General features: G+C 42.9%; 1 long non-coding RNA gene across 6 annotated transcripts; it reads right to left on the bottom strand.

Annotated features, from left to right (window-relative positions):
• Positions 1-13599: 13599 nt before the first annotated feature.
• Positions 13600-73826, bottom strand: LOC136722670 (uncharacterized). 6 transcript variants are annotated; one of them, XR_010806364.1, is made up of 15 exons: positions 73718-73826; positions 73438-73548; positions 72783-72894; positions 72320-72419; positions 70635-70724; positions 29572-29711; positions 27742-27830; positions 27536-27649; positions 27092-27181; positions 26786-26925; positions 24955-25044; positions 24749-24862; positions 15415-15507; positions 14816-14968; positions 13600-14391 (listed from the first exon to the last, which is right to left on the bottom strand). It is a non-coding gene; the product is annotated as an uncharacterized LOC136722670 (long non-coding RNA). The 6 variants fall into 6 exon arrangements; XR_010806361.1 differs by having other exon boundaries at positions 13600-14968; XR_010806362.1 differs by lacking the exons at positions 70635-70724; positions 72320-72419; positions 72783-72894; positions 73438-73548; positions 73718-73826 and adding exons at positions 29878-29967; positions 30322-30435; positions 30528-30617; positions 32211-32304 and having other exon boundaries at positions 13601-14968.
• Positions 73827-118830: the final 45004 nt, after the last annotated feature.

The raw sequence follows: 118830 nt of genomic DNA, 5'->3' as shown, positions 1-118830 counted from the left end.
ACCATCTTAAGGCAGAGTGACGCAGGACAAGGAACACTGTAGCTGGACAATGTTTATGCCAAGTCCTCACAAAAGTGTCCCAATTGGATCAACAGGCCTTAAGAAAACACTATAGTGTTGGTTGAGCCCTCATCCCACAATGCGTAAAACCATGCTGATGTATTTTACTATTGCCATACTTGGACAGTATGTTTTTGATGGTATCATTTGTGTGGGACAATAACTTTACGTCTATGTACACATACACATGCCTAATGGAAAATCAGACTGGGAAAAATGACAATGAGGAGTGGTGACAAAGAGTCAATATGTCCAAGGAACATCTTGAATATCTCTTAGAATAGGACTTCACCATTCCTGAAATATCACATCTGTTGTCTGTAACTGTGAATCATCCGGAGGAGAATGACACACTATGGATGGCCTGTAAAGGAAAGACACAGTGACATATCTGATGAGTCTGGTCATGGACATCAGTCCAGAAAATTTGCCTCAATGAAAATCAGACTGGGAGGGGGGAAAATAGGTCATGAATCATTTGTGCTAATGGCTGTAAAAAGCAGAATAGAAAAATGATGTGCTATGCATACTGTACTCACAGTAGGTTCAATAATTTAAATACAAAAATAAATGACTCTAACTGATTTCAAACACAGTATCCATACTACTAAGGAGGCCAATGTCAAAACATCTCAAAATAACAGGTGTTCAGGTTCTGCAGTGAATAAAATCAATATCATTTTCCTCTGGGTTTCCCAGACTAAGTTGCTGGGCTAAACCATTTCATATATCTGCTATATGTCCAATACTTCTTGGGGGACACTAGCATTCACTGCAGACCTGTACAGTGTATAAAATGTACTAATTAGGAGAAGAACTGTGTCATCAAAATCAAGTCTTTCCGATGAAGTTTGAATAGATTAATACAATGGACTGGACCTGAAAGTCTGAAATGATTAAGTGAATCGGAAAACAAAACCTAAAATAACAATAATAATGTTTCAGAACTGCGTACCTATATATTCAGAAATTATTGCACATTATTATTCCTGACCATTGGCACACAACCTCCGAATAACAAAACAAAGCACAACTAATCATTTACATTATTACAGAAGGTATGCAGATTGACAGTTGACCAGATTGACAGTTTTTGTTCGTATTGTCTTTTAGATCCAATAACATAGGTTGCTGGAGTTCCTGCATTGACAGGAAATTGTCGGCTCATTCACACTCGAGTGCAGTCCGAGCTTAAAAACTGCTTTTTGTGTCGCTGGTGTCTTTTCTTGAACAGATTTTCTGCTGCCTGTGTGGTGCACGGCCTGCAGTTCCTGCACGAGCGGAAGATCGTATACAGGTAAGTTATCACACATCAGCCATTTGTACAATATACAAGCAAGAAAAAATCTAGTCTCACTGAGATCAAACCCAACCTAAACTATTCACCCACTGAATTTCTCTTAGATTTTGAAAATGATTTATTGTGACACTCACAAGTCCTCATAATAGAAGTCATGTCCTAAAATCAGTGCAGACATGTACCTGAATGCAACAAGTTTGAGAAATGTATGTTTCTGTTCATTGTTGACAGGGGAATAGTTCTTGTGTTCCTGGCAGGCTCTGTCTATATTCTGCAATCCAAGTGATTATACTGTATTTTTATTCCAGGGACTTAAAGCTGGACAACTTGGTGCTTGACGCAGCTGGCTATGTCAAAATTGCAGACTTCGGTCTGTGTAAGGAAGGTACATTAAAATTCTTGATTTCCTAGTATATGTATAATTTAATTTTTTTTATTTGTATATTTAATTTACAATGTGATATTTTTCCGGAATCCTCTTAATTTTCCTTCCTAGGCATGGGCTATAAAGACCGAACTAGGACAGTGTGCGGCACCCCAGACTATTACGCCCCAGAAGTCCTCACCAAATCATCGTACACCCGGGCAGTGGACTGGTGTGGGCTGGGTGTGGTCATCTTTCAGATGCTGGTTGGCGAGGTGGGTATTCTTAACAGAACTTCAAATTTAAGACTTCAGTTGGAAAAGTGTTAAACGTCTCCCGATAAGGCTGTAGTGTAGTCGGTCCACAAGCCAGTCACAGGGGTAACTGTTGCACTCTTTTAATCTGTCGAATCTCTGTGACTTTTGGCCAATTGTGTGCCACAGCTTGAGGCATTATCTGGATTTCAGGGAGAAAACTGCTCTAAGCGAAAGCTTTTAATGGTTCAGCCATTCAAGAGCCTCATATATAAGCTAATGCAGTATTAAAGTGAAAGCAGTAGGCCTCTGTTGAGGTAAGATCATGATCCTCTCGTGGTTTCATTATGATTAAAATGATTTCATTGAGTGCCATCAAGGCAAAGTTAAATCTATACCACCAAGGGCCAGGTAGGATTTCATTCAATCCTTGAGGACTTAATTAGACTTTTTGAAAACCTAACATTATAGTTGCAGAAGCTGAAACACATCAGTATTTTATTTCATACAGATCGCTCACGCACACACAACCGAAACACACCTTTATTGCCAGGTTACGATAGCAACTCCTTCAGGACGTTTTGTTAACCAGGTTTGGTTTTCAGTAGGATTCCATTATTGCAGACTTTGTGTCTATAATTGATCAGCTTTAATAAGTCATGTCTAAGTTGTGAATTGACTTTTTACAAGATCTGTGTGTGTGGCTTTTGCATTCCCGAGCTCAGAATGTGAATATTGAAAGTTTGGGTCTGGAGTAACCCTTTAATGTGCTCTCCTCTCTTTCTTCTTGTGCCCGTAGACTCCTTTCCCGGGTGAAAATAGAAACCAGGTGCTTCACAATATTGTGCACATGAAAGTGGACTATCCTGCGTTCCTCTCGTCAGAGTCCATCTTCATCATGAAAAAGGTCTGTATGCCAGGGTTATTTATTGTTGAGACACGTTTTTCCTCCAGTCTGTCCCTCGGTATCTTGCTACCAACCATAGTGAATGGATGTCACTGTTATTTAAATGTTACACAATTGGAGGAATACCCAGTGACTGTGCAGCAGTGGAGCGAGGCTCACAATAACAATGCACAAACGCTCATTTGCACTTCAAATTATGAGAACTTATCTTTAACATCATGTTTCAACTTTAAGTCCATTGATGGAGAATAACGTGCGTCTCCTTCTTGTTTTGAATCCTCTGCAGCTCATGAAGAAAAATCCCAGCAAGCGCCTTGGAGCCAGTAAACGCGGTGCAGAGGAAGTAAAGAAGCACCCCTTCTTCAGAGTACGTTGGCGGACATGTCCGTTTTATGGCCGCTCTTTTACATAAAGGTCGCGCCACTTTATCCTTTATCCATTTCTTTCTTCCTTCTCTTTTCAGAGTGTGGATTGGCAAGGGCTTCTGGAAAAGAAGGTGAAGCCTCCCTTCGTACCCACCCTTAAAGGCAGTGCGGACGTCAGTAATTTTGACATAGCTTTTACTGCAGAAGCCCCAGTCCTGACTCCGCCCATCTGAGGGGCTCCTCCTCCGGCTTGCGCTGCACTACAGCCCGCCGAAGCATCTCGGTGCTTGGAGTTCTGACCGCTGCCCACACCGGCCGGTGCTGACCGGCCTCACGCATGGACTCTCCTCTGGCGCTGCGCCTCACCCGTCTGCTCACGTGAAACCCCCGAAGCACAGCGATGCTCTACCAGCTGTCACTGAAAGTCGTTTTGAAGATGAAAAACTGAGCTCAAAATCTCCTTGAAAGCAGGCGGATTTGGACTAATCAGACATCTTTATTACCCAAACACACATCACTATGGAACACATCCGGAGAAAAATCACACATCAACCGACATTTAGATCACTGAACGGTCGCTGCTCCATTGCTATCATAACTGGCATAGTTGCACAAATACACAAAAGAGTTTCCAGAACTGGAGAGGTACTGAATTTCACTGCGACTGACAGAGCATCAAGGACCTGTTTTAGTGACATATCAACTAGCCGGTGCCCAATATGCCTTCCAGCGCATCATAAATGCAGGGACCATGATAGAAGACCTTTGAATCTAGTTGTTTAACTCAGAAAGAATTTAAAAAAATGTCATTAAATATAATTTACCTCACATACACACAGAGAAAATCACCACTTGAAGATGCACGGCTTCCCCTGTAATGTCACTAGTATTTACAGGCAGGCCTCATCATTAACCTTAATGTACACACTCTGTATGAGCATAGTTAACTTTTAAACTGTCTTACAACCTCTGTTTTATTATTTCAAAATGTCTTTATCAAATACTGTTCCTTAAATATAAACATGTGGTGTAATAACCTTAATGCAGTGGTTCCCAAACCGGTCCTGGGGGACCCCCTACCCTCCTGGTTTTTGTTCCAACCAAGCTCTCAATTACTTAATTGAACCTTAACTGAAGTAACAAACTGCTTAGATTTTACTTTTTAAATTGTGTAAGAAAATATTTGTTTCTTCAATATGATTTTTAATATAATTCTATACCTAACTTAAAACCCCTACTGTTTAAAATAATGAAAAGTCTCCAATTTAGGAAATGATTAGTTCAATTAAGGGTTCAATTAAGTAATTGAGAATTCGGTTGGAACAAGAACCAGCAGGGTAGGGGGTCCCCCAGGACCGGTTTGGGAACCACTGCCTTAATGTATTCAGTGAGGTAGTCAAAACCCCCAACAACAGTTAAACTCTGTAAAACATAAATAAACAAATGAAAACATACACCTCAAGGCAGTGGTTTCAGGCTTTCATTTGTCACCCGTCTGAATTTACTGCAGGTATATCTGTCTGTACAGGTCGCTGTTGTTTTTTTTTGTTTAGATTCATGAATGGTTTGATTCCTGGTTGTACAGATGTATTAAAGAAAAAATATATGTATTTTAAAAAAGTTGTTGATTTATTTTGTGAAAACATGGCTTATTAAAAGGGAGGGGGTTTGGAAAATTTGAAATGCATACAAGACAGCCGGCCACAGCCAATGAAAATTCCCCCAAAAATTCAGTAAGTCAGTATGAATGACCCGACGCAGCCCCGGGGCAGATCCAGACAGGCCAGCCTGTGCCAAAGCATCGAGGCAACCAGAGTGTTTATAACAAGAACCCTCCCCTATAGGACAACTGCAGCAAATGTCATCTCCAGCTCTGCTGCCTCTTTAACATCGTCCACCAACCCCTCCCAGTCCTTCTGTTCCCACTGCGGCCCCCCAGGAACACCCCCAGCACCCCCATGCCAGTTCTCTCAATGCAGCTGTTCTGGCCAAACAGGGGCACCTACTCCACTCCACCGACCCAGCAGGAAAGAGGTGCAATTCCCCCAGTTCTCCTTAGCAGAAGAAACCTGTCAAAATACAGTGAGGGAAAAAAGTATTTGATCCCCTGCTGATTTTGTATGTTTGCCCACTGACAAAGAAATGATCAGTCTATAATTTTAATGGTAGTTGTATTTTAACAGTGAGAGACAGAATAACAACTAAAAAATCCAGAAAAATGCATTTCAAAAAAGTTATACATTGATTTGCATGTTAATGAGGGAAATAAGTATTTGATCCCCTATCAATCAGCAACATTTCTGGCTCCCAGGTGTCTTTTATACAGGTAACGAGCTGAGATTAGGAGCACTCTCTTAAAGGAAATCCTGTCCAAGAATGTCAGGGACAAGATTGTAGACCTACACAAGGCTGGAATGGGCTACAAGACCATCGCCAAGCAGCTTGGTGAGAAGGTGACAACAGTTGGTGCGATTATTCGCAAATGGAAGAAACACAAAATAACTGTCAGTCTCCCTCGGTCTGGGGCTCCATGCAAGATCTCACCTCGTGGAGTTTCAATGATCATGAGAACAGTGAGGAATCAGCCCAGAACTACACGGGAGGATCTTGTTAATGATCTCAAGGCAGCTGGGACCATAGTCACCAAGAAAACAATTGGTAACACACTACGCCGTGAAGGACTGAAATCCTGCAGCGTCCGTAAGGTCCCCCTGCTCAAGAAAGCACATGTACAGGCCTGTCTGAAGTTTGCCAATGAACATCTGAATGATTCAGAGGAGAACTGGGTAAAAGTGTTGTGGTCAGATGAGACCAAAATCAAGCTCTTTGGCATCAACTCAACTCGCCGAGTTTGTAGGAGGAGGAATGACCCCAAGAACACCATCTCCACCGTCAAACATGGAGGTGGAAACATTATGCTTTGGGGGTGTTTTTCTGCTAAGGGGACAGGACAACTGCACCGCATCAAAGGGACGATGGATGGGGCATGTACCGTCAAATCTTGGACGAGAACCTCCTTCCCTCAGCCAGGGCATTGAAAATGGATCGTGGATGGTATTCCAGCATGACAATAACCCAAAACACACAGCCAAGGCAACAAAGGAGTGGCTCAAGAAGAAGCACATTAAGGTCCTGGAGTGGCCTAGCCTGTCTCCAGACCTTAATCCCATAGAAAATCTGTGGAGGGAGCTGAAGGTTTGAGTTGCCAAACGTCAGCCTTGAAACCTTAATGACTTGGAGAGGATCTGCAAAGAGGAGTGGGACAAAATCCCTCCTGAGATGTGTGCAAACCTGGGGGCCAACTACAAGAAACATCTGACCTCTGTGATTGCCAAAAAGGGTTTTGCCACAAGTACTAAGTCGAAGGGGTCAAATACTTATTCCCCTCATTAACATGCAAATCAATTGATTACTTTTTTTATATTCATTTTTCTGGATTTTTCTGTTGTTATTCTGTCTCTCACTGTTAAAATACACCTATCATTAAAATTATAGACTGATCATTTCTTTGTCAATGGGCAAACGTACAAAATCAGCAGGGGATCAAATACTCTTTTCCCCCCACTGTATATCTAAGCTGTCCTTCACCGCTTCAGGTTGACAAGTAATAAAAAGTCAGATCATTAGCATCAGCTGACACTTTGAGAGGAGAAGCAGTGGGCACAGAGGGCAGGGCCAGGCTGGTTAAATGGGTACACAACAGACAGAGCAGGGGTTCAATTGCTAGGGAATACAACATCCCAGAAAGAGGGCAACTCTGAAGAATCCCCGCTGTACTGGAAAAGGCCTGCTTACATTATTATTAATCAGCAGATACAATCTCGGCAGCTCAGGTTACTCAAAGGGACTTGGATAATATTCAGTTGTGGGCCGACACCTGGCAGATGAAATTCAATGTGGACAAGTGCAAGGTATTACATGCAGGTAACGAAAATGTCCACTATAATTACACTATGAGAGGAATAGAATTGGAAGAGTTTATGTGGACTCATAACTTTCTCCATCCAAACATGGCAAACACAGTGCTAGGGTACATAGTCAAAAAGTGCACAATTTAAAACAAGGGAAGTAATGTTCAGACTGTGCAATGCACTAAACTGAGTTCTTTATTCATCACCCACGCTTACACTCACCAGACCTGGTCAAATACCATTACATGTATGTATTGATGTATTTTAATTAGTTCATATTTTAATTCAATTATGTACAAATTGAATCTTGTTTGATAATTACTAAATGACTGTATTTGCAAAATAAAATGAGTTTGTGTTTTAAAAGTATTTCTATGTATTTGCAAATATTTCAATGATGTATTTTTACTAGTATTTTATATTCTCCATTTTCAGTCATTTGTATTTGAATCAATGTGTTGTATTTTAAGATATAATCTTTTATGTACATCACAACAATATGATTGTAGCACAACATTAACACACAAATTAAAGACTAAAGACACAATGTGAGATTCCTAACATAGTCCCACCAATTTCATCTGTCCCAACAGTCTAAATTGGTCGCTTTCATTGACTCCTGTCTCCTCCCTGCATCTCTCATCTAATAGCTAATGAGGCAGAAATTGTGAGATTAGGAACATAAAGAAAAATGGGTTTGTTATTCAAAGTTGAGCTAATGCGTGTACTGCTGGAAAAAGATCTACCTTAACACATAACACCTGTAGTCAGTGCTAATTATAAAACTATTCAAAGTTAAACTGCAACACCAATGTGGCCGAACATTTACTTTCAATGAGAGTTGTGATGTGATGGTAATGTTAGACCGTATTTGTTGCTGAGCTGAGTTTGTTGTGATGTACAAATGAGATTGTATTTTCAAATACAACCCATACATTGAAATACACATTTAAAACACAGAATATCAAATTCCTTTGGAAACACATTCAACTAGTAATTGTGAAACAGGATACAATATAAATCATGATAAATGAGATTAATTGGAAATACAGAAAACATAGTTGACCCATGTCTGACACGCACACACACAAGCAGACACACACACACACACGTACACACACAAGTAGACACACAAGCAGACACACACACACGCACACACACACACACACACACAAGCAGACACACACACAAGCAGACACACACACGCACACAAGTAGACACACACACACGCACACACACAAGCAGACACACACACACGCACACACACACAAGCAGACACACACACACACGCACACACACATACACACACACAAGCAGACACACACGCACACATGCACACACACAAACACACACACACGCACACACGCACGCACACACACCCACACAAGCAGACACACACACACACACACACACACACACGTGCACACACACAAGCACACACACACACACACACACGCACAAACACACACACACGCACAAACACACACACACACAAGCAGACACACGCACACACACACACATGCACACACACACACACACACACACACACACAATAATTGCAGAATGTAAGACAGAGGATCCTGAAGCCGTTGTGATGGACCTGGCCGTGGGACATGAACACTTGAAAACCCGCCTTCACCGCCAGACGGATCTGCTCAAGTCACGTGTTCCTCCTCACACTGCAGACTCAATAAAAACAACAACAATCCCTCTCAAAGACGCCTCCTTGTGTTTGGATTGCACTGATTCATTCTTCCTCACTGTAAAACAAGGAACTGATCTCCTGTGCCACTGTGGGTCTTCAAAGATCACGTCATTTTCGCGTTTGTTGAAGGCAAATGAGCAATAATATGTACTATGACCAGGGCCGGCCCTGACCAATTTGGTGCTCTAGGCAAGATTTTAGCTGGTGCCCCTATTGCGCATCACAGCCAATTCCACCATCGATCATTGTGTGCATACACTCACACAGAAACTGCATAGCTTTATGTCTTTGAGATTTTCTTTATTTTAGAAACATAAAAAAATAAAAACTGTATTAAAGAAACAAGTGACATAAAACTAATGATAAATAAAATATAAAAAGGAGTATTCCACGAAAAATCGATATTACAGAAACCTTAGTGCAATATGCATAATGTAGCATTGTTCTACAGCCTTACTCACCTTGCCTTTCTTGCAGCAAACAAGTGACATAAAACGAATTATAAATAAGTGGATGATTCGTGCAGCACACTAGCATTTCTCAAAATTATGTCACAGGTTAGGTTATTCCCCAGACAGCTGAATAGTCTTTCCAACATTCCCTAATGAATTTAAGGTAAAAGTAACTGACACTGACTCTAGCTAGCCAGCTCTTTATATTAGTGAACATTACTAGTATTGTCCAAAGTAAGCTGGCTAGTAGTAACACTGCTCCAACGGTAACTATGCAATTAGATAAACTATTCATTCATCACATCACATTACCTCTGTCCTTATCCCGTTTTTCCTCCTCTTCTCTACTTCTTTTTCTTCCCTGGGCACCAGAGGGCTTTGGTCTTTTTGACATCGTTTGAAGTAGGCTGATGCTAATTTATCATTTTTCACCTTCAGTGTCACTCACTGCTTCAGATAACTGAAGTAGCCCACCACCCCACAATCAGGTAAATCTAAGTATGAGAGCGAGGGGGCGCGATTGATGCGCCGGGCCGGGGTGACCCTGCGGGCAACACGGAAAATATGATATATAATATAATATTTCAAATTAATAATATTAAAATACTATTAGTAAAAAATTATAAAAGTTAAAAAAAAATAAAAAAAATCTTCACTCATTTGGATGGACGGCGCCCCTAGCATTTGCCTATTCCGCCTATGCCACGGGCCGGCCCTGACTATGACTCACACAGTTAATGGCAGATGAGGGTATTTTCATAGACTTGTTCCAGCATGGTCCTGGAGAACTTGTGAACAGCAGCATTCATGTACAGGACAGAGTGTTTCCACAGCCTATGTTTTGGTCTCAGTCTTGTGCGGAGGGGAGCTGCTCATGGCGAAGCTGTCACAGTCGCTTGTTTGAACTCTTCTCTTTGCTGTCGTGTGGCTCTCAGTCCCAATTTCAGCACTGTACCAATCTTCAGACACTTCCTTTTGCAAAAATGCACACAGTGGCTTTGCAAAACTAGGAAAACTGGGCAATCTTTCAGTATCATAACATATGAAACATGAAAAGAATTGCAAAAAGGTGATATGATGACCGCCTGTGACACAAACACTGTGCCGAAAGCCATTTCTTGTCCACCTTCACTTTGAGGAGGAATAAAGTTTCTTACTTTTGTGAAGGAGAAACAGGTTCACCCCCAGAAATCAATTTCCTTTCTGACACGTTTGTCTAAAATAAAGCATTATTCCAAGTTTTGAACTTATGTGTGAATGAGTTTCTTCAATGCCTCGCCTCTAACTCGTCAGATGCATCCAAGGCCACAATCTGTTTGCAGAAAACAGGGCTATAAAGTGTAATCAATTTTGTCAAAAATAAAGTACTCTTGTGTATTAAATCCATTACAATCTGTCACAGATTTTCTTTAATTTAAATGTGTTTATTAGCAACTAGGTGAAGGTTTGCTTTAATGCCAATTTATATGCTTTTATTCCAAATCAATCTTGAAATTGCAGTGTCCCATTCATGGCCTTTCCCCAACCTCATCACTCTCTAGTTACTGTAGTAGGAGAGAGGGCCTCCTGAATACCTCTTGAATGTAAGCCCTTTCAAGTCAATGAAACTATCAAAAACACTCACTCAGCCAAATGTATTATTACACGGGGCTCATGAACAGAGGTCATGACTAGATTACAAATATAAAAGAATTACAACCAAATATCCTAATAAGCACCAGAGGCCAATAGCCCAATTAGCGGCTAATGACCCAAATAGAGGCAGATGAAGCCGAGCTCGACTCGGGGAAAGCAGAGCAGCGCGGCTCAGCGGGCTCAGCTCAGCTTCCAACCTCACGGACTTGCAGGCAGAGCCCCTAGTCACTGTGGCCCCTGGCCACGAGGCCCAGGTCTCTTAGCGAGGCTTAAGATCGCCAAGGGTCTACAACTACAAAGAACTTGCTTACTAGCAAGAATGGCACTATCTCACGATCATCCCATTGCAAAGGAAAAAGAGGCGGGACAAATTTGGAGACTTCGCTGATCCCCAGCTTTAGAACTACGTTTGTTGTTACTGCCAACTAAGATGTGAAGTTCGTGAAGAGGGCAGGCCCCATATCTAGAATGACATATCTCTATGGGTTATGTATTTAAGGCTAAATTGCATTTCCCATTGCATTTCCCATTGTCTTTTCCAAACGAAACCCAAACCTGTTATATACACTCAAAATGCAATACAACGTTGATCTGAACGACAGAACGAATGTGATGCACAGGCGGAGGAATGGACCCGGCGCTTCTCAGTTATTTCATAGTATTTAATAAAACCTTTCAATGGACAATTTGTACACTGGTTATTTATAATTTTTTTAGGAAAATCTTCTTAGCTGTGGTGTCAAACATATCCATGCAATTGCTGCTATTCATTAAATATTGTCAATGTCAAAATGTGTTATATCAAAAAAAAGATTTGTGCAGTTCACTGGCGTAGCTACACACATTTAGCCACGGAGGGGAGGATGTGCTGACGAAGTGAAGGGACTACAACGCAGAGGTGACAGTGGCACGACGTAGTGACAAGACGGTCTGAGGAGGGGCGACTGACTCCGGGGGCATGAGGCAACCGTGATTGGGTGACTGGCACATTCAGACACACCTAGAGGGAGCACATTGTAAATCATATGACCTTATTTTGGCAAATATATACTGAAATGCATATACCTTCCTAACTGAGAAATGTAGGCTTGTGCTAAAGGACATAAGGAGACGGCTTTGAAGCTCTGTGTTTTACGACATGCCTGTGCTCACCAAAGTATGACAGATAACACGTCCATGCTGGAGACCCCCCCCCAACTGACAAATGGGCTGCCATGCCCCGTCTCCAGAGACACTAGCATCATTTTCCAATTGAATTGATTTATTTCTTTTGTGAAACACAGACATTCAAGGTACTTTATATACTCCATAGACCAGGGCAACAAACACAAATACAAACTACATGCTGCTAACAGAAGTGTTACCCGGCTTCTTCCTCAGTTTGATAACAAACAATAAAAGGTAACTTAAAACTAAGTTAATGACACTGCAGTAATTCTACCTCAGAACCAAAACATGCTCATGCCAGGATTGGTCTTAAAAGGAAGACCATTAGCTAAAACAACCATTGGACCATTTATATTTCACATACAATGCAACATTAACATTTGGTAAGAGAATTATTCATACATCCTAATTGATCCTCCACTGACATGGGCATCAGACCAGCCCCCCTGGGATTCCAAAAAGACTCAAATTTAACATTAGCGAAAAATAACACCTGGCTTGTTTGGTATCAACTGTAAGGTCATGCTTTGAGGGACTTGAACATCTAATTGATAGAACTAAAACTTGACAATATAGAGAATTAGAACCTCTAGGTAACATTTGAACCATTTTCACATTCCTCAAAGCCATCACACCCCCAACACACATTCTGTAGGAATCAAGGGAGAGGAATGGCAAAGACTGCTTCCATTCGAATTTCAATTTTATTACCCCAAACCTGACCAATCAGAAGTTGGGAGGAAAGAGATTAGAATCTCTTTGTCTAAAATGTATGTGGCACAATTGGGCGTGGAGTGGAACAACCTGGAAGAAGAAACCAAGGACACGAAATCCAGGAAGACTGAACAGAACCAGAACCAGAACTTCTCCACCAAAAACCTGAGAGCTTTGCAACCTTCCTCAAGTCGACAGTCTGCCAGCCCTCCCCGCTTTCGACCGTCTGCATAACTGAATCTCAGTAAACCACACAGGTCAAGAATTAGGTAAACCACAATTACATAAATCCTAGTTGTGTATGAGATCCAAACTGTAGGAACGGCTAGCGTAATCATAATACTTGTTTTATTTCACGTTTTGTGCCTCGAGTCAAAACTCGAGTATTGCATAGATCTCCTCTCACTCTTACTTTTAATATTATCCACCCTGCTTGTCTCTATCCTATCTTTGCCAATACATGTTTATATACATTTTTAATAAACCTATATCTGTCCGAACCGGACTGCCTTTGTTCCAAACCACACGGACCTCGTGCCGTGTGCTGTTATCTGAGCCCGAAGCCAGAGAGGCCTCTCTGCGACGAAGTTCAGATAAGTTTAACAGTTTGGAGTTCATGATTCATGACATTTGAGAAATCAATTAGAAATGTTAATCTGTGATTCATAACTCTAGAATGTGTAATATCATTTAGTTTTCTTAAATATAAATGTGTGTTGCATTAAACTGTATTGTTGATAATTTTAGAAATAAAATCTGTCAACACCGAAAAATATTTTCTCATTCCTGTTTAACTGTACAGTCTGAAATTGACACAAGTTAATAGACGTTAGATTATTGGTGGCCCTGCCTATCCTTAATCATTGAATAATAATCAGTTAAGGGAAATTGTGGTAACAAGTAATGATAGGATCTTTCTCGGCACTTAAACGTAAATGAGACCGATATATATATAACGAGAAGTTACCTGATTAAATACTAACCTGCGTAGTTATTTAATGTCTGACTAACAATACTAATGAGAGACTCACCTTCGTCTTACTAACCGGTATTGTAGTCAATGTGTTTATAACCTTTTTTGTTTAACGATTTGTGTGATATCATATGCGATCCCATGGTCTTTGATTTGGTCACGGAAGTGATTTGTCTTTGATTTGTTGATCTAGAGTTGAATTTGAATTAGTTTTTCCCTTTTGTATAATTAGTGTAGTGCTACATTTAGTCTTAGTTTTGAATAAATTTGACAATTTATATCTTTGGAATTGGTGTCTGCGTCCAATTATTACAGAAATTGAGTTCTACAAGATTCCAGGATTCGTGATAAGGTGATACTATAAATTCACTTCGTAATTTGAAATGTATAAGTGTACCTTACGCTACACAACTTAGCTATTTATCTGGTTTAAGTGCTTCACTTCACATTTTTAATAACTTAGCTGTTTCTTGTTTTTCTAGTTTGCTAATGACACTCAATGAAAGATCACCTCTGTGTTGTCCATAAATGCAGGCATTTTGCTTCCTCCCACTGTACAGGTCCTGCAGGAGTTCAATAATCTACTGTATGAAAAACAAAACAAAAAAATGCCCAACGTCAACGTTACATGTGCGTCTGTAATGCTTACAACACTCTAAAAGGCACAAAACATCCCTTTTGTTATATAAACATTAGCTTTTGTGTAACACTATTCAAGGAGTATGTCAGCAGCGCTGAGCCTGATGGGACGGCATTCCACACGCCTCCCACAGACATGTGCGTGTGCGCTGTAGAAATCGCAAAATAATCTGCTCTTCCACTGGTTTCTCTACCCAACCCCTATCATCCACGTGCAGGGAGCAGGCTGGGACCGGAGATTGGCGGTTAGTGACTTCTTGGCTTCAGAGAGCTCGGCAGAGAGGTCCGAGCCAGAATACGTGACTGGGCGTTTGGGGATGCTGCCAGTGCTCCGTGAATGGGGAAGAGTCGGGGTGAGGCGCTGTGGACCTGTGAGGTCTTCGATCCTGTGAGGATGTGGCGCGCCTGCCTGCTCCCCGCCGTGGCCGCTTGCTGGTACTGATCCACGGCAGTGATGTGGCACTGCTGCACCCTGAAGCCCGTCTCATAGCACTGCCCCAGATTGAACTGACTGTGGGAGTCCTGCAGTGAGGAGCACAGAGGCAGCTCAGGAAAAGCTGGCATTCACGAGGCACCACATACATATTTACACTACCATAACATGGCACATTATAATGGATTTTCTAGCAGTACTGTGGGGGTGGGGGGGGTTGGAAATTACACTTAGGATTGGTCCCCATTAAACATTCATTAACATTTCATTAAGGTTAGAATGGCATTTCTACCGATCTAACTGAATTGGGCGTAGATTCATACAGGCCTAGGTTGAAATGTTATAGTTGGTTAGGGCTGTTATAAGGGCTTAAAATGGTAATCTACTGATTTACTAATGAAGTATAGCATCTTTAAGTCTACATTAAGAACTTGCTGCACACAGCCTATGTTTACCATGCAAATTAGAGTTACAGTTGCAGAATTGCTATACAAATAGAAAATGAATAATGAATCCACCCCTGACAGAAGCTCACCCCACTCTTTGCAGCCATTCGCAGGAACTTAACCGCCTTGTTTGCGTCTCTGCGAGGCTCTCGAGAGGACAGTGCTCCGAGGTCAGCCTGGGCCTAGACAGATCAGAGAGAGACTTTCATTAGACCATGGAAACAGACACAAGCTTCCTCTTAGGCACAGCTAGCAAGCTATTTATTTTATATCGATATACATCTTTTTTAATTGTTTGGGTGTGAAATGCAAAAAATGAAGGTGTTTCCAGCAAATGTGAGAACAGATATCAAAATAAGTGGGAAATCATTTTGGTAAATACGAGTTAGAATGACATCACATCTTTAAATCATTGTTTACACTTCTGCACTTCTTTATTCATTCCTAAATGTTAAATAATTTGGGCATTTTATAAAAGGATCTAGAGAAAAGGTCAACCACTTACAAACTAAAAGACAAACCTCTCTCAGCCCAGCACCGGCTGCCTCTTCCAGCAGTGCAATGGCTTTATGAGTATCCAATCAAAATAATATGGCTACATGAACATACAGAAATAATCGTATATGATACAGTTGTTACCGGACTGCCACTTCAAGGCGGTGCAGACTGGGAAGGGGTGTGTGGTTTAATTAGGAAGTGAAGAGTAGTTTAGTGGGGGGGCTCTCTCTCTAACATGTGGCCAGGCAGATAGGGTTTTTTCATTCGCTGTATATGTGTGTGTATATGTTGTTGTTCGCGTGTCCTGTGAAGATTGTGAGGAAAGGGCTCTCTGGTGTTGTGTTTGGCACTGTTTTGGGGGAACTTTATTTTGAAATGTTATTGTTGTATTGTTATTTCCATTATCTCATTGAGATATAGGTGTCATCTGCAGGCCCCCATTTCTTGTATCTTCTCATTGTACTTTATTCTTAGTTCATTTAGTCTTAGTTTCTGTATGTGCATTTCTTTTCAGAGCAATAAATATTGACCTTTTTATAAAATTGCAATGTTGAATTGTGTCTGTGGGGCTTATTACCTCAGGAAGTGCAAGATACAGTGTGCTGTGTGTGCTACCCTGGCCCTTGGGATCTAGACTGGTGTTAAGGTCCCTAAATCCGTCAGTGTAAATGTCGGAAAGGTAACACAGTTCAGAAACAGAAGAGGATAACGATGAAGATTAAGATAATGATAGACAGCATCCGATAAGTAACAGTAAGTAACATCAATTTAAAACAGTTTCTCACATTCATTACTTTTCAGAAAACTGTGCATGATTTATTACAAAAAAGGTAGATTATCTGCATCCATTTACAGGTAGTTTACATATTAATCATTCACACTTTGCCAATTAATTGAAAATACATTGTGATATGAATTCAAATCTATTGTCAAGTGAAGACTCCTCTTTGCAGACTGTTTTATAAAGCCAAATCTCAAGTCAGTCGTATATAATGAAGATAATGATTTAAAACAGGATTTTAATTATTGTTCACAGTAGTTATGTTACAGGGTTTTAAGCTGTGCAGGCACAATCAGTCAGAGGATGCAGGATTCAACGGGATGCCAAATATGTCATAAAATCGGTACTTTCAAATTTACATTTCAACCACTGCACATATATATATATATATACACATACATACATACATACACATACACACACACACATACACACATATATATAACTAGCAGAGGAGGAGTTGGGAAGAGGGGACAAGCAGCAGACTACTGATGCATTTAGCCAGGTCCCATTGCTAATATAGTGCATACGGATTATGATTATTATGAAAAGCCTATTAATATCTTTATATTTCTTAGCAGAAAAATAATTAGACATTTCCAAATGCTTTTACATACAATTATCTGTTTACACAGCTGTTTTTACTGGATACATATATTATCTTTTTTAATGGTACAGCACCTTCCTCAAGGGTGCAAGAGCAGTCCTGACCACTACTCCACTAGAGTTCATATTAAGAATCGAGAGGAAAACAAGATACATCATGGTCCAACTTGCAAAGCAGTGATTTTGACTTTCATGGAGTAGAAAGACTGCAGGTGCATCCACTTCTGTGGATCTGCATTGTTTCCTGAATTGTTACAACTTTACTATCGATCTATATTACCTTCTATAAGAAGGACAGACAACTCTAAATAGTTCATATAGTCTCAACACAATACATGCCCAATGTATTATATTTTTATAGGAAGATTTAAATGTAAATGTAAATGAAAATACAGAGCAATAGTCAAATAGCTAAAGGGTCACAGAATCCTTGGTTAAGATCAAAACCAGAGAATTCTTTCCTTGATTTTAAAATATTTTATTGTTAAAACAATCTGCTGCACGACCACAAACCTTGAAACCATCTCTGCTTTGCTTGTATACTGAAGTCAGATTCCTTATCCCAACTGTGTCCCGTGTCTGTATGAATACACCTGTTACCATTAAAACTTTACAAGAAAAATAACTAGCCTTGTACTTACCATCGCAATTTCTGAACCAGAAACAAAAACACCCACGGCATTATAATTTGGCGGGGGGGCATAGCTAATAAGCCTGATTCATCAGTGTTTTGTATTTCTAGTCTAGTCAAATCTAATAAGGGAAAACTAACTAGCTGTAAAACAAAACAACGCATTTTCCTTGAAGATCAAAAGGTTGACTTGATACATTTTTGCTAAATTCTTATTGTGGAGTGAAGCTGCAGTTTCTTTTGAAACAGTCACACTATTCCTGCAGAGAACAAGTCAAAGACAGGAAGACTGATGCTGATCAAATCTTCTCTCTGCTCTTCAATTCAAAGTCATTCTTCGACACATTTTCTGTTCACCCCCAAGCAAAGGAGATGAGAGAAGGCAGCTTATGGAGTTAAGCAAAGATTTGTCCACAATGCGGTGAGCAACACAGTACAAACTTGTACAAAGTAAACATCCAACACAATAAAAGTACAGTGGATGTGTGGAGTATTAATACAAATAAAAACAAAAACACACATCGCATTTTCAATTGTTCATCAACTGTGTTTTTAGAAATGTAAGAGGCACAACGACGCTAGATTTAGTGGCCGAGCACATTGCTTGTAAGAACATAAGAACGTTTACAAACGAGAGGGGGCCATTCGACCCATCGTGCTTGTTTGGTGTTCATTAATATCTAAGTGATCCAAGGATCCTATCCAGACTATTTTTAAATGTTCCCAAACTTTCAGCTTCAACCACATCGCTGGGTAGTTTATTCCAGATTGTGACTACTCTCTGTGTAAAGAAGTATCTCCTGTTTTCCGTTTTGAATGCCTTGAAGCCCAATTTCCATTTGTGTCCCGGGTGCTTGGATCAAGTCCCCACATAGTCTCCTCTGTTCCAGGGTGAAAAGGTTCAGTTCCCTCAGTCTCTCAGTTGGACTTTCCCTTCAGACCTGGAATAAGTCTGGTTGCTCTCCTCTGAACTGCCTCTAAAGCAGCGATATCCTTCTTGAAGTGTGGAGCCCAGAACTGTACACAGTATCCAGATGAGGTCTAACTAGTGCATTGTACAGTCTGAACATTACTGCCCTTGTGTTAAATTCTACACTTTTGACAATATACCCTAGCATTCTGTTTGCCTTTATTATTGCTTCCCACATTGCTTGGATGGAGAAAGTGAGGAGTCCACATAGACTCCTAGGTCTTTCTCATGCATTACTTCATCTAGATCTGTACCTCCCATAGTGTAATTATAGTGGACATTTTTGTTACCTGCATGTATTACCTTGCACTTGTCCACATTGAAGTGGAACTCCACTAACAACCTCACTCCAGTTAGAAGTGACTCCTCTAATTGACACCCTCTGTTTCCTATACATCAACCAGTTCATAATCCATCTACTTACATTACCCTGAATGCCTACAGCTTCCAATTTGAGGATCAGTCTTTGGTGTGGAACCTTATCAAAAGCTTTCTGGAAATCTAAGTATATCATATCATATCATATGCTTTCACGTGATCTACAGCTGCAGTTGCATGTTCAAAAAATTGGTATGATGTGATTGAGTGTTATTGTAGTGATGCTGTTCTATGCTGATAATCAGTTTGGGTATAGCACAACAAACTAACTGGGATTATAGAAACTAGTTTGGAAATAAACAGTCTAGATCAATGATTTTCAAACCTTTCTTTGAAGGCCCCTGTTCATGCAGTCCCTGGTGGCATTAGGAAAACTACCCTTAATACAGTGAGGGAAAAAAGTATTTGATCCCCTGCTGATTTTGTATGTTTGCCCACTGACAAAGAAATTATCAGTCTATAATTTTAATGGTAGGTGTATTTTAACAGTGAGAGACAGAATAACAACTAAAAAATCCAGAAAAATGCATTTCAAAAAAGTTATACATTGATTTGCATGTTAATGAGGGAAATAAGTATTTGATCCCCTATCAATCAGCAACATTTCTGGCTCCCAGGTGTCTTTTATACAGGTAACGAGCTGAGATTAGGAGCACTCTCTTAAAGGGAGTGCTCCTAATCTCAGCTCGTTACCTGTATAAAAGACACCTGTCCACAGAAGCAATCAATCAGTCAGATTCCAAACTCTCCACCACGGCCAAGACCAAAGAGCTGTCCAAGGATGTCAGGGACAAGATTGTAGACCTACACAAGGCTGGAATGGGCTACAAGACCATCGCCAAGCAGCTTGGTGAGAAGGTGACAATAGTTGGTGTGATTATTCGCAAATGGAAGAAACACAAAATAACTGTCAGTCTCCCTCGGTCTGGGGCTCCATGCAAGATCTCACCTCGTGGAGTTTCAATGATCATGAGAACGGTGAGGAATCAGCCCAGAACTACACGGGAGGATCTTGTTAATGATCTCAAGGCAGCTGGGACCATAGTCACCAAGAAAACAATTGGTAACACACTACGCCGTGAAGGACTGAAATCCTGCAGCGCCCACAAGGTCCCCCTGCTCAAGAAAGCACATGTACAGGCCCGTCTGAAGCTTGCCAATGAACATCTGAATGATTCAGAGGAGAACTGGGTGAAAGTGTTGTGGTCAGATGAGACCAAAATCAAGCTCTTTGGCATCAACTTAACTCGCCGTGTTTGGAGGAGGAGGAATGCTGCCTATGACCCCAAGAACACCATCCCCACCATCAAACATGGAGGTGGAAACATTATGCTTTGGGGGTGTTGTTCTGCTAAGGGGACAGGACAACTGCACTGCATCAAAGAGACGATGGACGGGGCCATGTACCATCAAATCTTGGGTGAGAACCTCCTTCCCTCAGCCAGGGCATTGAAAATGGGTCGTGGATGGGTATTCCAGCATGACAATAACCCAAAACACACAGCCAAGGCAACAAAGGAGTGGCTCAAGAAGAAGCACATTAAGGTCCTGGAGTGGCCTAGCCAGTCTCCAGACCTTAATCCCATAGAAAATCTGTGGAGGGAGCTGAAGGTTCGAGTTGCCAAACGTCAGCCTCGAAACCTTAATGACTTGGAGAGGATCTGCAAAGAGGAGTGGGACAAAATCCCTCCTGAGATGTGTGCAAACCTGGGGGCCAACTACAAGAAACGTCTGACCTCTGTGATTGCCAACAAGGGTTTTGCCACCAAGTACTAAGTCGAAGGTGTCAAATACTTATTTCCCTCATTAACATGCAAATCAATTTATAACTTTTTTGAAATGCGTTTTTCTGGATTGTTTTGTTGTTATTCTGTCTCTCACTGTTAAAATACACCTACCATTAAAATTATAGACTGATCATTTCTTTGTCAGTGGGCAAACATACAAAATCAGCAGGGGATCAAATACTTTATTCCCTCACTGTAACAATTCATAATTTCTGCTACAGAAAAACTACAGTGTATCTGTGAGCAGTTTAAACATTTCTAGAAAAGCACTCAACTCTGTTGGATTTTCAAAAGCTTGTGAAATAAAAGCGCTTTCTGTGTGGCAGTGGAATGATTCTCTAGATTCCCAGGCCAGCATTCCAATGTCTTTCCAAACTATTGAACAATAATAAGAGTAACACAGTCTTTTAGTCAAACAATCATTGCTTTATTGTAACCAAATGTTAAACTTGACAGATACATATACATATATATATATATATATATGATATAGGTATATAAATAAAACTCTTATTTTCTCTCATTTTCCAGTTCAGGAGGATTGATAGTTAGAGTGACAACAATGAGATTGGTATGATGTGATTGAGTGTTATTGTCTGAGAGGTCACCTAGTGAACATAATGGTGGAGAGAATGGGATGCTACAATTCAAAATGAATGACATAACCGTTATGATGTTGAACTGGGCGGCGTTGTCATAAGGCGTGGAGGTAAGTGTCTGGGGTATTAAGGGTTCAATAAGTACAGGTGTCTTTATCAGTGAAGCTCACTGGACACATCTCATACTGTGTGATCTGTGCTCTGTGAATGGCCTTGTACTGGAGTAGGTGCATCTTGGTGGATGTTGACACAGAAAAGGTGTTGGAGCAAATCTGTGTCCAGAAGTTGTTATCAGTTGTAATTGTTAGGTCAGATTCCCACTGGGTGATTGGAAGATAAATAGCGGGATCTATATTCATTAGAAGTCTGTACCATTTTGAAAGCAAGATCAGGGGCATAGCCTGGATTTTAGGGCTCCATGAAAGAAAGAAAAAAGTGCCGTGAGGGGGGGTGCTGCCGAGGTGCGGTCCAAGTTCCAAGTTGCGGATCGCGGCATGGATAGGGAGAGGGGAAATCACAGGTCCCTGCTGCTTTATATTGTTAAAGCAAGGCTGTTTTTTAATGGATTTGGTCATGAATGGGAGGTGACCAACAAAACATTCTGATTGTTCAATATATATCCATGAATTGTGATTCAAATCAAATTGACATGAAAGAGCTCTGATAGCTTGGTTGAGATGTTGATACCGAGAGATGTGATATTAGCGGAGGATAAAGGGATTCTATTTCATAAAGGGATCTATTTTCATAAATACAGGTGATGATATGTGCCAGAAGTGCTGGTCTCTTGATCTCTATTTTTTTTTTCTTTTGTTTGATGAAAATGATATTATCTTCCCTCTCAGTACTACTTTAGCAGTTTCCCAAAGCAGTATTTGTTTCGTGATGCTCAGTATACCTGGTTAAAAAATATATTTTGGTTAATTTTGAGTGATCAGAATCTAATAAGTGTGTTTGCTGTAAAAGACAGGAATCTGTTTTGAGATTTTCAAGGTGGTTCATGACTGCTACTCTTTTGGACAGTACATCAATGCTACGAATATGCCAGCTAACAAATCGAATAGACACTTGATTGTCTAGATTAAGATGTGTAGCCTATATAGCAGCTGGGTGTGAGGGTTGTGTGTACAGTGGAAGTAAGGCAACTATGTGTAAATTGATAGCTGTGTGTGTGTGTGTGGTGTAATATTTTGGTGTATAGAAGATTATAGAAGGTGGTGTAATATTATAGATGGTGTAATAGTGTTGTGATGTGTAGGGGGGAGGGAGGTGGTTGGAGGCTGTGCTCCCTGTTGGGTAGAGGGTGAATGATTTCAGGTGTGGGATGTTAGGAGATAATGAGGTGTCTATAAAAGTTGGGACTGGTTTAGAAGAAGGGAGACGAGACTGGGCTGACGAGAGCGTGCAGGGAAAGGTGCCGGGACAAGAACTTGATTACGACTGCAAGGGAGCAAGAGAGCATCAGGAAAGGAGACTAGAGGCTCTGAAATCAGCGACTAGACTGGAATGTACTGGACTGTGGCGAAGAGGAGCTGCAATTCCGACTTTGCTATAACTCTGCAGCGTCAGCAAGATAAGTGGGGTCTCGGGCCACTGTTTGCTTGTTTCTCCCCTTTAGAGCAGTTAGAGTGGAGTGGGGGGGTTAGACAGGGACTAACTAAGGGTGCTTCCTGTGGCTTCTTTGCATCATTCACTGTCCAGTCTGTCACAAGGGAAAACTGTACTGCATTGGGGTGGGCTGGGACATTACTTTTACGTGTAGCCTGTTTACATATTGTGTGGGCTGAAGGGTGAAGGACGGTCTTCCTCCTCTTCTTCGCTGCCAGTCTGCTGAGGCTGCACTGGCTCGCTGGGCCCTTCGTGGTCTGGAGGGGGGCCCAGCTCCACTCGGGGCCGGCAAGGTCACCACCACATGCCCCCGGGTCTTCACACCTCTCCCACTGAGTCCAACACCTCACAGGCAGCCATCTGTCCTTCTGGCTCCTTACATTTCAGAAGCTAGGTCAGCGAGGTGTGGTCCATCCAGAACCTGAACCTGGTCCAGACCTTTTATGTAAGTACATAGTTACTGGGGCAGGAGGACATCGCCGAAACCCTTTTGCTGCCTCCAGCTCTAGAAGCATGTCTCCAAGCTCTCTCAGCTTCTGATGGTCTTTGTTTGTTATTTTTGGAAAATGTTCAGTTTTCTTCAGAAGTGCATATTCGATAACTTCTGGTGCACCACTGCAGTCTTCCAGTCTCTGCCATACCATCGCGAGCCCTGCTGTTGCATTGTGAACATGCACTGATCTGATTCTCCTGGCCTGCTCAGATGACTCGGGCTCGAGCCATTTGGAGAGGAGGTCTAGCTCTTCTCTGGCTGTAAGATTTAAGTATTGGGTGCTGCTATGGAAGTATAACTTCCAGGCCCATTCGTTTTCTGGGAGGTCGTCAAATTTCAGAAGGCCAGAACTCACCATTTGACGACGTATCCGGTATTTCGTTAGGTCTGTAGCTCCTGCTGTAGCAGGTGAATATTCTTTGGGAGCAGCAGCAGAGCGTGGTTGTGGCTGGTGAGACAGCAGGGGAGTTTGATCGGACCCTCTCTGGCTGTGTGGTTGTTCTCCTACACTGCTAATCTTTCCTTTGTAGCCTAGAATGTTGTTCTGATGAAGGGAGATTATGTCACTTTTCTGCAGGTTTCCTGAAGGACCAACAGACAGGTCACGGGTTACCTCTCTGCAGTGTCTGATGGCCGAAGAGGTTGGATGCTGATGTGCAGAATGGATCCACTCCTCCTGTAGCTGGGCCCACCGTGTAGTCAGTGTTTTTAGTGTTCTGCCCTCACAATGCGTCTGAAGTACAAGGCTTGGCAGACAGTGAACAGCTTTTCAATACAGAATCAGGAGGCAGGAGCGCTTGTACTCTGAAATCCGTGTTAGAAAATGATCCGCACACACAGACGATTACAAATGTAGACAGATAGATTTCAATCACGAGCTAACAGGAAAAAAGGGCCTAGCTAGTCTCAAACCACTTCTACTGTCACTTTGTTTTAAAGAGTATTAAAATAAATCAATATACAACTGTTTGCATATACAAGGCAATCATATGCATAGAACATCGTAAAATATAAAAACATAGACATTACAAAAAAACGTGCTATAATTATTTAAAAATGACAGTTTACTTACAGACTTCTCTTTCCAAGGCCTGTTATATAAGAAAAGGTGGAGCTCATTCTCGCTGCTTCTCTTCAGATTCGTTTATAGCAGAAGGAGTCCTGCACTGGAAGTTAGCGGGATCCGCTGCAGTAGTAAAGTGTAGTGTAAAGAAACAAAACAATATAATACTATGTACAGACATATATACAGCTGTCAGAACAAGGGGGAACACTCACATTTCTTGCCGTGAGGTGGGGGGGCCTTTTCACTGGTCACTCGAAGGCTGATCTGACATCCCATCGGCAAATGGGGCAGGATGTGTTGTCCTGGAGGAGAAGAAATCAAAACAAAATTAACTTCAAAATGTCTCAAAGTGTAAATCCACTGATTTGACTGCAATAAAACAGATCTCCTAGGATTAAACGATTGGCAATGGAAATCGTGTGTTTTTCTCACTCAACAGCAATACTAATTAATGATGTTGCTTGATGTGGAAACAATATGAATTTCAGTTATCAGTGCAGCTGACACAGCACACACAACTGACATTATAAATCACACAGGAGCAACCAGTCGTCATTTCCAAACATTCCTGACCTCTTATCCTCTCATCACTTTGAGTGAAGCTCGTACACCACCAGTAGGAAGCGTTGGTGGTGAGGTTCTGCCTGGCCATGAATCTCCCCGCAGAGTTGTAGGTGTTCCCACGGGCGGGACGGCAACGTGAGGGGCTGCATTGGGGCCTGGACAGGCGGTCCAGTTTTCCACGGAGCAGACGTGGTGTGCAGTCCCTGACCATAGCCTCAATATCCTGGTCAATGCCTGGCCACCACATCAGGTCTCTTGATCTCTGCTTGATTGTGAGGACACGCGCACACAAGCTGCCTGGAACAACAGTGCACAGCCCCCTGGAGACACAGATATCTCACCCTTGCAAACGGAGCCAGCTCCTCCTGGCCATCCTGTGCGTATGTAGGTGTGGAGAGCTGTCAGGACAGGGTCCCTCTCTGATTCACTTTTCAGCTCCTCTTTCGCAGGCTCAGATGCAGGCAAGGGCCTCTCCCTCGCCAACAGAATAGCGCTGCTTCGTGGGGGTCAGGGCCTTGGAGGCGAAGGCTATTGGTCGTTCCCCTCCATCCTGCGGCAGAGACAGAACTGCTCCCACCACCCCAGCTGAGGCGTCACATGAGACCACAGTAGGGCTGAATGGGTCAAAATGGGCCAGGACAGGAGGCGTGGTGAGCTGTGCTTTGAGCACACAGACCGCTGCCGTGCAGGCTGGGGTCCAGTTCCACGGCTCCTCCTTCTTAAGGAGCTGGCGAAGGGGTGCTGTAGTCTGGGAATATTGAGGCAGAAATCGGAGGTAGAAGGCAGTAATCCACAGGAACGAGGCCACTTGGGAGGCAGAGGTGGGTTCTGGGATGTTGTGGATTGCCTCTATGTTTCACATGAGAGGCACAATCCCTTTGGCAGTCAGTTGAAAACCCACAAAGTCAATGGCTGGTGCTGCAAATGTACACATCTCCCCATTGAGCGTCAGATGGTCTTCCTGGAGAGCGGTGAAAAGCCAGTGGAGATGTTCATTGTGGGCAGAGAGGTCAGGGGCATGGACCAGAATGTCATCCAGAAACACTGCGACCCCTTGGATCCCTGCCAGGACAGTGGTCATCACCTTCTGGAAACAGCTGGGGGCAGAGCTAAGCCCAAAGGGCATTCGTGTATACCTGAACACCTTGCGTGTGTGACAAGAGCTGTGAGATCTCGGCTGGCCAGGTGGAGGGGCACCTGGAGATAGCCCTGACGCAAGTCGAGCTTACTCCTCCGCTGTGGGCAAAGGGTATCTGTCTGGGATGACTGCCTTGATGACAGAGCGCAGATCAACACAGATGCGGAGCCCCCCGGACTTCTTTGTGGCGATGGCCAAGTTGGAGATCTAGGGTGCAGCATATACTGGCTGAATTATCCCTGATGATAAGCTGATCGCGTACGATCTGGTCCGAAGCACCCCGTAGTGGCACGATCTAGCCACATCCCTGAGGTTAGTCACGTAGCTTTGAATGGACTCACCCGGCCGCTGATGCCGTTTCCGTAGCTTGTATCACCGAAGGAGCACCCGCTGTCTCCCGGTGAAGTGCTGCCGTAGCAGGCTGACTGCCTCTTCCAATGTCTCAGCAGTGCCCAGGGTTCTTGGTGTGGGTGTCTTTTACCTAAAGTGTTTATTAGTTGTTGCTGTTATTTCAATGTGCACAGTGCACTATTTACTTTTGTATTGATTACTTAATCTATGGTTCCAACATGCACAGTGTATGTTTAAGTGCAATAAGTGTTCTGAGATGTGCACGATTTCAATGTCCGTGTATGGGGAACACTCACATTTCTTGTTGTGAGGTGGGGGGGCCTCTTCACCGGTCACTCGAAGGCTGATCTGACGTCCCATAGGCAAATGGGGCAGGATGTGTTGTCCTGGAGGAAAAGAATTCAATCAAAACAAAATTAACTTCAAAACCACTTTTACTGTCACTTTGTTTTAAATAGTATTAAAATAAATCAATATACAACTGTTTGCATATACAAGGCAATCATCTGCATAGAACATCGTAAAATATAAAAATATAGACATTACAAAAAAACGTCAGCTAATTTGAATGACAGACGGCTATTGCGCTAACACTTCCTATAACGGTCCTCAGCATAAATTCATGTATTGTCATGGTAACCATACACACTAAATAAACATTAAAATGTGAAACTAACGTGAAACAGCACTTGAATCAGTGAAAACAGGCTATAATTATTTAAAAACGACAGTTTACTTACAGACTTCTCTTTCCAAGGCCTGTTATATAAGAAAAGGTGGAGCTCATTCTCGCTGCTTCTCTTCAGATTCGTTTATAGCAGAAGGAGTCCTGCACTGGAAGTTAGTGGGATCCGCTGCAGTAGTAAAGTGTAGTGTAAAGAAACAAAACAATATAATACTATGTACAGACATATATACAGCTGTCAGAACAAGGGGGAACACTCACATTTCTTGCCGTGAGGTGGGGGGCCTCTTCACTGGTCACTCGAAGGCTGATCTGACATCCCATCGGCAAATGGGGCAGGATGTGTTGTCCTGGAGGAGAAGAAATCAAAACAAAATTAACTTCAAAATGTCTCAAAGTGTAAATCCACTGATTTGACTGCAATAAAACAGATCTCCTAGGATTAAACGATTGGCAATGGAAATCGTGTGTTTTTCTCACTCAACAGCAATACTAATTAATGATGTTGCTTGATGTGGAAACAATATGAATTTCAGTTATCAGTGCAGCTGACACAGCACACACAACTGACATTATAAATCACACAGGAGCAACCAGTCGTCATTTCCAAACATTCCTGACCTCTTATCCTCTCATCACTTTGAGTGAAGCTCGTACACCACCAGTAGGAAGCGTTGGTGGTGAGGTTCTGCCTGGCCATGAATCTCCCCGCAGAGTTGTAGGTGTTCCCACGGGCGGGACGGCAACGTGAGGGGCTGCATTGGGGCCTGGACAGGCGGTCCAGTTTTCCACGGAGCAGACGTGGTGTGCAGTCCCTGACCATAGCCTCAATATCCTGGTCAATGCCTGGCCACCACATCAGGTCTCTTGATCTCTGCTTGATTGTGAGGACACGCGCACACAAGCTGCCTGGAACAACAGTGCACAGCCCCCTGGAGACACAGATATCTCACCCTTGCAAACGGAGCCAGCTCCTCCTGGCCATCCTGTGCGTATGTAGGTGTGGAGAGCTGTCAGGACAGGGTCCCTCTCTGATTCACTTTTCAGCTCCTCTTTCGCAGGCTCAGATGCAGGCAAGGGCCTCTCCCTCGCCAACAGAATAGCGCTGCTCCGTGGGGGTCAGGGCCTTGGAGGCGAAGGCTATTGGTCGTTCCCCTCCATCCTGCGGCAGAGACAGAACTGCTCCCACCACCCCAGCTGAGGCGTCACATGAGACCACAGTAGGGCTGAATGGGTCAAAATGGGCCAGGACAGGAGGCGTGGTGAGCTGTGCTTTGAGCGCACAGACCGCTGCCGTGCAGGCTGAGGTCCAGTTCCACGGCTCCTCCTTCTTAAGGAGCTGGCGAAGGGGTGCTGTAGTCTGGGAATATTGAGGCAGAAATCGGAGGTAGAAGGCAGTAATCCACAGGAACGAGGCCACTTGGGAGCCAGAGGTGGGTTCTGGGATGTTGTGGATTGCCTCTATGTTTCACATGAGAGGCACAATCCCTTTGGCAGTCAGTTGAAAACCCACAAAGTCAATGGCTGGTGCTGCAAATGTACACATCTCCCCATTGAGCGTCAGATGGTCTTCCTGGAGAGCGGTGAAAAGCCAGTGGAGATGTTCATTGTGGGCAGAGAGGTCAGGGGCATGGACCAGAATGTCATCCAGAAACACTGCGACCCCTTGGATCCCTGCCAGGACAGTGGTCATCACCTTCTGGAAACAGCTGGGGGCAGAGCTAAGCCCAAAGGGCATTCGTGTATACCTGAACACCTTGCGTGTGTGACAAGAGCTGTGAGATCTCGGCTGGCCAGGTGGAGGGGCACCTGGAGATAGCCCTGATGCAAGTCGAGCTTACTCCTCCGCTGTGGGCAAAGGGTATCTGTCTGGGATGACTGCCTTGATGACAGAGCGCAGATCAACACAGATGCGGAGCCCCCCGGACTTCTTTGTGGCGATGGCCAAGTTGGAGATCTAGGGTGCAGCATATACTGGCTGAATTATCCCTGATGATAAGCTGATCGCGTACGATCTGGTCCGAAGCACCCCGTAGTGGCACGATCTAGCCACATCCCTGAGGTTAGTCACGTAGCTTTGAATGGACTCACCCGGCCGCTGATGCCGTTTCCGTAGCTTGTATCACCGAAGGAGCACCCGCTGTCTCCCGGTGAAGTGCTGCCGTAGCAGGCTGACTGCCTCTTCCAATGTCTCAGCAGTGCCCAGGGTTCTTGGTGTGGGTGTCTTTTACCTAAAGTGTTTATTAGTTGTTGCTGTTATTTCAATGTGCACAGTGCACTATTTACTTTTGTATTGATTACTTAATCTATGGTTCCAACATGCACAGTGTATGTTTAAGTGCAATAAGTGTTCTGAGATGTGCACGATTTCAATGTCCGTGTATGGGGAACACTCACATTTCTTGTTGTGAGGTGGGGGGGCCTCTTCACCGGTCACTCGAAGGCTGATCTGACGTCCCATAGGCAAATGGGGCAGGATGTGTTGTCCTGGAGGAAAAGAATTCAATCAAAACAAAATTAACTTCAAAACCACTTTTACTGTCACTTTGTTTTAAAGAGTATTAAAATAAATCAATATACAACTGTTTGCATATACAAGGCAATCATATGCATAGAACATCGTAAAATATAAAAATATAGACATTACAAAAAAACGTCAGCTAATTTGAATGACAGACGGCTATTGCGCTAACACTTCCTATAACGGTCCTCAGCATAAATTCATGTATTGTCATGGTAACCATACACACTAAATAAACATTAAAATGTGAAACTAACGTGAAACAGCACTTGAATCAGTGAAAACAGGCTATAATTATTTAAAAACGACAGTTTACTTACAGACTTCTCTTTCCAAGGCCTGTTATATAAGAAAAGGTGGAGCTCATTCTCGCTGCTTCTCTTCAGATTCGTTTATAGCAGAAGGAGTCCTGCACTGGAAGTTAGCGGGATCCGCTGCAGTAGTAAAGTGTAGTGTAAAGAAACAAAACAATATAATACTATGTACAGACATATATACAGCTGTCAGAACAAGGGGGAACACTCACATTTCTTGCCGTGAGGTGGGGGGGCCTCTTCACTGGTCACTCGAAGGCTGATCTGACATCCCATCGGCAAATGGGGCAGGATGTGTTGTCCTGGAGGAGAAGAAATCAATCAAAACAAAATTAGTAGTGTCATCCTGTGCAGAGAGCAGTGAATAAAACCCGCCACCCGCCAAACTTTTTAATTACCTGGATCAAAGTGTTTCAGAATTATAATATGACAGAAAAGGAAAGAGGAGCAACAAACACATGAATACACACACAGCCAGCTATTGCTCTTTATTCTGTACTCACTGGAACTCGAAAGCACAGTTGTGTTTCTGAACGCAGAGCGTCAGTGTGAGTGTGGTGTGGAGAGGAAAAGTCAATCGTTTAGACAAGTATATTGTATAAATTAGCTATAGATAGTTCTTATACATTTTGTATTTCGCGGTTGTGACCGGAAAACATTGCCACAAGGACGCTAATGTTAAGGCATTTTCATTGCAGCTCACATTGCAAAACTGCAATTGATGAAAATGTATAAAAAATTTAAAATAAAAACTTATTGGTCAGTCATTTACATCTGTAATTGCAAAATATTCCATTATGAAGCAAATAGTCAGAACCTTTATAGTTAATTTGAAATTGTGACAATAAACAGTTGTGATAATGTTGGGAAACAATAATACAAGAGTCTGACACGATGCGTGCGAGTTGACAGGTCTGCTATTATTATGCCATTTCCATACGGCTTCTAATAATGTAGATATTTATTTAACAAAGTGGTTGTGTTAGAGAAGTATTCATCAATTGCATCAATTACAACGTATTCATTTGTGTTGAAACGATTTGCGATAGAGACACGCATTTTCTGCTGCGTAGCGGAGATTCTGCTGAAGAGAAACGTGCAGTTTGTTTACAGTGCGTCTTTGCTGGCGTGCGGTATTGACCACTGGAAACAACATCACTGTCTGTCATCATTCCTAGAGATGATATATTTTTTACCCAGCCACAGACCGTGACTCTATGAATATCTAGCCAATCCAATGAAATCCTTTTAATGACGTGCAGAAACCCAGAGAAGGGAGTAGCACTGAAGAGGAAGAGGAGTATGAAGAGCAATAATGTGTCACCATATAACACCCCTTCTCATGTGTTGGTTTAGTGCGTTTATACAGATCCCCATTAGCTACCATGTTATTGCACATGTGATTGATTCATTTGAAAACGATGCTCCTGCCTCTACTAGCAAGTGTTATAATTCAAAACAATGCAATGATTTGATCAAAGACCTTATAACACTTGCAAATAGAAACTGTGTGGGAGCATCTTTTTCTATCCAGATCCTTTTCCCTCACAAACACACCTGTCTAGTCTATACAGTTGTGCAATTAGCTTTTGTTATGGTGATTGGTTAATTACCTGAATAAATGCAACGTCTTAACATGTTCACCACACATTTACGCACCCTCTTGCATTTTTGCTGAGGTTTTCCTTTGGCTGGTAAAAATACCAAGAGGCTGGTAAGTCTTTTCCTTCTACCAGACACAGTGGCTAGTGGCCAAAATAGTTAATTTTATCCCCTGGCAGAGAGTCATCGTATTTTTAAGGCACGCTCTACCGTGAAGTACAGTTGCAGTGAAATCAATCCCAGTACTCTGTATCCAACCACACAGACAGTCTAGGAATGAAGGGAGGGCTCACCTCTAGCCAGCGATCCACGCACTGCACGTGGTAGTCGTGTAGGCAGGGCAGGGTCCTCAGCTCCTCGTCCTCGTCGAAGTCCATCAGGCACACTTGACATCTGAAATACAGAACAGTATTGGACACAGCTCAGCCAGGGGACCAAACTCTGCTTAATTACGTACAACACATACTTGGTAGAACTGTGTGTATATTAATTCCAGCATATTAGATTGGGACCAGAGAAATGTGCCCATATAAGCTTATAACTACATTATTGCGATGCTCTCTTAGGTCAGTCTAAGCTGAGATTGTATTTTGGAGCAACATCTACAAACAGGGACTCCCAGGTCACTGGTCTCACAACTCTGCCTCTAGAAACAGATGCCTGGAAGTGAGTTTCATTAGATTTCACTGCGTCTAGAGACCCACGGTGAGGAGAACTTGCTCTGACTCAGCAATAGGCTCTAGGAGGGCAACTCACGCTGTCTTCCCTCCACTGTGGGCCGGATCGAACCGCTTGGTGGGCAGGAGTTCAATCTGCGATGCGTTCAGTCCCTCGTCTCCAAAGGCACCACCAGGTTCCAGATCGTCGTCTGAGCAGGAACAAGAGCACAAAGCCTGGTTTAAAGCACTGCGGGTTTGTAAAGCAAAGCGAAAAACAGCACACAGCAATATCTGAAATTACCCATAAAACAAGAATAAACTACAAATCTGCGGGGACCCTGCTCTAAAACATCTGTCTGACTCAGACACATCTCTGGCCTAAACCACCTGCTGAGAAACCACTTCTTACCCACGGGCAGGAATTCCCACTCCTGTACCCCAGGATCCTCTCCATCATTTGCTACAGGAACCAGGAGATACTGATCATGACCTCCCAGCTCCTGTCCGTCAGCTCCCACTGTGACCAGGAGATACTGATCATGACCCTCCAGCTCCTGTCCGTCAGCTCCCACAGTGACCAGGAGATAGTCCTCATGTTCCCCAGCCTCTGGCGCATCGCCTTCTGATGAAGGGTCCACACTAACCTGAGAGGAGGGGCGGGAGGAGACAGGCGAGGTAGGGGGGTCCTGTCCGGGTTGTGCGCTCTGAGAGCTGCTCTGCTGCTGCTGCTGCTGCTGCTGCTCTCTGTCCAGCTGTGGAAAACAACACATACATCAGCAAGCGCTACAGCACGAAACTGAGTTGTTCTCAGCGCCACCAGAAGGGGCACTGAATTGCTGAGCCAGGCACTGAGGATGGCAGCACTGACAGGACCTGTGTAGCGGCCACAAGCATCACAGCGCCTGCAGCAACGCCACTGACCTGCAGACGCTCTTCCTCCGTCTGAGCAGCGCGCACCACTGCCACAAACACCACATCTTCATCATCTTCAACCTCCTCCGCTTGTCCTACTTCCACCAGGAGGGGATCGCTGCTCCTGTGGAAGAAATCAGAGAAAGAGGGCAAGAGAGAGGGAGACAGAGAGTAGGAGGGAAAGAGGGAGGGAGAGAGGGAGTGAGAGGGTGAGAAAGAGGGAGATGTGGAGGTGGAGGGAGAGGGAGAGGTGGAGGTGTAGGGGGAGGGGCAGGGGGAGGGAAAGGTGGAGGTGGAGGGAGAGGGGGAGGGAAAGGTGGAGGTGGAGGGAGAGGAAGAGGGAGAGGTGGAGGTGTAGGGGGAGGGACAGGGGGAGGGAAAGGTGGAGGTGGAGGGAGAGGGAGAGGGAGAGGTGGAGGTGTAGGGGGAGGGACAGGGGGAGGGAAAAGTGGAGGTGAAGGGAGAGGTGGAGGTGTAGGGGGAGGGACAGGGGGAGGGAAAGGTGGAGGTGTAGGGGGAGGGACAGGGGGAGGGAGAGGTGGAGGTGTAGGGGGAGGGGCAGGGAAAGGTGGAGGTGTAGGGGGAGGGACAGGGGGAGGGAAAAGTGGAGGTGAAGGGAGAGGTGGAGGTGTAGGGGGAGGGACAGGGGGAGGGAGAGGTGGAGGTGTAGGGGGAGGGACAGGGGGAGGGAGAGGTGGAGGTGTAGGGGGAGGGGCAGGGAAAGGTGGAGGTGGAGGGAGAGGTGGAGGTGGAGGGAGAGGAAGAGGGAGAGGTGGAGGTGTAGGGGGAGGGACAGGGGGAGGGAAAGGTGGAGGTGGAGGGAGAGGGAGAGGGAGAGGTGGAGGTGTAGGGGGAGGGACAGGGGGAGGGAAAGGTGGAGGTGGAGGGAGAGGGAGAGGTGGAGGTGTAGGGGGAGGGAAAAGTGGAGGGGGAGGGAGAGGGAGAGGGGGAGAAAGCAGGGGCCGAGGTGGACAGGTCCGGTGTGGATGGTGCAGATTGAGCACTGGTCTCTCCACGGTCCGTCCTGTCTGCCTTCTGGCGCTTCCGCTTCTGTCATGTTGATTGTTTGAAAGAGAAGGAGAAGGAAATGGAAAAGCACACATTTAAAGTGTCCCATTAAAGCAGCTACATTTGTATGCTGTTGTTTTTCTCCAGCTGTGGGGTTTAATGTTGTTTAAACACTAGAAGAGCCGAGCCGGTCAATTTGACCGATTTGGTTATTCAAATTTGAATTACTGTGTTCCTAAATACACAGCGCATACCCATTCCTGACTTTTCCTAACTATATGTCCTAAACATGCCTACAGCGTTTTAGCTGCATAAACGCTAAAATAAATACGTTTATCTAGAATACATTTACCTAGAATAGCCAAAATTGGGTTATTCTGACCAGTCATTTACATACATAAGAAATCAAATATAACACATAATCCTGCCTTTCCTTTACAATGCAGTCAGTCTGGCGCTCAAGTGGCGATCTCTACCTGTCTACAGTATTTCATGTGCTTGAAAAACACACGCATTGTACAGCATTACAGGTGTGTTCTTACAATTGTAGTCAGATTGAGCGGATACAGTGATTACCCTGCAAATAGACATGGATTGGAAACGGAGACTGAAGAGAGCGCCTTTTGGAAATGCCGTGTATATGAACATGACTGATTCAGGGGACATCATTGATACTGGGAATGACAGATCATTCATGGGTTTGTGTCAGTGTTGTGAAAACATTGTGAGTGAAACACAGGTCCAAATGGCACCGAGTGTTTTTCCTCTACTGATCAAAACACGATTGCTACTGCACGTAGTACAGAGCGCAATAACGCAGACACATCGCACGCAAAATAATGATTCAGGGACATTATCAGCAGAGGAGCATTTATTGCGATGCTATACATTCGTGGAGCAGAAGTGTTCACCTGGACAGGGCTGTCAAAATGCAGTGTGAGGTACGAGCTCATGCAGGGAAAGTGCAGAAACTGTCCTGTGAGGACTGTACGAGCTGTCAGGTATGCAGGCTAAATATATACTCAATCGTTTCTTGAAATACAAAGCTACAGTGAATACAAGCACTGTATGTTGAAAACAAAGTCTACATGGTGTTGCAAATGTTTACTTTAGTGTACAATTATGTTTTGATAAACGCAATAGTTATTCTTCAACTAGAACATATTGCTTTTGAGCATGATTATTATATAAACAATATTTACGTTAACACTTGTTTCATTCCTTTATTGTATGCCGTTTTTGAGCTTTGTGCTTATTGTAGGCTGTATGGTTATTCATGTTTTGACTGCAGTGTGCACGTTTAGAAAAAGTGCTTTGTTATTCAGAGCAATAATATGATTTTTTTAGGATCATATATCAATTTAAATAATCCAGTTGTGCTATACAGATTTTGGATATGATGTTCATGAATAAAACGTACGAGTTGTATGCGATAGTTTGCCTTTGATTGTCATATCACAGCTGCTAAAGAGCTGTCGGTTACAATGACCGGCTTTGGCGCTTGGTAGTTTCAAATGTCGGCACAACAGCCGAGTTTGATTTCAGCTCCGAAAAACAGATTCAATTTAAGATTCCCAAACTATAACTGTGAAATGAAAAACCTGAGAAGACCCATAAAGAGGAATGACAACGAGCACACAGATGGGTGTCACTCATCTGATAGACCTGCAGAGAAAACTATTCATTGCTGCTGCTGCTGATCAATCTGTTATCTGTGTACATTTCTGCAAATGCAGTACAAACCCTCAGAGGGGAAACCAGTGAACATGTTTTACACACACATTCACAATGAAACAAGACGGCCGAGCGGCCCTGTTTGTACTGTATGCTATAGGAGGCTACAGGACATTCAGAAATTCCTCACAGACACTGACCTTCCTACGCTCTTCCAACACCCCTCCATCAGGCCGCCTCTTACGATGTCTCGGGCTGCAGATAATGATCATTAAAAAGGCAGTAATTCACACATTAGACATGTTGCTCATATCTTCCCCTCATCGCACAAACAATCAACAGGGATTGTGACAGCAGGGGAGGAATAAGACTCCCGTTGCACAGCAGTTTGACACATTGCTCATTTTACAGCCTGCGGATCAGCTCATAAGAGGCCCTGGATATTGGTGCTGAATGGAGAGAAACTGAGGAGAAGTGCATACTGTATGTTGAGTTATATTGTCAAGTGTCATTTCTCGCTTCATCCATGTCATTATACACAAGTATTGAGCTGTGCAATAGTGATCTTTACATTGGGCCGCTGAAGGCGCTATATACCTCGGCGCTGCAGGAGGGAGGCCGCCGTGGGCCTCGGAGTCGCTGGCCGCACTCGACGAGTCGAGAAACGGCGTCCAGTCTGACATTATAGTCGCTCTAATCGCGTTGAATCGCAGCTAGTGCTTCTCAACAAAGGGCAAGCAGTGAAACTGTTTCATGGAGGAGGACAGGAGCAGATTGCGCTGAAAAACGACTCATATTTTGAATGTAAACATGTTTAAATACCTAGATCTTTATCATAGGGAATGACTAGTTTTGTTTCAGACGTTTATGTTTTTATGTTTCGTCGCTTGCATTGTGTTCAGTATCGAGTCACAGCCCGTGTGTGTATAAATGTTCAGTAAATAGAAACGCGACTCACCTCCAAAGAGAACCACATACGAGTGACGCGGCACACGCACGCCAGTGACGTCATGACGCAGCGTGATCAGTCCTGGGTGAGTTAATGCAGCTGCAGGTTATTTACAGTGTGAGTCGGTGTTTGAGTTGCCACCCGTCCCTTACAATACGGAATCGTCCCGTTATGGAGAGAACAATGTATTGAGTCAATACGGATGCGATTTGTTACTGTGAAGGAGCTGTAAGAATCTTGCTATATATAACATGAATGAACAATGCTTTGGTTAAACTATACATATTAACATTCGCGTCAATAAAGCTTATAATGAATAACACAAGTTTGGAACAGCACAATTGCATTATGATATTTGGCCACTAGATGGAACTATATGGAACTGTAACACATGACAAACAGCCTGAAGAACTGACAAGGTAACAGATAAGCTATTAACAGCGTCATAGTATAAGAGTATAAAATATTCTGAAACGTCCACCGAACAATGACATGAAATGAACATTGAAATGGCATAAGTCAGCCAGATGCAAAGTGCAAACAGTAAGTCTTGGTTGAGCTGAGGATGCCTCCCCAAAATACTCCCATAGGGCTCCTGAGGAGATTGAACATGCATTACAATGTCATGCACACAGCATGTTGTGAATTAGAAATGCTTCCCCCTGCGATGTATTAAACACAATTGCTGGCATACTAGGTGTATCTGTAGTTCTCACATTACAGTAATAATCTACCTGTTCGTTAGCCTAAATTCATGAATTACTTTGTAAATAGTCAAGCAGACCTGCATTTCTCAAACCCATTTTTTACAATGACAGACGCTTAGTTTTACACATTGTTGCCCCAGGCTTAGTCCTAGTCAGCAGCACCCCGTCATGTGCAGTCTGAAGTCCATCAGTCCACAAAGGTCCTGACCAGTGGCGTATGTAGGGGGGACCACGATGTTAATGGATGTTAATGATGGAGGGGTATCCTACATCGTCTATTAGAATATTAGTTAGATTCGAAAATTAGTGTCATATTTTAAGGTCAGCAGCAATTCAGAAGGGGTTTATTAGAACTTCAAATCAAACTTTGTACGACAACGTTGAGCCTCAACACTAAACCGGTTCCAATGGAAAAGTCAGCAGGTGTTTGACTCCTAAATGCTGTAATTTGGTGTGGAAGTACAGTCTTATTTAAAGGGTTCCACCATAAAATGATCACAAGCTGAGAGTTTCCCACTCCTGTAAACCCCACAGAGTTCAAGTGGCACAATGAGCAAATAGGCACAGGCTTGATTGTGCTCTTAGACTGTTTCAGGTCTCTGTTTGTCCTATGATTATTCTCATCTGGTTCATATATACAGTTATAATAGTCCTTTATAATATACTGTGGCAAGAAAAAGTATGTGAACCTTTTGGAATCACCTGGATTTCTGCATAAATTTGTCATCAGATTTGATCTGATCTTCCACTAAGTCACAACCGTAGACATACACAGTCTGCTTAAACAAATAACACACACATCATTGTATTTGTCGTGTCTATATTGAATACATCATTTAAACATTGACAGTGCAGTGTGGAAAATTAAAGTAAGGTAATTCCAAAGGGTTCATAAAGGGTTTTCTTGCCACTGTATAGTGACCACCACATCTATAAAATCCCTTGATAACTTGTAACAAAAACAAATATATAAGAAAATGTCAAATGTAAAACACTGCACAGATCAATCTCATATGTTTTTCAACTAATCGCATGTTTTTCCAAAAGCACAAGAATGACATTTATTCACGTCCCATCAATCATTATTTTGTGCATCCTCCTTGACTGAGAGAACACTTTCTGTAGTCTTTTATTAGTTGCTGCCACTTGGGATGGATTTGTGATCCCTCCTACTTAATCGTTTGAAATAGGCAAATAAATAAAATGTTATGAATCTTTAACACTATGTATATGATAATACAGACATGTTTTAATTATAATGTAACATCACAACGGCACTAATGTAGGACATATAAAACCAAAGCTTTACCATTGAATCGAATGTACTGAAAGGAATATCAGGAATCCTCTGGAGATCCTCTTTAGTGAAAGAGATTATTAAGTGAGATCAGTCGTCCTGGAACGCAAGGAATATAAAGTCCTGAGGTGACCTTTCTAGAAGAGAGTTTTAAACATTGATAATCAGCAAAATGTCATCATATCAGCTATAACCTGGGAAATAGCCGGCGGGTACAACCAGGCCTAGATATCATGTGAGAAATATATGTATCACCTGAATTTAAAGATAGAGGAACCAAAAGCACAGCCTCAATCAGAAGAAGGGTATGAGATACAAATGCTGCTGCTACATTTTAATGTTAATAATTTTATGGGAGAAATAGCTCCTTTCACCATTTTTCTCATTTTAATGTGGATGTCACCTTCAAATCCTGCAGCCAAGTTTTTCCACATTCCTTTCATCATAATTTTAGTTTTAGTTTATCAATAAGCTTTATTTATTACCAGTAAGAGATCCAAGTCTGAGCTGTCTTTAAATAAGTCAAAATCTCTACAAACTTTAGTTTTGTTTTGCTTCGGTTCTGTTCTGTTTCAATTGAGGCAAAATGTATAGTGCATGTACAGTATCTGCAAAAGATACATTTTTCAGTGTTTAATAGCAGAATCAGAACAGCAGAGGGCATATTTGGCTTTGAAAGTAACATATCTAGCTTAAGGAAGAAAGCACCATTGGAGGTCAGCTTTAATTGTTGGTTTTGGCATCACTGTGCATTCTTAATTGGCAAATTGCTTTCACAGCTTGAACTATCTACTGTATAGATTATCTGACTTGAAAAGGCTGTTACATCAGGGAGTAATTGGTGAGGATATCAAAGCATGCTCCTGGAAATTTAGAAAGCTATGCTGACTGTTTAACTAGTACAACGTTTAATAATTATTTGAACACGTGTGGGGGAAACATATTAACATCCTATCCTGCCTTTGTCCTTGGTGAGCTGTTACTCCTAACTTGGAGTTCAGCATTTCACATTCCTTTCTTGCAACGTATTATCTGCAAATTACCTTCCAATGCTGGCAATTTAGAGGTGAATGATTATTATTCATGAGTAATGAGTATAATATTGATGAGATGGGAAGGCTTAGTTTAGAATCCCAATGAAATCACTGCTAGTTATTAGAAATGACCATTCAGACACTGATTATAATATGTTAAAACCCCATGAGGGTATGTCCCAGAGGGGGTATAAAAGCTTTGTTCTATCTTAAAACTTTTGGGGAACAGTGTCATGCTAGCCTAAAATCTTTTGAGTTCTGTGTAGCGCTGTCCCTCCCGAGCACGTAATCAATTCTGATTCGAACTCCCGTCTCCAGAACTCTCTTCCACCACACGCTCTTTGTTTCGGTAAATAATGTGGAAAAGTTCAACTACAGAGTTCAGATTGTTGTTACAAGAGTCTAAAGCATTTCAAATCAATGTTGAACTGGCATTATGAATATACTGTGTGCATATGTATGTATATATACAGTGCTTTTAGAAAGTCTACACCCCCTTGAACTTTGTATATTTTGTTGTGTCAGTGTAGGCCATTTTCAGACCACAAAACAAAACAGAATCTCCCAAAACAGGATTCTTTCTTGAGTTTCCTTCGTGCCAGATTTGTTTAGTGCTTGGGATATTGTTGTCACATCCATTAGACCAGTCTTGGCCATAAAAGCACAGAGCTCTTGCAAAGTTGCCATTGACCTCTTGGTAGCCTCTCAGTTCAGCCTTCTTTCTCATTCACCCAGTTTGGAGGGACGGCCTGATCTAGGCAGGGTCTTGGTGGTGCCACACACTTTCCACTTCTTAATAATAATCTTGACCGGCTCCAAGGAATACTCATGGCCTTTGATATTTTTTAAAGCCATCCACTGATCTGTGCCTTTCATCAACTTTGTCCCCGAGTTCTCTTGAAAGCTCCTTGGTGCTCACGGTTGAGTCTTTGCTTTGATTTGCACCAGCAAGCAGAGGGAACCTACAGGAACTGCTGAATTGATCCTGAAATCATGTGAATCACTAGAGTTTAACACAGGTGGAGGCCACTTAACTTGGCATTTAACTTGATTTATACAGGGTTCATTTCACATGCACAGGGCAAGAAGACTGTGCTAGGGCAGTTTAATCAAAGACACCACGAGGAACTGTACACAACGGGAATAAATATAATAAAACATACTAAAACCTGCCTTTAATATTCAGGGGGAATAAAACACTAAAATCCCCTAACAAAAGAAACGACAAAATTCTCTAATAAAAGCTATCCATTAGAAACTACATTTCCCCTTCCTGTGAACAAATGCACGGTATTTAATAAAGTGTTAAAATTGCCGAATCTGGGTCTCCTAATTTCAATCATCAATACTGGCTTTTTCAACAAGAATTCTTAATACAGTCGGCAACATTGGGATGGAAAAATTGATTTTACTTTGTCTTTGGAGTCCAGAAATTCAAGACAGCATTTTTGAACCAAAATTATTCCAAAAATTCAGTGAAATAGACATAAAACAAAGAAAAAAAAAACGAAACCAGTACTAATGAAAAAAAACTCGAAATAAAAGTAAAAATGGCCTTAGGCACAACGAAAACAGCACCACTGATTGCTAGTGACCCTTCCTGTTCAGCAGCAGAAAGAGAAGACCCCTTCGTGTCTGTTCGTACAGCATTTATACTCATTCCCCAGAAATGGAAGAGTCCACCCCCATTACAGAGGTAGGGAAGAAAGACAACAAAACAAACTCTCCATTTGTACAGAATCTATGCACAGCATCATCAACACGAATCATCATTTCTGTCAGGCTAATGGGATAATACCTTGCATGCAAACTTCCAAGTAATTATGTAGAGTATGCATCTTCTGGCACTTCGCTATAACGGCGTGATTTGAATAATCAACTCCTGCTGTTTATATGCGCGCATGTGTGTGTGGACTTGAAGGAGAGTTGGATTATTAGGTTAGATGGAGTTTAAATTCTAAAATATAGAAGAATTAACTAGACAGAGAAATAGAGATGGATAATGAGCAAAACTATTTACATCCAACTGTCCTCGTAACACACACACATACATTAACGGCGTTATGGTATACTGGGGTTTCAGTTTTAAACACGGCATGACAGCTCAAGCCCGTTCATCACATGTGTCTCCTATTGTATAAAATAAGCCTTAAGTGGAATTATCTTTGCCGTCTGCTCACACAAACTGCATGTGAGGACATATCTTATACTGTACAATAAGGAACAGCCCAAATACAAAATGAACTTGAATAAAGATACCTGTCAGGTCAGGACATACTGTATTGTGAAATCGTCTGGCAGTGTAACATTGTGACATCTTGTTTCACAGATGTGCTTAAAAGTCAGCAATGAAATAACTGAATCATCATGCATGCCACTTATTTAAAATTAATACTATTAATGCCAGAGTTACAGGTTTGTTCTTTGCTCCAGAGAAGAAGACAAGCAAGGCTCTTCAGATTGTGCCAAATCTCTTTTCTGCAGGAACATCTGCTCCAACTGGCTTGAAAAAGAAAAAGAGTGTGATGCTGCTCCAGTTTGTACATTATCTGAAATGTGTGTTTTGATGGATGAATATATTAAATCTTCAATTTAATTCAACAGCCCATTGATGTTTTCTGTGTGTTTGTTTTGCATCCTTAATTTTGTTCCTTTGATTTTATTCTTGCACTTGGTTAAGAAAGTATTTGTAAAATAAAGTTTTAAGAAAACATTATCTTGAGGGAATTAACCAATCTCTTGCTTCAAGAAAACAGGTAACTTGTTTTATTGGACTAATTTCTGGACACAAGAAATAATGTACATTCTGACTGGAATTGGCATAACCATGGGATGAGAATACATTTTTGAGCCAAGAAGAATTCAGCAAGAAAACAATTCTGGGCCCACGGATCTTCACAGAAGCCAAAATAATCTTGTAGTAAGACATGAGTTTTGGCAGTGTGGTACTTTGATTGATGGCATCTATTTCAATGACATCCATCTCATGCAAAAACAAACATCCAAACAGTTAGATTTTGCTTTATATTCAATAGATCTCCCTTGTTTTTCCAACAATCTGATTTCCGATAGCTTGAATAATCAGTCTGGATACAAGGATATTGTAGCCATGAAAACCAAAGCCACGTCAGTGCCTCAGAGGTGAGACACTGTGGCCAGCAGTGCTCCTGTTGAGCGATCACAATGAGAGCTGAATCAGATGTAACAGTCAGGTGTTCATAATGGATATCTGACCAATTCATTCCATGCAGCCCCTGTTTCTGTGATTGCTTGACAAATGGAACAAATGGTTTCTCCTAAAGATCTGTGGAGCCCCTCTCTTCTGAGGACATAAAGTTTAATGTAGTCCTGAGTTCCCCTACACGCTGTTATACAGTTGTTTGAATGAACAAATTCACGTTCAAACTGTGCCACTGTCATTCCTTGTGAGTAAGACGTTTTGCTCTGGCTCTAGCAGGTCAGTGACCGGTCACCGGTATTTAAGATTGTGTTATTTTCATAAAACTACACCATATCTGCTCAATCACTGTTACAAACACCATCACATTTTCTGAAAATTGGAGTAAAACAGTTTTGAGACCAAGATATACATTTCCCCTTTATTGAAATACAAGGTGATGCAGTGCTTTACTAGACACTATTAGTAATATACATTGCCTTACACTTGTAAACAGATTTTAAGGTATTGCTCCATTGTGTTCAGATTGAAAGTATGTTTTGTATTGCTTCAAAATTAACTTATGATTACCATCTTAAGGCAGAGTGACGCAGGACAAGGAACACTGTAGCTGGACAATGTTTATGCCAAGTCCTCACAAAAGTGTCCCAATTGGATCAACAGGCCTTAAGAAAACACTATAGTGTTGGTTGAGCCCTCATCCCACAATGCGTAAAACCATGCTGATGTATTTTACTATTGCCATACTTGGACAGTATGTTTTTGATGGTATCATTTGTGTGGGACAATAACTTTACGTCTATGTACACATACACATGCCTAATGGAAAATCAGACTGGGAAAAATGACAATGAGGAGTGGTGACAAAGAGTCAATATGTCCAAGGAACATCTTGAATATCTCTTAGAATAGGACTTCACCATTCCTGAAATATCACATCTGTTTTCTGTAACTGTGAATCATCCGGAGGAGAATGACACACTATGGATGGCCTGTAAAGGAAAGACACAGTGACATATCTGATGAGTCTGGTCATGGACATCAGTCCAGAAAATTTGCCTAAATGAAAATCAGACTGGGAGGGGGGAAAATAGGTCATGAATCATTTGTGCTAATGGCTGTAAAAAGCAGAATAGAAAAATGATGTGCTATGCATACTGTACTCACAGTAGGTTCAATAATTTAAATACAAAAATAAATGACTCTAACTGATTTCAAACACAGTATCCATACTACTAAGGAGGCCAATGTCAAAACATCTCAAAATAACAGGTGTTCAGGTTCTGCAGTGAATAAAATCAATATAATTTTCCTCTGGGTTTCCAAGACTAAGTTGCTGGGCTAAACCATTTCATATATCTGCTATATGTCCAATACTTCTTGGGGGAAACTAGCATTCACTGCAGACCTGTACAGTGTATAAAATGTACTAATTAGGAGAAGAACTGTGTCATCAAAATCAAGTCTTTCCGATGAAGTTTGAATAGATTAATACAATGGACTGGACCTGAAAGTCTGAAATGATTAAGTGAATCGGAAAACAAAACCTAAAATAACAATAATAATGTTTCAGAACTGTGCACCTATATATTCAGAAATTATTGCACATTATTATTCCTGACCATTGGCACACAACCTCCGAATAACAAAACAAAGCACAACTAATCATTTACATTATTACAGAAGGTATGCAGATTGACAGTTGACCAGATTGACAGTTTTTGTTCGTATTGTCTTTTAGATCCAATAACATAGGTTGCTGGAGTTCCTGCATTGACAGGAAATTGTCGGCTCATTCACACTCGAGTGCAGTCCGAGCTTAAAAACTGCTTTTTGTGTCGCTGGTGTCTTTTCTTGAACAGATTTTCTGCTGCCTGTGTGGTGCACGGCCTGCAGTTCCTGCACGAGCGGAAGATCGTATACAGGTAAGTTATCACACATCAGCCATTTGTACAATATACAAGCAAGAAAAAATCTAGTCTCACTGAGATCAAACCCAACCTAAACTATTCACCCACTGAATTTCTCTTAGATTTTGAAAATGATTTATTGTGACACTCACAAGTCCTCATAATAGAAGTCATGTCCTAAAATCAGTGCAGACATGTACCTGAATGCAACAAGTTTGAGAAATGTATGATTCTGTTCATTGTTGACAGGGGAATAGTTCTTGTGTTCCTGGCAGGCTCTGTCTATATTCTGCAATCCAAGTGATTATACTGTATTTTTATTCCAGGGACTTAAAGCTGGACAACTTGGTGCTTGACGCAGCTGGCTATGTCAAAATTGCAGACTTCGGTCTGTGTAAGGAAGGTACATTAAAATTCTTGATTTCCTAGTATATGTATAATTTAATTTTTTTTATTTGTATATTTAATTTACAATGTGATATTTTTCCGGAATCCTCTTAATTTTCCTTCCTAGGCATGGGCTATAAAGACCGAACTAGGACAGTGTGCGGCACCCCAGACTTTTACGCCCCAGAAGTCCTCACCAAATCATCGTACACCCGGGCAGTGGACTGGTGGGGGCTGGGTGTGGTCATCTTTCAGATGCTGGTTGGCGAGGTGGGTATTCTTAACAGAACTTCAAATTTAAGACTTCAGTTGGAAAAGTGTTAAACGTCTCCCGATAAGGCTGTAGTGTAGTCGGTCCACAAGCCAGTCACAGGGGTAACTGTTGCACTCTTTTAATCTGTCGAATCTCTGTGACTTTTGGCCAATTGTGTGCCACAGCTTGAGGCATTATCTGGACTTCAGGGAGCAAACTGCTCTTAGCGAAAGCTTTTATTGGTTCAGCCATTCAAGAGCCTCATATATAAGCTAATGCAGTATTAAAGTGAAAGCAGTAGGCCTCTGTTGAGGTAAGATCATGATCCTCTCGTGGTTTCATTATGATTAAAATGATTTCATTGAGTGCCATCAAGGCAAAGTTAAATCTATACCACCAAGGGCCAGGTAGGATTTCATTCAATCCTTGAGGACTTAATTAGACTTTTTGAAAACCTAACATTATAGTTGCAGAAGCTGAAACACATCAGTATTTTATTTCATACAGATCGCTCATGCACACACAACCGAAACACACCTTTATTGCCAGGTTACGATAGCAACTCCTTCAGGACGTTTTGTTAACCAGGTTTGGTTTTCAGTAGGATTCCATTATTGCAGACTTTGTGTCTATAATTGATCTGCTTTAATAAGTCATGTCTAAGTTGTGAATTGACTTTTTACAAGATCTGTGTGTGTGGCTTTTGCATTCCCGAATGCTCAGAATGTGAATATTGAAAGTTTGGGTCTGGAGTAACCCTTTAATGTGCTCTCCTCTCTTTCTTCTTGTGCCCATAGACTCCTTTCCCGGGTGAAAATAGAAACCAGGTGCTTCACAATATTGTGCACATGAAAGTGGACTATCCTGCGTTCCTCTTGTCAGAGTCCATCTTCATCATGAAAAAGGTCTGTATGCCAGGGTTATTTATTGTTGAGACACGTTTTTCCTCCAGTCTGTCCCTCGGTATCTTGCTACCAACCATAGTGAATGGATGTCACTGTTATTTAAATGTTACACAATTGGAGGAATACCCAGTGACTGTGCAGCAGTGGAGCGAGGCTCACAATAACAATGCACAAACGCTCATTTGCACTTCAAATTATGAGAACTTATTTTTAACATCATGTTTCAACTTTAAGTCCATTGATGGAGAATAACGTGCGTCTCCTTCTTGTTTTGAATCCTCTGCAGCTCATGAAGAAAAATCCCAGCAAGCGCCTTGGAGCCAGTAAACGCGGTGCAGAGGAAGTAAAGAAGCATCCCTTCTTCAGAGTACGTTGGCGGACACGTCCGTTTTATGGCCGCTCTTTTACATAAAGGTCGCGCCACTTTATCCTTTATCCATTTCTTTCTTCCTTCTCTTTTCAGAGTGTGGATTGGCAAGGGCTTCTGGAAAAGAAGGTGAAGCCTCCCTTCGTACCCACCCTTAAAGGCAGTGCGGACGTCAGTAATTTTGACATAGCTTTTACTGCAGAAGCCCCAGTCCTGACTCCGCCCATCTGAGGGGCTCCTCCTCCGGCTTGCGCTGCACTACAGCCCGCCGAAGCATCTCGGTGCTTGGAGTTCTGACCGCTGCCCACACCGGCCGGTGCTGACCGGCCTCACGCATGGACTCTCCTCTGGCGCTGCGCCTCACCCGTCTGCTCACGTGAAACCCCCGAAGCACAGCGATGCTCTACCAGCTGTCACTGAAAGTCGTTTTGAAGATGAAAAACTGAGCTCAAAATCTCCTTGAAAGCAGGCGGATTTGGACTAATCAGACATCTTTGTTTCCCAAACACACATCACTATGGAACACATCCGGAGAAAAATCACACATCAACCGACATTTAGATCACTGAACGGTCGCTGCTCCATTGCTATCATAACTGGCATAGTTGCACAAATCCACAAAAGAGTTTCCAGAACTGGAGAGGTACTGAATTTCACTGCGACTGACAGAGCATCTAGGACCTGTTTTAGTGACATATCAACTAGCCGGTGCCCAATATGCCTTCCAGCGCATCATAAATGCAGGGACCATGATAGAAGACCTTTGAATCTAGTTGTTTAACTCAGAAAGAATTTAAAAAAATGTCATTAAATATAATTTACATCACATACACACAGAGAAAATCACCACTTGAAGATGCACGGCTTCCCCTGTAATGTCTCTAGTATTTACAGGCAGGCCTCATCATTAACCTTAATGTACACACTCTGTATGAGCATAGTTAACTTTTAAACTGTCTTACAACCTCTGTTTTATTATTTCAAAATGTCTTTATCAAATACTGTTCCTTAAATATAAACATGTGGTGTAATAACCTTAATGCAGGTGTTCCCAAACCGGTCCTGGGGGACCCCCTACCCTCCTGGTTTTTGTTCCAACCAAGCTCTCAATTACTTAATTGAACCTTAACTGAAGTAACAATCTGCTTAGATTTTACTTTTTAAATTGTGTAAGAAAGTATTTGTTTCTTCAATATGATTTTTAATATAATTCTATACCTAACTTAAAACCCCTACTGTTTAAAATAATTAAAAGTCTCCAATTTAGGAAATTATTAGTTCAATTAAGGGTTCAATTAAGTAATTGAGAGTTCGGTTGGAACAAGAACCAGCAGGGTAGGGGGTCCCCCAGGACCGGTTTGGGAACCACTGCCTTAATGTATACAGTGAGGTAGTCAAAACCCCCAACAACAGTTAAACTCTGTAAAACATAAATAAACAAATGAAAACATACACCTCAAGGCAGTGGTTTCAGGCTTTCATTTGTCACCCGTTTGAATTTACTGCAGGTATATCTGTCTGTACAGGTCGCTGTTGTTTTTTTTTGTTTAGATTCATGAATGGTTTGATTCCTGGTTGTACAGATGTATTAAAGAAAAAATATATGTATTTTAAAAAAGTTGTTGATTTATTTTGTGAAAACATGGCTTATTAAAAGGGAGGGGGTTTGGAAAATTTGAAATGCATACAAGACAGCCGGCCACAGCCAATGAAAATTCCCCCAAAAATTCAGTAAGTCAGTATAAATGACCCGACGCAGCCCCGGGGCAGATCCAGACAGGCCAGCCTGTGCCAAAGCATCGAGGCAACCAGAGTGTTTATAACAAGAACCCTCCCCTATAGGACAACTGCAGCAAATGTCATCTCCAGCTCTGCTGCCTCTTTAACATCGTCCACCAACCCCTCCCAGTCCTTCTGTTCCCACTGCGGCCCCCCAGGAACACCCCCAGCACCCCCATGCCAGTTCTCTCAATGCAGCTGTTCTGGCCAAACAGGGGCACCTACTCCACTCCACCGACCCAGCAGGAAAGAGGTGCAATTCCCCCAGTTCTCCTTAGCAGAAGAAACCTGTCAAAATACAGTGAGGGAAAAAAGTATTTGATCCCCTGCTGATTTTGTACGTTTGCCCACTGACAAAGAAATGATCAGTCTATTATTTTAATGGTAGGTGTATTTTAACAGTGAGAGACAGAATAACAACAACAAAATCCAGAAAAACGCATTTCAAAAAAGTTATAAATTGATTTGCATGTTAATGAGGGAAATAAGTATTTGATCCCCTATCAATCAGCAAGATTTCTGGCTCCCAGGTGTCTTTTATACAGGTAACGAGCTGAGATTAGGGGCACTCTCTTAAAGGGAGTGCTCCTAATCTCAGCTCGTTACCTGTATAAAAGACACCTGTCCACAGAAGCAATCAAACAATCAGATTCCAAACTCTCCACCATGGCCAAGACCAAAGAGCTGTCCAAGGATGTCAGGGACAAGATTGTAGACCTACACAAGGGTGGAATGGGCTACAAGACCATCGCCAAGCAGCTTGGTGAGAAGGTGACAATAGTTGGTGCGATTATTCACAAATGGAAGAATCACAAAATAACTGTCAGTCTCCCTCGGTCTGGGGCTCCATGCAAGATCTCACCTCGTGGAGTTTCAATGATCATGAGAACGGTGAGGAATCAGCCCAGAACTACACGGGAGGATCTTGTTAATGATCTCAAGGCAGCTGGGACCATAGTCACCAAGAAAACAATTGGTAACACACTACGCCGTGAAGGACTGAAATCCTGCAGCGCCCGCAAGGTCCCCCTCCTCAAGAAAGCACATGTACAGGCCCGTCTGAAGTTTGCCAACATCTGAATGATTCAGAGGAGAACTGGGTAAAAGTGTTGTGGTCAGATGAGACCAAAATCAAGCTCTTTGGCATCAACTCAACTCGCCGTGTTTGTAGGAGGAGGAATGACCCCAAGAACACCATCCCCACCGTCAAACATGGAGGTGGAAACATTATGTTTTGGGGTTTTTTTTCTGCTAAGGGGACAGGACAACTGCACCGCATCAAAGGGACGATGGATGGGGCATGTACCGTCAAATCTTGGACGAGAACCTCCTTCCCTCAGCCAGGGCTTTGAAAATGGGTCGTGGATGGTATTCCAGCATGACAATAACCCAAAACACACAGCCAAGGCAACAAAGGAGTGGCTCAAGAAGAAGCACATTAAGGTCCTGGAGTGGCCTAGCCAGTCTCCAGACCTTAATCCCATAGAAAATCTGTGGAGGGAGCTGAAGGTTTGAGTTGCCAAACGTCAGCCTCGAAACCTTAATGACTTGGAGAGGATCTGCAAAGAGGAGTAGGACAAAATCCCTCCTGAGATGTGTGCAAACCTGGTGGCCAACTACAAGAAACGTCTGACCTCTGTGATTGCCAACAAGGGTGTTGCCACCAAGTACTAAGTCGAAGGGGTCAAATACTTATTTCCCTCATTAACATGCAAATCAATTGATTACTTTTTTTAAATTCATTTTTCTGGATTTTTTTGTTGTTATTCTGTCTCTCACTGTTAAAATACACCTGCCATTAAAATTATAGACTGATCATTTCTTTGTCAGTGGGCAAACGTACAAAATCAGCAGGGGATCAAATACTCTTTTCCCCCACTGTATATCTAAGCTGTCCTTCACCGCTTCAGGTTGAGAAGTAATAAAAAGTCAGATCATTAGCATCAGCTGACACTTTGAGAGGAGAAGCAGTGGGCACAGAGGGCAGGGCCAGGCTGGTTAAATGGGTACACAACAGACAGAGCAGGGGTTCAATTGCTAGGGAATACAACATCCCAGAAAGAGGGCAACTCTGAAGAATCCCCGCTGTACTGGAAAAGGCCTGCTTACATTATTATTAATCAGCAGATACAATCTCGGCAGCTCAGGTTACTCAAAGGGACTTGGATAATATTCAGTTGTGGGCCGACACCTGGCAGATGAAATTCAATGTGGACAAGTGCAAGGTATTACATGCAGGTAACGAAAATGTCCACTATAATTACACTATGAGAGGAATAGAATTGGAAGAGTTTATGTGGACTCATAACTTTCTCCATCCAAACATGGCAAACACAGTGCTAGGGTACATAGTCAAAAAGTGCACAATTTAAAACAAGGGAAGTAATGTTCAGACTGTGCAATGCACTAAACTGAGTTCTTTATTCATCACCCACGCTTACACTCACCAGACCTGGTCAAATACCATTACATGTGTGTATTGATGTATTTTAATTAGTTCATATTTTAATTCAATTTTGTATTTGAAAAAGCACAAATTGTATCTTGTTTGATAATTACTAAATGACTGTATTTGCAAAATAAAATGAGTTTGTGTTTTAAAAGTATTTCTATGTATTTGCAAATATTTCAATGATGTATTTTTACTAGTATTTTATATTCTCCATTTTCAGTCATTTGTATTTTAATCAGTGTTGTATTTTAAGATATAATCTTTTATGTACATCACAACAATATGATTGTAGCACAACATTAACACACAAATTAAAGACTAAAGACACAATGTGAGATTCCTAACATAGTCCCACCAATTTCATCTGTCCCAACAGTCTAAATTGGTCGCTTTCATTGCCTCCTGTCTCCTCCCTGCATCTCTCATCTAATAGCTAATGAGGCAGAAATTGTGAGATTAGGAACATAAAGAAAAATGGGTTTGTTATTCAAAGTTGAGCTAATGCGTGTACTGCTGGAAAAAGATCTACCTTAACACATAACACCTGTAGTCAGTGCTAATTATAAAACTGTTAAAAGTTTAACTACAACACCAATGTGGCCGAACATGACATAGATGAAGGTAGAGAGTCTGCAACTCAACATTTACTTTCAATGAGAGTTGTGATGTGATGGTAATGTTAGACCGTATTTGTTGCTGAGCTGAGTTTGTTGTGATGTACAAATGAGATTGTATTTTCAAATACAACCCATACATTGAAATACACATTTAAAACACAGAATATCAAATTCCTTTGGAAACACATTCAACTAGTAATTGTGAAACAGGATACAATATAAATCATGATAAATGAGATTAATTGGAAATACAGAAAATATAGTTGACACACACACACACACACACAATAATTGAAGAATGTAAGACAGAGGATCCTGAAGCCATTGTGATGGACCTGGCCGTGGGACCATGGGCCAGACGGATCTGCTCAAGTCACGTGTTCCTCCTCACACTGCAGACTCAATAAAAACTACAACAATTACTCTCAAAGATGCCTCCTTGTGTTTGGATTGCACTGATTCATTCTTCCTGACTGTAAAACAGGGAACTGATCTCCTGTGCCACTGTGGGTCTTCAAAGATCACGTCATTTTCTCGTCGGTTGAAGGCAAATTAAAAGTGCATGTGATATCTTACACTTGTCCACTTTCAATAGCCTGAGCTGCCGAGATTGTATCTGCTGAGCCACCTATTTTAGTATCATCTGCAAATTTGACAAGTTTGCTAACTATTCCAGAGTCCAGATCATTAATATAAATTAGAAAAAGCAAAGGCACTAGTACTGATCCCTGTGGAACTCCACTAACAACCTCACTTCAGTTAGAAGCAACTCCTCTAATCGACACCCTCTGTTTCCTATACATCAACCAGTTCATAATCCATCTACTTACATTACCCTGAATGCCTACAGCTTCTAATTTGAGGATCAGCCTTTGCTGTGGAACCTTATCAAAAGCTTTCTTAAAATCTAAGTATGTCATATCATATGCTTTCACGTGATCTACAGCTGCAGTTGCATGTTCAAAAAATTATCATAAATTAGTAAGACATGATCTGCCTCGTCTAAACCCATGTTGACTATCTCCAAGAATATGGTTTTCATTAAGATGCTCCTCTATTTTCTGTCTAATTTTTCCAACATTTTACAGGTGATGCAGGTGATTTGGAATATTTGAGTTAGTGGCCTAAAAATAATTTCCCGCATTTCTTTAAGTACTGTTGGAAATATACCATCTGGCCCAGGTGATTTGTTTGTTTTTAATTCTGCTAGTCCCTTTAGTACCTCCACCTCATTTATCCTGATCTCTCTTAGGGTTTGACTGGACTGGTTGTTAACCTGTGGCATGATATCTGTTTTTTCCTTTAGTAAAAACCTCTGTGAAATACTCATTTCAACATTGTCCACATCTTGTTCGTTTTCCAAGATACTTCCATTTTAACCCTTTATCTGTTTCACTTCCTCCTTTATTGACCTCTTTCTGTTATAGTATTGAAAAAAGCTATGTGCATTAGTTTCTTTCTATTTCCCTCTTTGCTTTCCTGATCCCTTTCTTAAGGTCTCTTTGAAGCTCTACATATTCTATATATTTTGTTTCATCTCCATCCATTTTGTTTCATCTGAAATCCCCCATTATAACAGCCACATCCTTGCTACATGCAGTCCTGATTACACTGTACATTGCAGCATCTTTCTGAATATCTGAGTTGGGTGGTCTGTAACACACTCCTACCACTAATCCTCCAGATCTTTTATTCAAAAGTTTAACCCACAAAGATGCTGTTTCATTACTGGGATCTAATTTGAGTTTGTGTCAGTGTTGTGAAAACATTGTGAGTGAAACGCAGGTCCAAATGGCACCGAGTGTTTTTACTCTAATGATCAATACACGATTGCTACTGCACGTAGTACAGAGCGCAATAACGCAGACACATGGCACGCAAAATAATGATTCAGGGACATTATCAGCAGAGGAGCATTTATTGCAATTCTATATATTCGTGGAGCAAACGTGTTCATCTGGACAGGGCTATATATTTTTATATATATATATATATATATATATATATATAAATATAAACAAACACTGCCCGAGTGCCAGTCCACCCCTGCCTATGGGCTGCCGATCCATTCATTGTGACAGTGTAGGAACATAACTGCCTGTTTATTTAATAAGGGGTCCTGAAATTAACAGTTTGTAATGAAATACAAGAAGAGGCTGTAGCCCTGAACAGCAGGGCAGCAGATTAAAGATACCAACCACCAGTCGCATCTGGAATATACAGACATTCCAACCAATTCTACCTACTCTTTCTGATTCTAGGGGTGTCCAATGCCATATCAGGCCTGTAAACCTCAAACCATGTTTGCTTTGATCTGCAATCATTCATATCATTTTTCGCCCTTCTGCTCAGAGACCTGGAAGGAATTGTGATTGCTGACATCCACACAAGCATGTTCAATGCTATGAAGAACCTAACCCCTAATGTTGGTCACACACTCATCTTAAATCTTTTTCATCTCTGGTTTCCTTGTCAGCAGAGTTATACATTTCCTGTCACTTATGATTTCTTTTTTCTTTGCATGATTAAAGGTATAATAAGAACACAAGGAACGTAAAGAATAAGAAGGCCAAATTAATTAAAAGCAACCCACCAGTATATGTTGAGATTATACTTACATTGTTCTTCTTCTTTATATAAAGAACAACCCTACCTATCTGGACAAAAAAAAAAAAAAAAAAAAATCCATGATGCCATCTATGTTATCGAGTCACAACCACACGAATGTATCAATCTTCTGCAGTACAAAAACGGAATAGCAGAGCACTAGTAACAAGTACCTGAATACTAGGAACATATAAAGTAAGCTGAAATAATCCATATAATGATGGGAGCAATAATTCTGGAAGCAAAAAAACAGATTTACACTGAACAAACACGAGAAAGAAGGCGTGTGGAATATATGACTGCTATACAACTTGCTGACAACAATGTATATGAATGTGACATTTCTTATTTCCCTTAGGAGCTGTGCCTATACCCTTTTCAGGCTTTAATTAACATGAAATAGCAAGCAATATCCTGCATGATGACACAGTACACATACACACACATTATTATTATTAAAAATAACTGTATTTTTGCACTTTGTTTTGCACTTATGTTGTAAGTCACCGTGGATAAGGGTGTCTGCCAAGAAAAAAAAAAAAAAAAAAAGAGTAAGACTCATCCATAGTAACAGGAACAGAGTATGGCTTTTGAAGATGATCAAACCTGATGATACACAGCTTAAGCCAGGTTTGATTCTGTTTATGACTATTTACTTTTTGTTATACAAAAGTAAATGTGTGCAGCCAATGCACACCGTTGTGTGTTGTGGTAACTTGAAGGAAATAAACAAGGTTTAACCTTTAAGTGTTTTATTGGAACAACTCTCATTTACTAATGCACAGCCACAGTGTATCAGCGCCATCTTGTATATATGTATTCTACTGAAAATCATCATACCTAAGGCTGGGGGGAATACTCCTGAAAGTACGGATCAGTAACAGGGACAAACTCAACACTTACAACATGTGTAGAACTGGAATTCTGGTGCATATTTTGTATCGTTTCAGTATTCAATTTTGAGCCAGACTCTATATCACCCTAATATTAAATAACAAGTATAATAAACAATGTTTGCTTGTATATTAGTAACTATACTATAGCTAGCATTTAGTGTTTCATTCACATTGTACATTTACACTCAGTTTTTGTGTATTAGTAAAATTTGAAATTACTTATTTAATAGATTTCAGAAAAGATTCACTTCACATCATTTTCTCTTTGCTTGTGACACAGCACTGGGGGACCATTTTTACATCCAGACTACAATATCAACAGTCACTTGTTTCTGTAGGAACATTATATCTTGGAACAGGGAGGTTTGAATTATACTTTCACCAAGACATCTAATTTTTTGTAATTTTGTAAAATCAATATTACTGTGTTGGAGAGGCTTTGACATAAACAACATGTGTGTTTTGGGCTCTTCATTTTTAAAATCCATGATAATTTAAGAACCTTTAAAAGAAGTGATGGAGGCCTCGAAGTACAAAAACTTGAATCTTAATTATGAGATGGGATGGGAAGCAGTGCTTCTTTTTCAGATAACCGGGGTTGCATATGCAACCTATCGTTATCTTTCAAGTCGTAAGCACTGCCCAAGGGGGAGGGGCTACTGTATAACAAAACTGTCGCAAAGGAGGAGGCAGCGAGCTGATAAGGGAGCCTGCCCTGAGGTGACCGCAACACAACTCCAGACAGTAATCCCAGGGACCCCGAAGGGCCACACCTGGGCCGCCCAGTAGCAAGGACCACAGTCACGCTCTTCCCGGAAATCAGTGTCTTGAATCAGTGTCACGGGCGGGGCATGACGGCAGTATATCACTTAATTGAATAATTATTATATTATTATATCACTTAACAATTATAACGTGTGCACTTTATTTCTCACAATTGTTTATGAAGTGTGTTCTTTTTTTTTCTTCCTTATATTGTTTGAAGCACTTTTCTTGTGTTATTGGTTTATTGGGTTTTATTGATTGTTTATTTTTGCCGAGCACATGCCACCCGCCGCTCTCACCTGGACTTACCTGCACATTCTCTCTTAAACAGTCATTCGAGAGAGACATACGGGAGAAACAGAGACAGGAGCTGAACGCCCGGGTTTGAGGGAAGGAGGAAGAACCAGTGCTGGAGAGGTGGAAGAGGGAGATCTTTGGAGCTTCATCTTTCATTTTCTTCTAGCGGATTACAAATAATAACGCGGAGCTGCAACCCGGGGGCGGCGACGGTATCCCAGAAGACTTGGCAGCTAAGTCTATGGGTTTGGTGTCTGTGTTTGAGTAGCGAGGGTGCAGTAGCGGTTATGCATTAAAAAGAACGTAAAGAGACTTTATACCGGCAATCGAGATCTAGACAGTCGAATTTTTGAGAACGGCTTTTATTGAATTTGGCACCTCGATCTACTGGTCCCCACTTTCTCTTTTGGGGATTGTCCGGTGTGGAACTATCTGTGGAGAAAGAAAGCACAAGACATTTTAGTAGTACGGCAGGATATTGACATTGAGTTACTTTATCTTCATGACTGCCGTTGTGACAGGTTGATTCGGGAGTTCTGACTATTTGCTCACCTTAACTTTCCTTTGCTTCCAGTCTGTCGGTGCCTGTTTGGCCAACGAAGCGCCGGCTGGGTTTCTGCGGGGAAAAAGACTTATGGGAAGAACTGTGTACTTACATGGAAGGTTTGAGTGATGCCTGTATCTGTGGGGGTAAAGAGAGAAATAGGATTAGTATTTTTAGTATATTGTAATTGAGTCATTTCATAGAAACACTATTTTATTCTGTTTTAGTAGTGTTTTTGTTTTTTCCTTTTAGTTGTATGTTTGGGGGGGGTTTTCTATTTTAGCGCCGGGGATTAAAGGCGGTTTTAGTTAGGTTAATTGTAATTCAAATTGTACTATTTTGTAAATCTCCAGAACAGTCTTCGTGCCCTGACTGGACTTGTATTAATAAATATTGTTGTTACCCGTTTGTGTGGAATTTGTCTTGGGGTCCTGTCGAGCCTGCTCTGGGAGAAAGCGTGAGTAACAAGAGCTCCTCCCTCGTTAATCAAAGGAGGTGGCTTGGTCTTGCGTAGTCGCCCCCTAATTACCCACTAGGCGGTGACATCAAAGCAGGGCTACAGAGGTTAATGCCTCTGCTTACAATAGCAAGGACGGCTGCTCTACTAGTGCAGATTCCCAATTCCCAATTCCCAACCCCAATTCCGAAAAAGTTGGGACAGTATGGAAAATGCTAATGAAAACAGAGGAGTGATTTGTAAATGTACTTTGGCTTGTATTTAAACAAAACATTTATAAAGACAAGGTATTCGATGTTTTACCTAAGCAACTGCATAGTTTTTTTTAAGGTAAATGTTAATTTTGAAATTGATGCATGCAGCACATTCCATAAAAGTTGGTACAGGGGCAGTTTAGGACTAATAGCGATGTGACAAGTTGAAATAAGAAGCTGATGTGAAACAGGTGAGGCAATCATGTAATCATAGTATATAAAGTGCCTCCAAAAAAGGCCTAGTCCTTCAAGCACAAGGATGGGTTGAGGCTCGCCAATCTGCCAACAGATGCATCGGCGAATAATCCAACACTTTGAGAACAACATTCCCCAAAGACCAATCGGTAGGATTTTGGGCATTTCACCTTCTGCAGTGCACAATATAATTAAAAGAATCAAGGAATCCAGTCAACTCTCAGTGTGTAAAGGGCAAGGCCGGAAACCACTTCTTAATGCACGTGATCTCCGATCCCTCAGATGTCACTGTCTTAAACCGTCATGAGTCTGTAATGGAAATGCTGCCATCCAGACGTTGTCTTTTCCAGGGACGTCCCTGCATTTTCCAGCAGGACAACGTCAAACCACATTCTGCCTAGATTACAAGTGCATGGCTGCGTAAGCAGAGGGTGCGAGTGCTAGCATGGCCTACCTGCAGTCCTGACCTGTCTCTGATTGAGAATGTGTGACGTAGGGCGTGTAACTCGCTCACGCATTTTGCAGAGGTGATTGCCAGCAAAAACGCAGTCTTAAGTTAAACCAGCTTCAGCTCAGCTGAGTTCAGTGGCTCAAATGGGGCTTGGGTCCTGATGGCCATCGTGGCACCAGGTGCTAAACGTCCGCCAGAAGTGGGAATACTGCGACCTCGTAGAGGGAGCTCTCGCCTACTGAATAGTGGCTACCACCGCATCTGACAGACCCAAGGCAAGGCCCAGAGCTGGAGGAGGCCCGGATTGGGGTGCCAAAGCATGCCCTGCACCTGGGACAACAAGTCCGCTCTCACTGGGAGCTGCCAAGGCACTCCATGGGAGCTGCCAAGGCACTCCATGAAGGAGGGCGATCAGGTCTGCGAACCAGAATCTGCGAGGCCTCCGAGGGGCTAACTGATGCTCGTTCTCTCCTGACCTTCTCCAGGACCACCAGGAGAAGGGGGAATGGTGGGAATGCGTAAAGGAGACGGCCATGTGTGGGTAGCGCGTCGATCCCTAGGGTTCCTGAGCGGTCTTGGACGGAGAACCATAGTGGGCAGTGTGTGGCCGAGGCAAAGAGATCCACGTCCGCCCTGCCGAACCGGCTCCACAGTTGCTGTATCACAGACGGGTGGAGGTGCAATTTCGAGACCGGGGGGCTTCCCCGAGGGAGGAGGTCAGCCGCCGTGTTGGCCAGGCCTGGGGCCTGGGAGGTGAACTGCTCTGATGGAGCTGAACCGTGGCTGCACCCACAGAAGCAGACGGCGCACCAGACAGTACAGTCTCCGCAACCGGAGACCCCCTTGCCTGTCGATATAGGCGACCACCGCTGTGTTGTCCGGCCGAACCAGCACGTCTGTCCAAGGAGTACAGCCTATAGCTCCAGGATGTTGATATGGAGGGCCCTTGCTGGCTCCGTCCACCTGCCTCGGACTCCACGTCCGTTGCAGACTGTTCCCCAACCCTGCTTGGAGACGTCTGTCGTCATAACTGCTCGGTGGAAGACTGGCCCCAGGGGCACACTGAAGGTTAAATAGTGAGGGCTCCGCCACCAAGTAACTGTGACCCGGCGTGTTCGATCGCGGCGAGGATGCATCCTGAGAGAACTGAACCACCATTGCAGCGGCCTCAACTGAAGGAGGCTGAGGGGGAGGGTCTGTGATGCAGCCGCTGAGTTGCTGAATAAGTTGTTGATTTTGTTTTTAGGCAATACGAGGAGGGCAAAAGTCTCTCAAGAAGACAAAGAGAGAAGCTGCATAATGAAATTAATCAACTCCAGAAATCATTGGACAAGCAAAGGAAACTAAAGGAGAAATACAAAAAGATATGCCAGCACTTAAAGAAATACACAAATTCTCCACAATCTAAATAGAAGGAGCTGACAAAGAAATGCCCTGTAAACTCCATTATCAGGAAAACCATTTGTACCATGAAGCACTGATTTTAGACATCAATATCAAATATCTCAAGGCCAGAAAAGAAAAGGACAGGCAAATCATTTCAAAAGTAATAAGAGGGAGGATTGTCAGAAAATACAGATTACAGAGATTTGCAGAGTATGCCCTGGGCTTCTCATGTAGGTGCTGGAAACATCTGCAGAGCAAAAGTCTAAGCAACTTTGACAGGAAGCAGACCAACAGGTTCACAGATGCATTCAATAAAAAGGTGAAGACCTTCTATTCAAGAGACAATGTAAGCAGGATCACAACAGGGAGAAAACAGAGAATCACAAAGAATAAAGTGAAGATGCAAAAAAGGTTGCTGCAAAATATGCTGAAAAACCTGCACATAAAGATGTCTATCAGAGAACCCTGAGAAGCTATCATATTCTCTGTCTTTTTGGGTTGTTCATCCCTCCATCTCATCCACTCCATGAAGTGTTCAAAAGTAAAGATAACTGTAAAGAAAAACGCTAATGGCACACAGGAGAAACTCACAGGGTTGCAACACACCTACTTGCACAGGTTTAAAAGACACTGGTTCAACATTAAACAGCAGTTTGCCTACAGCAGAGAGCTCAAGGAACGGATGTCAATGGATGAGGTCTGGATGAGAAAACTACAAAGAAACATTTGGCAAAACTCAAATAGTGGTGGAATAAATTCAACCACACAACTACTCACAAAGTTGCGCTGTAGTCGATGTTCTATCTCCAGCATGCAACAATAAAAAAATGCACCACAACATGAAATGTCATATACCCAGTACTTCCAATTGCAACGTCATTACCTTTTTTACCCACCATTATGATTATCATTTAAAAACAAAGTCCTTTCTCCTGTCCTTCTTTATGAAATGAGCAATGGCAGGTTCATAAAGCTTGTCTTTTGACTTTAAATCCGAAAGTCCTCGGCAGTTGCCATCGCCATCATTACATACACCCACCATCCAGCTAGCAAGGCTCAAGCGTGAGAAAGCAAGACAAGGCTCGCTATTGGCTCTGAATTAGTGACATATACTTAGGCCCTCTAGAGGGCCTTGAGGCATCATACAATTGTCCCACCTATTACAAGACAGTTTGTGATTGGTTGATTCTACTGTCATTCCAAAATGTTGCTCTAATTGTCAATGACATTGGCTGGTGCCTTCTATTTAAAGCCTGAGGGCCTAGACAATGATTAAGATTAAATCAGTGAAAACAAAATTACAAATTATAATATATAAAAATATATACAGATTTGTATCTATCATTAGGCCCTCTCTGGCATTTTTACTATAGAAGATCTTTGACTGACATGACACTCATCCATTATCAATACAATAGATTCCAGCAAAAGGTGAAATCGGTTCACCAATCCCGTTGTAAGAAAATCCTGGCAAATCCAATCAGAGAGTGGGCACTCCTCCCCCTTAGATATTTCCATATTAGATTTACACAAGCGATGATTGGAGTGATGACGTGTGTGAGAGAGAGTGAGAATGCCCAATTAATAACAGTGTGTCATTCTCAGCATTTAATGGACAAGAAGTAAAAAAAAGAAATATAGACCAACGGCCCACACAGGTCCAAACAGAACGGACCACCATTCTCCCACACTTCCCGATTGCCAGTCTGCCCCTGATAAAAACGTATAGTAATAAGAAATAAAGCATTGCAATAAACATGTATATTAAACATAATAAGCACGACTGCAATGATGATAGTAAAAAGCAATACAAATCATCATCATCATCATAATACAAAATAAACATAATAAATATAGCCAGTCTTAATAATATCAATAAACATGAAAAAAAGAGAAAAAAACATAAATAGATATATAAAACAAAATAATTGTTATAAGGCTTAATAATCTCAAAAATATATATAATTACAACATAATCAGTCTTAAAACATAAATGCATTCTTACAATAATGAATTAATGAATATCATTAATATTAGTAAAATAAATAAATAAATAAAACCATTAGTAAACATATCCTCATAATAATGTTTATTAGGCATCATAGATAATAATGATATGAGTTAAATAAAACTACAATGATCAAAAAATAATCATAAGGTTTCATAAATAAATACGCCCTCATAATAAGCAAGTCAATGATAAATATCAGCCATGTATTAAGGACTGTACGGTGTATAATAAACACTTACTGCTTCATTATAGCTTTTTAAAAATGTTATATATATAAAAATTATAATACAAATAGTAACAAATAAATCATCTAGATTAATGTTATTGAGATAATTTCATGCCTTGCACCATGTGTTCTCAAGTTTATAACTTAAGGAGAATTATATGTTTTTCAAGGTGTATATTATCTAATAGATTTCTCCATAAAGATAAAGATAGTGAGTCAAAGTCTTTCCATGAAAGTAAGCTTGCCTTTGCAACCAAAAAGATGATAGAATATGTTTTCATTTTTCTATTGGAAGTAATGAGGTGTGTCCAAGAATTACAATTCTGGCTGAAAATTGGATTTTATAACACAGGATTTTAAATAGATGGAATAACATTTTCTGGTGTGATTTTAATATGTAAAATGTGTCATGAAAATGTCTCATCAAGCTGAATATTACTGTAATGCAAAGTCGTTTTGAGCATTCAATCAATTGCAGATCTGCACACTGAAAATGTTGGTAGATTTAAGTTACTGCTTTATTGTGCAGCATAAATTTACATTATATATTCCTAGTTAATTTTGTCCTCTTAGTGACAAATTTGTGATTGTAGTGTTCCAGTTCTATTTTACAGGGTAAACAATGTATGTTCTCTACTTCGGAGCATTTGCAAAAAGACAGTGGGCCCGATATTCAAACTTCACACAATTTCCACACAAAATGACTGCCACGCAAGAAAAATGCGACTTGGCCAAAAAAGGAGAGATATGCAAACATGGCGGAAATCTTTGTGCGACATTGGAATATAGCATTGTTTTCCTGTGTCACAAACCCACTTGCTCCACTGCAAAGTGCACTATTATACCCACTGTTTGAACACAGTTTTGCGCAGTTATTGGATGACTGCATGATACTAATATTGTGCAAAAATATTCAGTCTATATTCTAATTAAGGCTTTCACGTGCAATATGTGCATGTTACACAATTTAATTTCGTTTGCGCAATATACGCATGTTTAATGTCAGCCCGGAATACATTTGCATCTCATGTTTCCAATTACCAAGTAATTACCATATGTTAATAAGCCATGCCATTAAAGGAACATGACTATACAGGTGGATGAATGAAGGCAGTGTGCTGGACAGAGGCAAGTGCCATGTTTCACAATCTGTTATTTGTACACACACACCTGTCATGGCTACCATCTAGTACTTCCACTTTTCCCCACATCAACCTTTCTTATCAGTCACTTCCCCCAGCTCCCTTCAATCAACATTCCTGAACACCATGTGCACTTCCCTGGATTCCTTGCCTGACCTACCAACTACGACTTTGTTTCCCTGATTGCCCGACCCTTGCCTATGACCACGACCCCATCTTTGCCCTTGATTGCCCCATTCTGCCGGTACCCGACCCACATTACATTATCGTCACTTAGCAGACGCCCTTATCCAGGCCTTATCCATTTATACAGCTGGGTATTTAAGGGTATTCTAAGTGAAGTACCTTGCTCAAGGGTACAACAGCATTGCCCCCACCCAGGATTCTGGTTATGAGTCCAGAGTTCTAACCACAACTCCACAGTGCTGCCCATGCTTGTCTGACCACCTCTACCACGCACCACAACTGGGTCCCACTGTTCCCGTGCCCCAGCGGTACGTTACAAAAAACTTCACCTCCAAATGGACCCAGTGATGCTGACCACCCAGAGGGCCATGCTCGGGAAGCATGAGCAGATGGTCCAGTGGATTGTGAACGCCGTGGACCAGCTGCTTGAGCACCTACCTGAACATCAGCCTGCCCCCTCGGTGACGGCTGATCCAGCTCCTGTTGCTGCCCCTGCAGCTGCTATCCAGCTGGTCCGGCTGGCTGTCCCAGGGAAATACGACGTCTCCCCCGACCACTGTAAGGGCTTTGTACTGCAGTGCCAGCTGTACTTCGCCCACCTGCCCATGTCATTCCCCACTGAAGAGGCTAAGATCACCTTCATCATCACCCTCCTGACTGGGAAAGCACTTGGATGGGCTTCCCTTAGTGCCAGCCGCCTTGGAGCAAGTCAGAGGAGCCCGTTACTTCACCAAACTGGACCTGCGCAGCGCCTACAACCTCATCTGGATTAGAGAGGAGGATGAATGGAAGACAGAGTTCATTACACACTCCTTCCATTACGAGTACCTCGTCATGCCTTTCGGTCTCGCTAATGCCCCTTCTGTTTTCCAGACGTTCATGAATGAGGTTCTGAGATTCTTCCTGCATTAGTTTGTCATCGTGTATATCAATGACATCCTGATTTACTCCACCTCCCTCTCCGAGCACGTTTCCCAGGTGCGCCAGGTGCTCCACTGTCTGCTGTACAAGGTACTCGACATCAAGGCAGAGAAGTGCGCGTTCAACCGCCAGCGTGTGGGCTTCCTCGACTACATCATCAATGCCAGTGGCGTACATATGGACATGGAGAAGGTGAGCGCCATCACCGACTGGCCACAGCCCCGCACTGTGAAGGAGCTGCAGCGCATCCTGGGCTTTGCCAATTTTTATCGGCGGTTCATCCGCAACTTCAGCCCCGTCGCCTCTCCACTGACCTCTCTATTATAGGGATCCCCCAGAACATTCTCCTGGACTGCCGCTGCCACTGCCGCATTCGCCCGCCTCAAGACAGCCCCCATCCTCAGGCACCCAGACCCCTCTCTGCCATTCATCGTGGAGGTGGATGCCTCTGAATCCAGAGTGGGGGCTGTGCTTTCCCAGCACCACAGAGAGCCACCCAAGCTTCACCCCTGTGCTTTCTTCTGCAAGCTGTCACCGCCAGGCGCGCTGGGCACTGTTCTTCACACAGTTCCTGTTCACATTGACCTACCGTCCGGGATCAAAAAACGTCAAGGCGGACTCCCTCTCTTGCCAGTTCGACTCCTCTCCTGCACCTCAGTCCGCGGAATCCATCCTGTCTCCCACCTGCATTCTGGCTCCCATTCAGTGGAGCATCTGGGACCAGATCCAGCACGGACTCGCCTCTGATCCGGCTCCTTTCACCTGTCCAGCAATTGCTGCACTGGATCCACGCCACTCCTGCCTCCGGTCACCCAAGTGTCAGCTGCACTGTCGCCTTGGTTTGGTCTCTAGTCAAATCTAATAAGGGAAAGCTAACTGGCTCCCCATCAAGCTGTAAAACAAAACAACGCATTTTCCTTGAAAATCAAAAGGTTGACTTGGTTGACTACATTATTGCTAAATTCTCATTGTGGAGTGAAGCTGCAGTTTCTTTTGAAACAGTCACACTATTCCTGCAGAAAACAAGTCAAAGACAGGAAGACTGATGCTGATCAAATCTTCTCTCTGCTCTTCAATTCAAAGTCATTCTTCGACACACATTTTCTGTTCACCCCCAAGCAAAGGAGATGAGAGAAGGCAGCTTATGGAGTTAAGCAAAGATTAGTCCACAATGAGCAACACAGTACAAACTTGTAGAAAGTAAACATCCAACACAATAAAAGTACAGCGGTTGTGTGGAGTATTAATACAAATAAAAACAAAAACACACATCGCATTTTCAATTGTTCATCAACTGTGGTGTCATTAGGAAAACTACCCTTATTAACAATTCATAATTTCTGCTACAGAAAAACTACAGTGTATCAAAAGCTTGTGAAATAAAAGCGCTTTCTGTGTGGCAGTGGAATGATTCTCTAGATTCCCAGGCCAGCATTCCAATGTCTTTCCAAACTATTCCCCAATAATAAGAGTAACACAGTCTTTTAGTCAAACAATCATTGCTTTATTGTAATCAAATTTTAAATTTGACAGATAAAAATATATATATGTAAATAAAACTCTTATTTTCTCTCAGAGAGGTCACCTAGTGAACATAATGGTGGAGAGAATGGGATGCTACAATTCAAAATGAATGACATAACCGTTATGACGTTGTACTGGGCGGCGTTGTCATAAGGCATGGAGATAAGTGTCTGGGGTATTAAGGGTTCAATAAGTATAGGTGTCTTTATCAGTGAAGCTCATTGGACACATCTTATACTGTGTGATCTGTGCTCTGTGAATGGCCTTGTACTGGAGTAGGTGCATCTTGGTGGATGTTGACACAGGAAAGGTGTTGGAACAAATCTGTGTCCAGAAGTTGTTATCAGTTGTAATTATTAGGTCAGATTCCCACTGGGTGATTGGAAGATAAATATCATTTTGAAAGTAAGATCAGGGGCATAGCCTGGATTTTAGGGCTCCATGAAAGAAAAAAAAAGTGCCGTGAGGGGGGGTGCTGCCGAGGTGCGGTCCAAGTTCCAAGTTGCGGATCGCGGCATGGATAGGGAGAGGGTAAATCACAGGTCCCTGCTGCTTTATATTGTTAAAGCAAGGCTGTTTTTTAATGGATTTGGTCATTAATGGGAGTTGACCAATCAAACATTCTGATTGTTCAATATATATCCATGAATTGTGATTCAAATCAAATTGACATGAAAGAGCTCTGATAGCTTGGTTGAGATGTTGATACCGAGAGATGTGATATTAGCGGAGGATAAAGGGATTCTATTTCATAAAGGGATCTATTTTCATAAATACAGGTGATGATATGTGCCAGAAGTGCTTGTCTCTTGATCTCTATTTTTTTTTTAATTTATTTTGTTTGATGAAAATTATATTCTCTTCCCTCTCAGTACTACTTTAGCAGTTTCCCAAAGCATTATTTGTGAAATGTCTGGAGATTCGTTTAGTTCCAAAAAGGATGCCCATTCTCTCTTAATAAAGTGTTGAAGTCAGTGTCCTTTAGCAAAGATACTCTGAAGCGCCATATGGTGTTGGGTCTTTGGCGTGACAGTCTGATAAATCAAAATTAATTGGTGCAATGGTCTGATATAATAATATGGTGCATTTTGTATTGGATATTTTAGAGAAGGTGGAGTGTGCTGTGAGAGAGCGATGCAGAGCTGAGAAATATGTGTTTTCACTTGCTGATGTTTTGAAGCCAAGACCAAAGTCAGTCATGTACTGTCTAATGGTTTCACAGGAGTTCCAGGCTCTGTGTTATTTGTGTTATTTGATCTGTCTATTAGAGGGCTAATTAAATCACCCCCAATAATACAGGAGCTGCAATTCGGACTTTGCTATAACTCTGCAGTGTCAGCAAGATAAGTGGGGTCCCGGGCCACTGTTTGCTTGTTTCTCCCCTCTGGATAATCTTTAGAGCAGTTAGAGTGGAGTGGGGGGGTTAGACAGGGGACTAACTAAGGGTGCTTCCAGTGGCTTCTTTGCATCATTCACTGTCCAGTCTGTCACAAGGGAAAACTGTACTGCATTGGGGTGGGCTGGGACATTACTTTCACGTGTAGCCTGTTTACAAATTGTGTGGGCTGAAGGGTGAAGGCCAGTCTTCATCCTTTTCTTCGCTGCCAGTCTGCTGAGGCTGCGCTGGGCCCTTCAAGGTCACCACCACATGCCCCCGGGTCTTCACACCTCTCCCACTGAGTCCAACGCCTCACAGGGGCCTTCCCAAGATGGAGTCAGCTTTAGGGAGAGCCCCTTATACGGCTGGAAGCTGTACACTCATACAAGGCCACTTGGTCCATATGTGGGCCCCCGGCCGTGCGTGTCACACTGGTGCTTCTGGCGGGCGCCAGTCTGCGTGAGGTGGTCTGAGGCAAAGGTGTGGATGCGGCGCATGCGCTGATGGAGCTAGGCCTACACCCAGGGAGCTAGCCTGATTCCTCTCCTCCATCTGGTCGAAGTATCTACACAGGCAGGGCTGCTGGGAGAGGGCGTCAGCGTTCATGTGGCACCTCCCTGCTCTGTGCTCCACTGAAAAGTCATAGCCCTGCAGGACCTTGAACCAGCGAGCCATCTGTTCTTCTGGTTCCTTAAATTTCAGAAGCCAGGTCAGCGAGGCGTGGTCCATCCAGAGCCTGAACCTGGTGCTGTTCAGGTAGGGGCGGAAGAGGCAGATGGCCCTGACTACAGCCAGGAGCTCCCGCTGAGTCATGCAGTAATTGCTGTGTAATGTCCTGTGACAGCACTGCCAGAACGAAAGGCTGCTTGGGGTCAGGGTAGGCCAGGACAGGGGGCGTGGACCAGGGCCTCCCAGAGCTGGGTGAAGGCAGCTTCGCACTCCGGTCCCCCAGTAAAAGGTTGTCCCTTCTCTGTGAGGCGGTGCAGAGGGCTGGCAATGCTGGTGAAGTCTTGCATGAACCGGAGACCAACTCCAGGATGCTTCTCAGTTCTGTCACGCTCCCAGGGACAAGGGGGTACGAGTCCTTCTGGGTGATGTGATTTGACTGTTCATAGTCCAAGCAGAACCGCAACGACCCCTCCTTTTTCTGCAGAAGGACAGTTGGGACAGACAACGGGCTATTAGAGGGTTTATAAACCCTGCAGCGGCCATCTCCCTGACCTTCTCCTCCGCTGCTGCTCTCTTGGCAAAGAATACGGCAAAGTCGTGCTGCACCAGGTCCGTCCGTGTGCAGTCCTCATCCTGCACTGCGAACAAGTCCTCATTCTCGGCCAGCACCGCCTGAAGGTGCTGCTTTTGTTTGAGGTCCAGCCCCTCACTGCTCCTCTGAAACAGCTCCTGCACCACCTGATGGTCTCCGGAGAAGGCGGCTACTGTGTTGGCAGGCGTTGGGGGTTGAAAGCGCGGGGCCCCCTTGTGGTAAAGTCAATTTTGGATGCCGGTTGGGTTGTCATCTGCTTATGGTGGGTGTGAGCATGGGGCCCCTGAGCGTGGCTCCAGGCGTGAAGGTACAGTTGGGGGCCTAGGTCTGCACCTCTGCCTGTTGACTACAGTCCACCCCTTGTTCTCCACAACAGCAGGCAGCAATGGGGCCATGTTTGTGTAGGGCCCCCACTCTGCCCCTCATGTGGGGCTGGAGGACTGATGCGAGCAGGGTGTGGAGAGCGCTGCGGTAGGGGTTCAGCACTGACAGATGACAAGGGGTGACAGCGCGGCGATGTCAATACAGCCGAAGAGGAAGAGGATGGTGATGAAGATGGTGGGGGTGAAGACCCGCTGAGGTAAGTCCCCCTCTGTGGCTCACAGAGACAGGTCTGTCCTGATGTCCTCCTCGTCCACACCTTTGATGTAAGTACATAGTTACTGAGGCAGGAGGACTTCGCCGAAACCCTTTTGCTGCCTCCAGCTCTAGAAGCATGTCTCCAAGCTCTCTCAGCTTCAGATTGTCTTTGTTTGTTATTTTTGGAAAATGTTAAATTTTCTTCAGAAGTGCATATTCGATAACTTCTGGTGCACCACAGCAGTCTTCCAGTCTCTGCCATACCATCACAAGCCCTGCTGTTGCATTGTGAACATGCACTGATCTGATTCTCCTGGCCTGCTCAGATGACTCGGGCTCGAGCCATTTGGAGAGGAGGTCTAGCTCTTCTCTGGCTGTAAGATTTAAGTCTTGGGTGCTGCTACGGAAGTATGACTTCCAGGCCCAATAGTTTTCTGGGAGGTCGTCAAATTTCAGAAGGCCAGAACTCACCATTTGACGACGTATCCGGTATTTCGTTATGTCTGTAGCTCCTGCTGTAGCAGGTGAATATTCTTTGGGAGCAGCAGCAGAGCGTGGTTGTGGCTGGTGAGACAGCAGGGGAGTTTGATCGGACCCTCTCTGGCTGTGTGGTTGTTCTCCTACACTGCTAATCTCTCCTCTGTAGCCTAGAATTGTGTTCTGATAAAGGGAGATTATATCACTTTTCTGCAGGTTTCCTGAAGGACCAACAGACAGGTCACGGGTTACCTCTCTGCAGTGTCTGATGGCCGAAGAGGTTGGATGCTGATGTGCAGAATGGATCCACTCCTCCTGTAGCTGGGCCCACCGTGTAGTCAGTGTTTTTAGTGTTCTGCCCTCACAATGTGTCTGAAGTACAAGGCTTGGCAGACAGTGAACAGCTTCTCAATACAGAATCAGGAGGCAGGAGCGCTTGTACTCTGAAATCTGTGTTAGAAAATGATCTGCACACACAGACGAATACAAATGTAGACAGATAGATTTCAATCACGAGCTAACAGGAAAAAAGGGCCTAGCTAGTCTCAAACCACTTCTACTGTCACTTTGTTTTAAAGAGTATTAAAATAAATCAATATACAACTGTTTGCATATACAAGGCAATTATATATCCGTAGAACATCGTAAAACACAAATATATAGACATTACATAAAAACGTCAGATAATTTGCATGGCACAGACGGCTATCGCGCTAACACTTCCTATAACGCTCCTCAGCATAGATTCATTTATTGTCATGGTAACCATACAGACTAAATAAACATTAAAATGTGAAACTAACGTGAAACAGCACTTGAATCAGTGAAAACAGGCTATAATTATTTAAAAACGACAGTTTACTTACAGACTTCTCTTTCCAAGGCCTGTTATATAAGAAAAGGTGGAGCTCATTCTCGCTGCTTCTCTTCAGATTCGTTTATAGCAGAAGGAGTCCTGCACTGGAAGTTAGCGGGATCCGCTGCAGTAGTAAAGTGTAGTGTAAAGAAACAAAACAATATAATACTATGTACAGACATATATACAGCTGTCAGAACAACGGGGAAAACTCACATTTCTTGCTGTGAGGTGGGGGGGCCTCTTCACTGGTCACTCGAAGGCTGATCTGACATCCCATCGGCAAATGGGGCAGGATGTGTTGTCCTGGAGGAGAAGAAATCAATCAAAACAAAATTAGTAGTGTCATCCTGTGCAGAGAGCAGTGAATAAAACCCGCCACCCGCCAAACTTTTTAATTACCTGGATCAAAGTGTTTCAGAATTATAATATGACAGAAAAGGAAAGAGGAGCAACAAACACATGAATACACACACAGCCAGCTATTGCTCTTTATTCTGTACTCACTGGAATTCGAAAGCACAGTTGTGTTTCTGAACGCAGAGCGTCAGTGTGAGTGTGGTGTGGAGAGGAAAAGTCAATCGTTTAGACAAGTATATTGTATAAATTAGCTAGATAGATAGTTCTTATACATTTTGTATTTCGCGGTTGTGACCGGAAAACATTGCCACAAGGACGCTAATGTTAAGGCATTTTCATTGCAACTCACATTGCAAAACTGCAATTGATGAAAATGTATAAAAAATTTAAAATAAAAACTTATTGGTCAGTCATTTACATCTGTAATTGCAAAATATTCCATTTTGAAGCAAATAGTCAGAACCTTTATAGTTAATTTGAAATTGTGACAATAAACAGTTGTGATAATGTTGGGAAACAATAATACAAGAGTCTGACACGATGCGTGCGAGTTGACAGGTCTGCTATTATTATGCCATTTCCATACGGCTTCTAATAATGTAGATATTTATTTAACAAAGTGGTTGTGTTAGAGAAGTATTCATCAATTGCATCAATTACAACGTATTCATTTGTGTTGAAACGATTTGCGATAGAGACACGCATTTTCTGCTGCGTAGCGGAGATTCTGCTGAAGAGAAACGTGCGGTTTGTTTACAGTGCGTCTTTGCTGGCGTGCGGTATTGACCACTGGAAACAACATCACTGTCTGTCATCATTCCTAGAGATGATATATTTTTTACCCAGCCACAGACCGTGACTCTATGAATATCTAGCCAATCCAATGAAATCCTTTTAATGACGTGCAGAAACCCAGAGAAGGGAGTAGCACTGAAGAGGAAGTGGAGTATGAAGAGCAATAATGTGTCACCATATAACACCCCTTCTCATGTGTTGGTTTAGTGCGTTTATACAGATCCCCATTAGCTACCATGTTATTGCACATGTGATTGATTCATTTGAAAACGATGCTCCTGCCTCTACTAGCAAGTGTTATAATTCAAAACAATGCAATGTTTTGATCAAAGACCTTATAACACTTGCAAATAGAAACTGTGTGGGAGCATCTTTTTCTATCCAGATCCTTTTCCCTCACAAACACACCTGTCTAGTCTATACAGGTGTGCAATTAGCTTTTGTTATGGTGATTGGTTAATTACCTGAATAAATGCAACGTCTTAACATGTTCACCACACATTTACGCACCCTCTTGCATTTTTGCTGAGGTTTTCCTTTGGCTGGTAAAAATACCAAGAGGCTGGTAAGTCTTTTCCTTCTACCAGACACAGTGGCTAGTGGCCAAAATAGTTAATTTTATCCCCTGGCAGAGAGTCATCGTATTTTTAAGGCACGCTCTACCGTGAAGTACAGTTGCAGTGAAATCAATCCCAGTACTCTGTATCCAACCACACAGACAGTCTAGGAATGAAGGGAGGGCTCACCTCTAGCCAGCGATCCACGCACTGCACGTGGTAGTCGTGTAGGCAGGGCAGGGTCCTCAGCTCCTCGTCCTCGTCGAAGTCCATCAGGCACACTTGACATCTGAAATACAGAACAGTATTGGACACAGCTCAGTCAGGGGACCAAACTCTGCTTAATTACGTACAACACATACTTGGTAGAACTGTGTGTATATTAATTCCAGCATATTAGATTGGGACCAGAGAAATGTGCCCATATAAGCTTATAACTACATTATTGCGATGCTCTCTTAGGTCAGTCTAAGCTGAGATTGTATTTTGGAGCAACATCTACAAACAGGGACTCCCAGGTCACTGGTCTCACAACTCTGCCTCTAGAAACAGATGCCTGGAAGTGAGTTTCATTAGATTTCACTGCGTCTAGAGACCCAAGGTGAAGAGAACTTGCTCTGACTCAGCAATAGGCTCTAGGAGGGCAACTCACGCTGTCTTCCCTCCACTGTGGGCCGGATCGAACCGCTTGGTGGGCAGGAGTTCAATCTGCGATGCGTTCAGTCCCTCGTCTCCAAAGGCACCACCAGGTTCCAGATCGTCGTCTGAGCAGGAACAAGAGCACAAAGCCTGGTTTAAAGCACTGCGGGTTTGTAAAGCAAAGCGAAAAACAGCACACAGCAATATCTGAAATTACCCATAAAACAAGAATAAACTACAAATCTGCGGGGACCCTGCTCTAAAACATCTGTCTGACTCAGACACATCTCTGGCCTAAACCACCTGCTGAGAAACCACTTCTTACCCACGGGCAGGAATTCCCACTCCTGTACCCCAGGATCCTCTCCATCATTTGCTACAGGAACCAGGAGATACTGATCATGACCTCCCAGCTCCTGTCCGTCAGCTCCCACAGTGACCAGGAGATACTGATCATGACCCTCCAGCTCCTGTCCGTCAGCTCCCACTGTGACCAGGAGATACTGATCATGACCCTCCAGCTCCTGTCCGTCAGCTCCCACAGTGACCAGGAGATACTGATCATGACCCTCCAGCTCCTGTCCGTCAGCTCCCACAGTGACCAGGAGATAGTCCTCATGTTCCCCAGGCTCTGGCGCATCGCCTTCTGATGAAGGGTCCACACTAACCTGAGAGGAGGGGCGGGAGGAGACAGGCGAGGTAGGGGGGTCCTGTCCGGGTTGTGCGCTCTGAGAGCTGCTCTGCTGCTGCTGCTGCTGCTGCTGCTGCTCTCTGTCCAGCTGTGGAAAACAACACATACATCAGCAAGCGCTACAGCACGAAACAGAGTTGTTCTCAGCGCCACCAGAAGGGGCACTGAATTGCTGAGCCAGGCACTGAGGATGGCAGCACTGACAGGACCTGTGTAGCGGCCACAAGCATCACAGCGCCTGCAGCAACGCCACTGACCTGCAGACGCTCTTCCTCCGTCTGAGCAGCGCGCACCACTGCCACAAACACCACATCTTCATCATCTTCAACCTCCTCCGCTTGTCCTACTTCCACCAGGAGGGGATCGCTGCTCCTGAGGGAGGGAAAGAGGGAGGGAGAGAGGGAGTGAGAGGGTGAGAAAGAGGGAGATGTGGAGGTGGAGGGAGAGGGAGAGGTGGAGGTGTAGGGGAAGGGACAGGGGGAGGGAAAGGTGGAGGTGTAGGGAGAGGAAGAGGGAGAGGTGGAGGTGTAGGGGGAGGGACAGGGGGAGGGAAAGGTGGAGGTGGAGGGAGAGGGAGAGGTGGAGGTGTAGGGGGAGGGGCAGGGGGAGGGAAAGGTGGAGGTGGAGGGAGAGGAAGAGGGAGAGGTGGAGGTGTAGGGGGAGGGACAGGGGGAGGGAAAGGTGGAGGTGGAGGGAGAGGGAGAGGGAGAGGTGGAGGTGTAGGGGGAGGGACAGGGGGAGGGAAAGGTGGAGGTGGAGGGAGAGGGAGAGGTGGAGGTGTAGGGGGAGGGAAAAGTGGAGGGGGAGGGAGAGGGAGAGGGGGAGAAAGCAGGGGCCGAGGTGGACAGGTCCGGTGTGGATGGTGCAGATTGAGCACTGGTCTCTCATGTTGATTGTTTGAAAGAGAAGGAGAAGGAAATGGAAAAGCACACATTTAAAGTGTCCCATTAAAGCAGCTACATTTGTATGCTGTTGTTTTTCTCCAGCTGTGGGGTTTAATGTTGTTTAAACACTAGAAGAGCCGAGCCGGTCAATTTGACCGATTTGGTTATTCAAATTTGAATTACTGTGTTCCTAAATACACAGCGCATACCCATTCCTGACTTTTCCTAACTATATGTCCTAAACATGCCTACAGCGTTTTAGCTGCATAAACGCTAAAATAAATACGTTTATCTAGAATACATTTACCTAGAATAGCCAAAATTGGGTTATTCTGACCAGTCATTTACATACATAAGAAATCAAATATAACACATAATCCTGCCTTTCCTTTACAATGCAGTCAGTCTGGCGCTCAAGTGGCGATCTCTACCTGTCTACAGTATTTCATGTCCTTGAAAAACACACGCATTGTACAGCATTACAGGTGTGTTCTTACAATTGTAGTCAGATTGAGCGGATACAGTGATTACCCTGCAAATAGACATGGATTGGAAACGGAGACTGAAGGGAGCGCCTTTTGGAAATGCCGTGTATATGAACATGACTGATTCAGGGGACATCATTGATACTGGGAATGACAGATCATTCATGGGTTTGTGTCAGTGTTGTGAAAACATTGTGAGTGAAACACAGGTCCAAATGCACGTAGTACAGAGCGCTGTCCCTCCCGAGCACGTAATCAATTCTGATTCGAACTCCCGACTCCAGAACTCTCTTCCACCACACGCTCTTTGTTTCGGTAAATAATGTGGAAAAGTTCAACTACAGAGTTCAGATTGTTGTTAGAAGAGTCTAAAGCATTTCAAATCAATGTTGAACTGGCATTATGAATATACTGTGTGCATATGTATGTATATATACAGTGCTTTTAGAAAGTCTACACCCCCTTGAACTTTGTATATTTTGTTGTGTCAGTGTAGGCCATTTTCAGACCACAAAACAAAACAGAATCTCCCAAAACAGGATTCTTTCTTGAGTTTCCTTCGTGCCAGATTTGTTTAGTGCTTGGGATATTGTTGTCACATCCATTAGACCAGTCTTGGCCATAAAAGCACAGAGCTCTTGCAAAGTTGCCATTGACCTCTTGGTAGCCTCTCAGTTCAGCCTTCTTTCTCATTCACCCAGTTTGGAGGGACGGCCTGATCTAGGCAGGGTCTTGGTGGTGCCACACACTTTCCACTTCTTAATAATAATCTTGACCGGCTCCAAGGAATACTCATGGCCTTTGATATTTTTTAAAGCCATCCACTGATCTGTGCCTTTCATCAACTTTGTCCCCGAGTTCTCTTGAAAGCTCCTTGGTGCTCACGGTTGAGTCTTTGCTTTGATTTGCACCAGCAAGCAGAGGGAACCTACAGGAACTGCTGAATTGATCCTGAAATCATGTGAATCACTAGAGTTTAACACAGGTGGAGGCCACTTAACTTGGCATTTAACTTGATTTATACAGGGTTCATTTCACATGCACAGGGCAAGAAGACTGTGCTAGGGCAGTTTTATCAAAGACACCACGAGGAACTGTACACAACGGGAATAAATATAATAAAACATACTAAAACCTGCCTTTAATATTCAGGGGGAATAAAACACTAAAATCCCCTAACAAAAGAAACGACAAAATTCTCTAATAAAAGCTATCCATTAGAAACTACATTTCCCCTTCCTGTGAACAAATGCACGGTAGCAGCAAACAGACTTCAGAAGCCTGTACACACAATAAATATCAATATTCGATTTCGAAGACAATACAGCAGCACTTAGTAGTATCGGGCTTCTGTCTCGTCAGGTAGCAGCAACACCATGAACCACTCATAGGTAAGTGAGCTGCCGGCTACAGGACTACTTCATCTGTGGCAGCTCTGAGGCCGGTAGCCGTTTCGGGCCGGGCAAGACTCGGACTGGCTCCGCGCCAACCGACCAGAAATCGAGGCAGGTAATGTCCATTGACAGAAGCAACTATTGTGCAGATAGAAATACTAAGGTCTTCTTTTTCAGGTTGTGGGTCCGGGAGCGGCCACCAGGGAGTGAGGGAAGACAGCAAAAGCCAAAAATGTGAGGTGCAAATGCACATCTTTCTCTGAGGAAACCACAAACTGCCACCACCACTTCCCGTGGTGTATTTAATAAAGTGTTAAAATTGCCGAATCTGGGTCTCCTAATTTCAATCATCAATACTGGCTTTTTCAACAAGAATTCTTAATACAGTCGGCAACATTGGGATGGAAAAATTGATTTTACTTTGTCTTTGGAGTCCAGAAATTCAAGACAGCATTTTTGAACCAAAATTATTCCAAAAATTCAGTGAAATAGACATAAAACAAAGAAAAAAAAACGAAACCAGTACTAATGAAAAAAAACTCGAAATAAAAGTAAAAATGGCCTTAGGCACAACGAAAACAGCACCACTGATTGCTAGTGACCCTTCCTGTTCAGCAGCAGAAAGAGAAGACCCCTTCGTGTCTGTTCGTACAGCATTTATACTCATTCTCCAGAAATGGAAGAGTCCACCCCCATTACAGAGGTAGGGACGAAAGACAACAAAACAAACTCTCCATTTGTACAGAATCTATGCACAGCATCATCAACAAGAATCATCATTTCTGTCAGGCTAATGGGATAATACCTTGCATGCAAACTTCCAAGTAATTATGTAGAGTATGCATCTTCTGGCACTTCGCTATAACGGCGTGATTTGAATAATCAACTCCTGCTGTTTATATGCACGCATGTGTGTGTGGACTTGAAGGAGAGTTGGATTATTAGGTTAGATGGAGTTTAAATTCTAAAATATAGAAGATTTAACTAGACAGAGAAATAGAGATGGATAATGAGCAAAACTATTTACATCCAACTGTCCTCGTAACACACACACATACATTAACGGCGTTATGGTATACTGGGGTTTCAGTTTTAAACACGGCATGACAGCTCAAGCCCGTTCATCACATGTGTCTCCTATTGTATAAAATAAGCCTTAAGTGGAATTATCTTTGCCGTCTGCTCACACAAACTGCATGTGAGGACATATCTTATACTGTACAATAAGGAACAGCCCGAATACAAAATGAACTTCAATAAAGATACCTGTCAGGTCAGGACATACTGTATTGTGAAATCGTCTGGCAGTGTAACATTGTGACATCTTGTTTCACAGATGTGACAAACCAGAGGAGCTCGACGTTCCGCAGCCGCCTTCGACAGAGATGAGGTACTTTCTTTACAGTTTTAACTCCATTCTGACACTTTCTAATATTATCAGGATGTCTGGATATTATATATTTCTGGTGCCTCTGAAAATGAATTAGCACTTCGATCTTTTGAACTTTGCATAAGAAATTGAATGGAGTCCAGTACACCTCGTGAATTTGGTAAGAACTCATGGAGAATGTGGAAAATACATTCAAGACATTCCTATGAGTAACGACACACAAACTCTTTGGATTATTTAAGTCAATTGGCTGAATTTAAAATTCCTGATGAACTAACTCCCCCCCGCTCTGTCTTCTGCAGGAGCCAGTCTGTTGTCGAGGACTTTAAATTCGTTGCTGTGCTCGGCCGAGGAGCTTTTGGAAAGGTATATCCCAGTAATCCATGTCAGATTAGAGAACAGATATTTGCTAGACGCCATTTTTCCAAAAAGATATTTGTGGACAATTGTGAAATTATTTCCACTTTTTAACCTTTAACAGAAACATTGTCTGTGACTTATTAAAGCCCAGCATTAGTGAGGATGTATTACTAAATGCTTGTGCTGTGAATGTTGATCCTGGGCGAGAGAGTGGAGTTTGACCTTTTTTGACAGTTTTGAATCGGTCTTGCTTTGACAGGTGCTGCTGGCCGAGCACGTCGTGACCAAAGAAATGGTTGCGGTGAAGGCTTTGAAAAAAGGAGACATTATCGCCAATGGTACTGTCGACAGGTATGGCTTCATTTTTATTGTATTGAGGCTTCTGGGTTTGAAAGCTGAGCAAAGATAAACAAACCTAGTGATGTTTTTAATGATGTACACAAATACACTGCATTAGCAAGGTCTTCAGTGACTGTTTTCACTTTCTTACTCTGAAGGAAAGCTGCCATTTTAATGCATCTCTGGACTTATTCAGCCAAGCTGTTTATGAATGTATATTCACATGCTGTGTGTCTTTTGTCTCGCTTCAGGTTCCAATGTGAGAGAAGGATTTTGGAAACCGTGAGCAGTGTGCGGCACCCCTTCTTGGTGAACCTGATCGCCTGCGTTCAGACGGAGGTTCATGTATGGTTCATTATGGAGTATGCTGCGGGGGGAGACCTCATCACGCACGTTCAGGCAGGAGTGTTTCCAGAGCCCCGGGCTGTGTAAGTGAATCGTCCATCTTGGTAGAAGTAAAAATAATGATGTCATACCTGAGGTGCGTTTCAGAACTGTGTACCTATATATTCAGAAATTATTGCACATTATTATTCCTGACCATTGGCACACAACCTCCGAATAACAAAACAAAGCACAACTAATCATTTACATTATTACAGAAGGTATGCAGATTGACAGTTGACCAGATTGACAGTTTTTGTTCGTATTGTCTTTTAGATCCAATAACATAGGTTGCTGGAGTTCCTGCATTGACAGGAAATTGTCGGCTCATTCACACTCGAGTGCAATCCGAGCTTAAAAACTGCTTTTTGTGTCGCTGGTGTCTTTTCTTGAACAGATTTTCTGCTGCCTGCGTGGTGCACGGCCTGCAGTTCCTGCACGAGCGGAAGATCGTATACAGGTAAGTTATCACACATCAGCCATTTGTACAATATACAAGCAAGAAAAAATCTAGTCTCACTGAGAATAAACCCAACCTAAACTATTCACCCACTGAATTTCTCTTAGATTTTGAAAATGATTTATTGTGACACTCACAAGTCCTCATAATAGAAGTCATGTCCTAAAATCAGTGCAGACATGTACCTGAATGCAACAAGTTTGAGAAATGTATGTTTCTGTTCATTGTTGACAGGGGAATAGTTCTTGTGTTCCTGGCAGGCTCTGTCTATATTCTGCAATCCAAGTGATTATACTGTATTTTTATTCCAGGGACTTAAAGCTGGACAACTTGGTGCTTGACGCAGCTGGCTATGTCAAAATTGCAGACTTCGGTCTGTGTAAGGAAGGTACATTAAAATTCTTGATTTCCTAGTATATGTATAATTTAATTTTTTTTATTTGTATATTTAATTTACAATGTGATATTTTTCCGGAATCCTCTTAATTTTCCTGCCTAGGCATGGGCTATAAAGACCGAACTAGGACAGTGTGCGGCACCCCAGACTTTTACGCCCCAGAAGTCCTCACCAAATCATCGTACACCCGGGCAGTGGACTGGTGTGGGCTGGGTGTGGTCATCTTTCAGATGCTGGTTGGCGAGGTGGGTATTCTTAACAGAACTTCAAATTTAAGACTTCAGTTGGAAAAGTGTTAAACGTCTCCCGATAAGGCTGTAGTGTAGTCGGTCCACAAGCCAGTCACAGGGGTAACTGTTGCACTCTTTTAATCTGTCGAATCTCTGTGACTTTTGGCCAATTGTGTGCCACAGCTTGAGGCATTATCTGGATTTCAGGGAGAAAACTGCTCTAAGCGAAAGCTTTTAATGGTTCAGCCATTCAAGAGCCTCATATATAAGCTAATGCAGTATTAAAGTGAAAGCAGTAGGCCTCTGTTGAGGTAAGATCATGATCCTCTCGTGGTTTCATTATGATTAAAATGATTTCATTGAGTGCCATCAAGGCAAAGTTAAATCTATACCACCAAGGGCCAGGTAGGATTTCATTCAATCCTTGAGGACTTAATTAGACTTTTTGAAAACCTAACATTATAGTTGCAGAAGCTGAAACACATCAGTATTTTATTTCATACAGATCGCTCACGCACACACAACCGAAACACACCTTTATTGCCAGGTTACGATAGCAACTCCTTCAGGACGTTTTGTTAACCAGGTTTGGTTTTCAGTAGGATTCCATTATTGCAGACTTTGTGTTCTATAATTGATCAGCTTTAATAAGTCATGTCTAACTTGTGAATTGACTTTTTACAAGATCTGTGTGTGTGTGGCTTTTGCATTCCCGAGCTCAGAATGTGAATATTGAAAGTTTGGGTCTGGAGTAACCCTTTAATGTGCTCTCCTCTCTTTCTTCTTGTGCCCATAGACTCCTTTCCCGGGTGAAAATAGAAACCAGGTGCTTCACAATATTGTGCACATGAAAGTGGACTATCCTGCGTTCCTCTCGTCAGAGTCCATCTTCATCATGAAAAAGGTCTGTATGCCAGGGTTATTTATTGTTGAGACACGTTTTTCCTCCAGTCTGTCCCTCGGTATCTTGCTACCAACCATAGTGAATGGATGTCACTGTTATTTAAATGTTACACAATTGGAGGAATACCCAGTGACTGTGCAGCAGTGGAGCGAGGCTCACAATAACAATGCACAAACGCTCATTTGCACTTCAAATTATGAGAACTTATCTTTAACATCATGTTTCAACTTTAAGTCCATTGATGGAGAATAACGTGCGTCTCCTTCTTGTTTTGAATCCTCTGCAGCTCATGAAGAAAAATCCCAGCAAGCGCCTTGGAGCCAGTAAACGCGGTGCAGAGGAAGTAAAGAAGCATCCCTTCTTCAGAGTACGTTGGCGTACACGTCCGTTTTATGGCCGCTCTTTTACATAAAGGTCGCGCCACTTTATCCTTTATCCATTTCTTTCTTCCTTCTCTTTTCAGAGTGTGGATTGGCAAGGGCTTCTGGAAAAGAAGGTGAAGCCTCCCTTCGTACCCACCCTTAAAGGCAGTGCGGACGTCAGTAATTTTGACATAGCTTTTACTGCAGAAGCCCCAGTCCTGACTCCGCCCATCTGAGGGGCTCCTCCTCCGGCTTGCGCTGCACTACAGCCCGCCGAAGCATCTCGGTGCTTGGAGTTCTGACCGCTGCCCACACCGGCCGGTGCTGACCGGCCTCACGCATGGACTCTCCTCTGGCGCTGCGCCTCACCCGTCTGCTCACGTGAAACCCCCGAAGCACAGCGATGCTCTACCAGCTGTCACTGAAAGTCGTTTTGAAGATGAAAAACTGAGCTCAAAATCTCCTTGAAAGCAGGCGGATTTGGACTAATCAGACATCTTTATTTCCCAAACACACATCACTATGGAACACATCCGGAGAAAAATCACACATCAACCGACATTTTGATCACTGAACGGTCGCTGCTCCGTTGCTATCATAACTGGCATAGTTGCACAAATACACAAAAGAGTTTCCAGAACTGGAGAGGTACTGAATTTCACTGCGACTGACAGAGCATCTAGGACCTGTTTTAGTGACATATCAACTAGCCGGTGCCCAATATGCCTTCCAGCGCATCATAAATGCAGGGACCATGATAGAAGACCTTTGAATCTAGTTGTTTAACTCAGAAAGAATTTTAAAAAATGTCATTAAATATAATTTACCTCACATACACACAGAGAAAATCACCACTTGAAGATGCACGGCTTCCCCTGTAATGTCACTAGTATTTACAGGCAGGCCTCATCATTAACCTTAATGTACACACTCTGTATGAGCATAGTTAACTTTTAAACTGTCTTACAACCTCTGTTTTATTATTTCAAAATGTCTTTATCAAATACTGTTCCTTAAATATAAACATATGGTGTAATAACCTTAATGCAGTGGTTCCCAAACCGGTCCTGGGGGACCCCCTACCCTCCTGGTTTTTGTTCCAACCAAGCTCTCAATTACTTAATTGAACCTTAACTGAAGTAACAATCTGCTTAGATTTTACTTTTTAAATTGTGTAAGAAAATATTTGTTTCTTCAATATGATTTTTAATATAATTCTATACCTAACTTAAAACCCCTACTGTTTAAAATAATTAAAAGTCTCCAATTTAGGAAATTATTAGTTCAATTAAGGGTTCAATTAAGTAATTGAGAATTCGGTTGGAACAAGAACCAGCAGGGTAGGGGGTCCCCCAGGACCGGTTTGGGAACCACTGCCTTAATGTATGCAGTGAGGTAGTCAAAACCCCCAACAACAGTTAAACTCTGTAAAACATAAATAAACAAATGAAAACATACACCTCAAGGCAGTGGTTTCAGGCTTTCATTTGTCACCCATCTGAATTTACTGCAGGTATATCTGTCTGTACAGGTCGCTGTTGTTTTTTTTTGTTTAGATTCATGAATGGTTTGATTCCTGGTTGTACAGATGTATTAAAGAAAAAAAAAATGTATATTAAAAAAGTTGTTGATTTATTTTGTGAAAACATGGCTTATTAAAAGGGAGGGGGTTTGGAAAATTTGAAATGCATACAAGACAGCCGGCCACAGCCAATGAAAATTCCCCCAAAAATTCAGTAAGTCAGTATGAATGACCCGACGCAGCCCCGGGGCAGATCCAGACAGGCCAGCCTGTGCCAAAGCATCGAGGCAACCAGAGTGTTTATAACAAGAACCCTCCCCTATAGGACAACTGCAGCAAATGTCATCTCCAGCTCTGCTGCCTCTTTAACATCGTCCACCAACCCCTCCCAGTCCTTCTGTTCACACTGCGGCCCCCCAGGAACACCCCCAGCACCCCCATGCCAGTTCTCTCAATGCAGCTGTTCTGGCCAAACAGGGGCACCTACTCCACTCCACCGACCCAGCAGGAAAGAGGTGCAATTCCCCCAGTTCTCCTTAGCAGAAGAAACCTGTCAAAATACAGTGGGGGAAAAAAGTATTTGATCCCCTGCTGATTTTGTACGTTTGCCCACTGACAAAGAAATGATCAGTCTATTATTTTAATGGTAGGTGTATTTTAACAGTGAGAGACAGAATAACAACAAAAAAATTCAAATTCAAAAAAGTTATAAATTGATTTGCATGTTAATGAGGGAAATAAGTATTTGATCCCCTATCAATCAGCAAGATTTCTGGCTCCCAGGTGTCTTTTATACAGGTAACGAGCTGAGATTAGGAGCACTCTCTTAAAGGGAGTACTCCTAATCTCAGCTCGTTACCTGTATAAAAGACACCTGTCCACAGAAGGAATCAAACAATCAGATTCCAAACTCTCCACCATGGCCAAGACCAAAGAGCTGTCCAAGGATGTCAGGGACAAGATTGTAGACCTACACAAGGCTGGAATGGGCTACAAGACCATCGCCAAGCAGCTTGGTGAGAAGGTGACAACAGTTGGTGCGATTATTCGCAAATGGAAGAAACACAAAATAACTGTCAGTCTCCCTCGGTCTGGGGCTCCATGCAAGATCTCACCTCGTGGAGTTTCAATGATCATGAGAACGGTGAGGAATCAGCCCAGAACTACACGGGAGGATCTTGTTAATGATCTCAAGGCAGCTGGGACCATAGTCACCAAGAAAACAATTGGTAACACACTACGCCGTGAAGGACTGAAATCCTGCAGCGCCCGCAAGACCCCCCTGCTCAAGAAAGCACATGTACAGGCCCGTCTGAAGTTTGCCAACATCTGAATGATTCAGAGGAGAACTAAGTGAAAGTTTTGTGGTCAGATGAGACCAAAATCAAGCTCTTTGGCATCAACTCATCTCGCCGTGTTTGTAGGAGGAGGAATGACCCCAAGAACACCATCCCCACCGTCAAACATGGAGGTGGAAACATTATGCTTTGGGGGTGTTTTTCTGCTAAGGGGACAGGACAACTGCACCGCATCAAAGGGACGATGGATGGGGCATGTACCGTCAAATCTTGGACGAGAACCTCCTTCCCTCAGCCAGGGCATTGAAAATGGGTCGTGGATGGTATTCCAGCATGACAATAACCCAAAACACACAGCCAAGGCAACAAAGGAGTGGCTCAAGAAGAAGCACATTAAGGTCCTGGAGTGGCCTAGCCAGTCTCCAGACCTTAATCCCATAGAAAATCTGTGGAGGGAGCTGAAGGTTTGAGGTGCCAAACGTCAGCCTCGAAACCTTAATGACTTGGAGAGGATCTGCAAAGAGGAGTGGGACAAAATCCCTCCTGAGATGTGTGCAAACCTGGGGGCCAACTACAAGAAACGTCTGACCTCTGTGATTGCCAACAAGGGTTTTGCCACCAAGTACTAAGTCGAAGGGGTCAAATACTTATTCCCCTCATTAACATGCAAATCAATTGATTACTTTTTTTAAATTCATTTTTCTTGATTTTTTTGTTGTTTTTCTGTCTCTCACTGTTAAAATACACCTACCATTAAAATTATAGACTGATCATTTCTTTGTCAATGGGCAAACATACAAAATCAGCAGGGGATCAAATACTCTTTTCCCCCCACTGTATATCTAAGCTGTCCTTCACCGCTTCAGGTTGACAAGTAATAAAAAGTCAGATCATTAGCATCAGCTGACACTTTGAGAGGAGAAGCAGTGGGCACAGAGGGCAGGGTCAGGCTGGTTAAATGGGTACACAACAGACAGAGCAGGGGTTCAATTGCTAGGGAATACAACATCCCAGAAAGAGGGTAACTCTGAAGAATCCCCGCTGTACTGGAAAATGTGTGTGTGTGTGTGTGTGTGCGTGTGTGTGTCTGCTTGTGTGCGTGTGTGTGTGCGTTTGTGCGTGCGTGTGTGTGTTTGTGTGTGTGCATGTGTGCGTTATAAGATTCCAGGATTCGTGATAAGGTGATACTATAAATTCACTTCGTAATTTGAAATGTATAAGTGTACCTTACGCTACACAACTTAGCTATTTATCTGGTTTAAGTGCTTCACTTCACATTTTTAATAACTTAGCTGTTTCTTGTTTTTCTAGTTTGCTAATGACACTCAATGAAAGATCACCTCTGTGTTGTCCATAAATGCAGGCATTTTGCTTCCTCCCACTGTACAGGTCCTGCAGGAGTTCAATAATCTACTGTATGAAAAACAAAACAAAAAAATGCCCAACATCAACGTTACATGTGCGTCTGTAATGCTTACAACACTCTAAAAGGCACAAAACATCCCTTTTGTTATATAAACATTAGCTTTTGTGTAACACTATTCAAGGAGTATGTCAGCAGCGCTGAGCCTGATGGGACGGCATTCCACACGCCTCCCACAGACATGTGCGTGTGCGCTGTAGAAATCGCAAAATAATCTGCTCTTCCACTGGTTTCTCTACCCAACCCCTATCATCCACGTGCAGGGAGCAGGCTGGGACCGGAGATTGGCGGTTAGTGACTTCTTGGCTTCAGAGAGCTCGGCAGAGAGGTCCGAGCCAGAATACGTGACTGGGCGTTTGGGGATGCTGCCAGTGCTCCGTGAATGGGGAAGAGTCGGGGTGAGGCGCTGTGGACCTGTGAGGTCTTCGATCCTGTGAGGATGTGGCGCGCCTGCCTGCTCCCCGCCGTGGCCGCTTGCTGGTACTGATCCACGGCAGTGATGTGGCACTGCTGCACCCTGAAGCCCGTCTCATAGCACTGCCCCAGATTGAACTGACTGTGGGGGTCCTGCAGTAAGGAGCACAGAGGCAGCTCAGGAAAAGCTGGCATTCACGAGGCACCACATACATATTTACACTACCATAACATGGCACATTATAATGGATTTTCTAGCAGTACTGTGGGGGTGGGGGGGGTTGGAAATTACACTTAGGATTGGTCCCCATTAAACATTCATTAACATTTCATTAAGGTTAGAATGGCATTTCTACCGATCTAACTGAATTGGGCGTAGATTCATACAGGCCTAGGTTGAAATGTTATAGTTGGTTAGGGCTGTTATAAGGGCTTAAAATGGTAATCTACTGATTTACTAATGAAGTATAGCATCTTTAAGTCTACATTAAGAACTTGCTGCACACAGCCTATGTTTACCATGCAAATTAGAGTTACAGTTGCAGAATTGCTATACAAATAGAAAATGAATAATGAATCCACCCCTGACAGAAGCTCACCCCACTCTTTGCAGCCATTCGCAGGAACTTAACCGCCTTGTTTGCGTCTCTGCGAGGCTCTCGAGAGGACAGTGCTCCGAGGTCAGCCTGGGCCTAGACAGATCAGAGAGAGACTTTCATTAGACCATGGAAACAGACACAAGCTTCCTCTTAGGCACAGCTAGCAAGCTATTTATTTAATATCGATATACATCTTTTTTAATTGTTTGGGTGTGAAATGCAAAAAATGAAGGTGTTTCCAGCAAATGTGAGAACAGATATCAAAATAAGTGGGAAATCATTTTGGTAAATACGAGTTAGAATGACATCACATCTTTAAATCATTGTTTACACTTCTGCACTTCTTTATTCATTCCTAAATGTTAAATAATTTGGGCATTTTATAAAAGGATCTAGAGAAAAGGTCAACCACTTACAAACTAAAAGACAAACCTCTCTCAGCCCAGCACCGGCTGCCTCTTCCAGCAGTGCAATGGCTTTATGAGTATCCAATCAAAATAATATGGCTACATGAACATACAGAAATAATCGTATATGATACAGTTGTTACCGGACTGCCACTTCAAGGCGGTGCAGACTGGGAAGGGGTGTGTGGTTTAATTAGGAAGTGAAGAGTAGTTTAGTGGGGGGGCTCTCTCTCTAACATGTGGCCAGGCAGATAGGGTTTTTTCATTCGCTGTATATGTGTGTGTATATGTTGTTGTTCGCGTGTCCTGTGAAGATTGTGAGGAAAGGGCTCTCTGGTGTTGTGTTTGGCACTGTTTTGGGGGAACTTTATTTTGAAATGTTATTGTTGTATTGTTATTTCCATTATCTCATTGAGATATAGGTGTCATCTGCAGGCCCCCATTTCTTGTATCTTCTCATTGTACTTTATTCTTAGTTCATTTAGTCTTAGTTTCTGTATGTGCATTTCTTTTCAGAGCAATAAATATTGACCTTTTTATAAAATTGCAATGTTGAATTGTGTCTGTGGGGCTTATTACCTCAGGAAGTGCAAGATACAGTGTGCTGTGTGTGCTACCCTGGCCCTTGGGATCTAGACTGGTGTTAAGGTCCCTAAATCCGTCTTAGTGTAAATGTCGGAAAGGTAACACAGTTCAGAAACAGAAGAGGATAACGATGAAGATTAAGATAATGATAGACAGCATCCGATAAGTAACAGTAAGTAACATCAATTTAAAACAGTTTCTCACATTCATTACTTTTCAGAAAACTGTGCATGATTTATTACAAAAAAGGTAGATTATCTGCATCCATTTACAGGTAGTTTACATATTAATCATTCACACTTTGCCAATTAATTGAAAATACATTGTGATATGAATTCAAATCTATTGTCAAGTGAAGACTCCTCTTTGCAGACTGTTTTATAAAGCCAAATCTCAAGTCAGTCGTATATAATGAAGATAATGATTTAAAACAGGATTTTAATTATTGTTCACAGTAGTTATGTTACAGGGTTTTAAGCTGTGCAGGCACAATCAGTCAGAGGATGCAGGATTCAACGGGATGCCAAATATGTCATAAAATCGGTACTTTCAAATTTACATTTCAACCACTGCACATATATATATATATATATACACATACATACATACATACACATACACACACACACACACACACACACATATATATAACTAGCAGAGGAGGAGTTGGGAAGAGGGGACAAGCAGCAGACTACTGATGCATTTAGCCAGGTCCCATTGCTAATATAGTGCATACGGATTATGATTATTATGAAAAGCCTATTAATATCTTTATATTTCTTAGCAGAAAAATAATTAGACATTTCCAAATGCTTTTACATACAATTATCTGTTTACACAGCTGTTTTTACTGGATACATATATTATCTTTTTTAATGGTACAGCACCTTCCTCAAGGGTGCAAGAGCAGTCCTGACCACTACTCCACTAGAGTTCATATTAAGAATCGAGAGGAAAACAAGATACATCATGGTCCAACTTGCAAAGCAGTGATTTTGACTTTCATGGAGTAGAAAGACTGCAGGTGCATCCACTTCTGTGGATCTGCATTGTTTCCTGAATTGTTACAACTTTACTATCGATCTATATTACCTTCTATAAGAAGGACAGACAACTCTAAATAGTTCATATAGTCTCAACACAATACATGCCCAATGTATTATATTTTTATAGGAAGATTTAAATGTAAATGTAAATGAAAATACAGAGCAATAGTCAAATAGCTAAAGGGTCACAGAATCCTTGGCTAAGATCAAAACCAGAGAATTCTTTCCTTGATTTTAAAATATTTTATTGTTAAAACAATCTGCTGCACGACCACAAACCTTGAAACCATCTCTGCTTTGCTTGTATACTGAAGTCAGATTCCTTATCCCAACTGTGTCCCGTGTCTGTATGAATACACCTGTTACCATTAAAACTTTACAAGAAAAATAACTAGCCTTGTACTTACCATCGCAATTTCTGAACCAGAAACAAAAACACCCACGGCATTATAATTTGGCGGGGGGGCATAGCTAATAAGCCTGATTCATCAGTGTTTTGTATTTCTAGTCTAGTCAAATCTAATAAGGGAAAACTAACTAGCTGTAAAACAAAACAACGCATTTTCCTTGAAGATCAAAAGGTTGACTTGATACATTTTTGCTAAATTCTTATTGTGGAGTGAAGCTGCAGTTTCTTTTGAAACAGTCACACTATTCCTGCAGAGAACAAGTCAAAGACAGGAAGACTGATGCTGATCAAATCTTCTCTCTGCTCTTCAATTCAAAGTCATTCTTCGACACATTTTCTGTTCACCCCCAAGCAAAGGAGATGAGAGAAGGCAGCTTATGGAGTTAAGCAAAGATTTGTCCACAATGCGGTGAGCAACACAGTACAAACTTGTACAAAGTAAACATCCAACACAATAAAGGAACAGTGGATGTGTGGAGTATTAATACAAATAAAAACAAAAACACACATCGCATTTTCAATTGTTCATCAACTGTGTTTTTAGAAATGTAAGAGGCACAACGACGCTAGATTTAGTGGCCGAGCACATTGCTTGTAAGAACATAAGAACGTTTACAAACGAGAGGGGGCCATTCGACCCATCGTGCTTGTTTGGTGTTCATTAATATCTAAGTGATCCAAGGATCCTATCCAGACTATTTTTAAATGTTCCCAAACTTTCAGCTTCAACCACATCGCTGGGTAGTTTATTCCAGATTGTGACTACTCTCTGTGTAAAGAAGTATCTCCTGTTTTCCGTTTTGAATGCCTTGAAGCCCAATTTCCATTTGTGTCCCGGGTGCTTGGATCAAGTCCCCACATAGTCTCCTCTGTTCCAGGGTGAAAAGGTTCAGTTCCCTCAGTCTCTCAGTTGGACTTTCCCTTCAGACCTGGAATAAGTCTGGTTGCTCTCCTCTGAACTGCCTCTAAAGCAGCGATATCCTTCTTGAAGTGTGGAGCCCAGAACTGTACACAGTATCCAGATGAGGTCTAACTAGTGCATTGTACAGTCTGAACATTACTGCCCTTGTGTTAAATTCTACACTTTTGACAATATACCCTAGCATTCTGTTTGCCTTTATTATTGCTTCCCACATTGCTTGGATGGAGAAAGTGAGGAGTCCACATAGACTCCTAGGTCTCTCTCATGCATTACTTCATCTAGATCTGTACCTCCCATAGTGTAATTATAGTGGACATTTTTGTTACCTGCATGTATTACCTTGCACTTGTCCACATTGAAGTGGAACTCCACTAACAACCTCACTCCAGTTAGAAGTGACTCCTCTAATTGACACCCTCTGTTTCCTATACATCAACCAGTTCATAATCCATCTACTTACATTACCCTGAATGCCTACAGCTTCCAATTTGAGGATCAGTCTTTGGTGTGGAACCTTATCAAAAGCTTTCTGGAAATCTAAGTATATCATATCATATCATATGCTTTCACGTGATCTACAGCTGCAGTTGCATGTTCAAAAAATTGGTATGATGTGATTGAGTGTTATTGTAGTGATGCTGTTCTATGCTGATAATCAGTTTGGGTATAGCACAACAAACTAACTGGGATTATAGAAACTAGTTTGGAAATAAACAGTCTAGATCAATGATTTTCAAACCTTTCTTTGAAGGCCCCTGTTCATGCAGTCCCTGGTGGCATTAGGAAAACTACCCTTAATACAGTGAGGGAAAAAAGTATTTGATCCCCTGCTGATTTTGTATGTTTGCCCACTAACAAAGAAATTATCAGTCTATAATTTTAATGGTAGGTGTATTTTAACAGTGAGAGACAGAATAACAACTAAAAAATCCAGAAAAATGCATTTCAAAAAAGTTATACATTGATTTGCATGTTAATGAGGGAAATAAGTATTTGATCCCCTATCAATCAGCAACATTTCTGGCTCCCAGGTGTCTTTTATACAGGTAACGAGCTGAGATTAGGAGCACTCTCTTAAAGGGAGTGCTCCTAATCTCAGCTCGTTACCTGTATAAAAGACACCTGTCCACAGAAGCAATCAATCAGTCAGATTCCAAACTCTCCACCACGGCCAAGACCAAAGAGCTGTCCAAGGATGTCAGGGACAAGATTGTAGACCTACACAAGGCTGGAATGGGCTACAAGACCATCGCCAAGCAGCTTGGTGAGAAGGTGACAATAGTTGGTGTGATTATTCGCAAATGGAAGAAACACAAAATAACTGTCAGTCTCCCTCGGTCTGGGGCTCCATGCAAGATCTCACCTCGTGGAGTTTCAATGATCATGAGAACGGTGAGGAATCAGCCCAGAACTACACGGGAGGATCTTGTTAATGATCTCAAGGCAGCTGGGACCATAGTCACCAAGAAAACAATTGGTAACACACTACGCCGTGAAGGACTGAAATCCTGCAGCGCCCACAAGGTCCCCCTGCTCAAGAAAGCACATGTACAGGCCCGTCTGAAGCTTGCCAATGAACATCTGAATGATTCAGAGGAGAACTGGGTGAAAGTGTTGTGGTCAGATGAGACCAAAATCAAGCTCTTTGGCATCAACTTAACTCGCCGTGTTTGGAGGAGGAGGAATGCTGCCTATGACCCCAAGAACACCATCCCCACCATCAAACATGGAGGTGGAAACATTATGCTTTGGGGGTGTTGTTCTGCTAAGGGGACAGGACAACTGCACTGCATCAAAGAGACGATGGACGGGGCCATGTACCATCAAATCTTGGGTGAGAACCTCCTTCCCTCAGCCAGGGCATTGAAAATGGGTCGTGGATGGGTATTCCAGCATGACAATAACCCAAAACACACAGCCAAGGCAACAAAGGAGTGGCTCAAGAAGAAGCACATTAAGGTCCTGGAGTGGCCTAGCCTGTCTCCAGACCTTAATCCCATAGAAAATCTGTGGAGGGAGCTGAAGGTTCGAGTTGCCAAACGTCAGCCTCGAAACCTTAATGACTTGGAGAGGATCTGCAAAGAGGAGTGGGACAAAATCCCTCCTGAGATGTGTGCAAACCTGGGGGCCAACTACAAGAAACGTCTGACCTCTGTGATTGCCAACAAGGGTTTTGCCACCAAGTACTAAGTCGAAGGGGTCAAATACTTATTTCCCTCATTAACATGCAAATCAATTTATAACTTTTTTGAAATGCGTTTTTCTGGATTGTTTTGTTGTTATTCTGTCTCTCACTGTTAAAATAAACCTACCATTAAAATTATAGACTGATCATTTCTTTGTCAATGGGCAAACATACAAAATCAGCAGGGGATCAAATACTTTATTCCCTCACTGTAACAATTCATAATTTCTGCTACAGAAAAACTACAGTGTATCTGTGAGCAGTTTAAACATTTCTAGAAAAGCACTCAACTCTGTTGGATTTTCAAAAGCTTGTGAAATAAAAGCGCTTTCTGTGTGGCAGTGGAATGATTCTCTAGATTCCCAGGCCAGCATTCCAATGTCTTTCCAAACTATTGAACAATAATAAGAGTAACACAGTCTTTTAGTCAAACAATCATTGCTTTATTGTAACCAAATGTTAAACTTGACAGATACATATACATATATATATATATATATGATATAGATATATAAATAAAACTCTTATTTTCTCTCATTTTCCAGTTCAGGAGGATTGATAGTTAGAACGACAACAATGAGATTGGTATGATGTGATTGAGTGTTATTGTCTGAGAGGTCACCTAGTGAACATAATGGTGGAGAGAATGGGATGCTACAATTCAAAATGAATGACATAACCGTTATGATGTTGAACTGGGCGGCGTTGTCATAAGGCGTGGAGGTAAGTGTCTGGGGTATTAAGGGTTCAATAAGTACAGGTGTCTTTATCAGTGAAGCTCACTGGACACATCTCATACTGTGTGATCTGTGCTCTGTGAATGGCCTTGTACTGGAGTAGGTGCATCTTGGTGAATGTTGACACAGAAAAGGTGTTGGAGCAAATCTGTGTCCAGAAGTTGTTATCAGTTGTAATTGTTAGGTCAGATTCCCACTGGGTGATTGGAAGATAAATAGCGGGATCTATATTCATTAGAAGTCTGTACCATTTTGAAAGCAAGATCAGGGGCATAGCCTGGATTTTAGGGCTCCATGAAAGAAAGAAAAAAGTGCCGTGAGGGGGGGTGCTGCCGAGGTGCGGTCCAAGTTCCAAGTTGCGGATCGCGGCATGGATAGGGAGAGGGGAAATCACAGGTCCCTGCTGCTTTATATTGTTAAAGCAAGGCTGTTTTTTAATGGATTTGGTCATGAATGGGAGGTGACCAACAAAACATTCTGATTGTTCAATATATATCCATGAATTGTGATTCAAATCAAATTGACATGAAAGAGCTCTGATAGCTTGGTTGAGATGTTGATACCGAGAGATGTGATATTAGCGGAGGATAAAGGGATTCTATTTCATAAAGGGATCTATTTTCATAAATACAGGTGATGATATGTGCCAGAAGTGCTGGTCTCTTGATCTCTATTTTTTTTTTCTTTTGTTTGATGAAAATGATATTATCTTCCCTCTCAGTACTACTTTAGCAGTTTCCCAAAGCAGTATTTGTTTCGTGATGCTCAGTATACCTGGTTAAAAAATATATTTTGGTTAATTTTGAGTGATCAGAATCTAATAAGTGTGTTTGCTGTAAAAGACAGGAATCTGTTTTGAGATTTTCAAGGTGGTTCATGACTGCTACTCTTTTGGACAGTACATCAATGCTACGAATATGCCAGCTAACAAATCGAATAGACACTTGATTGTCTAGATTAAGATGTGTAGCCTATATAGCAGCTGGGTGTGAGGGTTGTGTGTACAGTGGAAGTAAGGCAACTATGTGTAAATTGATAGCTGTGTGTGTGTGTGTGGTGTAATATTTTGGTGTATAGAAGATTATAGAAGGTGGTGTAATATTATAGATGGTGTAATAGTGTTGTGATGTGTAGGGGGGAGGGAGGTGGTTGGAGGCTGTGCTCCCTGTTGGGTAGAGGGTGAATGATTTCAGGTGTGGGATGTTAGGAGATAATGAGGTGTCTATAAAAGTTGGGACTGGTTTAGAAGAAGGGAGACGAGACTGGGCTGACGAGAGCGTGCAGGGAAAGGTGCCGGGACAAGAACTTGATTACGACTGCAAGGGAGCAAGAGAGCATCAGGAAAGGAGACTAGAGGCTCTGAAATCAGCGACTAGACTGGAATGTACTGGACTGTGGCGAAGAGGAGCTGCAATTCCGACTTTGCTATAACTCTGCAGCGTCAGCAAGATAAGTGGGGTCTCGGGCCACTGTTTGCTTGTTTCTCCCCTTTAGAGCAGTTAGAGTGGAGTGGGGGGGTTAGACAGGGACTAACTAAGGGTGCTTCCTGTGGCTTCTTTGCATCATTCACTGTCCAGTCTGTCACAAGGGAAAACTGTACTGCATTGGGGTGGGCTGGGACATTACTTTTACGTGTAGCCTGTTTACATATTGTGTGGGCTGAAGGATGAAGGACGGTCTTCCTCCTCTTCTTCGCTGCCAGTCTGCTGAGGCTGCACTGGCTCGCTGGGCCCTTCGTGGTCTGGAGGGGGGCCCAGCTCCACTCGGGGCCGGCAAGGTCACCACCACATGCCCCCGGGTCTTCACACCTCTCCCACTGAGTCCAACACCTCACAGGCAGCCATCTGTCCTTCTGGCTCCTTACATTTCAGAAGCTAGGTCAGCGAGGTGTGGTCCATCCAGAACCTGAACCTGGTCCAGACCTTTTATGTAAGTACATAGTTACTGGGGCAGGAGGACATCGCCGAAACCCTTTTGCTGCCTCCAGCTCTAGAAGCATGTCTCCAAGCTCTCTCAGCTTCTGATGGTCTTTGTTTGTTATTTTTGGAAAATGTTCAGTTTTCTTCAGAAGTGCATATTCGATAACTTCTGGTGCACCACTGCAGTCTTCCAGTCTCTGCCATACCATCGCGAGCCCTGCTGTTGCATTGTGAACATGCACTGATCTGATTCTCCTGGCCTGCTCAGATGACTCGGGCTCGAGCCATTTGGAGAGGAGGTCTAGCTCTTCTCTGGCTGTAAGATTTAAGTATTGGGTGCTGCTATGGAAGTATAACTTCCAGGCCCATTCGTTTTCTGGGAGGTCGTCAAATTTCAGAAGGCCAGAACTCACCATTTGACGACGTATCCGGTATTTCGTTATGTCTGTAGCTCCTGCTGTAGCAGGTGAATATTCTTTGGGAGCAGCAGCAGAGCGTGGTTGTGGCTGGTGAGACAGCAGGGGAGTTTGATCGGACCCTCTCTGGCTGTGTGGTTGTTCTCCTACACTGCTAATCTTTCCTTTGTAGCCTAGAATGTTGTTCTGATGAAGGGAGATTATGTCACTTTTCTGCAGGTTTCCTGAAGGACCAACAGACAGGTCACGGGTTATCTCTCTGCAGTGTCTGATGGCCGAAGAGGTTGGATGCTGATGTGCAGAATGGATCCACTCCTCGTGTAGCTGGGCCCACCGTGTAGTCAGTGTTTTTAGTGTTCTGCCCTCACAATGCGTCTGAAGTACAAGGCTTGGCAGACAGTGAACAGCTTCTCAATACAGAATCAGGAGGCAGGAGCGCTTGTACTCTGAAATCCGTGTTAGAAAATGATCCGCACACACAGACGATTACAAATGTAGACAGATAGATTTCAATCACGAGCTAACAGGAAAAAAGGGTCTAGCTAGACTCAAACCACTTCTACTGTCACTTTGTTTTAAAGAGTATTAAAATAAATCAATATACAACTGTTTGCATATACAAGGCAATCATATGCATAGAACATCGTAAAATATAAAAACATAGACATTACAAAAAAACAGGCTATAATTATTTAAAAACGACAGTTTACTTACAGACTTCTCTTTCCAAGGCCTGTAATATAAGAAAAGGTGGAGCTCATTCTCGCTGCTTCTCTTCAGATTCGTTTATAGCAGAAGGAGTCCTGCACTGGAAGTTAGCGGGATCCGCTGCAGTAGTAAAGTGTAGTGTAAAGAAACAAAACAATATAATACTATGTACAGACATATATACAGCTGTCAGAACAAGGGGGAAAACTCACATTTCTTGCCGTGAGGTGGGGGGGCCTTTTCACTGGTCACTCGAAGGCTGATCTGACATCCCATCGGCAAATGGGGCAGGATGTGTTGTCCTGGAGGAGAAGAAATCAAAACAAAATTAACTTCAAAATGTCTCAATGTGTAAATCCACTGATTTGACTGCAATAAAACAGATCTCCTAGGATTAAACGATTGGCAATGGAAATCGTGTGTTTTTCTCACTCAACAGCAATACTAATTAATGATGTTGCTTGATGTGGAAACAATATGAATTTCAGTTATCAGTGCAGCTGACACAGCACACACAACTGACATTATAAATCACACAGGAGCAACCAGTCGTCATTTCCAAACATTCCTGACCTCTTATCCTCTCATCACTTTGAGTGAAGCTCGTACACCACCAGTAGGAAGCGTTGGTGGTGAGGTTCTGCCTGGCCATGAATCTCCCCGCAGAGTTGTAGGTGTTCCCACGGGCGGGACGGCAACGTGAGGGGCTGCATTGGGGCCTGGACAGGCGGTCCAGTTTTCCACGGAGCAGACGTGGTGTGCAGTCCCTGACCATAGCCTCAATATCCTGGTCAATGCCTGGCCACCACATCAGGTCTCTTGATCTCTGCTTGATTGTGAGGACACGCGCACACAAGCTGCCTGGAACAACAGTGCACAGCCCCCTGGAGACACAGATATCTCACCCTTGCAAACGGAGCCAGCTCCTCCTGGCCATCCTGTGCGTATGTAGGTGTGGAGAGCTGTCAGGACAGGGTCCCTCTCTGATTCACTTTTCAGCTCCTCTTTCGCAGGCTCAGATGCAGGCAAGGGCCTCTCCCTCGCCAACAGAATAGCGCTGCTTCGTGGGGGTCAGGGCCTTGGAGGCGAAGGCTATTGGTCGTTCCCCTCCATCCTGCGGCAGAGACAGAACTGCTCCCACCACCCCAGCTGAGGCGTCACATGAGACCACAGTAGGGCTGAATGGGTCAAAATGGGCCAGGACAGGAGGCGTGGTGAGCTGTGCTTTGAGCGCACAGACCGCTGCCGTGCAGGCTGGGGTCCAGTTCCACGGCTCCTCCTTCTTAAGGAGCTGGCGAAGGGGTGCTGTAGTCTGGGAATATTGAGGCAGAAATCGGAGGTAGAAGGCAGTAATCCACAGGAACGAGGCCACTTGGGAGGCAGAGGTGGGTTCTGGGATGTTGTGGATTGCCTCTATGTTTCACATGAGAGGCACAATCCCTTTGGCAGTCAGTTGAAAACCCACAAAGTCAATGGCTGGTGCTGCAAATGTACACATCTCCCCATTGAGCGTCAGATGGTCTTCCTGGAGAGCGGTGAAAAGCCAGTGGAGATGTTCATTGTGGGCAGAGAGGTCAGGGGCATGGACCAGAATGTCATCCAGAAACACTGCGACCCCTTGGATCCCTGCCAGGACAGTGGTCATCACCTTCTGGAAACAGCTGGGGGCAGAGCTAAGCCCAAAGGGCATTCGTGTATACCTGAACACCTTGCGTGTGTGACAAGAGCTGTGAGATCTCGGCTGGCCAGGTGGAGGGGCACCTGGAGATAGCCCTGACGCAAGTCGAGCTTACTCCTCCGCTGTGGGCAAAGGGTATCTGTCTGGGATGACTGCCTTGATGACAGAGCGCAGATCAACACAGATGCGGAGCCCCCCGGACTTCTTTGTGGCGATGGCCAAGTTGGAGATCTAGGGTGCAGCATATACTGGCTGAATTATCCCTGATGATAAGCTGATCGCGTACGATCTGGTCCGAAGCACCCCGTAGTGGCACGATCTAGCCACATCCCTGAGGTTAGTCACGTAGCTTTGAATGGACTCACCCGGCCGCTGATGCCGTTTCCGTAGCTTGTATCACCGAAGGAGCACCCGCTGTCTCCCGGTGAAGTGCTGCCGTAGCAGGCTGACTGCCTCTTCCAATGTCTCAGCAGTGCCCAGGGTTCTTGGTGTGGGTGTCTTTTACCTAAAGTGTTTATTAGTTGTTGCTGTTATTTCAATGTGCACAGTGCACTATTTACTTTTGTATTGATTACTTAATCTATGGTTCCAACATGCACAGTGTATGTTTAAGTGCAATAAGTGTTCTGAGATGTGCACGATTTCAATGTCCGTGTATGGGGAACACTCACATTTCTTGTTGTGAGGTGGGGGGGCCTCTTCACCGGTCACTCGAAGGCTGATCTGACGTCCCATAGGCAAATGGGGCAGGATGTGTTGTCCTGGAGGAAAAGAATTCAATCAAAACAAAATTAACTTCAAAACCACTTTTACTGTCACTTTGTTTTAAATAGTATTAAAATAAATCAATATACAACTGTTTGCATATACAAGGCAATCATATGCATAGAACATCGTAAAATATAAAAATATAGACATTACAAAAAAACGTCAGCTAATTTGAATGACAGACGGCTATTGCGCTAACACTTCCTATAACGGTCCTCAGCATAAATTCATGTATTGTCATGGTAACCATACACACTAAATAAACATTAAAATGTGAAACTAACGTGAAACAGCACTTGAATCAGTGAAAACAGGCTATAATTATTTAAAAACGACAGTTTACTTACAGACTTCTCTTTCCAAGGCCTGTTATATAAGAAAAGGTGGAGCTCATTCTCGCTGCTTCTCTTCAGATTCGTTTATAGCAGAAGGAGTCCTGCACTGGAAGTTAGCGGGATCCGCTGCAGTAGTAAAGTGTAGTGTAAAGAAACAAAACAATATAATACTATGTACAGACATATATACAGCTGTCAGAACAAGGGGGAACACTCACATTTCTTGCCGTGAGGTGGGGGGGCCTCTTCACTGGTCACTCGAAGGCTGATCTGACATCCCATCGGCAAATGGGGCAGGATGTGTTGTCCTGGAGGAGAAGAAATCAAAACAAAATTAACTTCAAAATGTCTCAAAGTGTAAATCCACTGATTTGACTGCAATAAAACAGATCTCCTAGGATTAAACGATTGGCAATGGAAATCGTGTGTTTTTCTCACTCAACAGCAATACTAATTAATGATGTTGCTTGATGTGGAAACAATATGAATTTCAGTTATCAGTGCAGCTGACACAGCACACACAACTGACATTATAAATCACACAGGAGCAACCAGTCGTCATTTCCAAACATTCCTGACCTCTTATCCTCTCATCACTTTGAGTGAAGCTCGTACACCACCAGTAGGAAGCGTTGGTGGTGAGGTTCTGCCTGGCCATGAATCTCCCCGCAGAGTTGTAGGTGTTCCCAGAGGCGGGACGGCAACGTGAGGGGCTGCATTGGGGCCTGGACAGGCGGTCCAGTTTTCCACGGAGCAGACGTGGTGTGCAGTCCCTGACCATAGCCTCAATATCCTGGTCAATGCCTGGCCACCACATCAGGTCTCTTGATCTCTGCTTGATTGTGAGGACACGCGCACACAAGCTGCCTGGAACAACAGTGCACAGCCCCCTGGAGACACAGATATCTCACCCTTGCAAACGGAGCCAGCTCCTCCTGGCCATCCTGTGCGTATGTAGGTGTGGAGAGCTGTCAGGACAGGGTCCCTCTCTGATTCACTTTTCAGCTCCTCTTTCGCAGGCTCAGATGCAGGCAAGGGCCTCTCCCTCGCCAACAAAATAGCGCTGCTTCGTGGGGGTCAGGGCCTTGGAGGCGAAGGCTATTGGTCGTTCCCCTCCATCCTGCGGCAGAGACAGAACTGCTCCCACCACCCCAGCTGAGGCGTCACATGAGACCACAGTAGGGCTGAATGGGTCAAAATGGGCCAGGACAGGAGGCGTGGTGAGCTGTGCTTTGAGCGCACAGACCGCTGCCGTGCAGGCTGGGGTCCAGTTCCACGGCTCCTCCTTCTTAAGGAGCTGGCGAAGGGGTGCTGTAGTCTGGGAATATTGAGGCAGAAATCGGAGGTAGAAGGCAGTAATCCACAGGAACGAGGCCACTTGGGAGGCAGAGGTGGGTTCTGGGATGTTGTGGATTGCGTGTGTGACAAGAGCTGTGAGATCTCGGCTGGCCAGGTGGAGGGGCACCTGGAGATAGCCCTGACGCAAGTCGAGCTTACTCCTCCGCTGTGGGCAAAGGGTATCTGTCTGGGATGACTGCCTTGATGACAGAGCGCAGATCAACACAGATGCGGAGCCCCCCGGACTTCTTTGTGGCGATGGCCAAGTTGGAGATCTAGGGTGCAGCATATACTGGCTGAATTATCCCTGATGATAAGCTGATCGCGTACGATCTGGTCCGAAGCACCCCGTAGTGGCACGATCTAGCCACATCCCTGAGGTTAGTCACGTAGCTTTGAATGGACTCACCCGGCCGCTGATGCCGTTTCCGTAGCTTGTATCACCGAAGGAGCACCCGCTGTCTCCCGGTGAAGTGCTGCCGTAGCAGGCTGACTGCCTCTTCCAATGTCTCAGCAGTGCCCAGGGTTCTTGGTGTGGGTGTCTTTTACCTAAAGTGTTTATTAGTTGTTGCTGTTATTTCAATGTGCACAGTGCACTATTTACTTTTGTATTGATTACTTAATCTATGGTTCCAACATGCACAGTGTATGTTTAAGTGCAATAAGTGTTCTGAGATGTGCACGATTTCAATGTCCGTGTATGGGGAACACTCACATTTCTTGTTGTGAGGTGGGGGGGCCTCTTCACCGGTCACTCGAAGGCTGATCTGACGTCCCATAGGCAAATGGGGCAGGATGTGTTGTCCTGGAGGAAAAGAATTCAATCAAAACAAAATTAACTTCAAAACCACTTTTACTGTCACTTTGTTTTAAATAGTATTAAAATAAATCAATATACAACTGTTTGCATATACAAGGCAATCATCTGCATAGAACATCGTAAAATATAAAAATATAGACATTACAAAAAAACGTCAGCTAATTTGAATGACAGACGGCTATTGCGCTAACACTTCCTATAACGGTCCTCAGCATAAATTCATGTATTGTCATGGTAACCATACACACTAAATAAACATTAAAATGTGAAACTAACGTGAAACAGCACTTGAATCAGTGAAAACAGGCTATAATTATTTAAAAACGACAGTTTACTTACAGACTTCTCTTTCCAAGGCCTGTTATATAAGAAAAGGTGGAGCTCATTCTCGCTGCTTCTCTTCAGATTCGTTTATAGCAGAAGGAGTCCTGCACTGGAAGTTAGCGGGATCCGCTGCAGTAGTAAAGTGTAGTGTAAAGAAACAAAACAATATAATACTATGTACAGACATATATACAGCTGTCAGAACAAGGGGGAACACTCACATTTCTTGCCGTGAGGTGGGGGGGCCTCTTCACTGGTCACTCGAAGGCTGATCTGACATCCCATCGGCAAATGGGGCAGGATGTGTTGTCCTGGAGGAGAAGAAATCAATCAAAACAAAATTAGTAGTGTCATCCTGTGCAGAGAGCAGTGAATAAAACCCGCCACCCGCCAAACTTTTTAATTACCTGGATCAAAGTGTTTCAGAATTATAATATGACAGAAAAGGAAAGAGGAGCAACAAACACATGAATACACACACAGCCAGCTATTGCTCTTTATTCTGTACTCACTGGAACTCGAAAGCACAGTTGTGTTTCTGAACGCAGAGCGTCAGTGTGAGTGTGGTGTGGAGAGGAAAAGTCAATCGTTTAGACAAGTATATTGTATAAATTAGCTATAGATAGTTCTTATACATTTTGTATTTCGCGGTTGTGACCGGAAAACATTGCCACAAGGACGCTAATGTTAAGGCATTTTCATTGCAGCTCACATTGCAAAACTGCAATTGATGAAAATGTATAAAAAATTTAAAATAAAAACTTATTGGTCAGTCATTTACATCTGTAATTGCAAAATATTCCATTATGAAGCAAATAGTCAGAACCTTTATAGTTAATTTGAAATTGTGACAATAAACAGTTGTGATAATGTTGGGAAACAATAATACAAGAGTCTGACACGATGCGTGCGAGTTGACAGGTCTGCTATTATTATGCCATTTCCATACGGCTTCTAATAATGTAGATATTTATTTAACAAAGTGGTTGTGTTAGAGAAGTATTCATCAATTGCATCAATTACAACGTATTCATTTGTGTTGAAACGATTTGCGATAGAGACACGCATTTTCTGCTGCGTAGCGGAGATTCTGCTGAAGAGAAACGTGCGGTTTGTTTACAGTGCGTCTTTGCTGGCGTGCGGTATTGACCACTGGAAACAACATCACTGTCTGTCATCATTCCTAGAGATGATATATTTTTTACCCAGCCACAGACCGTGACTCTATGAATATCTAGCCAATCCAATGAAATCCTTTTAATGACGTGCAGAAACCCAGAGAAGGGAGTAGCACTGAAGAGGAAGAGGAGTATGAAGAGCAATAATGTGTCACCATATAACACCCCTTCTCATGTGTTGGTTTAGTGCGTTTATACAGATCCCCATTAGCTACCATGTTATTGCACATGTGATTGATTCATTTGAAAACGATGCTCCTGCCTCTACTAGCAAGTGTTATAATTCAAAACAATGCAATGATTTGATCAAAGACCTTATAACACTTGCAAATAGAAACTGTGTGGGAGCATCTTTTTCTATCCAGATCCTTTTCCCTCACAAACACACCTGTCTAGTCTATACAGGTGTGCAATTAGCTTTTGTTATGGTGATTGGTTAATTACCTGAATAAATGCAACGTCTTAACATGTTCACCACACATTTACGCACCCTCTTGCATTTTTGCTGAGGTTTTCCTTTGGCTGGTAAAAATACCAAGAGGCTGGTAAGTCTTTTCCTTCTACCAGACACAGTGGCTAGTGGCCAAAATAGTTAATTTTATCCCCTGGCAGAGAGTCATCGTATTTTTAAGGCACGCTCTACCGTGAAGTACAGTTGCAGTGAAATCAATCCCAGTACTCTGTATCCAACAAAACAGACAGTCTAGGAATGAAGGGAGGGCTCACCTCTAGCCAGCGATCCACGCACTGCACGTGGTAGTCGTGTAGGCAGGGCAGGGTCCTCAGCTCCTCGTCCTCGTCGAAGTCCATCAGGCACACTTGACATCTGAAATACAGAACAGTATTGGACACAGCTCAGCCAGGGGACCAAACTCTGCTTAATTACGTACAACACATACTTGGTAGAACTGTGTGTATATTAATTCCAGCATATTAGATTGGGACCAGAGAAATGTGCCCATATAAGCTTATAACTACATTATTGCGATGCTCTCTTAGGTCAGTCTAAGCTGAGATTGTATTTTGGAGCAACATCTACAAACAGGGACTCCCAGGTCACTGGTCTCACAACTCTGCCTCTAGAAACAGATGCCTGGAAGTGAGTTTCATTAGATTTCACTGCGTCTAGAGACCCACGGTGAGGAGAACTTGCTCTGACTCAGCAATAGGCTCTAGGAGGGCAACTCACGCTGTCTTCCCTCCACTGTGGGCCGGATCGAACCGCTTGGTGGGCAGGAGTTCAATCTGCGATGCGTTCAGTCCCTCGTCTCCAAAGGCACCACCAGGTTCCAGATCGTCGTCTGAGCAGGAACAAGAGCACAAAGCCTGGTTTAAAGCACTGCGGGTTTGTAAAGCAAAGCGAAAAACAGCACACAGCAATATCTGAAATTACCCATAAAACAAGAATAAACTACAAATCTGCGGGGACCCTGCTCTAAAACATCTGTCTGACTCAGACACATCTCTGGCCTAAACCACCTGCTGAGAAACCACTTCTTACCCACGGGCAGGAATTCCCACTCCTGTACCCCAGGATCCTCTCCATCATTTGCTACAGGAACCAGGAGATACTGATCATGACCTCCCAGCTCCTGTCCGTCAGCTCCCACTGTGACCAGGAGATACTGATCATGACCCTCCAGCTCCTGTCCGTCAGCTCCCACAGTGACCAGGAGATACTGATCATGACCCTCCAGCTCCTGTCCGTCAGCTCCCACAGTGACCAGGAGATAGTCCTCATGTTCCCCAGGCTCTGGCGCATCGCCTTCTGATGAAGGGTCCACACTAACCTGAGAGGAGGGGCGGGAGGAGACAGGCGAGGTAGGGGGGTCCTGTCCGGGTTGTGCGCTCTGAGAGCTGCTCTGCTGCTGCTGCTGCTGCTGCTGCTGCTCTCTGTCCAGCTGTGGAAAACAACACATACATCAGCAAGCGCTACAGCACGAAACTGAGTTGTTCTCAGCGCCACCAGAAGGGGCACTGAATTGCTGAGCCAGGCACTGAGGATGGCAGCACTGACAGGACCTGTGTAGCGGCCACAAGCATCACAGCGCCTGCAGCAACGCCACTGACCTGCAGACGCTCTTCCTCCGTCTGAGCAGCGCGCACCACTGCCACAAACACCACATCTTCATCATCTTCAACCTCCTCCGCTTGTCCTACTTCCACCAGGAGGGGATCGCTGCTCCTGTGGAAGAAATCAGAGAAAGAGGGCAAGAGAGAGGGAGACAGAGAGTAGGAGGGAAAGAGGGAGGGAGAGAGGGAGTGAGAGGGTGAGAAAGAGGGAGATGTGGAGGTGGAGGGAGAGGGAGAGGGAGAGGTGGAGGGGTAGGGGGAGGGACAGGGGGAGGGAAAGGTGGAGGTGGAGGGAGAGGGAGAGGTGGAGGTGTAGGGGGAGGGGCAGGGGGAGGGAAAGGTGGAGGTGGAGGGAGAGGAAGAGGGAGAGGTGGAGGTGTAGGGGGAGGGACAGGGGGAGGGAAAGGTGGAGGTGGAGGGAGAGGAAGAGGGAGAGGTGGAGGTGTAGGGGCAGGGACAGGGGGAGGGAAAGGTGGAGGTGGAGGGAGAGGGAGAGGGAGAGGTGGAGGTGTAGGGGGAGGGACAGGGGGAGGGAAAGGTGGAGGTGGAGGGAGAGGAAGAGGGAGAGGTGGAGGTGTAGGGGGGGGGACAGGGGGAGGGAAAGGTGGAGGTGGAGGGGGAGGGACAGGGGGAGGGAAAGGTGGAGTTGGAGGGAGAGGGAGAGGTGGAGGTGTAGGGGGAGGGGCAGGGGGAGGGAAAGGTGGAGGTGGAGGGAGAGGAAGAGGGAGAGGTGGAGGTGTAGGGGGAGGGAAAGGTGGAGGTGGAGGGAGAGGGAGAGGGAGAGGTGTAGGGGGAGGGACAGGGGGAGGGAAAGGTGGAGGTGGAGGGAGAGGGAGAGGTGGAGGTGTAGGGGGAGGGACAGGGGGAGGGAAAGGTGGAGGTGGAGGGAGAGGGAGAGGTGGAGGTGTAGGGGGAGGGGCAGGGGGAGGGAAAGGTGGAGGTGGAGGGAGAGGAAGAGGGAGAGGTGGAGGTGTAGGGGGAGGGACAGGGGGAGGGAAAGGTGGAGGTGGAGGGAGAGGAAGAGGGAGAGGTGGAGGTGTAGGGGGAGGGACAGGGGGAGGGAAAGGTGGAGGTGGAGGGAGAGGGAGAGGTGGAGGTGTAGGGGGAGGGAAAAGTGGAGGGGGAGGGAGAGGGAGAGGGGGAGAAAGCAGGGGCCGAGGTGGACAGGTCCGGTGTGGATGGTGCAGATTGAGCACTGGTCTCTCCACGGTCCGTCCTGTCTGCCTTCTGGCGCTTCCGCTTCTGTCATGTTGATTGTTTGAAAGAGAAGGAGAAGGAAATGGAAAAGCACACATTTAAAGTGTCCCATTAAAGCAGCTACATTTGTATGCTGTTGTTTTTCTCCAGCTGTGGGGTTTAATGTTGTTTAAACACTAGAAGAGCCGAGCCGGTCAATTTGACCGATTTGGTTATTCAAATTTGAATTACTGTGTTCCTAAATACACAGCGCATACCCATTCCTGACTTTTCCTAACTATATGTCCTAAACATGCCTACAGCGTTTTAGCTGCATAAACGCTAAAATAAATACGTTTATCTAGAATACATTTACCTAGAATAGCCAAAATTGGGTTATTCTGACCAGTCATTTACATACATAAGAAATCAAATATAACACATAATCCTGCCTTTCCTTTACAATGCAGTCAGTCTGGCGCTCAAGTGGCGATCTCTACCTGTCTACAGTATTTCATGTGCTTGAAAAACACACGCATTGTACAGCATTACAGGTGTGTTCTTACAATTGTAGTCAGATTGAGCGGATACAGTGATTACCCTGCAAATAGACATGGATTGGAAACGGAGACTGAAGAGAGCGCCTTTTGGAAATGCCGTGTATATGAACATGACTGATTCAGGGGACATCATTGATACTGGGAATGACAGATCATTCATGGGTTTGTGTCAGTGTTGTGAAAACATTGTGAGTGAAACACAGGTCCAAATGGCACCGAGTGTTTTTCCTCTACTGATCAAAACACGATTGCTACTGCACGTAGTACAGAGCGCAATAACGCAGACACATCGCACGCAAAATAATGATTCAGGGACATTATCAGCAGAGGAGCATTTATTGCGATGCTATACATTCGTGGAGCAGAAGTGTTCACCTGGACAGGGCTGTCAAAATGCAGTGTGAGGTACGAGCTCATGCAGGGAAAGTGCAGAAACTGTCCTGTGAGGACTGTACGAGCTGTCAGGTATGCAGGCTAAATATATACTCAATCGTTTCTTGAAATACAAAGCTACAGTGAATACAAGCACTGTATGTTGAAAACAAAGTCTACATGGTGTTGCAAATGTTTACTTTAGTGTACAATTATGTTTTGATAAACGCAATAGTTATTCTTCAACTAGAACATATTGCTTTTGAGCATGATTATTATATAAACAATATTTACGTTAACACTTGTTTCATTCCTTTATTGTATGCCGTTTTTGAGCTTTGTGCTTATTGTAGGCTGTATGGTTATTCATGTTTTGACTGCAGTGTGCACGTTTAGAAAAAGTGCTTTGTTATTCAGAGCAATAATATGATTTTTTTAGGATCATATATCAATTTAAATAATCCAGTTGTGCTATACAGATGTTGGATATGATGTTCATGAATAAAACGTACGAGTTGTATGCGATAGTTTGCCTTTGATTGTCATATCACAGCTGCTAAAGAGCTGTCGGTTACAATGACCGGCTTTGGCGCTTGGTAGTTTCAAATGTCGGCACAACAGCCGAGTTTGATTTCAGCTCCGAAAAACAGATTCAATTTAAGATTCCCAAACTATAACTGTGAAATGAAAAACCTGAGAAGACCCATAAAGAGGAATGACAACGAGCACACAGATGGGTGTCACTCATCTGATAGACCTGCAGAGAAAACTATTCATTGCTGCTGCTGCTGATCAATCTGTTATCTGTGTACATTTCTGCAAATGCAGTACAAACCCTCAGAGGGGAAACCAGTGAACATGTTTTACACACACATTCACAATGAAACAAGACGGCCGAGCGGCCCTGTTTGTACTGTATGCTATAGGAGGCTACAGGACATTCAGAAATTCCTCACAGACACTGACCTTCCTACGCTCTTCCAACACCCCTCCATCAGGCCGCCTCTTACGATGTCTCGGGCTGCAGATAATGATCATTAAAAAGGCAGTAATTCACACATTAGACATGTTGCTCATATCTTCCCCTCATCGCACAAACAATCAACAGGGATTGTGACAGCAGGGGAGGAATAAGACTCCCGTTGCACAGCAGTTTGACACATTGCTCATTTTACAGCCTGCGGATCAGCTCATAAGAGGCCCTGGATATTGGTGCTGAATGGAGAGAAACTGAGGAGAAGTGCATACTGTATGTTGAGTTATATTGTCAAGTGTCATTTCTCGCTTCATCCATGTCATTATACACAAGTATTGAGCTGTGCAATAGTGATCTTTACATTGGGCCGCTGAAGGCGCTATATACCTCGGCGCTGCAGGAGGGAGGCCGCCGTGGGCCTCGGAGTCGCTGGCCGCACTCGACGAGTCGAGAAACGGCGTCCAGTCTGACATTATAGTCGCTCTAATCGCGTTGAATCGCAGCTAGTGCTTCTCAACAAAGGGCAAGCAGTGAAACTGTTTCATGGAGGAGGACAGGAGCAGATTGCGCTGAAAAACGACTCATATTTTGAATGTAAACATGTTTAAATACCTAGATCTTTATCATAGGGAATTACTAGTTTTGTTTCAGACGTTTATGTTTTTATGTTTCGTCGCTTGCATTGTGTTCAGTATCGAGTCACAGCCCGTGTGTGTATAAATGTTCAGTAAATAGAAACGCGACTCACCTCCAAAGAGAACCACATACGAGTGACGCGGCACACGCACGCCAGTGACGTCATGACGCAGCGTGATCAGTCCTGGGTGAGTTAATGCAGCTGCAGGTTATTTACAGTGTGAGTCGGTGTTTGAGTTGCCACCCGTCCCTTACAATACGGAATCGTCCCGTTATGGAGAGAACAATGTATTGAGTCAATACGGATGCGATTTGTTACTGTGAAGGAGCTGTAAGAATCTTGCTATATATAACATGAATGAACAATGCTTTGGTTAAACTATACATATGAACATTCGCGTCAATAAAGCTTATAATGAATAACACAAGTTTGGAACAGCACAATTGCATTATGATATTTGGCCACTAGATGGAACTATATGGAACTGTAACACATGACAAACAGCCTGAAGAACTGACAAGGTAACAGATAAGCTATTAACAGCGTCATAGTATAAGAGTATAAAATATTCTGAAACGTCCACCGAACAATGACATGAAATGAACATTGAAATGGCATAAGTCAGCCAGATGCAAAGTGCAAACAGTAAGTCTTGGTTGAGCTGAGGATGCCTCCCCAAAATACTCCCATAGGGCTCCTGAGGAGATTGAACATGCATTACAATGTCATGCACACAGCATGTTGTGAATTAGAAATGCTTCCCCCTGCGATGTATTAAACACAATTGCTGGCATACTAGGTGTATCTGTAGTTCTCACATTACAGTAATAATCTACCTGTTCGTTAGCCTAAATTCATGAATTACTTTGTAAATAGTCAAGCAGACCTGCATTTCTCAAACCCATTTTTTACAATGACAGACGCTTAGTTTTACACATTGTTGCCCCAGGCTTAGTCCTAGTCAGCAGCACCCCGTCATGTGCAGTCTGAAGTCCATCAGTCCACAAAGGTCCTGACCAGTGGCGTATGTAGGGGGGACCACGATGTTAATGGATGTTAATGATGGAGGGGTATCCTACATCGTCTATTAGAATATTAGTTAGATTCGAAAATTAGTGTCATATTTTAAGGTCAGCAGCAATTCAGAAGGGGTTTATTAGAACTTCAAATCAAACTTTGTACGACAACGTTGAGCCTCAACACTAAACCGGTTCCAATGGAAAAGTCAGCAGGTGTTTGACTCCTAAATGCTGTAATTTGGTGTGGAAGTACAGTCTTATTTAAAGGGTTCCACCATAAAATGATCACAACCTGAGAGTTTCCCACTCCTGTAAACCCCACAGAGTTCAAGTGGCACAATGAGCAAATAGGCACAGGCTTGATTGTGCTCTTAGACTGTTTCAGGTCTCTGTTTGTCCTATGATTATTCTCATCTGGTTCATATATACAGTTATAATAGTCCTTTATAATATACTGTGGCAAGAAAAAGTATGTGAACCTTTTGGAATCACCTGGATTTCTGCATAAATTTGTCATCAGATTTGATCTGATCTTCCACTAAGTCACAACCGTAGACATACACAGTCTGCTTAAACAAATAACACACACATCATTGTATTTGTCGTGTCTATATTGAATACATCATTTAAACATTGACAGTGCAGTGTGGAAAATTAAAGTAAGGTAATTCCAAAGGGTTCATAAAGGGTTTTCTTGCCACTGTATAGTGACCACCACATCTATAAAATCCCTTGATAACTTGTAACAAAAACAAATATATAAGAAAATGTCAAATGTAAAACACTGCACAGATCAATCTCATATGTTTTTCAACTAATCGCATGTTTTTCCAAAAGCACAAGAATGACATTTATTCACATCCCATCAATCATTATTTTGTGCATCCTCCTTGACTGAGAGAACACTTTCTGTAGTCTTTTATTAGTTGCTGCCACTTGGGATGGATTTGTGATCCCTCCTACTTAATCGTTTGAAATAGGCAAATAAATAAAATGTTATGAATCTATGTACACTATGTATATGATAATACAGATATGTTTTAAATATAATGTAACATCACAACGGCACTAATGTAGGACATATAAAACCAAAGCTTTACCATTGAATCGAATGTACTGAAAGGAATATCAGGAATCCTCTGGAGATCCTCTTTAGTGAAAGAGATTATTAAGTGAGATCAGTCGTCCTGGAACGAAAGGAATGTAAAGTCCTGAGGTGACCTTTCTAGAAGAGAGTTTTAAACATTGATAATCAGCAAAATGTCATCATATCAGCTATAACCTGGGAAATAGCCGGCGGGTACAACCAGGCCTAGATATCATGTGAGAAATATATGTATCACCTGAATTTAAAGATAGAGGAACCAAAAGCACAGCCTCAATCAGAAGAAGGGTATGAGATACAAATGCTGCTGCTACATTTTAATGTTAATAATTTTATGGGAGAAATAGCTCCTTTCACCATTTTTCTCATTTTAATGTGGATGTCACATTCAAATCCTGCAGCCAAGTTTTTCCACATTCCTTTCATCATAATTTTAGTTTTAGTTTATCAATAAGCTTTATTTGTTACCAGTAAGAGATCCAAGTCTGAGCTGTCTTTAAATAAGTCAAAATCTCTACAAACTTTAGTTTTGTTTTGCTTCGGTTCTGTTCTGTTTCAATTGAGGCAAAATGTATAGTGCATGTACAGTATCTGCAAAAGATACATTTTTCAGTGTTTAATAGCAGAATCAGAACAGCAGAGGGCATATTTGGCTTTGAAAGTAACATATCTAGCTTAAGGAAGAAAGCACCATTGGAGGTCAGCTTTAATTGTTGGTTTTGGCATCACTGTGCATTCTTAATTGGCAAATTGCTTTCACAGCTTGAACTATCTACTGTATAGATTATCTGACTTGAAAAGGCTGTTACATCAGGGAGTAATTGGTGAGGATAACAAAGCACGCTCCTGGAAATTTAGAAAGCTATGCTGACTGTTTAACTAGTACAACCTTTAATAATTATTTGAACACGTGTGGGGGAAACATATTAACATCCTATCCTGCCTTTGTCCTTGGTGAGCTGTTACTCCTAACTTGGAGTTCAGCATTTCACATTCCTTTCTTGCAACGTATTATCTGCAAATTACCTTCCAATGCTGGCAATTTAGAGGTGAATGATTATTATTCATGAGTAATGAGTATAATATTGATGAGATGGGAAGGCTTAGTTTAGAATCCCAATGAAATCACTGCTAGTTATTAGAAATGACCATTCAGACACTGATTATAATATGTTAAAACCCCATGAGGGTATGTCCCAGAGGGGGTATAAAAGCTTTGTTCTATCTTAAAACTTTTGGGGAACAGTGTCATGCTAGCCTAAAATCTTTTGAGTTCTGTGTAGCGCTGTCCCTCCCGAGCACGTAATCAATTCTGATTCGAACTCCCGTCTCCAGAACTCTCTTCCACCACACGCTCTTTGTTTCGGTAAATAATGTGGAAAAGTTCAACTACAGAGTTCAGATTGTTGTTACAAGAGTCTAAAGCATTTCAAATCAATGTTGAACTGGCATTATGAATATACTGTGTGCATATGTATGTATATATACAGTGCTTTTAGAAAGTCTACACCCCCTTGAACTTTGTATATTTTGTTGTGTCAGTGTAGGCCATTTTCAGACCACAAAACAAAACAGAATCTCCCAAAACAGGATTCTTTCTTGAGTTTCCTTCGTGCCAGATTTGTTTAGTGCTTGGGATATTGTTGTCACATCCATTAGACCAGTCTTGGCCATAAAAGCACAGAGCTCTTGCAAAGTTGCCATTGACCTCTTGGTAGCCTCTCAGTTCAGCCTTCTTTCTCATTCACCCAGTTTGGAGGGACGGCCTGATCTAGGCAGGGTCTTGGTGGTGCCACACACTTTCCACTTCTTAATAATAATTTTGACCGGCTCCAAGGAATACTCATGGCCTTTGATATTTTTTAAAGCCATCCACTGATCTGTGCCTTTCATCAACTTTGTCCCCGAGTTCTCTTGAAAGCTCCTTGGTGCTCACGGTTGAGTCTTTGCTTTGATTTGCACCAGCAAGCAGAGGGAACCTACAGGAACTGCTGAATTGATCCTGAAATCATGTGAATCACTAGAGTTTAACACAGGTGGAGGCCACTTAACTTGGCATTTAACTTGATTTATACAGGGTTCATTTCACATGCACAGGGCAAGAAGACTGTGCTAGGGCAGTTTTATCAAAGACACCACGAGGAACTGTACACAACGGGAATAAATATAATAAAACATACTAAAACCTGCCTTTAATATTCAGGGGGAATAAAACACTAAAATCCCCTAACAAAAGAAACGACAAAATTCTCTAATAAAAGCTATCCATTAGAAACTACATTTCCCCTTCATGTGAACAAATGCACGGTAGCAGCAAACAGACTTCAGAAGCCTGTACACACAATAAATATCAATATTCGATTTCGAAGACAATACAGCAGCACTTAGTAGTATCGGGCTTCTGTCTCGTCAGGTAGCAGCAACACCATGAACCACTCATAGGTAAGTGAGCTGCCGGCTACAGGACTACTTCATCTGTGGCAGCTCTGAGGCCGGTAGCCGTTTCGGGCCGGGCAAGACTCGGACTGGCTCCGCGCCAACCGACCAGAAATCGAGGCAGGTAATGTCCATTGACAGAAGCAACTATTGTGCAGATAGAAATACTAAGGTCTTCTTTTTCAGGTTGTGGGTCCGGGAGCGGCCACCAGGGAGTGAGGGAAGACAGCAAAAGCCAAAAATGTGAGGTGCAAATGCACATCTTTCTCTGAGGAAACCACAAACTGCCACCACCACTTCCCGTGGTGTATTTAATAAAGTGTTAAAATTGCCGAATCTGGGTCTCCTAATTTCAATCATCAATACTGGCTTTTTCAACAAGAATTCTTAATACAGTCGGCAACATTGGGATGGAAAAATTGATTTTACTTTGTCTTTGGAGTCCAGAAATTCAAGACAGCATTTTTGAACCAAAATTATTCCAAAAATTCAGTGAAATAGACATAAAACAAAGAAAAAAAAAACGAAACCAGTACTAATGAAAAAAAACTCGAAATAAAAGTAAAAATGGCCTTAGGCACAACGAAAACAGCACCACTGATTGCTAGTGACCCTTCCTGTTCAGCAGCAGAAAGAGAAGACCCCTTCGTGTCTGTTCGTACAGCGTTTATACTCATTCCCCAGAAATGGAAGAGTCCACCCCCATTACAGAGGTAGGGAAGAAAGACAACAAAACAAACACTCCATTTGTACAGAATCTATGCACAGCATCATCAACAAGAATCATCATTTCTGTCAGGCTAATGGGATAATACCTTGCATGCAAACTTCCAAGTAATTATGTAGAGTATGCATCTTCTGGCACTTCGCTATAACGGCGTGATTTGAATAATCAACTCCTGCTGTTTATATGCACGCATGTGTGTGTGGACTTGAAGGAGAGTTGGATTATTAGGTTAGATGGAGTTTAAATTCTAAAATATAGAAGAATTAACTAGACAGAGAAATAGAGATGGATAATGAGCAAAACTATTTACATCCAACTGTCCTCGTAACACACACACATACATTAACGGCGTTATGGTATACTGGGGTTTCAGTTTTAAACACGGCATGACAGCTCAAGCCCGTTCATCACATGTGTCTCCTATTGTATAAAATAAGCCTTAAGTGGAATTATCTTTGCCGTCTGCTCACACTAACTGCATGTGAGGACATATCTTATACTGTACAATAAGGAACAGCCCAAATACAAAATGAACTTGAATAAAGATACCTGTCAGGTCAGGACATACTGTATTGTGAAATCGTCTGGCAGTGTAACATTGTGACATCTTGTTTCACAGATGTGCTTAAAAGTCAGCAATGAAATAATTGAATCATCATGCATGCCACTTATTTAAAATTAATACTATTAATGCCAGAGTTACAGGTTTGTTCTTTGCTCCAGAGAAGAAGACAAGCAAGGCTCTTCAGATTGTGCCAAATCTCTTTTCTGCAGGAACATCTGCTCCAACTGGCTTGAAAAAGAAAAAGAGTGTGATGCTGCTCCAGTTTGTACATTATCTGAAATGTGTGTTTTGATGGATCAATATATTAAATCTTCAATTTAATTCAACAGCCCATTGATGTTTTCTGTGTGTTTGTTTTGCATCCTTAATTTTGTTCCTTTGATTTTATTCTTGCACTTGGTTAAGAAAGTATTTGTAAAATAAAGTTTTAAGAAAACACTGTTTTTCAAGAAAAACTATTTTATCTTGAGGGAATTAACCAATCTCTTGCTTCAAGAAAACAGGTAACTTGTTTTATTGGACTAATTTCTGGACACAAGAAATAATGTACATTCTGACTGGAATTGGCATAACCATGGGATGAGAATACACTTTTGAGCCAAGAAGAATTCAGCAAGAAAACAATTCTGGGCCCACGGATCTTCACAGAAGCCAAAATAATCTTGTAGTAAGACATGAGTTTTGGCAGTGTGGTACTTTGATTGATGGCATCTATTTCAATGACATCCATCTCATGCAAAAACAAACATCCAAACAGTTAGATTTTGCTTTATATTCAATAGATCTCCCTTGTTTTTCCAACAATCTGATTTCCGATAGCTTGAATAATCAGTCTGGATACAAGGATATTGTATCCATGAAAACCAAAGCCACGTCAGTGCCTCAGAGGTGAGACACTGTGGCCAGCAGTGCTCCTGTTGAGCGATCACAATGAGAGCTGAATCAGATGTAACAGTCAGGTGTTCATAATGGATATCTGACCAATTCATTCCATGCAGCCCCTGTTTCTGTGATTGCTTGACAAATGGAACAAATGGTTTCTCCTAAAGATCTGTGGAGCCCCTCTCTTCTGAGGACATAAAGCAGTTATATGAATGAACAAGTTCACGTTCAAACTGTGCCACTGTCATTCCTTGTGAGTAAGACGTTTTGCTCTGGCTCTAGCAGGTCAGTGACCGGTCACCGGTATTTAAGATTGTGTTATTTTCATAAAACTACACCATATCTGCTCAATCACTGTTACAAACACCATCACATTTTCTGAAAATTGGAGTAAAACAGTTTTGAGACCAAGATATACATTTCCCCTTTATTGAAATACAAGGTGATGCAGTGCTTTACTAGACACTATTAGTAATATACATTGCCTTACACTTGTAAACAGATTTTAAGGTATTGCTCCATTGTGTTCAGATTGAAAGTATGTTTTGTATTGCTTCAAAATTAACTTATGATTACCATCTTAAGGCAGAGTGACGCAGGACAAGGAACACTGTAGCTGGACAATGTTTATGCCAAGTCCTCACAAAAGTGTCCCAATTGGATCAACAGGCCTTAAGAAAACACTATAGTGTTGGTTGAGCCCTCATCCCACAATGCGTAAAACCATGCTGATGTATTTTACTATTGCCATACTTGGACAGTATGTTTTTGATGGTATCATTTGTGTGGGACAATAACTTTACGTCTATGTACACATACACATGCCTAATGGAAAATCAGACTGGGAAAAATGACAATGAGGAGTGGTGACAAAGAGTCAATATGTCCAAGGAACATCTTGAATATCTCTTAGAATAGGACTTCACCATTCCTGAAATATCACATCTGTTGTCTGTAACTGTGAATCATCCGGAGGAGAATGACACACTATGGATGGCCTGTAAAGGAAAGACACAGTGACATATCTGATGAGTCTGGTCATGGACATCAGTCCAGAAAATTTGCCTCAATGAAAATCAGACTGGGAGGGGGGAAAATAGGTCATGAATCATTTGTGCTAATGGCTGTAAAAAGCAGAATAGAAAAATGATGTGCTATGCATACTGTACTCACAGTAGGTTCAATAATTTAAATACAAAAATAAATGACTCTAACTGATTTCAAACACAGTATCCATACTACTAAGGAGGCCAATGTCAAAACATCTCAAAATAACAGGTGTTCAGGTTCTGCAGTGAATAAAATCAATATCATTTTCCTCTGGGTTTCCAAGACTAAGTTGCTGGGCTAAACCATTTCATATATCTGCTATATGTCCAATACTTCTTGGGGGAAACTAGCATTCACTGCAGACCTGTACAGTGTATAAAATGTACTAATTAGGAGAAGAACTGTGTCATCAAAATCAAGTCTTTCCGATGAAGTTTGAATAGATTAATACAATGGACTGGACCTGAAAGTCTGAAATGATTAAGTGAATCGGAAAACAAAACCTAAAATAACAATAATAATGTTTCAGAACTGCGTACCTATATATTCAGAAATTATTGCACATTATTATTCCTGACCATTGGCACACAACCTCCGAATAACAAAACAAAGCACAACTAATCATTTACATTATTACAGAAGGTATGCAGATTGACAGTTGACCAGATTGACAGTTTTTGTTCGTATTGTCTTTTAGATCCAATAACATAGGTTGCTGGAGTTCCTGCATTGACAGGAAATTGTCGGCTCATTCACACTCGAGTGCAGTCCGAGCTTAAAAACTGCTTTTTGTGTCGCTGGTGTCTTTTCTTGAACAGATTTTCTGCTGCCTGTGTGGTGCACGGCCTGCAGTTCCTGCACGAGCGGAAGATCGTATACAGGTAAGTTATCACACATCAGCCATTTGTACAATATACAAGCAAGAAAAAATCTAGTCTCACTGAGATCAAACCCAACCTAAACTATTCACCCACTGAATTTCTCTTAGATTTTGAAAATGATTTATTGTGACACTCACAAGTCCTCATAATAGAAGTCATGTCCTAAAATCAGTGCAGACATGTACCTGAATGCAACAAGTTTGAGAAATGTATGATTCTGTTCATTGTTGACAGGGGAATAGTTCTTGTGTTCCTGGCAAGCTCTGTCTATATTCTGCAATCCAAGTGATTATACTGTATTTTTATTCCAGGGACTTAAAGCTGGACAACTTGGTGCTTGACGCAGCTGGCTATGTCAAAATTGCAGACTTCGGTCTGTGTAAGGAAGGTACATTAAAATTCTTGATTTCCTAGTATATGTATAATTTAATTTTTTTTATTTGTATATTTAATTTACAATGTGATATTTTTCCGGAATCCTCTTAATTTTCCTTCCTAGGCATGGGCTATAAAGACCGAACTAGGACAGTGTGCGGCACCCCAGACTATTACGCCCCAGAAGTCCTCACCAAATCATCGTACACCCGGGCAGTGGACTGGTGGGGGCTGGGTGTGGTCATCTTTCAGATGCTGGTTGGCGAGGTGGGTATTCTTAACAGAACTTCAAATTTAAGACTTCAGTTGGAAAAGTGTTAAACGTCTCCCGATAAGGCTGTAGTGTAGTCGGTCCACAAGCCAGTCACAGGGGTAACTGTTGCACTCTTTTAATCTGTCGAATCTCTGTGACTTTTGGCCAATTGTGTGCCACAGCTTGAGGCATTATCTGGATTTCAGGGAGAAAACTGCTCTAAGCGAAAGCTTTTAATGGTTCAGCCATTCAAGAGCCTCATATATAAGCTAATGCAGTATTAAAGTGAAAGCAGTAGGCCTCTGTTGAGGTAAGATCATGATCCTCTCGTGGTTTCATTATGATTAAAATGATTTCATTGAGTGCCATCAAGGCAAAGTTAAATCTATACCACCAAGGGCCAGGTAGGATTTCATTCAATCCTTGAGGACTTAATTAGACTTTTTGAAAACCTAACATTATAGTTGCAGAAGCTGAAACACATCAGTATTTTATTTCATACAGATCGCTCACGCACACACAACCGAAACACACCTTTATTGCCAGGTTACGATAGCAACTCCTTCAGGACGTTTTGTTAACCAGGTTTGGTTTTCAGTAGGATTCCATTATTGCAGACTTTGTGTCTATAATTGATCAGCTTTAATAAGTCATGTCTAAGTTGTGAATTGACTTTTTACAAGATCTGTGTGTGTGGCTTTTGCATTCCCGAGCTCAGAATGTGAATATTGAAAGTTTGGGTCTGGAGTAACCCTTTAATGTGCTCTCCTCTCTTTCTTCTTGTGCCCGTAGACTCCTTTCCCGGGTGAAAATAGAAACCAGGTGCTTCACAATATTGTGCACATGAAAGTGGACTATCCTGCGTTCCTCTCGTCAGAGTCCATCTTCATCATGAAAAAGGTCTGTATGCCAGGGTTATTTATTGTTGAGACACGTTTTTCCTCCAGTCTGTCCCTCGGTATCTTGCTACCAACCATAGTGAATGGATGTCACTGTTATTTAAATGTTACACAATTGGAGGAATACCCAGTGACTGTGCAGCAGTGGAGCGAGGCTCACAATAACAATGCACAAACGCTCATTTGCACTTCAAATTATGAGAACTTATCTTTAACATCATGTTTCAACTTTAAGTCCATTGATGGAGAATAACGTGCGTCTCCTTCTTGTTTTGAATCCTCTGCAGCTCATGAAGAAAAATCCCAGCAAGCGCCTTGGAGCCAGTAAACGCGGTGCAGAGGAAGTAAAGAAGCACCCCTTCTTCAGAGTACGTTGGCGGACATGTCCGTTTTATGGCCGCTCTTTTACATAAAGGTCGCGCCACTTTATCCTTTATCCATTTCTTTCTTCCTTCTCTTTTCAGAGTGTGGATTGGCAAGGGCTTCTGGAAAAGAAGGTGAAGCCTCCCTTCGTACCCACCCTTAAAGGCAGTGCGGACGTCAGTAATTTTGACATAGCTTTTACTGCAGAAGCCCCAGTCCTGACTCCGCCCATCTGAGGGGCTCCTCCTCCGGCTTGCGCTGCACTACAGCCCGCCGAAGCATCTCGGTGCTTGGAGTTCTGACCGCTGCCCACACCGGCCGGTGCTGACCGGCCTCACGCATGGACTCTCCTCTGGCGCTGCGCCTCACCCGTCTGCTCACGTGAAACCCCCGAAGCACAG

This window comes from Amia ocellicauda, unplaced genomic scaffold, assembly GCF_036373705.1.
Source record: "Amia ocellicauda isolate fAmiCal2 unplaced genomic scaffold, fAmiCal2.hap1 HAP1_SCAFFOLD_141, whole genome shotgun sequence".
Classification (NCBI taxonomy): domain Eukaryota; kingdom Metazoa; phylum Chordata; class Actinopteri; order Amiiformes; family Amiidae; genus Amia; species Amia ocellicauda.
This window is presented reverse-complemented; position numbering and strand designations above follow the sequence as displayed.